General features: G+C 51.7%; 2 protein-coding genes and 1 long non-coding RNA gene across 3 annotated transcripts in view; 1 reads left to right on the forward strand and 2 right to left on the reverse strand.

Annotated features, from left to right (window-relative positions):
* Padi1 (peptidyl arginine deiminase 1) overlaps positions 1-22,623 on the reverse strand; it is a 32,757-nt gene extending 10,134 nt beyond the window's left edge. Inside the window, exons 1-11 of the mRNA XM_028753962.1 lie at positions 22,403-22,623; positions 9,264-9,444; positions 8,307-8,379; positions 7,621-7,682; positions 6,672-6,786; positions 6,457-6,582; positions 5,442-5,614; positions 5,254-5,357; positions 4,203-4,326; positions 3,768-3,875; positions 2,180-2,331 (exon numbers count right to left, since the gene is read on the reverse strand). Of these exons, the coding sequence (XP_028609795.1) occupies positions 2,180-2,331; positions 3,768-3,875; positions 4,203-4,326; positions 5,254-5,357; positions 5,442-5,614; positions 6,457-6,582; positions 6,672-6,786; positions 7,621-7,682; positions 8,307-8,379; positions 9,264-9,444; positions 22,403-22,494 (1,310 nt within the window). The 5' untranslated portion in view covers positions 22,495-22,623. The remainder of the gene's footprint in view (positions 1-2,179; positions 2,332-3,767; positions 3,876-4,202; positions 4,327-5,253; positions 5,358-5,441; positions 5,615-6,456; positions 6,583-6,671; positions 6,787-7,620; positions 7,683-8,306; positions 8,380-9,263; positions 9,445-22,402) is intronic.
* Positions 22,624-74,366: 51,743 nt separating this feature from the next.
* Positions 74,367-77,319, reverse strand: LOC114609663. The gene is made up of 3 exons (XR_003709566.1): positions 77,206-77,319; positions 76,553-76,702; positions 74,367-75,251 (listed from the first exon to the last, which is right to left on the reverse strand). It is a non-coding gene; the product is annotated as an uncharacterized LOC114609663 (long non-coding RNA).
* Positions 77,320-78,348: 1,029 nt separating this feature from the next.
* Padi2 (peptidyl arginine deiminase 2) lies at positions 78,349-121,343 on the forward strand. Its single transcript, XM_028753961.1, has 16 exons — positions 78,349-78,492; positions 89,023-89,206; positions 90,546-90,618; positions 97,257-97,318; positions 99,111-99,228; positions 99,953-100,078; positions 104,933-105,111; positions 105,883-105,986; positions 106,731-106,842; positions 108,168-108,275; positions 110,504-110,655; positions 111,656-111,800; positions 113,247-113,340; positions 115,682-115,767; positions 118,137-118,265; positions 118,649-121,343. Exons 1-16 carry the CDS (start codon positions 78,401-78,403, stop codon positions 118,880-118,882), a joined length of 1,998 nt encoding a protein of 665 aa, XP_028609794.1. The 5' UTR covers positions 78,349-78,400; the 3' UTR covers positions 118,883-121,343.
* The last annotated feature ends 3,484 nt before the right edge of the window (positions 121,344-124,827 follow it).

Genomic DNA, 124,827 nt, shown 5'->3' on the forward strand with positions numbered 1-124,827 from the left:
GCAAGCTGACTACCAACTTCTACACTAAGATCCACAGAGGACACCTGGATTCTGACTGTATCACTAATCCAGTGTGGCTCTAGACCGGTAGCTGTCCCTCTCTGAGCACCAGAGTCCCATCTGTCCACTAAGGGTCTTATTCCTGGTTTCTAACAGTCCAGAGGCTGATGTACCGCTCCTTGGTGTGCCACAGCCGATGGGCTCCTGGAGACTCTGCCTCCCTTGGAGGTCTTTCACGTGAACCCAAAGGGTCCAGAAAGAGTCTCTGCAGCCTGAGGGGGGAGGGGAAAGCTCTTGACTGGGACAGGTATGGCCCCCTTCACCCTCCACCCCAACATATACACACAGAAGCCAGAAGCCGACATCAGATGTTCGTCTCTATGGCTCCCCACCTTATTTTGGGGAACAGGGTCCCTCACTGAACTTGGGGCTTACTGTTTCAGCTAGGTTGGCTGCACTGTGAGCCCCAGGGATCCTCTTGTCTCTGCCCCTCCCACCAGTGCAGGGATTACAGACACAGGCTGTCATGCTGAGGATCCAAACCCAGACCTTCACACTTGTAAAGCAAGCACCTTACCCACTAGGCCATCTGGCCAGCCCCAAGTGAGAGGGCCTTTTATTAGGGCCCATTTTACAGCTGGAGGAAATGAGGCATGGGATAGAAAAGAGATTGTTTATTGTAAGAACATCCTCTTCTGGATGCCGCTTGTTTGTTTGTTCATTTGTTTGTTTTGCTCAGTTCTTTCTCTTTTCAGTTTGTAATTTTCACTTAGGTTTTGTTTGTTTTGTTTGGGTTTTTGGTTTTGGAGACACACGCGTCTCATTGCAGCCAAGCATAGCCTTGAACTCATGACCTTCCTGCTTCGGCCTCTTGAGTACTGGGGTAATAGGCTTGTACCACTAGGCTCCACACCCACAGCACTCTCCCCCGTGCCTGGCATGTGACCTTAATGTGAATGAACAAACTGACTACTATTTGCCGGACACAACGGTGAGCACTGGCCGAGCGGTACAGCCCACATTCGTGGACATTGGACTCCAGAGACTCACGGCTCCCTCCCTGAAGACCTCCAGGCCTGAAGCCCAGGCTGTGGTAGGGCCAGCCCCAGCACACTATCTGAAATGGTGTCCAGCAGGGCCATCTGTCCATTTCCAGCCATGTTCACCCCAGTGCAGCAGGTCCCAGCACCCAGCTTCACGCTTCCCTTGGTACCAGCAAACCCTGCCTTGTATGATTTCACAGCCCCAGGCTTTTTACCAAGGCTATGCGACCTTCCCACTGTCAGAGGCCACCTGGAGCTCAGAGGACACGTAGGGGCACACCCAGGCTCCATACCAAGCTCTACAGGTGAAAAGGTTATCCAGAGTCTGTGGTAGAATGGTGACCCTGTGGGCTTCCAGGCGCGCACTCCTCTCTGGCTACTTGGGGGGCGGGGAGGAACCCACTCAGTGTAGTGAGCAGGCATCTGCATCTGCCTACGTGTTAACTGAGCCCTAAATAGAGCACCTCGACCTCTGCTCCATCACAACTGGCCGGCTTGGGGCCCGCTAAGATGCTCTGCCATGAGGGTACCCAGCTGGCTACTCGCTCAGTTCCAGTTGCCTATCCTGCCTCCGGCCCCTTCTAAGACAGGACCACGGCGACTGGCTTCCTCATGTCTGTCTCTGCTTCAACGGCAGAGGGCATGTCACCTCCCACCTGGGCTGACTTCAGACAGGTTCTAATTAGCCCAGGCTGCCTCCTGAATTCCTGAGGTAGCTGAGAATGGCCTTGAACTTCTGATTTTCCTATCTCTACCCACCCAAGTGCTGGGATCACAGTCTGTGCCACCTCTCTTGGGTGTCTTACTCCAGGCTGGAGATCTAACCCAGGAATTCATGCATGCCTGGCAAGCTCTATCAATGGGGCTCAACCCCAGCCTCTGACAGGCTGGTTTAATGTGGCGGTTACGCTTATCAGACTTGGGGCCACTAATTTGACCCTGAGACTTTATTATCTTTGGGAGGCATTCCCATGGACTGGAGAGCATCTCCTAGTCTAGACAGTCATTCCCGTGGGCTGGGGATCATCTCTGAGTCTGGACTCTGTGACAGTCATTCCGCGGGCCCTGGAGAGCACCTCCTAGTCCAGAAAGCCATAAATCCTCCCACACCAGACACCTTTCCAAGAAACACTCACTTGGGGAAGCTGCCACCGATGAGGATTCTGCCGAGGGGGTACTCCTTGTTGCCCACCCTCACCGGCGGGCTCACATCCAGGTTGCCGAAGGAATCCAAGCCAGAGGCACCCGCGAACTCGATCTCCCGGGTCACATATCCAAAGTCAGGACCCTGGAGAGGCACCATCAGAGCCCCCCCAGACAGGAGGATCAGGGAGGAAGGAGCCATGCCTAGCGGAGGGGAGGACACTAGATCCCTGCTCCCTGGCTCTCCACTGAAAGCCTGCTTCTATCCAAACCCACCAAGCCCTGTTCTACACCCTCAACAGCTCAAGATCATGGCACTATCCAGAGGAGAGCAGAGAGTCAGTCACCAGACTCTTGATCAAGCAGCGTGTGTCTAAGGTACTCATGGATGGATAGTCATGGGAGACAGACCTTGGCAAGGAAGAAGGAGGCACATAAGTTCTGGGAAGATGGCTCCTGAGGTAACGTAAGCACCTGCCACGCAAACGTGAGCACCTGAGTCTGATCCTCAGCACCCACAGAAAAGCCTGGGGTACTGGGAGGTGGGGTAGATGTGTGTGGAACTCTGGGACTTACTGTTCAGCTAGCCTAGCCTAAGTGGCAAGTCCCAGGCCAATAAGAGACACTGTCTCACGAACATAAAATGGATGGCTACTGAGGCATGACATCCAAGGATGACCTCTGGTCTTCACGTGTATGCATGCGTGTACACACACACACACACACACACACACATACACACACACACACACACACACAGAGAGAGAGAGAGAGAGAGAGAGAGAGAGAGAGAGAGAGAGAGAGGAATACACTACACATTAAAACTTGCGAGCAGCTCAGGACTCCTGACACACCCATCAGGAAAAGAAGACCTTCAGAAGCCTCAGCCTTCAGAGTGAGCCGAGAAGAAAGAAGCACCGTGAACTCAAAGGGAGCAGAGGCCGAGGGATCACACTGCCGAAAGCCAGGCCCTCCAGTCTCCACAGATCCTCACTCTACCAGAGACTTGGGGCCCACAAACCAACAGAAACTAGGCCACCTCGGGAGAAAGTGCAGCCCACTGTCAGGCAGAGGCCGGAAGGCACCAGTTATGGGTGCATGGGTGTCCCGCTGCCTCACTGACTTGGGCAAGCTGTTTAACCTTCCCAGCCTCAGTGTCCTTGGTCCTGAAAACTGGAGGGTGGTGTGAGCTGTACCAACTGCTGCCGTCCCAGAACAGGAAGTAGCACAGCCCCTGGTACGGCATGCTCACAAGGGCACACTGCCCCTCAAAGTCAGGGCTCACATTTCTGTTGACTCCCCACCACTGAGAATGAGGCCCTGACCAAGAAAATTGCGGTTCTGCCTCTCCCAGAATGCAACTGTAGTGGGAGTGGGTGTCTATTTGCATGTGGTTTGCATATGATTTACATGTGATTTGCATTCGCAGATGGACCCTTCTACCCACTCTCCTGGTTGCTGTCACCGCCCACACCAGTCTTTGGACACTAAAGTTCCACCAGGATTCCCAGGAGAGGAACCACCAAAGGCCTGCCCCCCCCCCAACTCCCTCACCCCATCCCGGTGTACTTGGCTACACACCAGGATCTTCTTAAGGGCGAATTCCCTCAAGCCTCTGTTTCGGGGGGAATCAAAGACCACAGGGAAGGATTTGTGAGGGGCGTCAATGTAGCCAAACTCCAGCTCATCCTGTGTAAGGAAGAAAGATCGACAGCAGGTCTCCTCAGGGGGTCTCAGGAAAGATGACCCCAGACAAGGACATTACCCATGACCTGGGGAGTACACGGGGGAGGGGGGAGGCCTCCAGGGCTCCATCCAGGAGACCCATCCCAGAGTCAGGGCATCAGGAGGAGGCAGGAGAGATTTCTCTTGCTGGACGATGGCTACGAGTTCTGTGCCAGGTTGCTCTGGCGCCAGCCAGACAGGCCCATGTCCCCAGGCTCGGCTGGGAGCTCCTGTCCCCCCGGTTCCCCCTCCCCCACTCACGGCTCTTCTCTGGGTCAGCCTTGCACCCACCTGGATCCAACGATCATTGCGATTTTCTGCCCGGGGACAGACTACAAGTTTGCAGTTGGCCTTCATGGCCAGGTGGGACATGTCCTCCAGGAACTTGTCATTGCGGCCATGAATATCTGTGACACTGCAAGGACAGTGACAGTGTCTGGGACCTGAATCCAGTTGTGCCAGGACCGTGTCCCTGAATCTGAGCTTCAGATCTGTCTCCACCTGGGAGAGGCTAGAAGACTTGGGGGGGAGGGGGCAGGGGTAGTGTCCTCGGATCACAACAGATGACCAGTGCGTGAACAGGGAAAGGCAGTCTGTGGAGCCCAGAGCCAGATGCCTGAGCCAACCCAGGTAGTCCAGGGTGGCTATGGAGGTGACTCAGGGCTGATGTCACTCATGGAATGTCAGTAAATGGGCTAGCCTGGTCTTCTCAGAGCAGAGTGATGGTGAAGACTCTGAGAAGACAGGAGGCTGGGATGTTCCTGCTTGGTTGGCCACACCTTGCTTAAATCTGCATCTCGCTCAGTGGGCCTGTCTTCCTTTTCTACCTGTGATATCTCAAGGGTTGACCAGCAGAGGCCACCAGATACTAGGCCACAGTGGACGGCCCAGGACAGCCGGAATGGGACAGACTCACAATGGCCCTCTGGCTGGGTCCCTAAGTCCTCAGAAGATGCAGAAGTGACCCAAGGAGGGTGAGGTCAGGTCCCTACAGTCCCTAGCACAAATGCAGGGCTCAACCTCACCACCCAGGGGCTCATGTAGCAGAGGCTAGATTTGAGCTCCTGATCTTCCTCCCCGACCTCTCAAACGAAGGATTGCAGGCCTGCACAGCCACACCTGGCCCCACAACCCAGACTGAATTCAAGGTGTCTGGGCCTCTGTACCAGGCAGGGAGTCGTCAGACTTGAGCTGGTGCTGGTGGCCGTGGCCTGACCCCCACTGCAGTCCTGTGGAGACTCGGGGCTACATGACAGCATCCCTGAATGACGGCTGGCCAACCCTGAGGCAGGATTGCTCCCTTACTTCTCAGGTTTTGGCAGGGCGGGGCCTGGGGGCTCACCTGCACACATACAGCTCCAGGGGCGGCTGGGTGTTGGGGGTCATGATCCAGGGAGCCACTCGGAAGGTCACGCTGTCTGTGAAGACTGAGACCTCGGAGAGGGGCTGGGGAGAGGAGGGCTCAGTGGTTCTGTGGGTTCCTGGGTGCCCCACACCTCTCCCTTGACACATCCCTCATATTGAACGTACCCGTGTGTCCACCAGGCTGACACTGAGAGAGAGCAGCCCTGAGAAATTGGCGTCGGGGAAGGCGAGTCCTTCCACGTAGAACAGGATCTCCCTCTCGCCAGGATGCCGTTCCACTTCATAGGAGTTGTAACGGGGCCCTAGCACCTGTTTGTAGTTGGAGAGGGAGGTCCCACCTAAGGAGAACAGGGTCAGGCCAATGTGGGGACAGGGTTGGGGCTGGCAGGACAGGAGGACAGGAAACCTGTGACTGGAATCTGGGCCCAAGGCACCCCTGAAGAGCTCTGTTTCAGTTCCCTTCGAGCTCTACGATGATACAGAAGCTGTGTGACCTTGGCTCAATGACTCAACCTCTCTGAGCCTCAGGTAAAGTGTAAAACACTCAATTAGAGAAAAGCATCTGACCCAAAAGGTGATGGGGACGCAAATGTCTGTCCACAGTGCTTATAAACAAAATTAGCCAAATAAGGGAATTCATAAATGGACTATTACACACCCACGAAAAGGCAATGAAGTGACCATGTGTGCCGCACAGTGGATGAACCTCATTGGTGGTGTCAGAAGGTAGTGGGCGTGGCTTCTGATGGGGTTGGGCTTTTATTTGAGGTGATTAAATATACCACCACTGAGCTGCACCCCAGTCCCTTAAAGCTGCAGATTCTGATTAGGAAACTCCAGCAATTCAGCCATGATTAGAAGTCAGGACCTGGATCCCAGCCTCTAAGTTTCCAGCCCCTCACTGCCCTGCTTGGGCGGGGCCACCAGACAGCAAGAGTTCAGTGCAGACCCAAGAAACCTGGCTTGGGACTCTCCCTCTACCCCACTTGTCTGTGTGGCAGTGACTGTGTTTGGGCCTCAGTTTCTCCCTCTGTGCAATGGGAAGAGCAGTTGGGGCCCCATCCTGGCTGTTATACTGTACCCCGATGGAGTAGCCGAGCAGGTCACAGTGAGTTGCTGAAAGTTGACAGACCCAGGGAGCACAGAAGGAGGACAGATGTGACAGGCCCCAGCCACTCACCCCGGGCACAGAAGACTTTCAGTCTTCTGGAATCGGGCAAAGACGCCTTCAAGACCAGCTTGTGGCTCTCAAAGAGCTCATTGGGACCGCCACAGCTCAGCACCATTGGGGACATGTCCTGCAGGTCTGGGAGAGTGGTTTCTGAGTCAAAGCCCCCCACAACCCAGACTCTCTCTTTCCCTCCCTCCTCACCTCCCATGCCTGCTGTCACTCACCCTCCAGTGACCTCAAATGGCTGGCGTGCAGGTCCTCCCTGGACCCATGGATATCTCTGTCACAGTTTACCAACAGGATGGCCCCGGAGCCCCTGGAGCCCCAGCGCCAGGTTTTCTGTGGCACACAGGAAAGCTTGGGTTAGTCTAGCCTGGGGATTCTGGGAAGAGGACTAGACATGGCCTGGGTTGGCTCAGTGCTTAGCCCAGAAACTTTTATATCCTGGGTTTGCTTAAGGATTTAACGAGGGACCATGGGCCCGGGGAACAGAGCTTTCTGCAAGGCTCAGACCCGGAGACGGCCATCCCTTGTGTAGTGAACACCTGCAGGACCGTGGAAGCAACTGTGCCCAGCACTCACAGTGGAGAAGCAGGGTGATGTCACCACACACAGAAATGGCCACACTTTGGCTCTACCCAAGACCTACTCTGATCTCCATGAAGAAGGGTCCTCCATTCCAGCAGTCTCCTGGGATTAACATTCATCAGGGTCTCACAGATCCTTCCAGGCTGCCTCTCTGGATCTTTCCCTACACACTGTACCTCCTGCCCCAGTGTGACGACATGCTTCTTGTGGGATAACTCTGTTCTCCTCTACATTCTTTGTGGCCTAGCTGTAGCTGAATACCATAGCCCTCTCTACCAGAAGGAGGCCATTCCATCATTCACCAACCTCTCATGAAGCATCTGCCATGCGGAGAGGCCCAGATCCAATCCTCTGAACAGAAACTATATCAGCAAGCAGAATATGACAGACCAGAGAGGGCGTTTCCCCAATAGTCACACAGCATGTCTATCACATCAGCCTAAGCTACTGCTCCCTTGAGCGAGCTTGGCCATCCTTCTATGGATAGAACAGATCCTGCTCCTCTAGAAGGAGGGCTGTCTGCTGCCAAGATCACCCAGGTATCTGCCTGTCAGCTTCACACTCTCGGGGTATCCAGGGTCTCACCTTGTCACCAGAGCCTTTCTTCACCTTGCCTGTGCGGCCTGTGTCGACATCGAGGGACACATCTGCAAAGGGCAGATAGGTCACTGTCGCTGTACCTGGGATGGCCCAGCCAGCTTGGCTCCCACCCCAGCAGAGGACCAAGAAGCCCAGCTCTGGAGACTCGACATTCAGGCACCTGTGTGCTTGCCTCGGGGCTCTGGCTAGAGTGACATGGGCAATAACAGTGTTGGAGGGACACAAGTTTCTGTCTTGGCCGTGTGCACCGGGTGACTATGTCTTAGAGACTCTGGGTTTCTATGTCACACACAGGGAACCCTTAACTGTATCTTCTGGGGACCTATGATCAGAGTCCGTTGTCCTCAGAGGATGCTGCCGTGGGCTTTGGGTGAAAGAGGCACATGCCTCTCCATGGTTCGAGGTTGGGTCTCGGGGACCTAGAGACAATGGGACCCCCATGAGGACACCACCGTGGACTAAGCTTATAGCAGTGACATTTCTAGACTGTTGACCCTGAGCATGGCTGGGTCTCCATCCCTATGGTCCTGGAGATGTTTGACGCTCCCAAGAGGCCGAAGAGGGGTGAGGCGGGTAGCTGAGGCTTTCCCCTCGAAGACTCCACAACCTTCAGTCCCCTTCACCACATCCGATAGCTACCGTGTCCACAGCCGGGCAGGAGCAGGACTCACCAACAGCAGTTAGGTAGAGCACGCTGTGGGCCAGGGCAGCAGTCTCCTGTGACTCAAAGTATGATACTGTCACCTGGGGAAGAAAATCAACCCTAAGGGAAGGCAAGGCAGGGGACAAGGGGACCATGCCTACAGCCTGGTTTTCAAGCTGGAGGCTCCAGGCTCTGGGTGGAGGCGAAGATACTTAGCAATTGTGACCTGGGTTTGTGACCTGGGGTACTGTTCCAGGGCCCCAAGCAGTTTAAGGAGAAAGGAGGGCTCAAAGTGGTGACTCCAGGACATTCTGAGAAAATGAGAGCGACAGGCAGAGATGCGCTACTGGCTTACTGGCCTACTGACCTACTGACCTACTGGCCTAGACAATGTGACCTTCCTTGGCATTATTCGTCCCTTTGTGAGAGGGAATAACCAGCCTGGTCCTATAGTCACAGTGAGTGCCAGGACTTTTGCCACCCCAGAAGCTCCCACCCCTCCCCCACTTGCCCCATGCGACAGGATTCCTTCCAGGGAAGGGTGTCTCAGCCTGCAGTCATGTGCAGAGCCACACACAGGTCCCAGCTTGCTCCACCATGGAGAAAGCACGGGCCGGCAGATGAGGGCCAGTCCGTTATTCGACAACCACTATGTGTGGGAGACATCAGGGCCATCTGGGAGCTGTCGGTCAAAGGTGACTTGCTGGGTACATGTGGAGGCTTGGGTGGGTGTGCTGGGGCCCTTCGTGAGTGCATTCGAGTAACAGCCATGCAATCCTGTGTGGGGAGCACAGGGGTCTGGGGGCAACTGCAGGGAGTAAAATAGAGGCGTGTGGGTCTGAAGGGTGGCCAGGTGGTTTGGGTGTGCTGTGTGGTGTTGGGGTGGTATTGGGGTGGGTGAGATGGGTCTGGGTCTCTGTGGAGATGTGTCAGGGGATGGCTGGGCATGGGATACAAGCTACCCCCAACTCTGGATGTTGTTTACCTTGAGGTCATGTAAGTCTTTACTGACTCTGTCCGCCACCACCACCACATCCACGTTAGCATCCAGGGGCCAGTGGGTCCGGCCTGCAGGCTCTGCCGCTGGTGGGGGATCGTAGACCATGTAGATCTTCACCTCAGAGCTCCCGGACACCCCAAAGGTCTTGGCACGTTTGGGCACATCACTGCGGAGAGGAAGGGAGGAAGAGACTGAGGGGTTCAGAGACTGGTCGCGTGAGGTAGAGGCTGGTCCTGGGATGTTTAGAAGGTACCCCGCACCAGTGGGGCTGGAGACCCCGGCCTCCATGTCTCTCTCTGCTCTAGGTACTTGGCCCTTCCTGCTGGTTCATGAAAATGCCAAGCTATCTATCCTATCCTAAGACCTTCATACGGCTGAATCCCCCCTCCCCCACCCCTGTGGTACAATCATGAGGCTTACATCCCTGGGCTCCAGGGCTCTGTTTCAACGTCCCCCTTTCAATAACCCTCCTCAGGTAGTTAGGATTAACCGTCAACTTAAGAGCATCTAGAATGATCAGGGAGTCAGTGAGATGGCTCAGTGGGTAAAGGTGCTTGCCGCCAAGCACCCTGGAGGGATCTGAGTTCAATCCCCCAGGGCCCGGATGGCAGAGTAAAAGAACCAACTCCTTCTGACTTCCATTCATGAATGTGCACACGCACACACAGATACACCTTTCAACACGATACATTCATTGATGTGAAGACCCGTCTTAATTGTGGGCGGGGCTGTTTCCTGCGCAGGCAATCCTGGACGGAACAGGGGAGAGGGAGGGCTGAGCAGAAGTGTGCATTCATGACTCTCTTCTGATCCTGGTGGTTTTATCACAGTAACTGGAAAAGAAACTAATATCCACCCCCATGCCTCTAGCTAAGGCTGAGTCACCTTCTGCCTGTCCCAGCTTTGTCAACCGTGCATGTCACAGGGACAGCTGTCCTGCTAGCTCAGTTCCAGTGGGCAGCCAGTTTGCCTAGCTTACTGCTGGATCCTCACAGTGTGTGTTCAGGGCACTCAGGAGATACGTAAGAAGGAAAGAATACAGTCCCGCTTTCTGCCAACCCCCGGGGCTCCCCAGGCACATCTGCACTGGAGTGGGGCCCCACAAAGCAGCTTCTCTCTGTCCACCTGAGAAGCCCCAGGCCTCTCGGCTCTGGACAGACAAGGAGTCAATCCACTGGACCTCTCAGCTGCTAGACCGCCTGCTTGGGGTCCTTCCACAGACGCAGCTTTAGAAGGAGCAGACTTGGGCTTTGGGGCACCCAGAGTGAAGCCAGCAGAGTCCTGGGGAGATGTATTGTCTATTGACTTGACAAATGCAAGCTGCCTACCCGTGTCAGCACTAGCCTGGGGTCAGATGCCACAAGGCCCTCCTGTCTGAGGAGACATCAGAAGCAGGGGCCACAGATGTCAGTGTTCAGGGCTCTACCATAGTGTCTCAAGGATGACCCCTGGAGACAGGTCCACTTACCAAGGTGCCCCTGACTACACATACAAGATGAGAGGTCTTTTCTCTTATTCTCCTGCCTCTGCTCCTTCCTGGGCTCCTGAGAATCCATCCAAGTAAGCCTCTGGAGAAAATCCTCCCACAGCCCCCTACATAGTCACCCTGTCCCTGCCAAGTAACTGTCTTCATTGACCACAGTGATGATGGTCACAATTCTGTCCCACGCTGTGGTTCACCACAGCCCCACTCTACTGGTGAGGGGTGGGCCAGACAGAGCACCACAGGCCTCCCCTGACCGACCTCAGAGCTTCCTCCAGCTGCATTCCTGTTACCATGGAAAACGCCCCCTTCCCCCCCCCCCCTTCTTCCAGATGCCCTCATCTTCTGATTTAGAGTCCCATTGGCCACCAGGGACAGACCTGCCCTTACGGTGGCTGTGCACCTTCTGAAGCCTTCTCTCCATGGCTACTGCAGTGCTGACCACATGGTTCTGGGTCCCAGATGTTCCTTGATCCTCACTGTCCCAGACTTGAACCCGTCAAATAACCAAGGACGACCTCGAATTCCTGAGCCTCCAGCCCTTGAAGTGAATTGTTCTGATATCAGCATGCACAATGCTCCTTCCCTCCCTGCTGGCTGTTACTCTGACCTTGCCCCTCGTCCAGATCCCTGGAGACCAGCTCCCAGCCCTGTGCAGTCTGCTGTTACCAGGTTTTCTTTGTTTTTGATGACCCCAGTACCCTTGCATTTCTTATGCCCACCTGTGCTTCAGATGTGGCTGCCTGCACCTGGCCCCAGGCATCTCTCTGGAGTCCCACACACCGTGACATCACTAAAGATCCATCTGCAGTGAACAGCCCTCTTAAAACATTTTCTGAATCCCAGCACTCCCACACCAGGCCTCAGGCCTCTGGGCCTTCTGCACCTGGCCCTCTCAGCCTTCGAAGCTTTGGTCCCAGGGCATTTGGGGCTGGGCTTACCCTCTGCCAGCTGCCTGGCAACTCCAGCAGTTGCTCCCAACTCAGTCCCTGAGCTGGGTACAGAGATGATGGATTGTCTGGATCTGTGGCTGCTGGTCTTGTATGTGACCATCGACACTGACTGTTGAACACTCTCTCTGTCTCTCTGTCTCTGTCTCTCTCTGTCTCTCTGTCTCTCTCTGTCTTTCTCCTTTCTCTGTCTCTCTCTGGAAACTGTTGCCACTTTCCCCTTCTCCCCAAGGGCAGGTCACCTGTATATCACCTGTACCCTATCACACCTAACCACACCCAAGTCTGTCCCTGGCCTGGACGGGGTGGGTGTCATCTGTACCCCACCTTCCCGTCTCCCTCACACCCATGTGCACAGCAAACATCACCCATTTTGATAACTTCTGCATCCTTCACCCTCTTGCCTGCTGGGACCCTCTACAGACAGCTCCAGCCCCCTACCCCCACAGCCTCTGGAACACATTTCCCCCCAGGCGGCAGCCTTCCTTCCTATCCAGGCCATGAGAGTTGCTCCATCCCCAGAGCCAGCAGCCTTTCTCTTTTGGCTTGGAACACGTGCCCAGCAGGCTGCGAACCCCCAGGCTCTGCTCGTTTTCCCTCCACCCAGCCCCAACAATGTATCCTTTGCTGCCCCACTGCCACCCTCAGGTTTGAAAGCCTTCTGAGGGCACTTATATGCATACACACTTATTGTAAAACTTAATACCGCAAAGCATATCCTACAACGGTCACGCTGTACGGAACTCCTCATTGGCGAGTGCCTTGTAAAATCTCTAGAGCCCATTTCTCCTCACTGTAGCTGGCTGAGGCTGCAGCTCAGACCACGAATTTGGCAAGGCAACAGTATCTGTCCCAGATTGAGCATTATACCACCAAGAAAGCCGTTGTCATTGAATCTGATGCCTGACTTGAAAGTGGGGTGAAGCGAAGGTGTGTGTGTGTGTGGGCATGTGTGTGTCCAGTGTCTCCCCTTCCTTCAGGACCTGAGCAATTTCACAGAGTAGGTGTTGTGTCAGAAGCTGTGGCGGTTTGAACAGAGAATGCCCTCCAGAGAGTCATTAATAACGGAAAGCTTGATCCCTAGTTGATAGAAGAACTAGGAGATGGCGCCTCGGGGGCGGGGCCCAGGGAGGTGTGGCCTCGGGGTGTGGTCTCGGAGGGGTGTGGCCTCGGAGGGGTGTGGCCTCAGGGAGGTGTGTCACTGGGGCTGGGCTTGGAGACTTCTAAAATCCAGGCCCTTCCCAGTTATCTCTCTCTCTCTGTCTTCTGCTTGAGAATCAGGCTGCAAGCGCTCAGATACTGCTCCAGCACCATGCATGCCTGTCTGTATGCTTGCCATGCTCAGTCATGGTCCTGGACTCTAATGCTCTGAAACCAGGAGCCCCAAATTAAACGCTTTCATGTATAAGTTGCTTTGGGTCATGGTGCTTTATCAAAGCACCAGAAGACAGAAAGACCCACCTTTGACTTCAAGCTAATCCTTCCGTAAAGGTGCCATATACCTGACTACCCACCCTCACAGCTACGGGTCAGTCAGTGGCTTCCCTTGAGAGGCAGTTAAGGGCAGAACAGGTCTTCAGGGCCCTTCTCTGGGGCACACAGGGGCCTATCCAGTTCAATCCCGGTGTCTTCGAGGCTCTGGCCATCCTCACCCTGTCCATGTCAGCGGCAGGCATTCAGCAAGGTCCCAGGGAACCAGGCAGTGTCACCACAGCTATTCCTTGTGGTGCGTGAGAGAGGCAGGTTTTGCCAGGAGGATGCTGTGTGCTTTGGATTCTCATTCCCTGGACATCCTGGCCCTACCCCTCCCAGAGCCTCAGGCATCGGACTGGCACTACAAGTCTGTGGTTGGGCCATAAATTAAGGGACAGACGTGCGTGGGAGCTGGAGTAAGCCCAGAAAGTCCACAGTGGGACCTGCCTCCTGCACACACTTTACCCATATTGCCTCTCGGCAGGGGATCTTGCTGTGAAGCTCCTGGCATCGTGAGGTCCTGGCACACATCCCCAAGCTCACAGTCAAAGGAAACTTCCTCTAAAGTTAGGGGACAGGACAGGCTTGGTGGTGTAGTCCCCTAGTCTAAGCTCCAGAGAGGCAGGCAGATCTCTGAGTTTAAGCCAGCTCCAGGCCAGCTGCGGCTACATCGGGGAAACCCCATCTCAGAGAAAATGGGGAGGAGGCAAGGGGCTGTACCCGTCAGGTTCGTTTTGTTGTTGTTTGTTTGTTTGGTCTACTTGACGCAAGCTATTGAGGAAAAGGGAACATCACTGAGAAAATTCAGATTTTCCCACAGCCGAGTATGTGGGGGCATTTTCTTGATTCATGATTGATGTGGGTGGGGCTAGATTATTGTGGGTGGTGCTATCTCTGGGCTGGTGGTCCTGGGTGCTATAAGAAAGCAGTCTGGGGGGCTGGAGAGATGGCTCAGGGGTTAAGAGCACTGACTGCTCTTCCAGGGGTCCTGAGTTCAATTCCCGGCAAACACATGGTGGCTCACTACCATCTGTAATGGGATACGCTGAAGATAGCGACAATGTACACACACACACACACACACACATATATATATATATTAATTCTAAAAAAAAGAAAGAAAAAGAAAGAAAGGAAGAAAGAAAAAAAGAAAGCAAGCAAGCAAGCAGCCTGAGGGAGCCATGGGGAGCAAGGCAGTAAGCATTCCCCTTCCTGCATCAGCTCCTGCCCCCAGTGCCTGCCTTGAGCTGCTGCCCTGCTTTCCTTCAGTGACGGGATGTCGCCTTGACCAGCTCCTCACACTCTGGCAAATAAACTCTTCCCTCGCCAACTTTCTTTAGCCACGATTTTAACACAGCGATAGAAACAAATTAGAACATCGCCCCAGTCGCTTCTACTCTGCTCTCCAACGCAAGCCCTCATCTTCATCTTTGTGTTCACCATCAGCCTGAGACATCTCCCAAACAACGCCCCCCATCTTCCCCCTCCCCCCCCATCTCTGCTGGGACAGGGGCATGCGTCCTTTGCTTCTTCAAAGCCCATCTCAAATGTCACTGTTTCCCTGAGGCAGGGAGTAACCTCCCCAGAGTGTGACCTCTGGTCCCTGATGGAGTCAGCCTTGGTTTTCCTCCTCCACGTAGCCGCCTCTGGGGCTAGTGAGGGCGCTGGGGCTGAAGCTGCTGTGAAGTGTGCTCTGATTGGTGGTTGCTGTTGTCAGTCTTCTCAGCCTGCGCCCCACCTCCCCTGGTCTGGCACCGCTGTCCCCCTTTGCAGCCTGCAACCCCTCCAGGTCTGCCTGTACATTGGAAGCACCTTCAGCAGCCTGACTCACCCTGTAGCTTGGAGGAAGGCCAGCTAAAGAAGTGACGAAGGACGCCAGAACCTAGAGAACAGCAAGGGCCCATGAGGGTGGGGCTGCGAGGAGAGTCTGAGCCCCGCCCTCCTCAGTCGGCCGCTGACCCAGTCAAGGTGCCTGCTGGGGACATCTAGCTGGCTGCTGTGGGCTGAGGGGAGCTTCAAGCATCTCATTTAGCTAAGTTTGTGACACTGTTGCCAGCATCTCTGCTTCATTCACAATAAGCCTCTCAGGGGGGTGCTCAGAGAGGTGAGGCAACCTTCCTCAGATCACACAGCAGGGAGCAGCACAGTTATCTCCCATCTCTCACCCCGGGGGAGGTGGGAGGGGGGAGCTGACAGTACAAGGAGCACGTGACTGGAGCACGTCCTGCTGAAGGGAGGGAGGAGGTCACAGGAGAGGATGGGGAGGACTTGTGAATGGCAGAATTTCCACACAAGCCCCTCGGAGGGTTTCCTTGTGAGCAAGCCTGGGGGACCGAGCAGGAAAGCCACCATCCCAGTCTCTGTCCCCACCTGATCTTTCAAGGTCAGCGCAGGCCAGGACACAGTGTCCATGGCTCTCTGCTTCCAAGAACACTGAGCACGCAGGCACCCCGGGTCCCAGGGGCCCAGAGTTCATCATGGCCACCCCCTACTCCACCCCGCAGGACTCAACCTGAGCTTTTTCCACTTCAGGCACCTTTTCCACTTCAGGCACCGGTCCTGTAATTGTAAAGCATTTCCTTCTGCCGGGCTGCAGACTTCCACTCCAAAGTTGTCACCTTTTAGGCCACCTGCCCTCAGGAGGACTGTTGGGACCTCTGTGCTACCCCCACACACAAGGGCATCACCCTCAACTGGGGCAGGAGCTGGCAGGTGAGGCTTGTGAGAGGCCTGTGCCAGCAGTGGCCCCACAGGAAGGAGAAAGAGATACAGGTAGTCTCAGGGACTAAAACAGAGAAGGCCACACAGGTCCAGGTGGCTGGAGCTGATGACTGGTGGCAGGTCTGGCCTGGCCTCAGCTAGCACTCTCCCAGGCTAGCCCTGTCCCCAAAGCCTGAGAGACAGCGTTGCATCCATTAAGACTGCCCTTGCCTCAGTCTGAACCTTTGTACTGTGTGACGTGGGTACCACGGGACGCAGTGAAGAGTGGCACCTGAAAAAGACACCATGGTCCCTGCTCTGCTCTCTGACTCCATCCTCAGCATTTGCTGGTAGAACAGGGGTTTCCAGAGCGGAGAGGAAGCCCCGAGCAGTCACGCAGGGGCTACAACGGCACAGTGATGAGATTCAAGCATGGAACGTGTGTAGGGGTGCCCCCACCCCACCACTCACACGGACTCTGCAGCAGAGAGAATTCCCGGAGGTCAGGTTTCCCTGCGGTAGAGCTTACAGAATCTGGAGTCAGGCATAGGTGGGTTCAAATCCCAGCCCTGGCAGTTGCAGGCTCTCTGTCTTCAGAAAGTCTCTCAGTCTCTCTCTGTCTTAGTTTCTTTGCAAAATGGAGACCATAGTCCTTTCTGCCTTGCAAGCTTACTGTGAGAGTTAAAGGCATATTATGGGAAACACTGGAAGCAGCTGCCATGGCCACTGCTGCTACAAAGGGTTCTGAGGGCCTCGGAGGAATGGACACCAGACAGGAAGAGATGGGGACCCATAGACGAGAACGCTGTGTGGCTCCTTCCCTCTCAGCAGACCAAGGAGCCAGACTAGGCTCACTACCACACAAACCAGCATCTCCAGCAGGGATTGGTGTCTAAGATGGCTGCATGCAGGAGGATTAGGAATTCAAGGCCAGCCTGGCTTCTGGAGCAAGAAACATCTTAAAATAAACAAGCAAATAAAACCAGGGACTTGGGAAATGGCCCCACTGGGAAATCCTTGCAAGTGAATTCAAATGCCCAAAACTCACATTAAAAAAAAAAGGGGGGTGGGCTGGAGAAATGGCTCAGTGGTTAAACATGCTTACTGCTCTTGGAGAGGACCCAGGTTCAATTCCCAGCCCTCACTAGGCAGCTCGCAACTGTCTGTAACTCCAGTTTCAGGGAATCTGATGTCTTCTTCTGACTTCCTTGGGCACAGCATGCATATATATGTGTGTGTGTGTATATGTGTGTGTGTATATATGTATATGTGCGTATGTACACATTGTATATATGTGTATATATGTATATTGTATGTACATCCAGACAGACACTCATAAGGAAAAAAAGCCTAGGTGACCATATACACAGGAAGCGTCAACAGGGAGATTCCTGGACATCACTGACCAGAGAATCTGCTCTAACTGGCAAGTCCCAGGTCCCTGTCTAAAAAGATGGCTCTTGAGGAAACACACCCAAGAATACACTCTGGCCTCCACACGTACATGCGCATACGGGGCACCAATACATACACATGCACACACCCACGTTTTCAAAAACAGCCCTCCCACTGGCTCTCAGCGAGCTCCCCACAGCAGGCACAAGCCAGGTGGACTAGGGGAGCCAACCAGGTAGGTGGGAGGGGTGCCGCTGACACCTCTCAGCCTTGGCTTTCTCCCTCTGTCCTTTTAGTTGTGTGCAGCTGGCAGGGGTCATGGAGGGTCATACGTGGCTGGTCCAGTACCACATATACTCACTTCCCTAAGGTCTATGCCATATGGGGTGTGGCTGTGACCTCTCCTTCCCAGAGATAGTGATCAAGAGATCAAGAGATAGTTCACGGGCACGTTGCAACGCCCAGTCGTTGCTCAGTGCAGGCTGCCTAGCAAACCCAGGAGGAAGACTGGAGATGCCAGGCCTCCCCACAGTGGATACAGGGCTCCAGGTGGCACCTGTCACTCCCTGTCCTTCAAAGCAGAGGAAGACTGGAGCCTGGGACCAAAGTATCCCAAGAGAAAGGGCCCTGATTTAAAATCGATACGCTGAGTCATTTTCCCCTTGCCAAAGCAGATGTGACGCCTGTGGGTGATGAAATTCCTCATTAGTAAAATGGGGAAACTAGAGATGCCAACTGTACAGGCATACAATAGGTGACATCACCCATACCTACCTTGGCCAAGAGAAAGCAAGCTCAGAGTGGCTAAGTGATTGGCCCAAGGTCACACAGCCTTCAAGGACCAATAAGACACCCCCCCCCCACCCACCCAGCTATCATGTTCTGAGAATCCACCAAATTGGCCAGCCCTGGGAGCTTCTCTCAGTGAAGTTGGTGAGTGTTGGCTAGGGTGGGGGAGGGGAAGACCTAGCCCTCTCCTCTCTTCACCAAGTCCAGAGGCTGGGACCACATATGCCCAGGTTCAGAGCCTTGGTGACCAACCTGGCTCACAGCATGCCTGCAGCCCCTCTGCCAAGTCCCCTATGGAGTTAGTGGCCTGTCTGTCATCCATCCAAACTAACTGATGCTATAACTGGTGCCTAAGCCAGAAACAGTTCAGCCAGACATATAGCCCCCAAGGGAAGCACTTGCAAGTAGTGTTTCAAGGGGCCTTGAACTCAAACCCAGAATGCCTGGGGTCCTGCTCTCGGGCCCAGGGTGCATTTGGAGGCCCAAACTCAGATGTGTCTCTTCTACGAGGCCAGGTTGGCTCGTGTCCACAAGTTCCAATTTTCGAAGTGCCTGCCCAAACTTGCTGACAGCTTTGGAGTCCTCCTGGCTTTCCCTAGCCAGCTTAGCACGATAGATGTTGGCTGTCTGTGCAGCTGAGAGATCAGACCTCTGAGAGAGATAACAATATCGGGTCTTCCGTTTTGACAGCACTGAGGATTGAACCCAGGGCCTCCCGTACACCAGGCAAGCACTCTACCATTGAGCTACACAGCCAGCTCTCTTTTTGCTTTTTGTTGTTGTTGTTGTTGTTGTTGTTGTTTTTCGAGACAGGGTTTCTCTATATAGCCCTGGCTGTCCTGGAACTCACTCTGTAGACCAGGTTGGCCTCGAACTCAGAAATCCACCTGCCTCTGCCTCCCAAGTGCTGGGATTAAAGGCATGCACCACCACCGCCCGGCCAGTTTTTACTTTTTATCTTCAGACGGAATGTCACTCAGTTGCCCAGGCTAGCCTTTGACTTGCAATCCTCCTGCCTCAGTCTCCTAAGTGGTGGAATGACAGTATCTCCCTGCATCCAGCTTGATGCCTTTATGCTGTGAGGATGCCCACTGTTCATCTATTGTCCTACCCCTGGTAGCCCTCAGGCAACCTGGGACCCAGAACAGGACTTCCTCTCGTGACCTCATATAATCCAGGAACTCAAAAATGTAAGTGTCCAAAAGTCACCTCCAAGTAAGGGCACTCTTCCTTACGTAGGTACAAGGACAGTCTGGGATGATGAGAGCGATCGCCCAGCTGGTCCCAGCACACCTGCAGCCTGTCGGTTCCCCAGACTGGGATCCTGTCAATCATATTATCCTTCCCTGGCAGCCTAGCTCTGCCTCCCCGAGCTCCTGTGAGGCTGACAGCACTTACCTACCTAGCCTGGGAAACAGTCAGACAGACACACCTCAGGGCATTGTTGGTTTTAGAATTCAGGAAGCCCAGGAGACACTCAGGCTTGGTCCTTCCTGTAGCTCACCGGAGAGTTTCATGGCCCTCCAATACTCCTGTGCTCCAAACCCCTGAATTATACTATTTTGTTTTGTTGAAAGTGAGGTGGGACTGTTGCTGTAGCCTGCCGGCCTGAAGGGCTCAGGGTGCTGAAGCAGCCTTCTGGGGATGGGAGTTGAGGTGGTGAGATAACCCGCCGGGGGAGAGGCATCAGGATGCTGAGATAGCCCATGAGGGTATTGAGCTAGCCCCATAGGGGATGGCCTACAGCACCTGTCGGGACTAGTTACCCCATGGCACACAATTAACCCCACATATAAACATTTTTTTTTCAAATAGCTAGGCAATGTGGCCTCTGGGGGATTAATCACTTCCTCTGATGTCACCTTTTGCACTGTCACCTGGAGGTTCAAACTCTGGGCAGCTCAGATGACTGGCACACCTCATACTTGATGGGGGGGAAGCCTTCCCCAGGCTTATCAGCAAGCAAGACCAGTTCTAAGCCCCTTGGTTGGCCTCAGCTGGAGCCAGTCACCAAGCAAAGGGGTGGAGGAGCCCCAAGTTCATCCTGTCATCATGTGTGGCCTGGCTCTAACCCAGCCCCTGGGGGAGCCTCAGGCTCCTGGAAGTCCCACTGGCTGGCCCATTCAAGGCTCTCCTGCCCACCGCCACCGCCTCTGGGCAGGAGAGCCCTCCTCAGTGCCACAAAGCAAATTCCTGTGTCCCTTGTAAACTCTGGGTAGCTGTAATGCTAGTCACCACTCAAGGTGCAGAGCTGTCACTTCAGTCCCTCCTAGAGCCAGTCAAGGGACGCCACGATCAAGGCAGCTCCCTCTGCTTTCATTCAGGCCAGCCACCCTGATGGACGACGCTAAGGGCTTGATGTTCCCACCTTATACCCTGTGCTGTCCTCCTCTCCCCTGGCTCCGAGGAGCAGTGGGAAGAACAGATGTGGTGGTGCCCACAGCTGCCTCAGCCTATCAGTCACCGACCACGGACAGGTACACACAGGTCTCATTCACCCCCCCACACCCCCACCCATGATGGTGGCACTGTTGAATTCACACAGAGAGGCCGAGGCAGGCTCACAGAAGGGCAGTGGCAAGCCTGAGATCACACAGCCAGGGACCAACAGAACCAGGATGCACCCGGCTGCATATGTAACCTCCATCCTGGGCTTCAGAGGGGTCCCAGTTCATCCAATCAGGATTCAGAGTCCTGGGCAATGAGAAGCCAGGGACTCTGGCCATAAGTGTGTGTGTGTGGGGGGATACAACACGGATGGGGGGACAGGATGGGACCGGATGGTTATGGGGACCTGATGACAGAAGGTAGACTTGGCTCCCTGCCAAGTGCCTTAGAGTAACACGGGACTGAGGTTTGAAAGAACTTTCTAGAAACAACCTTGTCTCTAGGCGAGAGCAGAGTCCTGGAATCAGGCAGGCTGGCCCCATAGGCTCTCCTTCCCTGACATCAGTGTCAAAGCAAGACTGCCAGATGCAATACAGGAAAGCTGGTCTCAGGTGAGCTTCAGCTGACCTGCAGGCTGCAGGATAAAGATATTTGTTCTATGCCATTTCTAAAAAATATACTGGGGGCTGGTCCCGGGGTAGAGTGCTTGTCTGTCTGTCGTGTGTAAAACCCCAGGGAGTACCAAAAATTCTGTTTCTCTCTCTCAGTCTCTCTCTTTCCTTTCCCTCTCCCTCTCCTCCCTCCCCCTCTCTCTCCACTCAGTGGACTCTAGTCATTAAATCTAGAACGGTAAACAGGCAAGATCGACCCATTATCCACATAGGTCTTCTGAGACCAGCCCGACCTCTGGTCCGCAGTGGTAGGCAGTAAAGGTTTGGCCTCCAGAGCGTCTGTCTGTCCTTCCCCGTCCCTGTCCCCAGGGTCCTACACTATTACTTGAGAGAGGAACGGTAAGACGAAGCATCAGTGAAGTTCAGACAGGCAACAGGTACAGCACTCCCCCACCTGACTGGGCAAGCCCGGGTATCAAGTCCCAAGGATGAACTGAGTCCAGACGGTGCCTGGGAACCCCCAGCCCTCAGCTCCCTATGGAAGGCACCACACCTAGAGCTCCACAGGCCCCAGAGATCAACGATTTCCCCACTGGCCAGATAAAGAGCTGAGGCTGCCCAGGTCCTGCATCCCTATCTAAGCAGAGCCAGGACAGGGAAGATTTGGGTCCATGGGGGAAACCGAAGTCATGGCTAGCCTATTCATATGTCACTATTGCCACTATCACCACCGCCATCATCACCACCACCGTCATCATCACCACTACCACCATCATCACCATCACCACCACCATCATCACCATCACCACCACCACCATCATCATCATCTCTTGCCAGCCCAAGTCCCAGGCTTTGCTCCAGGATCACTTCTTAGATTAAGTCATTGAGTTATGCCTTGACTACTCCCTCTTAATCCCAGTCACTCTGGTTGTCCCTGGCTGGCCTCCAAGGGTCAAGATGTCACATGCACATCCCTAACCGCAGCGAGGTGGAAAACTGGCAAGACATGGAGGGAGGGGAGGAAGGGGGGGCCAACCCTCTTCCCTGGCTCAAGCCCCACTTCCTTCTGCTGCTCCGTTTGAAGACTCTCTTGTAGAACCCAGACAGAGCTTGGCCCCAGGACTCAGGGTCGTCTCCTGAGTCCACCCTCACCCGGGGACTGGACCCAATGTCCTGACCCCAGTGCATTTGGGCAGATCCTATCTCCTTCCCTTGCAAGCTCTGAAGCCAGCTCTGTCTTCTTTGGCATCCAGATGTCGCCCTGTCAGAACCTCCCTGCATCCTCTTTTGCAGGGAATCCCCTGACCTAAGCACAGGAAAGCGTCCGGGTCTTACCTGTAGACATCCACCAGTGTCTCCACACCCACCACACACACGGCATGAGTCGGCTTTCTCAGAGAAAGCTGTACAGCTCGCGGGGAGGCCATCCTGTGCCCAGCTTCCAGTCACCTGGTTGGGTCAGCTTGGGGTGCCCAGCAGCCACAAGCCCCAGGCGCTCCCCCGCTCCCCAGCTCTTCTTGGGGACACCCGACTGCCGGGTAGGAAGCGTGCGTTCTGATGGGCTGGAGCGCTCTCCTCCTCCCTTTTAATTTCACCCTGCAACCTGGGGAGCCTGCCTGAGCCTGGTCCCCACCTCCTGGCTCCACGCCCAGTCACCTAAGTCATGGGCTGTCAATCTAGGAGGCTGGGAGGGAGGTGTTTGAAACTCTCTGTGGGGTGGGAAGGGGACCTGAAAACAGCCAGGTTCAGCTGCCAACAGGAAGCTCAGAGGGTCCCAGCCTTCCCACTCAGTCTCTTGATGCCTGAGCCCCACCCTGTGACTGCCTTTCTGAGGGCTCACACGAAGAAATGTGTATGTAGCTCCTACCTCCTGAGTGTGGCAATCCAGTCCTCAGGGTCAGCTCAGTGTGGACAAGCATTGTGTGGTTCAAATCCCAGGCCTGATACTCAGAGCCACTGAGGGGATAGAGGCTCGTAAGCTCCCCCAGGACTCGGTTAGCCCGTGTGTGTGACAGCTGCTGAGACAGGAGGACCTCGCGTATGGGAGTTCAGGGCAGTGGGAGAGAGTTAGCCTTGTCTAAAAGATGTGTTGATGGCTAGTCAGGCCTCTAATCACATTACTAGTGAGTGGCAGAGCTGCTTGCCCACAAATCTACCACGAGGTACCCAGAATTCAGAGGGCCAAAGTCAGTAGGCGATCACCTTAACCATGGGTTCAAAGTGTTAGGTGGAGATACCCCCTTCCCCCTCACTTACATCTTTCTTTCTTTCTTTCTTTCTTTCTTTCTTTCTTTCTTTCTTTCTTTCTTTCTTTCTGTTAGTCTTTCTTCATTCATTCATTCATTCATTCATTCAGTTGTTATTGCTGTTCCTGAAACTCGCTCTGTTGATCAGGCTGGCCTCGAACTCACAGAGATCCACCTGCCTCTGCTTCTGCCTCTGTCTCCCAAGTGCTAGGATTAAAGGCGTGTGCCACCACACCCGGATCACTTACATGTTGTTTATTCCCACAGTGGCACTGTAAGAGGGAGGGGATTGTCCTTATGTAACCCTGGAGAATGGCAGCTGTCGCGGGTGTCTTATCCAGTCTTCCCATAGGCATACAGCAAAACTAGGACCATGGCTGATGTCACGTGACCATGGTCTACACAAACCTGATGTCATGTGACTATGGTCTACACAAACCTGGTTATGTGAACATGGTCTACACAAACCTGATGTCACGTGACCATGGTCTACACAAACCTGATGTCATGTGATCATGATCTACACTAACCTGTTTGTGACTGTCCCTAATATCATTTTCTTATTCTAGGAAATTTATTCCTTTAAAGTTGAAAATGACCTAAGGGGAAACATGAAGAGAGTAAAAGTTACACGGAACTCGTTCCTGGTCATTTTGATCTATATTCTTCTGATCACGTTTGCATGTCTGTGTGTATGAGAGAGTCAGACAGACACAGGCACAGGTATGGACACTTTTGAAATGCTTTTATAATTTTTCTTCCTTCCACCCTTCCGTCTTTCCTATCACATAAAACTGGGTGTCATGGCAGTGAATGCCTGCAACCGCAACAGGAGGGGTCAGGAGTTCAAGTCATCCTGACGGGTACAGTGAGTTTAAGTCTGGTCTTTCAACAAGAAAGGAAGGAAGAGAGGAAAGAAGGGAGGGAGGGAGGGAGGGAGGGAGGGAGGGAGGGAGGGAGGGAGGAAGGAAGGGAGGGAGGAAGGAAGGAAGGGAGGAAGGAAGGAAGGAAGGAGAAAAACATATAGGAAAAGTCTTGTCTGAGCTCAGGAGGCAGGTTCTGCGCATGTGGGGTGACGAGGTCCGGGGGTGCCCTGTGCTCACACAGGTGTTGCTGGGCTCCTGTGCACTCATCCCCAGGAGAAGTGGAAAAGTCCAGGTTCCTTGCTCTGAGGACCTGATGAGCTGGGACATAGACAAGAGAGAGGCATGTGGGATTAGAGGCTGCAGGCTCTCCACCCTCTGGGCAGAGGTGATGGTGCCTTGACCCCTGGGTGTCAGTGGAGTGAGGAACAGGATGGAGAGAATGTCTTGAAGACAATGCAGTTGGTGACACTGGCGGATGGGTTAGAACTTCAATAGGAAGAAGAATGAAAGGATGGCCACAGGGTTTGGGGCCCCAGTATCAAAAGGAAGGGAGAAGAGGAGAAAGGTGATTGGTGTCTGAGAAGATGGTGTCAATGCTGAGTGAAGACAGCGGCGGTGCTCAGGACAACGAGGTTTGCCATGCTGGTACGCTCAGATCAGCCTCACCCTGTGCTGGACAGTTTATAAGACTCTTCCATGCGTTCACTCATCTGACCCTCCGGATAATTCCAGGTGACAACTTCCAGCCAAGCCTGGAAACACAAGTTCAGACAGATCATGGCTTGGCTGGGCTCTTGGCCAGTATGGGCTGGGCAGGGGTGCCATAGGATGCACCTCTATTTTATAGAGAAAGGAACTGAGGCCAGAGCTTTTTGCACACAGGCTGCCTTGCTTTCCCCCGGGCTCTTGGGCATCCAGGCTTCTGCCAGGGAAGCATTAGGTCCCTGTCTTCTTCTGTGCCCTTTCTCATGTTGTTCAAATAAAGTCACAATCTCAACAGTTGTCTGCTCTGTTTCAGAAGACAGCTCCCACTGTCATCATTGAAGGAAACCCCTGCGTCTCCCCGTGTCTCCTCTCCAGTCCCCTCTACACCCCTCTGGGACCCTCCTCACCCCCTGCCTTTTCTTCTACCTGAGAACATTTCCTGGGAGACACCAGGACCTGGCCAAGCCCCCGCCCTACCCACAACCCACAAAGTCACATCCTGTACACCCAAGCTGTACTCTCTTTGAACTTGAGACTCCAGGCATGATTGGTTGGATCTGGGAGGAGCAGGGGTGAGAGCTGGATGACTTTACTACCCCCTCCACAGACGGAATATTCAGTTCAGCATTTCTGTCCTGGCTGAAGAAACTGCCCAGGCACTGTGGGACTGAGAGATTCTCCCAGGATGCTCTGTGAACAAGCTAGGGTTACGGCTGCTGGGCTCTGACATTCATGTCCCATTTCCCCAGCCCACTTCTTCAAGAGCTTTGTGGACGCTGATCATTGTTCTTGGTGCTGGGGATACAACAGGGAGCCAGACGAACAAGACCCTGCTTTAGTGGGGGCTCAGACACCATGAGGCTGTACACACAGTGACAGACAGCAAGTTTATACAGAGGCAGGTGGTGATCAGAGGAGGTTTGGCTATAGAAATGATTTGAGAATGAGTTGGAAACACACACACACACACACAGACACACACACACACACACACACACACACCTTAGTAAGTTCCAGGATGCTGCTAAATTATTACAGTCCCTAAAGGCCCCCAGCTCCCTATGTGTGGAACTAGATCAGAGTTCTTGCCCAAGACACCTTTCAGGTGTCAAGCAGGCTGTCCAAACAAGAGGACTTGCCAGAAGTGATATGATAGGGCTGGATGGCAACTGTGGCCCAGGGACACAGCGGGGACTGCGCTGACCACAGTTATACCCTAAGAACACAACCCTGATACACTGAAGGCAGGCATGTGTGGGTTTGGGGTAAGGATATAATTAAATCTGTTTCAGGAGGTCACTGGATGCCTGTGAGGATAGGCTACCTGGGCCAGGGGAGTCCTGGCACCCATCAAGGCATAGGAATGGCTGGTCTAGACCTTGTGACAAATCAGAGGGATTCTGAGGCTGCCAACCCTAGCTGTGGGCTCTGGCAGCCTGAGAGTCACAGCCCTGTCTATTCCTCGGCTTAGCCAGGGCAGCCTCCAGGGAGGGGCGTCTGTAGAGCCCCTAGCTCCAGACCTCTTCGCTTTCCTGTTGTCACCTCCCCTCCCAGGACCCATGGGAACTGCAGGGACAGTCCCACCTGTTTTCCTGCTACTCCACCTTTGTTCTGGAAAGATCCTCTGATGGATCACGGCCTCTAGGCTCATTTTCCAGTCAGTTAGCCAAAGCTTGAAGGGAGCGATGACTTACCCAAGGTGACATGGGAGAAATCGCAGGAAGCTGAATCAGGACCCAGCTTGTTCATTCATTTATTCATTCATTCAGCAAGCATCTAGAGGGAACTTGCTATTTACAGGTGCTGCTCTAGAACCCAGAGTTTCAGACAGTGGGTGGGTGCTCTCGACTCCTGTTGATGTCTTCCAGATACCCCCCAACCTCTTTTTGTACACCCCCCCCATCACCCAAGGCTGGTTTCAGGGCCTGTTGGATAGACTGGGAAGTGTCCCCAGACGTTCTGACTCTCCAGTCATGAGAAAAAAAGAGTACCCATCAATTCCCTCAGTGTAGGGGACCCTGGGGCCAGTGTTGTAATGGCAGGAAGGGGTGAGGGCCACAAGCCATGTGACTCTTGTCAGCCCTGTTCCCACAGAGCCGAAACCCCAGGCCCAGCTCTCTGCTGAGGGTCACCTGAGTTCCATGCAACCAGGCTAAATGATAGCTTTGCCAGGGTTGGGTCAGGCCTGGGCACCAGCTGAGCAGACATGAGGATGCTGCCCTCAGGGGCTCAGGATCAAGAGTGCCACCCCACAGGTGGCGAACACAGTGACCTCAGATCAATCAGCCCTGTCCTGGCCTCCACATCTCTCAAGATGGTGACATGAATTAACAGACACCCGGGCCACATCTTAGCTGCAGATTCTGAGCAGTTGCCTGGCCTCCGCAGGCCATCTTCTCCATCCCCTGGTCTGGGTCACAGGTCTTCCCCTTCACGCTCCCTTGTTCATCACCATCACCCTGACCCAAACACCACTGTCTCTCTGTGAAGACCTCAGCAGCAACTGGTGTCCCAGGGACCTGGCTTGCTGTAGTCTGATCATGATATTCTGCTGAAAGCCTCCCGCATAGCCTCCGATGGTGGACTGTTGATAGAATGTTCATCCAGCATGCCTGAGGTACGAGGTTCAATCCCTAGCACCAGATAAACAGGCTATGGCAGTGCACCCTGTGATCTCAGCACCCAGGAGGAGAAGGCAGGAGGATCAGGAGTTCAAGGTCATCCTCAGCTACATAGGAAGCTCGACTAAGTGAGATTCTATCTCAACAAAATGAACAGACATAAAAAAATCCTCCCCTAGCTCCCTAAACCCCCAGGATGGAGAAGATGACTGAGTGGAAAGCAGAGAGACTTTGGGACCTAGCCCTTGTATTCCAACCTGGGCTTGGCCAAGCCAGGATTATGTCTGGACTTTTCCATGGCTCCTAATCTTCTAAATCTCTCCGTCTCCTGATCCTTGAGATCTTCAATAATGCACAAACTTAGAAACATACATTAAATAGCGTCTAGCTTAGCGCTGATGCTCAGGAATTCGGGAAGTACAAGCTTGACCTGGCACTCAAGGCCCCAAGCTCAGTCCCCTCAGTGACCCTCCTGACTGGGTACCTGATCTAAATCCCTCTGGGCCTTCCTGTTGCCTCCATTGGGGACCTACTTCCTGACCTGAGATTTTTCATGAGTCTCATGCCTTCTGGTCCCCAGCACCTACCCCTTCCCCTCCACACCTCTCAGCCCCTCACACATCCCAGAACACTCAGAGAGTACCTTGGTGGGTGTGCTAGCTGGGTTTTGTGTCAAGCTGACACAAGCTAGCGTTACCAGAGAAGAAGGAGCCTCCGTTGAGGAAATGCCTCCATGAGCTCCAGCTGTAAGGCATTTTCTCAATTAGTGACGAATGGGGAAGAGACCAGCCCATTGTGAGTAGTGCCATCCCCGGGCTGTTAGTCCTGGGTTCTATAAGAAAGAAGGCTGAGAGCTGGGTGGTGGTGGCGCACGCCTTTAATCCCAGCACTTGGGAGGCAGAGGCAGGTGGATTTCTGAGTTCGAGGCCAGCCTGGTCTACAGAGTGAGTTCCAGGACATCCAGGACTACACAGAGAAACCCTGTCTTGAAAAAACAAAAAAAGAAAAAAGGAAGGAGGGAAGGAAGGAAAGAAGGAAGAGAGGAAGGAAGGAAGGAAGGGTGAGCTTGTCCTGGCGAGCAAGCCACTAAGCAGCACCCTCCACCTCTTCATCAGTTCCTGCTTCTAGGTTCCTGCCCTGTTAGGTGTTCTATCCTGATTTCCTTTAGTGATGAATAGCCAAATGGAAGTGTGAACCCCATAAACCCTTTCCTCCCCAACTTGCTTTGGGGTTGTGGAGTTTCTTCACAGCAATAGAAACCTTAACTAAGATGGTGGGTTTACTCTCATACACTAGGGAAAAAAAATAATTTTAGAATGCCTGCAGAATACACCCTCTGGGGCAATGTTTTTGAGGACATTAAGTCAAATGAGAGAGAGAGAGACAGAGACAGAGACAGAGACAGAGAGAGAGAGGACGAAGTTAGTTATAGGGTTTATCTATATGGTAGATTTAGCTATACATTCCCTAGTAGGCCAGGAAAAAGGTAACATAGTATGAATTCCATGAATCATGATATTCACACGGTAAAACGAAGCCAGTTGAGGCAGAGGCCCGCTCTTCTGGACCTGGACATCTGACTCTGCTGCGTGGAGTGGGTCAAAGGTAGACTCCTGAACCACATGGTTCGGGAGAGCCATACAGCCAGATATGTCTGTAGACACACATGCCCTGCCTTTGTTAACGTCCTCTCCATGAGACCCTGTTGTTTTAAGCAAACTTCTGGGTAAAGAGAGTATGGCGGGCACTCTGGAGTGTCTGTCCTGAAGTTAGCTCTTCCTTGAAGCTGCTAGGACAGACAGACCTAGGCCGCAGGGATATGCCATTGAAGCATCAGCCCAGGTCCAGCACCTTCCACTGACTCCCTGAGACAGAGCATCATTCAAGAAGTAATAGAACCTCTGCTTGGCATCCCCCGGTCTGAGGGCTTCACGTCTCGCCTGACCCTTCCATGAAACTTGCTCTATCTGTCTTATGAGCCACACGGATACAGGAGGGCCATGTGACTTGCTGTAAAATACACAGCAAAGGAGCCAGGCCTGTGGCTCAGTCGGTAGAGCACTTGTCTAGCATGCATGAAGCCCTAGGCTGCATCCCTGGCGTCTGGTAAACTCAGTTCCACAGGGAATTGCAAGGGTAGGGGGGCAGCTCTGCCTGATGGAGACTTCTTCCCATCCAGGTCTGGGCTCTTGTCACCCACATGCTCTGTCAGTCCCCTGAACTGACTCATCATCTGTGTCTACATCATCAGAACAAATCCACAAGCTTTGCCAATGTTATCAACCACTCCGGATTCAGCTTGTTGTGCTGGTTAATATTGATTATTTACTGTCTGTGAGGGATTGGCTGGATTAGATTAGTTAAACACGGAAGACTCAACTCTGAGTGTAGGTGTCACTCTTCCCTGAGCTGGTGTCCCAGATGGAATAAAAAGGAGGGAGTGAGGGGGTACCCCTCTCCCTTCCCCCTGCTTTCTCACGCAGATGCAACGTGACGGCTGCCTCACAGTTCAGCTGCGGTGCCCACCCTGCCATGATGCAGTGCACCCTCAAAGTGTGAGCTGAAATAATCAGTGTGTCCCCCGACCCCTTCTTTGTTTTTGTTTTTTGAGACAGGGTTTCTCTGTAGCCCTGACTATCCTGGAACTCACTCTGTAGACCAGGCTGGCCTCGAACTCAGAGATCCTCCTGCCTCTGCCCCCGAGTGCTGGGATTAAAGGTTTGTGTCACCCCCCGCCCGGCTGAGCCTTCCTCTCTTGAGTAGCTTCTTGTTAGTTATTTGATTGTAGCAGCAAAGAGAGTGACCGAGACACTCGTGAGTCATAAGACCATAGTGTCTTTTATTCCATTTCCACTATAATTACTAATACCAGATACTCTCAGATCCCACGTCACACTGCAAGTAAAGATGGCCAGGACAGAGTTCAGGAAGCCTCGGGGTTCAGATGGCTGAGCCTCTCCAAATGAGAAAGCTAACCACCTGGTCACAAGGCTGTCAACGCCAACTGGTGGCCGCTTCAGGTGTCATTTTGAAGAGGGCCCTGGGTCTCACACACTGTGCGCGCGTGTGCGTGAGTGTACGTGCACACACAGGTGCACACACACACGTCATTGTCAGGGATAGGGATATGTCCCACCTGAGCTGAAGCTGCCAAGGGACAGCTATGGTCAGGTAGGTTGTGTGCTTAGATGATGCTTTGTTTCCTGGGAGGTGACAGGCGACGCATGGCAGCCTTGCAGTGTTCCTTGAGAGTCCTAGTGTGGGGTGACACCTGGTACAGGGACAAGCCCTTCTGCCTGGTGTTTCTCACACCTGGATGAGCTCACAGGTGTTGTTTATTGCCAGAGATAAACCATTTATCAGTTTGTCACTCCTGATTTGCTGACTTGACAGATGGCAGCTGTTTGTCTAGATAAACAAGGTGGAGGGAGTCCTTCTGGCTTGACACTCAACATGGAGTAACTCACGACAAACCGCTGCTTTGTAAACAGGGGTAACTGAGAGAAAAACCATCCTGAAAGTCACCACACTATACCCACAGTGTAACGCAGAGCAGGCAGAGCCCACTGTCCTCACTTGTGCCCCATTGCTCCAAACCTGAGCAAGACAGTGACTCTCCAAACCCCATGACTGAGATGGGTGTGAGAGGTCCTATGGGGACCCTGGATATGAACATTTCTCTGTGTGTGTGTGTTTATGTGTGTGTGTCTTTGTGTGTGTGTCTTTGTGTGTGTGTGTGTCTTTGTGTGTGTGTCTTTGTGTGTGTGTGTGTCTTTGTGTGTGTGTGTGTGTGTGTTATGCACAGGTGTATGTATCTATGAAGGGCAGGGGTTGGTGTTGGCTGTCTTCCTCAGTCATTCTCTGACTTATTTTCTGAGACAGCCTCTCGCTGAACCTGGAGCTCACAGATAGGCTAATTAGCTATCAAGTTCAGGGTATAGGTTGTCTCAGCTTCCCAGTGCTGAGATTACAGGCATGTGGCACTGTGTCTGGCTTTTTACATGGGTGCTGCAGACCTGAACTCAGGTCCTCACACTTGTGTTGCAGCCACGATGCCAACTGAGCCATCTTCCCAGCCCTCTACTACTCTACTAATGGAGACATAGATTTTTTTGTTTGTGTGTATGTATACATGTAGGCTCTGTGTGTGTGTGTGTGTGTCTGTCTGTCTGTCTGTCTGTGTCTCTGTGTGTGTGTGTGATTCACAAGGGTGGGGGATAGCATAATAGGTTTATTCTTATATTAGAGGTCATGGCTGCTCCTGAGGATGTTTGAGCCATTCTTGTCAAGACAGCATCTTAGCAATGGCACATTGGTTCAAATTATAAATGTCAGTTTTTTCTCTAACCTAGCTAGCTCCCATAAAATTGAGACAGAGACTATTAGATTTATTAGCAAGCTTTATGGCACAATAACTGAGCAGTTATTGATCTATTCTAATCCTCGACGAGAATCTGGCTACCTCCCAGCCAAAATTGATGAGATACTTGCAGTTTAGTATTGATCTGTCTCTCTCTGCTCCAGATGTGTTCCCACAATGGCTTCTGGACCCTTTCCACATGACAAATCTTCCCTTTTCTTCTCCCTACCCCTCCCCTCCCTGGAATCGGAACTCCAGCCTATTCTCTCTCCTGCTAGTGAGAGCGCTTTTATTAACAAATCGGAGAGTAAATGGGGAGCAATGTTTACACAACATTGAGTCAGGAAATTCTTAGAATAAGAATTACAATGTCATGTCAGATTGCAACCTGATATGAGGGCTGAGAAATCAGCATGTGAATAATATCAGGATAATCTTTACACAGGGCACAGTAGCAGAAAGCCAGTAATGGTGCTCTTCCTCCTTCTCCCGACTTGTCTTCCCAGTTACTGACATGGAAGTCCAGCCTTTCCGGTTACAACAGGAAGGCTCAGTCACTAATCCCCAGGGGCCTTATATCAGGTTGTCCAGACACTCAATCTATCTCCCCTGACTGCTTTGACCTGGCTGAGTCCTGGTGTTTGAGGGATCAACCTGGGTGTGAATGTGCCACAGAGAGGGTCCCAATGGCTGGGCCAGGAGGCTCTCACACACACCAAGAACATCAGAAGAGGACACTTAGAGAGAACCCAGAGTCCAGATGCTCCACAAATGGAAGAACGGAAGGTCAGGACTAAGCCTGGTGGGGAGCCCCTTTCCTACCCACAGTCCCTGTCAGGAGTCTGGGACTCAGCAGATCCTCTAAGAAATCCATGACTGACTTGGCACTGATAAGAAGGTCCAGAGAGGGTGAGCAGTTTACCCAAGGCCACACAGCCCATTCCCCTTTCATATATAAGGAAAGGAGGGTGCCAGGGAAAGAGGGAGGAGAACACAGATCAGCATTAGGGCAGGCAGAACCAGCAGGAGACAGAATATGGGCCCAAGGACAGGTGTCCTCGACTGCCTCAGCCCTCTGGGGATGTTAAGTGCACCAGCTGCATAGCTGACCCAGGGACCAGGACTTTATACCATGGCTTTCAACAGCTCCGTGGGAGCTAGCCAAGAGTACACACAATGCATGTTAGTCCTTCCGCTGGCCCTTCATGGTCCGCCTCCCCAGGAACCCTTCCCAACTGTCCCTGGAACCCAGGAAACACTCTGTCCTTGAGGCCACACCCACAGGCTTTGCTATGGAAAAGTTCTGACTTTGGCTGAATTCCATTGCCCTTCTAGCAAGACACTTCACAGACGGATAGGGACAGGGCAGCTCAGACAAGTTGGTGTATGCAAAAAAAGGTCTTAACTCCAGGTCTTGTGAGACAGAAACAGGATCGATACATCTTGCAGGTAAAGGGTTCTGTCTACAGTAGAGACAGTTATGAGCTCATGTTTGTCCTGTGCAGGTTAAAGTTTCTGTTTGACATTAAAGAACGGGTTTTTGGTTTGTCTTGGGCTAAGCCCTTGCAAGTTAAGGTTTCTATTTGCAATTAAGAGTAAGTTTCTGTTTCTTAGATCCAATGTAAACCTCAAAACATGTTTGTCAGCCTACACTAAACTTTCGACCCCGTTCCTGTGGTGTCTGTTCACATTCGTTCTGTCTTTCTGACAATGTATGACAGACAGCTGACTCTCCTGCTTCACCTCTTCTCTATAAAGGACCTCAAGAGTCAGCAGGGGCTGCTCCCTAAAATCTTGACTTAGGGAGAGGCAGCCAGACTGGCCAGTCCCGGGTGAACCCCCAAATCAAGCTTGCTTCAATTGGACAATTGTGGATCTGTCTTTTTCAGGTGTTCTGAGCCATCTGCCAACCCCTGGGCAGCAGCCACCGCCCTTGGTGGACAGATCCCCTAGGCTCTCCCAGTGCCCTGGGTAGCAGCTCCTGGGGAGCAATACCATCTGTGAGCAGAATTCTCAACCCTACCTCTCCTGGCCTAGGATCCCAGTGGCAGTGGGTAGAGAGAGGGAAGGACAGAGGGACAGGTGGAAGGACAGACTGGAAAGCTGTGGTAGAAAATGAGAAAAGCTCAGAGCCGGAAGAAGGAAGAGCAGGAGAAAGGCAGAGGCCACAGCTGGAAAGTCATGCCAGAAAGAATGAAGCTCAGAGACGGCTGGTGACTGACTCTGGGTCACACAGCAGACAGCAACAGAGCCACCTCCCCTGGCGCAATGCCTGGCTCCAGAGAAAACAAGGTAAAGCTCATTAAGTCTCTGGCAAGGTCTTATCAGATAGGAATGGCTAATACCTTAGATCTGTCAACACTTTCTGCCGTGTGTTTCCCCTCCCTGACTCTTGCCTCCCTTCGCTCACCTTCTGGAATGGGCACCTGGGGACTGACTGCCCAAACTTGTCTTCTCCCTGTGAAGCTGGAGCTGGGCCCTAGCTCATGGTAATGACACCTCCCTACCCTTGCTGTCCAGGCTAGGCCACCCATGCAGAGATGGTGAGAGGCAGGTGGCTGCCATTCTCCCCTCTTCTGTGGTGTCAGCAGGACGGGTCTCGGCTCCCCAGCTCCTGCCTTCTGGGGTCAGACAGGGGCCTGATCTGCCTTAGGCATCTTCCCGGGTTCGCTGTGTCTCTGGCACTCCACAGGTAAGCAGGAGACACAGGGTACCTGCGCTGGCTTATATGGGTGACACAGTACAGTCGTCACACTCCGACCCCCTGCTGCTGCCACTTCCTGAGCTTCCCTGCTGTACCTCTGTGTCCTGTTCTCATTCTCATCCAGGAATAAAAATCAAGTGACCAAGCTGTGACCGAGCTGCAGTTCCCCTCTCTTCACACACAACCAGACCTGAGCTACACCACGCTGGGACAGGGACTGTCTAGCAATGTCTCCATGGATACGACAGGCTCCTCCCAGGCCACAGTTCTGTTGACATCTCACAGGTTGAAGGGAGCCTCAATGGCCTCAGAGCTATGGGCCAGCCTCCCTGGCCTTTCACCTTGCTGGGCTTGGAGAATCTCCCTTCTCTCCTCCAAGAGTCAAGCTTCCAGCTCTTCTGGAAGACAGCACTCCTGAGCAGAAGGGGTCATCTAGACAAGGATGCAGTGATCCACCTGACTCTCCCGACCCCAGGAGGCAGAGAGAGGGCTAAGTGCCTAAGAACAGTGTTTAGTGATCTGTGGCAGACATCCAGCTTTAAGAGAACTCGTCACAGGCATTCACAGAGAGGGGGTGCCAGGTACTGCTCAGGGAGGAGCCTTCCTGTGGGAGGTGGCACTGGATGGTAGCCTGAGCAAAGGAAGGTTTATGACCTAGGTCAGGCATTCTCTTGCCTCCTTGTCCTCTCTCTGGGTGCTCAAGGCTAGCCCTATCTCACCTACCTGCTCCCAGAGCCTCACACTTCAGTAAACTATAGTCCCTGGGTGACACACGGGCTATCAAATGGGAGATGTTTGACACCTAGAAGGTGTCACTAGAGAAGGGGCCAGACAAGGACCCTAGGGTCCACGGCTCCAGGTGCCCAGTGTACCTGCCCTGGTTCTCATATCTGCCCAGATGCTTGTCATTCAGTTACTAACTGGCCAGAGACTTCTCTCCTGGACTGAGCCTGGCTCCCAAACAGGCCCACCATACAGGCCATCCAACCTGGCATTACGTAGCCAACGTGTCTGCCCTCTGTGCCCTGTGTGGCTCACAACCTCCTCTTCAGCAGGGGCAGCCACAGGGGTTCAAAGGAGGTTTTGCCCTCATCGGAACTGGACACTCACCAGCTCCTCAGAGCCCTCATGGGCAGGGCCTACTGCACCCCTGCAAAGCCTCCACCCTCCCCAGCTCTTCTGACTCAGCCCCACGGAGCCAGCCAAAGCCAAGGCTTCCACCAGCCTGGTGAGGGCCGTCCCCTGTCCCTCAAGTTGAGGAAAGCAGCCCGGGAAACGGAGCTCCCTCTAAGATCTGTGAAGGGTTGGACAGCTCCCTTCTCAGCTCCCTTCTCAGCTCCCCTGAGTTTTGATGAAGTCTCCTGAAGGGGAGTCAAGTGGACCCTTTGAGCTCAGGCAGGAGAGTAACTGCAATTCCCCTAGGACACCTACGTGCACTGAGCGACCGGCTCAACCATTCAGCCATTCAGAGGTGGTGCATTGTGGGGCAGGATTCAAAGCGCATGGAGCTGGTTTGTTTGTTTGTTTTGAGTCAGGTCAGGGTTTCTCTGGCTGTCCGTGTGCCTCACACAGAACATGTGCTGGGTGGGAAAGCATCCTCAGACTTGCAGGCTCAGAGAATAACAAGAGGAGAAGGAGGAAGGAGGTCTGCAAACAGAATAGGAAGAGCGTGGCTTGCTTCCCCAGCAGGACCAGGAGAAGCTCGCTGGCTCAGGGCTAACAGCTGGGCGCACAGTGGCTTGGATCTTAAGCGTTCGCTGAAGGGTCCTGGATGTGGGGTTCAGAGGCGTGGCCTGTGAGAGCAATGGATCATGGAGACCTTCATCTACTTGACTGATTAATCCATTGACGGTTCAATCGGAGGTGGCAGAAGCTTCAGGAGGAGCCACCACCAGAGGAAATAGGCCACTGGGAGTGTGCCTCTGAATGGCAACACTTGGCCCCCTCCACCCACCCCCCATCCCCGGCGCTTTGCTTCCCAGGCAGCCTGGAGAGAGCAGCTAGCTTGGCCATAGGCTCCCTGCTTTTGATATTCTCCATGGTTAAGGTGACCCAGAGGTGAAACCTTCAGAGCCCTAAGCCAAAATAAATCTGTCATTACGTAAGTTGCTTTCCTCAATGGTAGTTTATCACAGGAATGGAAAGCTGACTGAGTCAAACAGACAAGGAATGGATTCTCCTAACCCTCAGACTGGAGGGGGCTCTCTCAGTACAAACTGGTCACTCCAAGAGGTAGCTGGGCAGAATAGAGGGAGCCCTGGGTCCCAGTTGTGAGACACACACCCCCCCCAGAGACTGGTGGGGTCCTCTGGCTCGCTCTCCTTTCTTAGCCTTATCTTTCTTTGACACTGCACGGGGTAGATATCGCTCTGAGGTTTGTCTGGCTTCAACTCCGGGAGACGGAGGCAGACCCTTCTCCACCCTCTCCCTAACAGCATGCCAGCCAGGGTGCCACACACCAGAATGAGGCCAGTCTGAGTGGGGCTGGGGCTGAGCACCCATAGCCCAACCCAGGCCTGAATCATCTCACCTGTTCTTGGCCTCCAGCCCTGGAGCTGGGGTTGCCAACCTGGCCAGGCAGGATAGCATCTGCTGCAGAATTTCTGCTCCCTGCCCCACTTCCTCCAGGGGATGTGTAGCTCCCTTCTCTCAGACACCCAAGCACTGGTCCCACAAGCGCCAGCCTCCTACAGAGCAGTGCATGCCTCCCGTGTGCTGTTCTCACAGGTGGGGGCGGGGTGAGCGTGCTGGCCTGATGGCAGAGGCAGAGCGTCTGTGAGATCCCAGGCTGAGGGTCTAGCCCTAGGAGCCTCCTCTGAGAGAACAAAGCCCCATCACCTTCAACATTCTTGGCCTGATGGACAGGACTCAGGCCTGATCCTTCAGAAGCCTCCTGGCTGATTGATAGAAGACAGGGTCTCTTGGCTGCCACGAGGCAGTCAGTCCCTGTCGGTGCCTGCAGGCTCCCTCTGGGCAAGTGTGGTCAGGGTTGGGAGTGAGTACAAACTAGAGTTGCCATGGGGGACATGGTACGGGCCATCTCCAGGACAGGAAGTCCCCTGTCCCACACCATCCCAGCTGTAGTTCCTGGCTGCCTATGCATGTGGCCAGCCAGGTACCCATGTTCCTGTTTCCTGACAGACTTCCAAAGAGATGACACGAAACCAAGGCCACACAGCAAGGCCAGACTGGAGCCCAGTTTTACCACCACAGGAAGGAGGGAAGGAGCAGCCTGTGACTCAGGAAGCTGGTTCCCCACGTATCTGGCCCAGAAGGCTCGGTCTGACGGGCACTCTCTGCCCTAGTGCCCTGGAGATGGCCTGCCTTGTGCTGCCCAGACTTGGCCTTTCCCAACCCCATTTGGAAAACGCTTTTTATTTGAGGGAGGCCTGCTCCCTCACCGGGAGTTTATGAGCCTGGTTTATAGGTCTGGTACAGAGAGCCTGGGGCATAGCTTTGGCATGTGCCTACAGATGTACCGGCTGAGGTGAGACCTGGCTTCTGACTTGAGCTTCTCTGGAAGCCAAGACTTGGGATAAATCAGCATTGTGAAGGGAACAGGAAGGACCAGAGATGGACAGGAACTTACTGAGGACACACAGCCCACCCATAACAGACCTTGGCCCTCATATTGTTCCCCTGTGCCAAGGCTAGGAGGGGACAGGTTTTTATGCTCTTAGGGACAGCTCAGACCTATATTGAGAGGGTTAGGGGCTTTACCTTTTATGGAGATGAATTCCTGGTTCTGTAGGAGGCAGCCCTAGGATCTTGGCAAAGCAGAGTTTTGGGGACGTAGAGGATCGTGCCACCCCTCCCTCAACCAGTCACCAGGATCTTGTGAGATGGCCAACTTAGGACATGGTGGAAAGAGAAAGACACAAGAACATACTGATCCTCTCTGGACACAGCCAGGGCCGGGACTGGAACAATGTCACCCCAACCTCAGGCAGTCTGCAGGCAGTCTTGTACATATATACAAGAGGACTCGGGTTCAGAAATAACCAGACCTTCCCCAGAGGTTGTACAGCACTAGGCAGGGAGGTGAGCGCTCTTGTCTGCGTGTCCCCTTCATTTCCCCCTCAGCACTCCCCCTGGGGCTGCCTGCTCTCTCCACAGAGGTGACCCTGTCGCTGGCTCACTGGCCTAGTCCTGCAGAGGCGGAGTCTCACAGATACCCTTGTCTCCCAGCTTCATCTCTTCCCTGGACTCTGAGAATGGCGTAGACAGAGTTGCACTTTGTTTGTCTACGCCCGTAGAGATTCCCAGAGAAGCTCTGAGCAGCAGAAGGTAGAACACACAGGCCAGGGAGGGAATCAGACACTTGGCTTAACTGACCACGGCCAGGAGTGACCTCCCGTGTGACCTCCGGTACGGTTGGCTGTCTCTGAACCTGTGGCAGAGCCATGAGCCTATCTGTACCCAGGGAAGGAAGAAAAGGGAAGAAATTAGGCATAGCAGCACGCCCATATCCCCAGCTCCCGCAATCCCAGCCCTTGGGAGGCAGAAGCAGGAAGATCACAAGTTCTAGACTGGCCTAGGCTACACAGTCGAACCCAGCCATTCACTCACTTGTGTGAATAAAATTTTAAAAATTGAAAAGAGAAGTCAGGGAGAGAGCTGGGCCAAAGGTGACCCTTATGCTAGGGCGACACTTGGGACATCCCCCAGTTGCAGCATCAGCCACTCTCCCAGAGTAGAAGGTAGCTTGATGGGGCCTCTTCCATAGATAGAAAATAGCCATTGGAAGCCCAGGAGCTGCAGGGATGGAGGCCTGGGGATGTAGCTCAGCTGGCAGAGTGCTTGCCCAGCATGCACGAAGCCCTAAGTTCGAGCCTAAATCTGCGTAAATTGGGCATGGTGGTGCATGACTGAAATCCCAGCTCTTGGGAAGTGAAGGCTAAAAGGCTATCCTTGGCTACCCAGTGAGTTTGAGACTCTCCCTGGTGAATGTGTCTGTGTGCATGCACATGTGAGGTCTACAATGATGCATTACAGGCCAGCAGCATGTGGGAGTGTGCTCTGGGGTGCCAACCGTGTCTATCGCATCTCAATGTCACATGCAGCAGACACATAGGTAGTTAGAAACTGTCATGGTAAGACTATTGGTCCATGGAAAGAGGTCAACATGTACATCACAGTTGACCTCTGTTCATTGGGCTGGTTACCTTAGATTCTAATGTTAAACATTCCCTGAAGATCCTTGGTTGTGTGCAAGGCATCTTTCTAGAAGTGTGTCCGTGTGTGCTCGAACGGTCCTTTTATTATTGTTGCAAACAAAACACTCGTCCATGCAGCTGAAGGGAGGAAGGGTTTATTTGGCTCACAGTTTGACGGTGCACAGTCCCTCATGGCAGTGACGGAGAAGTGGGGGGGGGGCACGGCAGCAGAACCCGGAGGCAGCTGGTCACATCGCACCCACAGTCAGGAAGCAGGGAGAGGTGGATGCTGGTGCTCAGTCAGCTCCCTGTCTCCGTGTTATTCAGGCCAGGACCGCAGCCCACGGGCTGGGGGAGGGGTCTTTTCTCCCCAACTAAACTTCTCTGGGAACCTTCATGGTTATATATCTTCAGGTCTTTAAAAGTCACCAAGCTGGAATGGCTCTGGTCTCAACAGATGCCACGGTGGTTCTTTTATCTCTTGGGTTCTTTTTCTCTCAGTTTGGTGTCTTTTTAACCCACCCCTTCCCTTTCTCTCAATCTCATGTATCCCAGGCTGGCCCAGAACTCGTGATGTAATCAAAGGCAACCTGAACTCCCGATCCTTCACAGTGCAGGGATGACAGGCCTGTGCCACCACACCCAGCTTTATAAGGTACTGAGGAGAGAACTGTATGCCTGGTAGGCAAGCACTCCATCAAGTAAGCCACACCCCCAGCCCCAAGGGATTAGCTATTGTTTTTATTTTATTTTATTATTTATTTATTTTAGATTATATATTTTATCTGTGTATGAATATCTTGCCCGCTTTTATGTACGCCTATGCTGCACTTGCATGCCTGGTGCCTGAGGAGGTCAGAAGAGAGCATTGAATAGAACTGGAGGTTCGTGGGAACAGAACCTAGGTAATTTGTAAGAGCAGCAAAGGCTCTTAGTGGCTGAGCCATCTCCCAGGCCCTGGTTATATTTCCTTCAGTAGTGGGGATTGAACTCACGGCCTTGCCATGCTCGCTGTACCACTGAACTACATTCCACGTGTGCTCTCAAGTTCCTCTGTTTGGACCTACTCTTTGCCAAGGGATCCATTCTAGATATTCATCGACTTTACCGGTCTTTCCTAAATTGTGTGACTGTAAAAGAAATCTTTAAAAAGCAACAACTTGTCCTCATCAATTTCCATTTTAAGATCCGTCACTCTCTTCTCTGGGTTCATCTTTCGGTTTCCTTACCTTCCCCAGTGCAGGGCCCACTCCCTCCCTTCCTGCCCTCCTCACCCCTCTGCCCCTCTGCTCACTCACCGCTCACCCCCTGCAGCACCCACGCTTCGGTTCTCTTGACCCGTTTGCTGAACGCATGCGTTCCCAGCTGCGCCTACCACCGCTCAGCCTGCACTTTCTGTCCTGTTCTCTTCTTTGAAGAATGAGTTACTTCAAAGGCCGCTTTTGACATTTCCAGGTGGATGGCCTTTCTTGTCATCCTGCTGAGCTCCAGGCTAATTGCATCAGAGGATGCGGTAGGGATGACAGGATTTATTTCAGTTTTGTTGAAACTTGCTTCAGATTTCAAGGCTATCCTGTACCCAGCTCATGGCTGACACGGACTCCCTCTTGTTGACTGGGTGGGACTTGTAACATGTGTTCATCAGATCTTCTGGCAATAATTACTATTCTCCCAAGAACTGGACCGGCCGATTTTCGCGTCGTACACACACACACACACACACACACACACACACTCACACACACATTTTTATTTTGTGCGTGTGCATGCTTGTGTCTTTAGAGAAATCAGTCTGTTTCACCTAACTCATCAAGCATGGCTGTGAGCCTTTTTGTGGTCCTGAAACCAGATAGAAAGGTTGGGGAAATCAGGAGGATACAGGAAGGGACCCCTTTAGTAAACTATTGGCTTCAGGCTTCCAGATCGCATAAGAAGCAGGCATCTGAGCTCTGGGATCCCTGGGGGCTGGTGCCAGGCAGAGATCACATTCAAGCAGACGATGTTCCAGACCCGAACCCTGGGGATGGTGTGGATGGCATTCAGGGTGTCTTCCCTTCTCAGTTAAGCATCCCCGAGCTTGTATCTTCACACAGATGCACCCCCACCCCCACCCCTACCGTGGAACTTCTGACTTGGGGAGTGTGATCCTCACTGACAACTTGACAGGATTTGCAGTCACCTAGGACACACCTCTAGTCATTTCTAGAGAGGCCTAACTGAGGAGTGAAGACCTGTCCTGAATGTGGGTGGTACCATCCCATAGGCTGGGGTCCCCAGCTACATAAAAGGGAGAAAGCATGTGACCGGCTGCTTGACAGCAGACGTCATGTGACCGGCTGCCTGCCTGTCCCGTGACACTCTGAGACACTTTGTGCATGGTTCCAAGCCAACCAGCTAAATACCATCGGGAACCTCAAAAGGAAGACAGTGGGTAGAAAGGATCACCCCCCTCTAGGCCTCCACACATAGCTGCTCCACAGCCTCTTGGAGGTCACATCGAGTTTCTAGGGTGATAGTAATGGCCATAATTAGCTGGTATAAAAATATGATGCACAGAAGGGCAGCCAGCTGGGCACACAGGCGGAAAGGTGGTATCCTGTGATTCACCGCACTGCCAGGGAGCAAGCAGGCCTGGCCCAGGAGGCCTGTGGTTGGCTAGGCTTCTGAGAACCCAGTAGATCTGAAGATATCCCCAGCGTGGGCAGTATCAAGGCCAGATCTTTGAGAAAGGGTTTGACTCAGTTCCAGTCAGCATCTACAAAGACTTGGGCCTAGTCAGCATCCACAAAGACTCTGGACCAGTCAGCATCTGCAGAGCCTCAGGACCAGTCAGCATCCTCAGAGACTTGGGACCAGTCAGCATCCACAGGGCCTTAGGACCAGTCAGCATCCACAGAGACTCGGGACCAGTCAGCATCCTCAGAGACTCGGGACCAGTCAGCATCCACAGGGCCTTAGGACTAGTCAGCATCCACAGAGACTCGGGAGCAGTCAGCATCCACAGGGACTCAGGACTAGTCAGCATCCTCAGAGACTCGGGACCAGTCAGGATCCACAGAGCCTTAGGACCAGTCACAGAGACTCGGGACCAGTCAGCATCCACAGGGACTCAGGCTTATGCCAGGAAACAAAATCCACACCACTGGTTTCACCCGCAGCTGACCAGGTGGGGTGCTTTTGGAGACCAGACATGGAACCAAGCCCTTCACCCACAGGCCTGACCTGGCAGACACCGCCCAAGCCTCACCTGTCTCCTGGGGCAGTGGGAAGGTCCAATTAGCCACTGTGTAAAAGGCACTTAGCACCTGCCAGCCATTATCATTAGCCCACCCCCACCCATTTAACAGGTGAGGTAACCGGAAAGCCATCCAGGGACCTGTCCAGAGTCAGTCACACTACTACCCCGTTGCGAAATGGGTATGCCATGATCTAAAACCTCACAAGATGGCCGGCTGGAGCAAAGTCTTGCTCTGAGAGAAGATTCTAGATCTAGATGGGACTTAAAATATTACAGGGATTTCACTGCGGCTCTCCGGCGGCCCTCCCACACGGAAAGTTGGCCATGATTATAAACAGCAAGGCTCTGGTTCACAGGAAGGACTGAACAGCTGCTAACCTGGGGCTCTGAGCACCACTACCCGATCTACACTACTACACACCCCTCCCCACCGCTACCTGCCTCCTCACTGCTACCCCCTCCTCATTGCTATCCTCCCTCCTCCCCTACCTGTCCTTTCTTCCTCCGTAGTTGCTTTCCTATCACTTAACACCTCCTCCAGGGAGCCCTCCTTGGCCCCTCCCCCACTTCCTCATTTCAAAGAGCTCGGAGCCCTTGGCTGTGTAGCAGCCCCCCCCCCACCCCCAATCTCGCTTGTCCTCTCGCAGCTGATTTTCTAATAGAAAGGAAAGGTGAAATTTAAAGCAGGAAACTCAATTTCAAACTGGGATTCGGTCTATGAAAGAGGCAACTAGAAAAGCCTCCTAGAGAAACACACACGGAAGGTGACGCCTCAGATAAGTAGCCCCAGACAGGGTCAGGGATAGTGTCGGGTGGGGAGAAGAGATCACACACAGGTCTTGGGGTGTAAAACCAATTTGAGGGCTTAGAGCATCCATGAGACCCCAGGAGAGAAGAAGGTCAGGAATTAGCAACAGGCAGGCCCGGGTAGCGAGCAGCCTTGCCCCCAGGTGAGTGCCGAATCCAAGGATTAGGGGCACAGCCAAGGGGCCTCTGCAGAAGGCACCATGCAGGGAGAGGATGCTGAGAGAGAGAGAGATGCAGGTCCTGGTGGCCCTGACGGAAGCTGGGATCAGATGAGGGCAGTGAGGTGGCAGGAGGTTCGAGATCGCGCTCTTGTGCACCTGGGTTTCCGGTGCGAGACCACGCTCGCTCGTGTGGGCCAGGGTTCCGGTGCGACACTGCGCTCGTGTGGACCCAGGGCCCCTTTTCTCATCCTGCTGCTGGCCAGAAGCAGCGCCAGTCCTGCGCATTCATTTCCTTGCTCTAAGCACCTCTTCTAGGAAACCTTCCCCAATTCTCCCAGCCCCTGCCAGAGAGGAAACTCTCCCAGAGCTTCACACACCCTGTTCCAGGTGCCACTGTCCCAAATACAGGATTAGCAGCTTCCATTGGGACTGGAGAAAATGACTCAGATCAGGGGTTTAGGACAAGCTGACTCCAGAGGGGCCCTGATTTCCTGATTCTTTAGTAGAGGGCTGGCTTTATATCAGGAGCCCCTAGAGTCTGTCTTCAGCTCTGTGTCAACCAGGCATGGTAGACCACTCCTGTCATCCCAGCACTTTGGAAGTAGAGGCAGGAGGATCGGAAGTTCAAAGTCACCCTCCTCAACAAAGTAAGTTGAAAGCTAGCCTGGGCTACATGAGACCTCTGCAAAGCTAGAACTTCTGTTCCCATCTGAGACTGAGGGCAGCTTGGCGCCCCTCCAGCCACAGAGGTGACAATTCTAACCCTCACGCAATCTTTTCATCGACCTCCTGCTTCCTTAATTCTTCTGAGCTCGGTCCCAAGCTTGACCCTGAGACCAAAGAACCAGGCAGAGTTCTCTTCCACCTATCTGGAAAGACGAATGGATGGACTGGTGATGGTGGTAGGGATGGAGACGGAGGCAGGGAGATGATAGTGATGACGGTAGTGACAAAGGTGGGTTGGTAAGGAAGGATCACGCTTTGCCTTCCTGAGTGCTCACCAGGACCCTAGCAAGGTCCTAAGCCCTCGACACCAATCCCCATGCCAGCTGGATGAGGTCAGAGCAATCTTGTTAATAGTGGGTAATATTTACCACTTAGTGCATAGCTGGCATTCCCAGAAGGGCTTACAAGTGCCAACCCATTCAAGGCAGCAACCATTATGCGCTGTGGTTTACAGATGAGGAAACCAGGAACTTTAACAGCTCACCTGAGGACTTCCAGCCAGTTATTTGAGTTCATGCGCTCTGCTGACTATAGACAGGCGTTGCCTGGCACCCTGAGAAACAGAGCGTCTACCTTCTGGATAGTCTGGGAAAGGCCTCCTGTTGGAAGCCAGTCTAGTCTTACGGATTGGATGTTTTCCAGGTGGGGCAGGCAGGAGGCGAGGACAGTACAGGTTGGTACTTAGATACTTAGGGTGGGTTCCTGTAAAACTCAGGGGTGGGCAGGGATCCTTGGCTTAAAGAGAAGGAAGGAGCCAGGAGCTAATGGCCAATGGGACCCAGCCAGGTAGGAAGACTTGAGCTGCATTCTGTGTGGAGCTGGAAGCCCTGGGTTCTTCCTAGGCCTCTGAGATCTAGTCTAGCCCAATGGTGTGTGAGAAAGACAAGCCTTCCTAAAACCAAGCCTCAGCAGCCTCCCTCACCTCGAGAAAATGTGGGCCTGTCTCATCCCACTCTGGCCACGCCCCCAGGCCCCCCACTGCCACCCTCATACTGCTCCTGGGCTCAGCAAGTAACTTCTCCAAGATCGTGACACTCATTCCTTTCCCCGAGGGCTCTTGGTTTCTATCAACCTGTCCCCAGTTCAGAGACAGCGTCCTCCAAGAACCCCAGCCCCCTGAACTCACTGATTACCACGTCAGGCCCACCCAGAGAAGCTGCCAGCAGAGGTACTCCCTGCTGCCCTCATTCGGGACCTACATCACAGTGGGAGTGTCGGACCCTGCTCCCTTCCTGCTGGTTTAGCTCTCCGGTGTCCTGTGAGTTCCTTGAGGGCTGAAACCAGACCTTGTAATTAAGTGTAGGGTTGGGCCCTGCTTCCTGGACACTCCACAGGTGGGCCAGTCTTGTGAACACAGAGGCATCCCCTCACTCTGTCCCCGTGGGCACCTTGCCACTTGGGGAGACTGAGGTTCTATAAAGAGAACTCTCCATGGTCACCAGGTCTGGCGCTGACATCCAGTCTGGTAGACTTTGGTCCACACAGGTCCTCTCTCAGCTGACCAGAAGCCTCTCCCAGGCAGCCTACAGCAGCCGCTTAGATAGAAACTCAGACACTGCTGGACACTGGCCAGGACCCAGGACTTACCACTAGGGCGGGTCCTGTGCAGCTTTGCTCTTTAGGACAGGGTCTTCCAGCAGGGGCACTGGGACCTTCTTCATCAATGTAGGGGACACTGGCTGACAGCCCTGGGGTCTGAGTGGCTCACAAGTCCTCAGGGAACTAAGATGTTGGACAGATGCTAGCCCACGCTATGTCCATGGCCAGGCCTGAATCAGGGCCCAGCAGTCAGACAAAAACATGAGTTCCTGACACCCAGCCCTGCTGGCCCGCTGTCAAGGCAGACAACAGCCAGCAGGCAGCACTTAGTGCTGACCCTCCCAGCACTTCTCCCTTCTCCCCACGAGCCCTCAGTATATATGAAGATGCCAGAGGCACTGATTCAGTCATGCAGGTACCCACAGTCCTCTGATACTTACTGAAGACCTAGAATATGCCATAGTCTGGAGCCTAGGACAACTGAGATACACACAATAGCAGATCTTTAGCATCCCAGTGGTACCTGACCATGGGGCCCTTGGGTAGAGACACTCCAAGGCTTCAGACACAGTGGAGTGTGGCTCCAGACCTAAACAAACCAACCTGACACATCTGGATGGCTTGTCCTGTTGGACATAGGGCGTGAGAGACGGCAGAGAGTCCAGTCGAGTCCCCAACCCCGTACCCTGTCAGCACGAAGAGGGCAATGGGGCACAAGGACTGACCCTGGGAACCTGGAGCACCACTAATTCAGGGAGGACAAAGCTTCATGGAAGGACGTATGGCTTTGACAACAAGGACATCCTCCAAGGGGCTGGGAAGGAGTAGCCTGGGCCACACAACAGGAGGCATAGGGGGATAGCTCCAGCTGCTGGTAAAGGACCCTGCACCCCCAGGCACAGCCCTGCTGGGTAGTGCTGAGTCACCCCTGCCAGGGGCCCCACAAGGCTTTTTCATGAGGCCCCATCACATCCTCATGACCAGCCATTCAGCCACTAAGCAGTTACTCATGGTCCAGAGGCAGAAGCAGTGGAGGGAGGGAGGGCTTGACCTTTCCTTCCCCCTCACCCCCCCCCCACACAACAGGCAACTTCGACTTCGCCCTAGCCACCTCCCCAACCTCTGAGTCGATCCCTCCCTTTATACTGGCACCCCAGAAGTTGGCCCAGGCAGAAGTGAGCAAGTCCTGCCCCCAACAGCACCAGGAACATTCTAGACTCCTGCCTTGAGACTAAGCTAAGCTTCTGTTTGATGTCATCATGGGGACCTGGGTACAGCTGCAGGGCACAAGGCCAGAGTCCAACTCTTTCATCCGTGGGACCCCAGGCAATCTGCTACCGCCATCCCACTCCCCACAACCGCCAGAGCCTGTAACCACCACCAGCCTTGAAGGGCTGGCAAGGAGCTATGCAATGTTTGTGGAGTGTTTAACTCGGACCCACCCCTGGTGAGTGGCTTTCAAATGCATGCTGTTATCATCACTAAAAAGGAATCACACCTCGGCCACACCTCAGTGGTGCCCAACACTCTAGTTCACAAAGCACAGGGTAGACCTGGAGCCTTGAGGAGACCTGGGAGGTGACCAGGATGGAGGCTCTCTGCAGACTCACACAAGCCGGGCCTGGCATAGTGTCCTGCTCCCAGGCCGGCAAGTGGCAAGTGGACATCTGTGCCACAGGGATCTTTACAAAGCAGGATGCCTGGACTGCCTTACCCCACCTCACTTGTCCAAGAGACAGAACAGCCCTACAGCTCTCACAGCAGGTGATGGGCGGGGCCAGACCCAGCCACCTTCCACTCAGGTGCTCCCAGAACCATCCATTACTGAGCGACTGGCTCCTGCTGCCTGTGTGATTGAAAATGTCACGTTTCCACGTGTGATGATATGGCGGCAGACGGAGGGTGCTGTCTTTCAGCCCGGTTCCCGGGAAGAGGAGGAAAAGGACGTTAATTGGTAGGTGTATTCGGAATCATCACTTGGGAGGCAGGGGGAACAGCTTGGTGGGTGGAGGAGGAAGCTAGTACAGGGGACTCAGTCACACCGAAGAAGAAGTCTCCAGGCTGCCCTACCCCTAGAAGTGACCTATGTGAAGGAATGCACAAGGCTGTCCCATAGAGAATCCTTTTCTCTGTATCCATGGCAACTGGCCAACCAGTGTATGTCTAAGATGTGTGATACATAGGAAATGATAAATATGGTTTCTCTGTTGTGTCCAAGAAAGGAAGAAAGGAAAGGAAAGGAAAGGAGAGAAGAAAAGGAAGGAAGGAAGGAAGGAAGGAAGGAAGGAAGGAAGGGAGGGAGGGAGGGAGGGAGGGAGGGATGGATGGAAGGAGGGAGAAAATCACTTCATCTTCCCCTGTTTCTCCCTCCTCGTTAGCTAGAATGCAGGTGTGATACAGGGGTGTAGGCAGCCACTTTAGACCATGAGGTAGGGGCCGAGTATAAGGTGGGTGGAGCAACAAGAGAGAAGGAGCCTGGGTCGCTCGCACGTCACTCAGCTCCCCTGTCGTTCTAAACCACAGAGGTCCCACTCTGTCATCTCCTCTCTTATTAGAGCCATTGGCTTTCTGGTCTTTGTGACAGCTGACTGACAACCTGTTTGGAAGGATTATTTGCTGACTCTCGTTTTTTAAAAAATTGTATCTGTGAAGGAAAAGTACAGGGTCTTGTCATATTCCCTAAACAGTGCAGGGCAATGGCTCTCCCCACAGAGTCAACCCTGCGTGTGGTAGCCTAAGCCATCTAGAGATGTGTGCTGGCTGGATTTCTGTCAACTTCACACAAATTAGAGTCACCTGAGAAGAAGAAACTGCAACTGAGATGCTTCCATAAGATCGGGCTGTAGGCAAGATTGTAGGGCATTTTCTTAATTAGTGATCAATGTGAGAGGGCCCAGACCATTGTGGGTGGGGCCATCCCTGGGCTGGTGGTCCTGGTTCTGTGTGAAAGCAGGCTGAGCAAGCCACAAGGAGCAAACCAGTTAACAGCACCCCTCCATGGCCTCTGCATCAGCTCCTGCCTCCAGGTTTCTGCCCTGTTTGAGTTCCTACCCTGAGTTCCTTCAGTGATGGACCATGATGTGGGGGTATGAGCCAGATTAACCCTTTCCTCCCCAGCTTGCTTTTGGGTCACAGTGTTTCATCAGAGCAATAGAAACCGTAACAAAGGCAAGATACTTTATAGTCTTCAGTCTTTTCCGAGATGTTTAGAGGTTAAACACACCAAGCACTACAGTGTTTCAGAAAGGAGACAGACCTGTTTGGGTCTCTCTGGGTTTCCCATAAGTTATCTCCCAGGGAAACAGAGGGACAACTCCATCTGGGTGCCCACACCAGTTCCCACCTATTTACCGAGGTGTGCTTCCTGACAGACGTGTGAACGAAATCACAGCGTTAGGCCATGCTGTCCACGTTCAAAGGCATCAGCAGCAGTGCCGCAGATAGGAAGTCTAACGTGGGGACATCACCTTCCTACGTACGGTGTCATTGACCAAAACCATCTTAGCACGACATGTGACTGTTTGATGTGTGGTGGGCATGGGATTCCCAGGAGACAAGCTCCAGTTTGGGAGACAGGACGAGAGCAGGCTCGGCTCAAACCGTCAAGGTGCAAATGTCCACAGTCTATGACCTGTTCCATTTCAGATCCACGTCAGCCAAGGAGGATGTGTTTGCCTTTGAGCAAGTCAGTGAGATTCAAGGAGGGTCCTCTCTTGTCTTCAACTACTTTCCCATTTCCCCAAAGCTCCCAAGTTCCTGTGGGTGACTTAATGCAGTGTCACTGAGTAGATCTGGGGACATCTGCCGTCAAAATGGACTCAGAGGACCATAGCATGTGATTTGTGACCCACCTAAAAAAAAAAAAAGCAAACAAACAAAAAAACAACCAAACAAAAACAGTCTTGTGTAGCCCAGGCTGGCCCAAAGTCACTACATAGCTAAGGATGACTTTGAACCACTGATCTTCCTGCTTCCGTCCCTGAATGCTAGGATCAGAGACATGCACCAACCATCTGGGATCTAACTCCTGTCTTCATGCACGTTAGAGGCATCTGTCAACCGAGCTTCGTCCCCAGCTGGCTTCCTTATTTCTACTACTTAAAATAGTGTTTCTCGGGTCTGGAGAGATGGCTGAGCGATTAAGAGCCCTGACTGCTCTTCTAGAGGTCCTGAGTTCAATTCCCAGCAACCACATGGTGGCTCACAACCATCTGTAATGGGATCCGGTGCCCTGTTCTGGTGTCTCTGAAGACAGTCACAGTGTACTCATATACATAAAATAAATAAATCATTCTTTAAAAAACAAAGCAGTGCTTCTCTGTGGACTGGTGGAGGTGGGGTCTCTACTGAGGGAAGGAGAGATCTAACCGCACAAGCCTGGAGACGGGCTCTCTGCTTCCCTGTGGACTGGTGGAGGTGGGGTCTCTACTGAGGGAAGGAGAGATCTGACCGCACAAGTCTGGAGACGGGCTCTCTGCTTCCCGGGGAGGCAAAGAAGAGACTGGGATGTCTACAGATACTCCTTTGATGTAAGCTCGACTCTCAGGAGAGAGACCCTGGCCCCTGGGAGTCTGTTAGCTGTGGACGCAGACTGTATCTCGGTAGGTTCCGGCCGGTATCTGTGAGGGAGGAAGGGCTGCAGGTGTTGTGGTCTGAGCCACAGTTGGATTCTTACATCAGTCTTACAGTCCTGGGCCTTTAACTGGAGATAGACTACTGGAACCTGGACACAGGCATCCGCACCCAACCACAAGGCCATCTGTCCCTGGCGTGTCCTGCCCTGTCCTGCATCACATCCGACCTTCGGTTTTAGCAGACATCTTCCACAGAAGGAAGTCAAGGAATGGATGGGGCAAGGAGTCCTCAGTTTCCTGGGAGGGAAACTGAGGCCTACAGAGGGATCCCAGCCTTAGGGAAGTTAGGTCACTGTGAAGTGAGATCTAGACCCAGGTATCTCCTATAGTGGGGTCTGTCACTGTCCATCTACAGACCCTCCTACACACCCCTGCCCCCATGTCATGTCACAGGAGGACACAGCCACGGCACTGCCGGCCTTGCCTTTCCCCGTGGCTTCATCTTAGAACACAAAAATCATTATGAGGCTCTCACCCTCTGCCTGTCTCCCTGGAAGGCACTTCAGGCAGCTGGCAGGGAAAGTCGAGTGGAAGAGCCCTTACTCACTCTCTGCCCCAGTTCCCGGGAGCAATCTGGGAAGGGCTGGTCTCTCCTGGAGCCAGGAAGAGCAACTTCAAACGAAAACCACAGGCAAGTGCGGCCCTTTAACCAGGAGGCAGCTACTGTGCTATGGGGTGTGAAGGGAGAGATTGCGGGACCCACCCAAGTGCCCTGAGGGCTTCTGGGTTCAGGTCCCTAGTCCTCCACCTTTAAGCAGCTTTGGGAAAGACATTATCCATCTGTGGCAGCTCAGATGTTCCTATGACACCAGTGTCTTTCAATTACTGTGATAATCCCTTTAGCTCTCCAGATTCCAGGATCTGTATCTGCCCAGCCCATGACTGGGTCCTCAGGATGCGGACTGGTACACAGTAGGCACTTAAGAAATGGTGTCGAATGACCAGATGGTCCCTTCTATTTACTTTTACCAACCCCTCCTCTTGATTTCAGTCCAGGGATTTGAACTTTCATTTTACAGATGAGGGAATGGACTCCAGCAAGGTTCCCGCATGTGCCACTTAACCGTGAACTGGCTCTCCCGTGATTTATTCTCCTTGACACCGCTGCTGTAACCTCCCTGGTTTCCTTACTGTCTGAACTCACATGCCAGTATCCACAGGTAATGTCAGTCAGCTTTCCTTTTTTAACCAGGAAGCCAAGAAACCCACTTGTGAAGAGGAAGCAACACACACCCGCAGACTTAAAGGACTCATCTCTCCCAGCGGCACCACCGAGACCAAGGTGTCAGCACGTGAGCCTTAGGTGACATTCAACATCCAGAAATTCCCTGCTTAGAAGGGGCAGAGCTGGGTGACTTCCCGAGGAGACATGGCGGTGGGGAAGACATAAGACCACAAACAGATGACCCGATGTACGACACAGACTGAGTGGGACCAACATGATCTCATTCCAAAGTTTTTTGCACCAATGAGGTAAACTTGTTTGTTTTTGGTTTTGTACTTGAATCTAGAGACAGAATCTTGGTCAGTGTCCCTTGCAGCTGTCTTAGGAACCCAAGAGGGTCTGTCTGAGGGGAAAAGCTGACATTAAAGCCGTCAAACTGGGTATGAACGAGCTGCAGGATCAAGCCCTGCCGAAGTCTGGCTTTCCAGTGCAGTCAGACATTAAATAACCCTCACGAGTTGAGCAGTATTCTAAACCTGGCGACTGCTAACCATACCCTAACAAACCTAAGCAGCTTCAAGCCTGTCTCTGTGCCAAACACATTGTCTTACAGAGGTCTCAAGACTCCTTCTTTCTCTCTTTCTCCCTTCCTTCCTTCCTCTCTTCCTTTCTTTTTTTTTTTTTCGAGACAGGGTTTCTCTGTGTAGCCCTGGCTGTCCTGGAACTCACTCTGTAGACTAGGCTGGCCTCGAACTCAGAAATCCACCTGCCTCTGTCTCACTAGTGCCAAGATTAAAGGTGTGCGCCACCACCATCCCCGCTTCAAGACTTCTCTTATTGTCTGAGTACGAGGTATAAGGACGGGGACTCCGCTTTCCTCCGCCCACCCCCCTTACATTGCCACTTCCTCTATGGCTCAGAGTAACCAACAACCTCAGATGCTAACGTCCAAAGACAGGGGCTGCCAGGTAAGTGTAAGGACGATGGCCCTGGGGGTGTGGCCAACCAGGCTTCCCATCGCCACCTGCAAGGAGCCAAGTTTCTCTCTCATAAAGGACCTCCTGCCTTTAGGTAGCCTGGTAGAGACAGACTTTCCGTGGCTCTTACACAGTCTATCTCTTCTGTCTTCAGGGTGGCTCTCCTCTGATCTCCTGTCTCCAGGGTCCTTATGAAGGTGTCTCAGTTTTCAGAAGTTAATTGTCAAGTTAGGAGAGTCCTGTGACCACTTTCCAGTAAGCCCTCATCCAATCTGAGGATAGCAAAACCAGAATGGGAGAATTTGGGGAAAGGGGCTGCCAGCTGCACAGCTACCGGGCAGTCAGGGTGGGGGTGGAGGTGGAGGTGGAGGTGGAGGTGGAGGTGGAGGTGGAGGTGGAGGTGGAGGTGGAGGTGGATTGCTTAGCCTCTCTATCCTAGGCAGAACAATGACCCATCAAAGAGGTCCACCCCCAGCTAAGTTGGTAGACTTGTCCCCTAGCATAAACGAAGCCCTGGGTTTGAACCCTGCTGGCACTTCTACTGAACTGGGTAGCCATGCCTCAAATGTCAGAGCCTGGGAGGTGTTGATGAGAGAGGATCAGAAATTCAAAATCACCCTTGATTACACATGGATTTCAAGGCTAGCCCAGGCTTAGAGATTTTGCTCCCCACCACCCCACAAAAAAAAGATGTCTACCTTCTAATTCCTAGAATTTCTGAAGCCTACAAAGGGGATTTTATGATTGGGATTAAGACTCAATACCTTACCCTGGCAGAGGTGGCACACACCTTTAATCCCAGCACTCAGAGAGGTACATCTCTGTGAGTTCGAGGCCAGCCTGGTCTACAGAGTGCCAGGACAGCCAAGATTATACAAAGAGACCCTGTCTCAAAACAAACAAACAAACAAACAAACAAAAAACCCAAAAACAAAAAACAAAACCAAAACGACGAAGTACCTTGGTGCGGGAGAGATCACCAAGTGGGCTCAATTCAAACACTGGAGGCTTTGAAAGCAGAAACCCTCTCGAATGTAGTAGAGAGTCAACTACATGTCTGGTACCAGTGAGACTCAGCTGTGTTCACTTTGAGGCTGAGGAAGCCTCCACACAAGGGAAGAGGGGTCTCTAGAAGCAGAGAGAAGGGACCTGCTGAGAGGATGGTCTTGACCCTGATCCTAACCCAAGTTGGAATTCCGACCTCCAGAATTGCGACAGAGCCACCAAATCTGTGGTTATTTATTACAGCAGCCATAGAAACTAGCCCTAGTCCCCAGCCTCGCCTTCCTCACTTGGGAAACATGAGACCTTTACCAACACCACCATGGAAGCCTACAGGACCCACATGAGCTCAGCCCCAGCTCCACCAAGCCTGAAGTTTAAATCCAGGCTCCCAGTAGGTCTTGCTGCCAGGCAGTCCAAGGGTGTGGCCTCTGCCTGCTCCGGACCAGACAGAGAGCCCAGCATCACTCAGTCTTTCTTTGGACCTTGATCTTGAGCCAGGCAAGAAAGAATAAGGATTAAGAGAGGCTCTGACAGGGACTGGAAGGAACGAGGGCCAGGCCAGATGCCAGCTGCAGCCAGACTGCTGGGGTAACTGGATCTGTCAGGATCAGAGCCTGAGCTCAGCTGCCCTAACAAGCTAGACATAGCCACTTGTCCCCAATATGCTAATTAAACATAGAAGAAGCAGATCAAAGCAGGGAGGGGAGATTTATTCCATGTGACCACTTTAGGGAAAAGAACTAAGAAGTCTAGTGACCCCCACACACATTCATTTCTCGCTCCTAAAATGAAGTTTAAATAGAGAGGGGCCCAGAGAAACGGCTCAGCAGGTACAGGCCCTTGCCACCAAGCCAGATAACAGGAGTTTGATTTCTGGGACCTTAATGGTAGAGGAAGAAAACTGAACCATGTGAGCTGTCCTCTCTCTGACCATCACCTGTGCACCATGGGGGATATAAATGTGTCCTTCAAATGGAGAGACAGAGATAAGCACAATTAAAGTCGTGGTCCAGGTGTGGCCAAGCTGACCCACCCTTATGTCAGCTTGTCTGTCCTGTAAGGTGGTCTGACAAATTGCCCAAGGGTGTGCAATCTCCTTCTAGGAAGTAAGGGCCCCAGCCTGCAGCCTTTTCCTTCTCCCAGCGTGAAACTGCCAGGAGAAATTTGAATTCCTTGGGGACAGCTGCCTGGGCAGTTAGTTACACTGGGGGACAGAAATGAGCTCTTCTAGGAGCAGCTCCGCGGGTACCATGTCCTCTTGGCTGTGGGATCCATGTGGGCAGTGAGGTTCAGCCTCAGTTACTAACCTGCAGAATGAGGACCTCTGCAGAGCCATCTGCTCCATCTGAGACGGAGCGCCTGTTCTCTCCCCCTCCTCCCTCCCCCTCTCCCTTCCCTTCTCCCTCTCTCTCTCTCTCTCCTTCCTGCCCTGCTTCCCCATGGCTGAACAAGGAAGAATGGGGGAGATTTACACTTCCCAGAGCTGTTATGAAGCACATTGTGTGGACAAGCCCATGAAATAGTTACCAAGGGCTGGGCAATGGTGGGTCATGCCTTAAGTCCTGGCACTTAGGAAGCAGAGGCAGGTGGCTCTACACAAGTTCGAGGCCAGCCTGGTCTGCAGAGTAGTGAGTTCAGGACAGCCAGGGCTACACAGAGAAACCCTGTAACCCTGTCTTGGAAAAGAAGAAGAAGAAGAAGAAGAAGGAGGAGGAGGAGGAGGAGGAGGAGGAGGAGGAGGAGGAGGAGAAGAAGAAGAAGAAGAAGAAGAAGAAGAAGAAGAAGAAGAAGAAGAAGAAGAAGAAGAAAAGGAGGAGGAGGAGGAGAAGCCAGAAGGACACTGGGGACTCCAGGAAGGCTCTCATTAGTTCCTTGAGACCTGCCCACACACTGGTGTCTGCTCTGACCACTCCAGGTACCATGTAAAAGCCCTAGCATCCAGCTTGGCCATCAGGGAGAAGGGAGGAAAAGAGAGGGGAACTGAGCCATAGGACTTGGGAATCTTGTTAAGAGGAAGTCTGGCTCTGCAGGTCTTGCAAAGCTCCTGAGGCTGCATCTCCAGCCAGTCGACTCTGAGGGAATGCAGGATGCTGTCCCTTAGGATGAGCTCTCCACTAAGCCTGCTCACAGCTTATTCACACTTCTGGAGGTCTAGGGGATCAAATCCAGGGCCTCGTGAAGGCTAGGCAGTGCTGTTACTCTACCCTGGCCCCGTAACTGTTACGCGGAAAGATGAGATTTGCCTGGGTTGTTTAAGGAAGCTGGGGGCTGGAAAAGTCCGATTTGTGGAAGTCTCAGGAGGGAAGTGATTGGAGCCGGAATCTGTGTGTAGGATAGCTGCACTGCCCATGGGGGTTGGGGGCGAGCTGCGCTAGGGATGGGAACCACAGCTTTCCCAGGAGGACCACTGTCATGCAAGGCATCTCTCCTTCAGGTCCCCGCCCTGGACTAGAATGATAGCATTAGTCACTACCAACCTCACAGCCAGCTCTGATCCACCTAATCCCCGCTAAGTACCCCTGCCAGCTCACGCCCAGACTGCCACTGATGATCGTCACGGTCACTACAGGGCCAAGTGTACATGACTTGTTCCAGTCACACCACACGAATCCCCTTCTCAAATCCTAGGACTTCAAAAGGGAGGCCCAGCCCCACACTATGCCCCAGCAAGAATGACATCATTCCCAGGTCACATAGGGAAAACTAAGGAACTTCTTGATGGTTCACAGAACTGGGCTCCCGGCAGAAGTCCTGGAGAGCTGACCAGCTGACTGCTCTCCCTCTTCTGCTAGAGACTGAAGGAATGTTCTAGAAACCAATCTCAATCCTTACAGTTTTGGTTTGTGCCTGGATCCCAGCATTCACTCAGAGTCAAATGAATAAATCTGGCTCTTAGAGGTACATCACAGAAACCCACAATGAACTAGTAAAATACAAAAGAATGTGGTCTAAAGACTTAAAAGTGAGGGATACAACATTCTGGAATTTATAGAGGGCTCTATAGCCCTTGGTGTTTATGGGATTCATCTTTCAGTTTTTAAACTTTTTGTTTTTTTAATTATGAATATGGGTGTATGCACACTTTGTGGGTACAGTGCCCAGGGCGTCCAAAAGAGGGCGTCAGATGCTCTGGAGCTGGAGTTGTGGGGCTTGTGAGCCAGCAGATCTGGGTGCTAGGAGCTGAACTCAAATTCTGTGTAAGAACACTGGGAGTTCTTAACTGCTGGCTGTTTCCAGGTGACTAGGTGGTACTCCAGCTACCAGAGGCTGCGGTCTGAGCTCAGCTCTGGGTTTTGTTTCTGTCTCATTGAGCTGTCTCTAAGGAGGGCTTTGGTGCTGTGGTCCTGATGCTATGTTTATATCATTGAAGTCATCCTTTCTATCCCAGGTCAGCATCAAGTCTCTAGGGCCAAGTCCATGCCAGAGCTGTTGGTGGAGCTCTCAGTGCTGAGAGTTCCCTCTGAGCTGGCCATGCTGACAGTAGCAGCTCTCCTTCTCAGAAGCACACTCCCCCCCCAACACACACCCCCGTTTCCCTCTGTCTCTATATCTGTCTCTTTTTCCCTCCCTCCCTTCTTCCTTGCCTTTCCCCCTCCCTTTTCTCTCTTCTTTCTTTTAAGATATAATCCTGCTATGAGCTCAGCCTAGCCTTGAACTCCAGATCCCCCTGCCTCAGCCTCCTAAGTGTTGGGATTGCCCTATATACCATTACTCAGAGCTTCAAGTCCAGATTGCTTTGAGGGTGGGGAGCCCATTTCTCTGTATCATAGCATACTGAACACTGTCCCTGGTCTCTGCTCACCAGATGCCAGTAGCATGCACATGTGTGCATGCATGTGAACACACGAGTAACACATATACACGTTCCCCAAATGGTCAACCCAAAGTCTCTCTGCATCCTGCCACATGGCTCCTGGGAAGGAACCTTCCAGGCCTAGACCACTACTCAACAAAAATTCTCTCACAGAACCCTCACAGTCACTGAAGGGCGGTGCCTTTGATTGTCTGGATCGAACAGGTGGGGAAACTGAGGTCTAATGAGGTCTAGTGGGGAGTGGGGACACGTTTGTGGCTATTTGCTTCTTCGAGTGCAGTGAGATTTGTCAGGCAGGCATATGCCTGTGACAGGAGCTGCTCTGGTGGATGCCTGGTGTTTCGATAGATTGTCACCATAGGACAGTTTGGGACACCTAAGGAAAACGTGACAATTGTGCCTGCTCTCTCAGGTGTCATCAGTTTCTTTTCTGAATCGTCCTTACATGCAGACACACAGAGACACACACAAACATATAGACACACGCAGGCACATAGACAGACAGACAGACAGAATAGGCACATAGACACACATGGACATACAGACTCACACAGGCGTGTACACTCACACACACACACCTGACTCCTGCTCTGTTTCTCTGTCAACTCCCTGACTGAGTTTTAAGGTCTGTGTCTTCCCAGCCCCCTCTCCCACCAGCTGCTCCACCCGCTTCAACCGGCTCCCACACCAGCATCTGCTAAAGGATCACGTGGTCACTACTCTGTCCTCACGAGCCCTCCTCGAGCTCTGGAAGATGGCTCTCCCTTTCCCTGGAGTCACTGTCTTTCATCAGCTTCGTCACAAGGCACAGCCGGCCTTCCCTCCCTGGAGCCTCTAAACATAGGCAGTTCCAGCACATCTGGCCAGCTGCACATTCCTGCTTACACAAAGGGAGAAACACAGATGTAGCCCAGATCCTGAGGGTGTGGCTCAGTGGCACGGTAGAACCTGGGGGCGTGGCTCAGTGGAACAGCCTCTGGGAGTGTGGCTCAGTGGAACAGCCCCTGGGGGCGTGGCTCAGTGGAACAGCCCCTGGGGGCGTGGCTCAGTGGAACAGCCCCCGGGGGCGTGGCTCAGTGGAACAGCCCCTGGGGGTGTGGCTCAGTGGCTCAGTGCGTGGCTCTATGGTACAGCTCTTTCCCTGCATGCAAGAGGCTCTGGGTTCGACCCCTAGCACCCACTGCAAAATAGTGATGATTAGGACGACCAACTCTATACTCTTCCATAAAGTTTTATTGGTGCGGTTTCAGGTGTACCCCAAAGTGCAAGAATAATACAACTTCCCAGTTACCCTCACTCACCTCTCCAGATTTCTCAAATTCTAACAAAAACATTCGTCTCCCCCTTCCCTTCCCCTCCCCTTCCCCTTCCCTCCCTCTCTTTTACATTTTTTCTCCCTCCCTCTTTCCTCTCTTTTGCTCTTCCTCTCTGGGCCTTTCTCTTTCTACTCTGTCTATATTTATACTTATATTTTACATACAGTATGTTTTTATTTTTTTTTTGTTTTTTGAGACAAGGTTTCTGTGTCAGTATGTTTTTAATAAATCATATGTATTTATTATGGTGGTTTGATTGAGAATGGTTCCTATGGGCTGGTGTTTGAATACTTGATCTCCAGTTAGTGGAACTGTTTGGGAAGGATTGGGAGGTGTGGCCCTGATAGCCATTCCCAGACCCCCATGTCCTCCCCTCTCCCCGCTGCCTGCTAGCTGTGGCTCACAACCTGAGCTCTGAGCTCTGAGCTCCAGCTCCAGCGCCATGCCTGCCTGGCTGCTGCCATGATCTCTGTCACCATGGTCATGAACTCACCCTCTGAAAGCTCCAAATAAACCCTTCTAGAAGTTGCCTTGGTCATGGTGTTTTATCACAGTCGTAAAAAAATGACTAAGACATTTATGTCTGTATCTCTTGTATACTAACCCAAGCTACTTGCTAGTATGTTACAGCCGTGACATCCTCCATCAGGAAGGAATTTACTATGAAACAAAAGGAGAGTAACATGGACACACTATCTCAGCCACAGAGCTGTGTCCACAGATCTCAGCACAGTCTCCCTGTGAGCCGAAGCACGGCCTGAGTCTCATGCAACATCCAATCGTGGCACTTCTTCCTTTTCTTAGTAGCTGGACAATTTCTTGGCCTCGTGTTTCAGGCCCAGATGACAGGATGAGTCCTGGTGAATTGTTTGTGGTTGTCCTGTCACATGACCTGACCCCTCCACCACTCTGGCACACACATTGTTTCTCTTCCAAAGATTCCTGATGAAATGGTGGCTCAGCATCTCTTGTCTCCTTTCCCTCTCACCTTCTAATGTCACCTCTTCTGAAGAGTCTCCCAGGGAAGGCAGTTTCTTTTTCCCTGTGACAACATCCTGCTCTTTTTTTTGGGGGGGGGGAGAGAGTTGTCACAATTTCTTCTATTTTTATTTTTTTCTTTTCTCTTCCAACTTCTCTTCCCCTCTTCCTCCTCCCCCTCCTTCCCTTCCTCCCCCTCCTTTTTTCTTCCTCCTCTTCCTCTCCTTCCTCCTCCTCCCCTTCTCCCCTTCCTCCTCCTCCTCTTCCTCTTCTTCCTCCTCTTCCTTTTCTCCCCCTTTCCTCCTCCTCCTCCTCCTCCTCCTCTTCTTCTTCTTCTTCTTCTTCTTCTTCTTCTTCTTCTTCTTCTCCTTCTTCTTATAGAATCTAAAGCAGTACCAACTGTGTATACGCAGGAATCTCTAGTTTCCTGGCAGCCTCTGTGGATAGGGAAGAAAATGGACCAGACACATCTGAACATAAATTCTTAAAATAACAGCATGCTTGGGGCTGGAGAGATGGCTCAGTGGTTAAGAGCACTGACTGCTCTTCCAGAGGTCCTGAGTTCAATTCCCAGCAACCACATGGTGGTTCATAACCATCTGTCACCCCAGGGGATCTGACCCTCACACAGACACATGTGCAGGCAAAACACCAGTGTACATAAAAGTAAATCATTTGTTCAACAAACAATGTGCTTAAGCCGTGTTTCAGGAGAAGCCTCTGGAATCCACCCAAGGACTCTCTGAAACTGGCTTTTCAAGAATAGATGCGTGGAACCGGGGAAGAGCACTTCCTGACGTGCACAGGGCCCTGGGTGTATCCCTAGAACTGTAAGAAAAAGGAAACTTCTGGAAGGTGTGGTGGCATAAGTGTGGGCTTTTCACAGACCTGCCAGCCGTATAAACAAGGACACGGAGTCTTCTATATAGTTTAAAGCTTAGGCCTTTTGCTGGGGCAGTTTCCCAGCTTCATTTAAACCTGCCCTGATGTTCCGACCTACGAATCACCACGTGGCTAACTCTATAGCTCTCAACTTATCTGTTCTCCTCTGCATCTGCTCCCACATCCTCTGGGCCTCGTCTCCTGTCAGCATCCCCCTCTACGTCTAGAAGTTCACCCCAAGTTATTGGCCATCAGATCTTTCTTACAACCAATCAGCAGCGAGACAACCTCTGATACAGATCTAGACTGGCTTTACACAGCTGAGGAAGGATGAACACCCAGAAATATCAGGCCAGTGAGGGGCCATAGAATTGACAATACCAAGATCTGTTAGCATTTAGCTCTCTGCTGGTACATAATTAACAACTGAAAACACAGAGACATGCCTTCATTAAAGAAAAGTCACTCCGACAGTGGCACACACCTGTAAGCCCAGAACAGGCAAGCAGATGGCAATTTCAAGCCTAGGCTACAGAGTGAAAGTGTCTTAAAAGGAAAAAAGTGACCACGGTGCTGTGGTTAAAAGGTGCTCCCTGCTTTTCCAGAGGACTTTAGCTCAATTCCCAGCACCCACGCCAGGCAGCTCACAACTGCCTATAACTCCACCTCCAGCGAGCTGACGCGAACTGCTGACCTCCCCACAGGCACCTGCAGGCATACACACACACACACACAAACAAATAAACCGTGTAAGTGGCTGGTAAAGATAATAAGACACAGAAGCAGCAACTGAAACAATGTATTAATTGACACGTATATTTTCCCTAAATCTTTTTTTCTTTTTAAAGAATTACTTATTTACTTTATGTGTATAAGTACATTGTAGCTGTCTTCAGACACACCAGAAGAGGGCACCGGATCCCATTACAGATGGTTGTGAGTCACCATGTGGTGGCTGGAACTTGAATTCAGGACCTCTGGAAGAGCAGTCAGTGTTCTTAACCACTGAGCCATCTCTCCAACCCCACCCCTTGCTAAATCTTTAAACCTTTGTTTGACATCTGTCGGTCCATTGCAGCTTGCTTCCAGCAGGATCATGTTGACATTTGTCTTTTTTAAAATTAATTTGTGTTTTTAAGGTTCATTTATTTTTTATGTGCATTGGTGTTTTCCCTGCAAGTATGTCTGTGTGAGGGCAACAGAGTCCCTAGAACTGGAGATACAGACACTTGTTAGTTCTCATGGGGATGCTGGGGATCAAACCCAAGTCCTCTGCAAGAGAAGACAGCGCTCTTAACTGCTGAGCCATCACTCCAGCCCCATGTTGACATTTTTCTCTGGGGGGTATTTGGGAAGAAGAGTTTGGATCACGACATCTCTGTATTATCCACTATTAAAAACAGTTGGCTGGATGCTGCAGCACGCATCTGTAGTCAGGACATTCCAGAGGTTAAGGCAGAAGGCCCAGAATTCCCAGCCAGCCTGACCTTCATAGTAAGATGTTGTCTTGAAAACAAACAAACGGAGGCTAGAGACACAGCTCAGCTGGTAAAGCGTTTGGCACACAAACACGAGGACCTGAGTGTGGACCGCGAGCACCCACGGAAAAAGCTGAGCATTGTGGCAAGCATCTTTGATTCCAGCACTGGGGAAGTAGAGACTGGAGGGTCCCTGAGACTTGCTGGGCGTGATGGTTTGAATATGTGTGGCCCAAGGAGTGGCACTTTTGAAAGTGTGGCCCTGTTGGAGTAAATGTGTCACTGTGGTCATGGGTTTTAAGACCCTCATGCTAGCTGCCTGGGAGTGAGTCTTCCACTAGCAACCTTCAGATGAAGATGTAGAACTCTCAGCCCCTCCTGTACCATGCCTGCCTGGATGCCACCATGCTCTTGCCTTGATGATAATGGACTGAACCTCTGAACCTGTAAGCCAGCCCCAATTAAACGTTGTCCTTATAAGAGCTGCCTTGGTCATGGCGTCTCTTCACAGCAGTAAACCCTGACTAAGACACTGGGCCAATCTAGTGTGATTGGGTGAATTCTTGGTACCAATGAGAGACCCTGTCTTTAAAACTAAGGCTGGGGCCAAGAAGGTGGGTAAAAAAGCACTAGCCACCAACTCTGAGAAGCTGAGGTCTGTCCTCACATAAAGCTAGGCACAGGACAGAAGTACACCTTCAACACAGGAGAGGCAGACGGGAGGACTAGCTGGCCAAACAGTCTAAACCAATCAGTGAGTTTCAACTCCTCTCAAAAAATTAAGGCTAAGAGCACTGAGGAAGACCTGACGTCAGCTTCCAGCCTCCACACACATCTTATACATGGGCCCAAACACAATGACCCCGCCCATATGCCCTATGCCTACCAACTCCCCTTTTTTAACACCCAACAGTGGTAAACTGGGCCCCACAACTCTGCCTGTTTTTCCAGAAGCCACACCAGCATGAGGAACTCCAGGTAAGAGCCCCACCCCATGCTCTATGTCCACCAACTCCCCTTAAAACGTACCCAACAGCCATGCACTGCACCCCATGTCCTGGGCTCCATTTTTCAGCCCACAACTTCAGCAGAAGACCTCTACTTTCCTGGAGGCCACACCAGTTCTAGAGACCAAATAAGCAATATAGGCAGCCAAACCCCAGAGGTCCTGTAGCCACAGAAACTCCAGTGGAAACAGCATTGATTCACTGGTCACCAGCACCAAGTCCCCTCAAGCCAGAAGACCAAAGAGAAACAGAAAACAAGGGGCGACAAGAACCACCTAACAACAATAAACTCAGAAATCAGCACCTACACCTACAATAACTCCAAAATCCAGATGACTAGAGGCCAGTGTAAGAGCATAGTCACCAACAACCAAGACAATATGGTACCACCGGAGTCCATACATCCTGCTAGAGTAAGCCTTGGATATTTCAGCACAGGTGAAGCACAAGAATATGACCTTAAACCCAATCTTATGAAGATGATAGAGGCCTTTCAAGATATACAGGAAAATACAATCAAGCAGGTAAAGGAATAAATAAAATTGTTCAAGACCTAAAAATGGAAATAGAAGCAATAAAGAAAACACAAACTGAGGAAATCCTGGAGATGGAAAACCTAGGGAAGAGAACAGGAACAACAGATGTAAGCATTACCAACAGAATACAAGAGATGGAAGAAAGAATCTCGGGTGTAGAAGATACAATAGAAGAAATTGCTACGTCAATAAAAAGAATTGTTAAATCTAAAAAGTTCCTGACTTTTTACATCCAGGAAATCTGGGACACTATGGAAAGACGAAACTTAAGAATAATAGGATTAAGCCTGGCGGTGGTGGCGCACGCCTTTAATCCCAGCACTTGGGAGGCAGAGACAGGCGGATTTCTGAGTTCGAGGCCAGCCTGGTCTACAGAGTGAGTTCCAGGACAGCCAGGGCTACACAGAGAAACCCTGTCTCAAAACACCAAAGAAGAAGAAGAAGAAGAAGAAGAAGAAGAAGAAGAAGAAGAAGAAGAAGAAGAAGAAGAAGAAGAAGAAGAAGAAGAGAAGAGGATTAGAAGAAAGAGATTCCTAGCTCAAAGGCCCCAAAAATATTTTCAACAAAATCATAGAAGAAAATTAACCTAATCTAAAGAAAGAAATGCCTATAAATGTACAAGAAGCTTACAGAACACCAAATAAACTGGACCAGAAAAGAAAATCCCCACCCCTCACCACATAATAATCAAAACACTAAATGTATAGAACAAAGAAAGAACATTAAAAGCTGCAAAGGAAAACGGCCAAGTAACATATAAAGGCAGACCTATCAGAATTACACCTGACTTCTCAACAGAGACTCTAAAATCCAGAAAGGCCTGGGAAGATGTCTTGCAGACCCTAAGAGACCTCAGTGTACTATATCCAGAAAAACCCTCAATCATCATAGATAAAGAAAACAAGATATTCTAGACGAAACCAAATTTAAACAATACTTACCCACAAATCCAGCCCTACAGAAGACACTAGAAGGAAAACTCCAACCAGAGGAGGTTAACTACACACAAGAAAATACAGGCAATGAATAATTTCACATCAGAAAAAACAAAAGAAGGGAAACACAAATGCACATGCATGGATACATGCACACAAACATGCACACATACATGCACACACACACGATCACCACAAACATTAAAATAATAGGAATTAACAATCATTGGTTTAAAATATCTCTTAACATCAATGGACTCAATTCCCCAATTAAAAGATACAGATTTGCTGGGCAGTGGTGGTGCACACCTTTAATCTCAGCACTTCGGAGACAGAAGCAGGAGGATTTCTGAGTTCGAGGCCAGCCTGGTCTACAGAGTGAGTTCCAGGACAGCCAGGGCTACACAGGGAAACTCTGTCTCGAAAAACAAAAAAACAAACAAACAAAGACACAGATTAACAGAATGGATGTGAAACCAGGATCAGTCTGAAACACACCTCAACATCAAAAATAGATATTACCTCAGAGCAAAAGTCTGGAAAAAATTTTCCAAGCAATTGGTGCCAAGAAGCAAGCTGGTATAGACATTCTGATATCTAACAAAATAGACTTTGCAAAAATCAACCAAAAGAGCTGGGGAGGGACGCTTCATATGCATAAGGAAAATCCACCAGGTTGGTACCTCACTCTGAACATCTATACCCCAAATGCAAGAGCATCCCCATTTATAAATAAACATTACTAAAGCTTAAATCTCACACTCATCTCACACATTAATAGTGGGAGACTTCAACACCCCACTCTCACCAATGGACAGATCATCAAGACAGAAACTAAACAGAGAAAAATGGAACTAACAGATATCTACCAGATATCTACAGAACACAGAAGAATATATCATCTTCTCAGCACCTCATAGGGCATTCTCCAAAGCTGACCATATAACAGGTCACAAAGCAAGCCTCAACAGGTATAAGAAAATTGAAATAGTCCCCTGTATCTTATCATGGATTAAACCTGGACTTCATGAACAACAGAAACAACAGAAAGCCTGTAAACTCATTGAATCCAAAGAACTCTCTACTCAATGACCACTGAGTCAAGGAAGAAAGAAAGAAAGAAATTAAAAACTTTCTAGAATCCAATGAAAATGAAAGCATGGAACTGGAGAGATGGCTCAGCAGTTAAGAGCACTGACTGCTCTTCCAGAGGTCCTGAGTTCAATTCCCAACAGCCACATGGTGGCTCACAGTCATCTGTAATGGGATCTGATGCCCTCTTGTGGAGTGTCTGAAGACAGCCACAGTGTACTCAAATACATAAAATAAATAAATGAATCTTAAAAAAAGAAAAGAAAGTGAAGAAAGAAAAAAAGAAAAGAAAGTGAAAGCATAGCATACCCAAACTTATGGGACACAATGAAGGCAATGCTAAGAGCCTTCATAAAGAACTTAGTGATACCTCACACCAGCAACTTAGCAACACACCTAAAAACTCTATAACAAAATGAAGCAAACACATCCAAAAGGGGTAGATAGCAGGAAATAATCAAGTTCATGGCTGAAATTAATAAAATAGAAACAAAGAGAACAACACAAAGACTCAACAAAACCAAGAGCCGGTTCTTTGAGAAAATCAACAAGACACACAAACCCTTAGCCAAACTAAAATGCAGAATATCCAAATTAGCAGAATCAGAAATGAAAAGGGGGACATAGTAACAGATATCAAGGAAGTTCAAAGATTGATTAGGTCTTACTTCAAAAACCTGTACTGCACAAAATTGGAAAAATCTAAAAGAAATGGACAACTTTCTCAATAGATACCACTTACCAAAGTTAAATCAAGATCAGATTAAACAATCTAAATAGACCTATAACGCCTAAGGAAATAGAAGCAGTCATTAAAAGTCTCCCATTCAAAAAAAGCCCAGGGAAAGATGGTTTTAGTGTAGAATTCTACCAGACTTTCAACAAAGAGCAAATACCAATACACCTCAAATTATTCCACAAAATAGAATCAGAAGGAAAACTGATAAATTCATTTTATGGGCCACAGTAACCCTGATATCGAAATCACACAAATCACACAAAGAAAGACAACTTCAGATCAACTTCCCTCATGAATACTGATGCAAAAATACTCAATACAATACTTGCAAACTGAATCCAAAAACATCAAAAAAAAATCATTCACCATGGTCAAGTAGGCTTCATCCCAGAGATACAAGAATGCTTTAACATCAAAATCCATCAATGTAATCCACCATATAAACAAACTGCAAGAAAAAAAAAACACACAATCATCTCATTAGATGTTGAAAAAGCCTTTGACAAAATCCAACACCCCTTCACGTTAAAAGTCTTGAAGAGATCAGGGATACAAGGCACATAGATTAACATAAGAAAGGCAATTTACAGCAAGTCTATATTCTACATCAAATTAAATGGAGAGAAACTCAAAGCTATTCCTCTAAAATCAGGAACAAGACAATGCTGTGTCCTCTCTCTCCATATCTACTTAATACGTACTCAAAGTCCTAGCTAGATCTGAAAGAGATCAGGGGGATACAAATTGGAAAGGAAGAAGTCAAAGTATCTCTATTTGTGGATGATATGATAGTGTACACAAGTGACCCCAAAAGCTTTACCAGAGAACCCCTACAGCTGATAAACATCTTCAGCGAAGTGGCTGGATACAAAATTAACTCAAAAAAAAATCAGTAGCTTTCCCATACACAAATGATAAATGGGCTGAGAAAGAAATCAGGAAAACATCACCCTTCACAATAGCCACAAATAGTATAAAATGTCTTGGTGTGACTCTATCCAAGCAAGTGAAAAATCTGTATGACAAAAACTTCAAGTCTTTGAAAAAAGATGAGATCAGAAGACAGAAAGATCTCCCATGCTCATGGATAGCTAGAACTAACATGGTAAAAGTGGCCAGGAGCAATCCACAGATCCAAAGCAATCCCCATCAAAATTCCAAAACAGTTTGTTATAGACTTTGAAAGACCAATTCTCAACATCATATGGAAAACAATGACAGCAGGACTCTAAAACAATCCTGATCAATAAAAGAACATCTGGAGGGAGCACCATCCTTGACTTCAAGCTATACTACAGAGCAATAGAAATAAAACGTTCATGGTATGGGCATAAAAACAGGCAAGTTGATCAATGGAATTGAATTAAAAAAAAAAACAGAAGCCCACACACCTACAGACACCTGTTTTATTTTATAAAGAAGCCAGAAATATTCAGTGGAAAAAAAACAAGCCTCTTCAACAAATGGTGCAGGTCTAACTGGATGTCAGCATGTAGAAGAATGCAAATAGATCTGTATCGATCACCCTGCACAAAACTCAAGTCCAAATGGCTCAAAGACCTCAACATAAAACCAGACACACTGAACCTGGTAGAAGAGAAAGTGGGGAATAGCCTTGAACTCATTGGCATAGGAGACAATTTCCTGAACAGAATACCAACCTGAACAACAAAAGTGCTTAAGCACTAAAATCAACAATTAATAGATGGGACCCCATGAAACTGCAAAGCTTCTGTAAGGCAAAGGGCACTTGTCAAAAGGACAAAATGGCAGCCTATAGAATGAGAAAACCCCACATCCAACAGAGGGCTGATATCCAGAATATATAAAGAACTCAAGAAACTAGACATCCACACACCAAATAACCCATTTTTAAAAATAGGGTACTGGGGCTAGAGCTCAGTGGATAGGAGCACTGGCTGCTCTTCCATGGGTCCTGAGTTCAATTCCCAGCAACCACACAGTGGCTCACAACCATCTGTAATGGGATCCGATGCCCTCTTCTGGTGTGTCTGAAGACAGCGACAGTGTACTCATATAAGTGAAATATATAATTCCTTTTTTAAAACGGGGCACAGATCTAAATAGAGAATTCTGGTCAAAGAAATCTCTAATGGCCAAGAAGCACTTAAAGAAATATTCAGCATCCTTAGCCATCAGCAAATCAAATCAACTTTGACATTCTGTCTTATCCTGGTCTGAATGGCTAAGACCAAAAACTCAGCAACAGCTCGTGCTGATAAGGATATAGAGCAAAGGGAACACTCCTCCGTTGCTGGTGGAACTGCAAACTTGTACAGTCACTTTGGAAATCAATTTGACTGTTTCTCAGAAAATTGGGACTAGTTCTACCTCAAAACCCAGCTATCCCACTCCTGGGCATACACCCAAAAGATGCTCCACCGTACCACAAAGACACGTGTTCAACTGTGTTCGTAGCAGATTTATTCGTAAACACTAGAAACAGGAAACAACCTAGATGCCCCTCAACCGAAGAACAGATAGAGAAATATGGTACATTTACACAATGGAGTATTACTCAGCTGTTAAAAACAATGACATTGTGAAATTTTCAGGCAAATGAACTGTAAAAAAAATCATCTTGAGTGAACTAACTCAGACTAAGAAAGAAAAATGTTGTGGTATGTACTTGCTTATAAGTGGAAGTTAGCCTTAAATAAAAGATAATGATGCTACAATCCGTAGAGACTGAACTGCCAACCAGAGACCACGCCCAGGATGGGGCTAGGCTCTCTGCACATACGTAGAAGCTGTGCAGCTGGGTCTTCATGTGGGACTCCTAACAGCAGGAGCAGGGACGGTCTCTGACTCTATTTCCTGCCTTTGGGACCCTTTCCCCCTACTGGGCTGCTTCTTCTAGCCTCAGTAGGAGAAGATGCACCTCGCTTATTGCAACTCTGGGTGGGGAAGTGAGGGGGAACTGGGAGGAAAGAGGGAAGGAGAAATTGAGAATGTAAAATTAATTAATTAAAATTTAAAAAGAAAAATGCATACACACATAAATGAACATGTACACATACAGGTGCATGCATATTGTGTACATTTTACCGTCTAACCGTTTTTGCTGGTGCAGTTCGATGGCACTCTGTGTGTGACCATTGCCACCAGCCGTTGAAAAACTATTTGTATTTTTAATGCAGCTGAGCATGGTGGCACATGCCTTTGATCCCAGTGCTCTAGAAACAGAGGCAGGATCTCTGAGTTCAAGGCTAACCTGGTCTACAGAGCAAGTTCCAGGACAGCCAGGGCTATACAGAGAAACCCAGAAGGCAGAGGAAGAGGAGAAAGAGGAAGAGGAGGAAGAAGAGGAGGAGGAGGAAGTAGATTCCTTCAATGTCTCTGAATCTTAAGTCTGTTGTTTTTTTGAGGCAGGGTCTCCCATAGCCCAGGCTAATCTTAAACTTCTGAACTCGTTGTCTATACACTAGCATGCTGCGGCTGTAGGCATGCACCCAGTTTTACATAGTGGTACAGCTTGAACCCAGGATATCGAGCATGCCAGGCAAGCCCTGTAGCTACATACCCAGGCCACGATCTGTGCATCTGGCCACTCTCAGTGTTGTGCAGAAGCAGAACCAGAAGCCATTTTCCTTTTGTGTCAGATTTACTTATCTTAGCATAATGCTAAGTTTCACCCACACTGGAGCTCATGCCAAAATTATCTCTTCTCAGGAATAGGACTTTTGAGACACAATCTCACTCTGTAGCTCAGGCTAGCCTAGAACTCACAATGGATCCCAGGCTGGGCCTCACACTCCACAGCAATCCCCATGCTCCAGCCTTCTGAGAAGTTATTAGCACTGTGCCCAGAATCCTTTGTAAGGTTGAAGATCTGTGTGGCAACTCACCTGCCATCTGGCTGTTGTCACAGGATCATGTCCATCACATGTTCATCTGTAGCTCATGTGGACACCTGACGGTTGCCTCTCTCCTTTGCCAATCCTGCCCTGGCCCAGAACACCCAGACCCCACTCCAGCTGAAACCATCCTGGCCTTTTTCTCCTGAAGCACGCCCAACAGTCATCTGTTCATAGCTAGACCCCCGAGAACCAATACCTGAGCGTGGAGGCTACAGGCTACGCCCAGAGGCCTGGTCCTGCCTTCCTCACCGAGGCGCTGCCTTATTCCTGAACTTAACCCCAGAATCTCCACATTACAGCACCTGAGAACTACAGAGATGGGGTGGGTGGACTCTGAGAATAGAAGAAATGATGGAACTTGGACCCTGGGGCTATTCAGATGAAGAATCTCAGTGTGAGAAAGGGTTCAACATACCCACGAAGAAAATGTTTAAATGTTGTAACTGGGTTTTGGTTTTGTTTGTTTGTTGTTTTTGTTTTGTTTTGAGACAGGGTTTCTCTGTGTAACCCTGGTGGGCCTGAAACTCACTCTGTAGACCAGGCTGGCCTGGAGGTCCACCTGCCTCTGCCTCCTGAGTTCTGAGATTAAAGGCATCTGCTGCCACCAGGATTTAAATGGTGTAATTATTTAAGCTGGGTCTTGAGGGACAACGGAATGTTGGAAGGCTGGGTGGAGGGGACATCTGGACACCAAGGACACTCCTTTTTTTTTTTTCTTTTTTTTTTTTTTTTTAAATTTTTATTTATTTATTTATTATATGTAAGTACACTGTAGCTGTCTTCAGACACCCCACAAGAGGGCATCAGATATCATTACTGATGGTTGTGAGCCACCATGTGGTTGCTGGGATTTGAACTCATGACCTCTGGAAGAGCAGTCAGTGCTCTTAACCACTGAGCCATCTCACCAGCCCCTTTTTTTTTTTTCTTAAAGGTTTAGTTTTATGTGTGTGTGTGTGTGTGTGTGTGTGTGTGTGTGTGTTTGTGTGTGTGCGCGCGCATGCGAGCGCATTTTGCATGCATGTATGAACGGGAACTCCAGAAAGGGGCATCAGATCTTTGAAATGGAGCTCCAGGCGGTTGTGAGCCACCTGGGAACTAAACTTGTGTCCTTTCCAAGAGCAGTACACACTCTTAGCAGCTGGGTCATCTCCCCCGGGGGACACACTTCTTACCCGGGGTCTGAAGTCCTTCCGGACCCTACTCTTCTCTCCCTGCTTGATCCTCAGGAGTACCCGCATGTCCCATGTGCTTCCTACCTCTTGGCAGCTGAACATGGCCCCAGTCTGGCTCCAGGCCCATGCTGCATCTCAACTTGGAGCCTGTCCTGCCTCCCAGAACACCCGTCAAGGGCTTCTCTTCCCATCTGGAGCCTCCTTCTCCCTTTGCCACACAAGCTACTTCCAGAGTCCCCCACACATCCAACTGTGTCCTCCATCCTCCTGAGGATTGGCCACAGCCTCCCTAACACAAGGCCACCTCAAGCCTGCGTATCAGTTCACGACTCAGACTCTCAGTCTTGGCATCCAACAAATGGGGAGAACAAGCATCCCTTTGAGGGATGCTGTAGAGTGAGGGGAGGGAATGCAGGACATACTTGGCCCAGAGCCTGGTACAAAAGGAATCAACAAGACACCCCATGAGCCCCTAGAACTGAGCCCTCTGTGGTCACAGCAGGCACATGGTCTCCATATCAAGTGCAGGGTCAGTGGAAGGGAGAGCTGAACCTGAGGCCATGAAGAAAGGACGATGTGCAGCTGGGGAGGGGATTCCAAAAAGGACTGGCGTTTCTGCGATCAGGCAACCCCTGGGTGCCATGAGATCTGCCCATAGGTCTCCCCCAGTACTGATGTCATTGGGGTGGAGCTGTCAATCATCCAGGCCACTAAGTGCTTAGGCCCTTTGCTCTGGGAGAAACTCAAGGAAGCATGTAGTAGAAACGTGGCATGTCTAGTGAGCGCTCACTGTCAGCTCGGTGCTGTGCTGATAACAACATCCTGGTCCACGCCAAAGTCCAGCCTTAGCTAGAAAGTGTAACACAAGAGTCAAGGGGACCTCTGTGTCTGAGGCGAATGTCTGCTGCGTGCTGGCTGTGTGTTTCTATAGATTACACTTCCACTCTGAGCCTGTTTCCTCCTCTGTAACTAAATGTAAAAGACGGAAAAGGCCAGAAATGGTGGTGCACACCGTTAAAGTGGGGGGGGGAAAGCTGGGGAGTGGTGGCTCACACCTTTAATCCCAGCACTCAAGAGGCAGAGGAAGGCCTCTGTGTTCACACACACACACACACATACACAGACACACACACAGACACACACACAAAGGCAGGAGGCTCTCGGTGAGTTCCAGGCCAGCCTGGTCTATAAGTTCCAGGCCAACCTGGTCTATAAGTTCCAGGCTAGCCAGGGCTCCATAGGGAGACCCTGTCTCAAAAGATTTTTTTTTTCCTTTGACTTTTTAGATTCTCAAACTAAGGGCCCCCTCAGGGCCTCAAAATGCATCTTAACAAAAGAAAAGCATGGTGTACAGGAGTCTTCATAAGGCAAAGAAAACGCGCAGGAACAGTAATGCGTGGGCGTTATTGTGCGAAGTTCTGAGGATAAGAGATGAAAACAGGACTGCGTGGGAGAGAGATGGGGGTAGCAGCTGCTACGGCCAGAGCCTGGCGTGACCCGCCCCGCCCCCACCCTCAACTCCCAACCCCACAGCCCGGCAGTGAGCAGAGAAACACAGATATCCAGGGACCCCTCTCCCTGAAGTTCACCCTCTGGGTCCGGACCTCTGACACGAGGCTCAGACTTAAATGCAGGCTGAGAGGAGGGTAACTAAGCAGTGTCCATCAGGGTGTGGCCCCGCCCATCACTGACCCACCCTTATCTCTGCTCCAGTCTCTCCCGAAGGTGGTCTGACCAGAACCACGTGGTGCTGCCAGAACCAAGACTTTCCCAGAATCGCTTTCCTGGGAAGTAAGTTCCTTCGCAGGCTGTCCCACTGTCCGCGGGAGACCCCGAGGCCTTTCCAGTTCCTCAGAACGGCTGGCTGCTTCCGTGGTCCAGTAGCCAAGGGGAGAGCTCAGGGCATCTTCGCAGCAACCTCATCCCGGCCACCATTCTCCCGCCCACCACCTGAATCTGACTCCTGGGGTGCGTCAGGTACCTGGAAGCAGCCAGTGTTCATAAAGGATGTTTAACCCGAACTCAACAGCTTAAAGCAGGGATTCTCAGCCTTTCCTAATGCTGCCACCCTTTAATACCATGCAATGGAATGAGCCATAAAATTACTTTGTTGCTACTTCATAATTAAATTTTGCTACTGTTACCAGTCGTAATGTAAATATATGATATACCCAATATTTGATATGCAAACCCCAAACGGCCACAAGTTGAGAACCACAGGCTTAAAGGCTTATATTTTGGGGGACGGGTGGGTATGTGCAATAGCATTTCGTCTAGGCCCCACCTCACAGTTAGCTGGCAACAGCCAGATATGCCTGACTCACTATACAAGGGGCTGTTTGCCCCTCCTCACTCTCTTGCTCTCTTCCTCTCTGCCTCTTCTCTCCCTTTTCCTCTCCTCCTCCATGTGTCCATGGCTCAGGAGGAAGAGATACCTCAGCATGGGCCCGCAGAGGCACCCCCTTCTACCTCACCATACCACGCCTCCCCCAAACACAGCCCTGGTTCGTTCTCTCTTTCTTTATTTATTTATTTATCAAACACGAACAATGTGGCTTTGGTAAACTATTTATTTTTAAAGCCAAAGGAAACAGACCATCTACTCTCATAACAAAAGCCTCAAGGAAGCCAAAGTGACAGGAAGGGCCTAGAGGACCTGCCTCTACAGCCCAAGGTGCCCTGTGACCGCAGGCAGGTTACTGGGTCCCTCACTTGGGTTCTCCGTCGTTCCTGTGACCAGAGAGCAGGGCTCACCCCGGGGCCCGGCGTGACCTGATCTGACACAAATGGAATCCCTAAATCCCAACCGGAGGCCTAAGGAGCAAGAAGTCGGACAGCTGCAGGAGGCTTAGTCATCAAGAACACGGTCTTCTGTGCCTCTAGAATGGGGACCTGCTGCCACCTTGTGGCCATTGCCTCTCCAGCGTTCCCGAGATCGTTTCCTTAAGTATCTTCTAGCAGTGGATGCCTGGTGAATTACAGATTCTGGCTCACTCCCTCAAGTATTGTGCCGTCGTCATTATCATCTTCTTCATTATCACCTTCATCATCTTCATCATCATCACCACCACCATCATCGTCTTTACCACTACCATCCCCCACTGTCCCTCGTTCACCAGTGGGCCAGTTACCCATCCACAGGGAGAAGAGAAGAAACAGGACTTTTCTGGGGGAAAGGGCAGAAGTGAGGGAATGAGAGGCTGCCAGTCCCTGGCACAGCTATAGTGGGAAGAGCAGCCACCTTCATCTCAAGTCCACTCTGGTCTCTAACCTGCCAGGATTCCTGTCTCCACGGGGAGTCTCTTCAAGTGAGGTCAGCGTCCATCTGCAGAGAACTACGAGCTTGTGGGGTTGGGCTATGTGTCAGGGCACAGTAGGTGGACCAGCTCGCCGCCGCCGCCGCCCGTCACCTCTGCCATCTGCAGTCAATCAGGCTGGATGCTATAGGCGTTATGTTTACAGAGAAAAAAACAGAGAGGATCCAGATAGTGAGGACCAGAGGCAGATATGACCTGAGTCTACCAAACCCTCAATGTGGGAAAATGTCAGAACCGTCCCTGGCACAGCCTTGGAACTTCGTGTCATGGCTGTTGCCTCTGGCAGGTCCTGCATGATGAGACTTAGACAGTGCCAAAGTGTTTGCTTTACCCAGACGAGTGGGTGGGTGGCCTTGCTTGGGCCCTGATCTTGGTAAAATGTTGAGTTCCAGGATCCAGGAGAGATCCTGCCTCAAAAATGGTAAGGTGGAAAGGCTGGGGACACAGACGTGATTCGGCTCAGCCGTTAAGAGGACCAACATCCACGTGGCAGCTCACAGCCGTCTATAACTCCAGTTCCAGGGCATCTGATGCCCTCTTCTGGCCTCCTAGAGCATCAGGTATGCACATGGTACACAGACATACATGCAGTCAAAACATATGAAATTAATGACTTAAGGTAGAAGATGTTAGAGGAAGGCTCCTGACATTGACCTTTGACCTCCACACATACACACACACACACAGGTGAGCATACCCACACACACCGGAAAGGGATGGAGCTACAGAAGAAAAGGTGCCCACATCGGTCTTTGCTGCTAGGTCCTGGATGACCACGCGTTTTAAAATGTTTCCCCGATAACCACGTATTTGTAAAAATCTTGTCTGTATGATGATACCCTTGGTGAATTGCCCACGTCAAGATAGGTTCATATATGTTTGAAGTCACCTCCCAGCCAGGTTCCCCAAAGCCAGGCACAGAGCGACCCCGCTACAGAGCACAGCATCCGGCAGAGGAGGCCGCGTCAGGCTCAGGCTCTCTGCTCCCGAGTTTGACAGGTGTCGTATTGGAGGAGGGGTCCGGGACTGTCAGTGCTGGGAACTGGTCAGATCTGAGCCTGGCCTTTGCTGGCACTCCCCAAAAGACACTAAGAGAAGCCATGTGGATTTTCTAGGCTCTGTAAGAGCCATGGGAGTGGCCGTAATGTGCGGGACCTCCGGCCCTCAATCCACCGACAGCTGTGACCACTCCAGCTATTTTAAACCCTTGGGCTTTAAAGACTCCTATCTCATCAAGCCTGGCACTGGGCCCATTTGGGTGAGCCAGAACCAGGCCAGAGGCCTGAGCGTGGGTGCCAAGAGAGGGGCAGGTTGCATAAGGGGAGGGGCTTTATATCCTGAGTCTTGGACCAGAGTCTGCCAGCATTTTCTGAATATTGTCTCATTGAATATCATTTCGTATCTTCCATTGTGCTGAGAGATTACCTGTGAGCTTTCTAGAGGCAGGGCGAGCCACCCTCACCCTGGTGTCCGCGCCCAGGTTCCTGCACTGCTACTGTTGGGAGCTGTGCACCCCTAGGCTAGTTCTTTGCCCTCTCTGTACTCTCTTTCTTCATCTCCAGAGTGACAAGGTTCCTGGAAAGATAAAATAATTTAATTCTAACACCTTGGGTGGTATCCCTTGGGTGCCGTGTAGAGCACACCTCATTTCTGCCCCGCTGGGTAACCACAGCCTTTGCCTCATAGCACAACCCTGGCTCTGTTGGGACTCACTCGGTTGAGAGGAGACACGCCCTTGTGCCACACGGGACCCCACTTACTTGGTAGGAGTGGGTGACATACAAGACTGTTCTGCCCCTGTTGGAGGTGTTGCTTGCCTGCAGAGGGGTCCTCAGACCCAAGCTCGCCTCTGCAGGGGAGGGGTTCCAGTCCAGAGCCTCTTGGAGCCGTTCCCACATGCTGCCTCCTGATTGGAGAACGCTCTCCCAGGGACCAATCAGAAGTTACCAGCTTCTCCCAGGATCTGAACCCCAAGCCTTTCAGGAGACGATGACCCCTCCGGCTGGGATTCTGGCCCTCACTCCTCCACCCACATTCCTCCTAGATCCCTGATACCCAGGGACAGCTGGGGTCCTTACCATCTCCTAATTTGGGCATCTGGAGGAGAAGGATGGAGTCCAGGGCTGGCTGGGTGTGCCTGGGCATACTTCTCAGCGACGCGTTTAATTCGGTGCGCCCTTTGCTGGATCTCCCGTGAGCCCCCCTCCCTCTTCAATACGCATCCCTCCAGCCACCTTCAGTTTCCATTCCCATGACAAAAAAAAAAAAAAAAAAAAAGCCACTTCCTCAAACTGCATAGCATCAGACTTGGGTTCAGAGAGAAAGGGCCTGTGGATGGGATTCAGGGTGGTTCAGACCCCACCCCTGCCACTAGATGTCACGGTGCACCTTGGCTTTCCAGGACCATACACTGACCTCTACCTTGGCACGCCTTTTGGTGTCGCAGGCTGGAGCCCTAATCCTCTGCCCTTGTCCTTCAACCAGGCACACCCTCCCAGCCACCGGGAGCCACCCAAATCTCCATCCATAAACACCGCTCAGATCAGTCCTCTCCTCTCCCCATCCTCTCACGCCCCATCCGGGGTCCTCACTACTGGCTCCAGCTCAGTCTGCTCACCGTTGTCTGGAGCAGCCAGAATGCACTCCCAGATAACCCCGTCCCAGGGTCACGCTGTGGCTGTCATGCCTGGGTTTAGCATTGTGGTCCCTGCCAGGGGCACGGTTCCCCGGACTCCACCCCACTCCCTATTTCCCATAGCAATGTGGATCTAATGTGGGGGTGTCCAGCTTCCCGAAGGTGTTCGGGAGGCTCCTCTCCATCCCCAGGTGTTGGCAAGATCTTTAAGAAGCCGCAGAGGTTTTCTCTGAGAAGCGTCCCCTGGTCCCAGATTGGCTTTGGTTGCCACCCACTCACTCCTGCCCTGTCCCTTCCGGTGCCCCTGCTAGCATTTTCTGCCCCTCCGAGTTGGAGAAGAGGGGCGTCCAGAAAGGGGAATTTATTGAATAAAAGAATGAACAAGCCAAACACGGAAAACAGGAATTGACAACTTGAGGGCAGAGGCGCTTGGAGGGCGGGGCCAGGCTTGACGGACAGGCCTGCAGGCCCACTCCCAGAGGAGTCCGGCGGACAGCCCCGCCCACGCCCCGCCCTCCGGCTGCAGTTTAAGGCGGCCGGCCGCTCGGTGGCGAGCGCAGGCGCAGCGGAGGACTTACCTGTAGCAGGTGCTCATTCCTGGGAGCAGCGCGGACGGCAGTCGGCTCTGCGACGGGAAGATGCTGCGGGAGCGGACGGTGCGGCTGCAGTACGGGAGCCGCGTGGAGGCGGTGTACGTGCTGGGCACTCAGCTCTGGACCGATGTCTACAGGTGAGCCGAGACAGCGAGTCACCCTCTCACCTTCACAAATCCTGGACCTGGCTCCAGTATCCCGGTTGTCCCTCAATTCGAGATCCTCAGAAATTCAGAGACAGCCCAGGCCACGATCCACTTCCATACAATTCTGAGACCCCTCTAAAACACTGAGTTACAGCCCGTGTCGCAACCCCCTCTCTGAGACTGCTCCCTAAACCTAGCCTTCCCATGCCTGGTCTCTCCAGCCCCTCTCCTAGGTGACCTCAACATACATGGGCTCTCTGTAACACACCCCTTTCACTGCCCTCACCCCTTCTTGGCTCACCTTTCAACCCAGCCCAGCCTCTTCCACCAGTGGACTTCCTACCCCTGCAAGCAGAAACACCCTGGGATGTGCTAGGGAGTGGCTTGCCCAAAGGGAAGCTGCCCAAGTGGAATCTGGCCTGGTACTTATCCGATTTCACCCTCCGGGGGGTTGCTGGTGGTTGCCTGTCCCCAGGCACTGGCTGTGAGCTGTGTCCCCAAATGCCTTTCCTGACTTCACCCTGAGATCAGAGAGGGGTCACTTTCCACCCACTGCTGTCCCAGGGAGCCAGGACCTGTTCCTCCCCATCTTCTCTGCCCACATGCTGGATGGGGGTTAGGGTACCTGAGACAGCAGGGTGACAGAATCGTACTGAGGGCGTCCCACACCCCAAGGAAACGGGTAGGGTGTAGTGTGAGACCTCGGAAAGCTGCTGTGGGGGTGGTGTGAGCAGCCTGGGAGGCCACACTGAATGCTCTCCCTTGCTAGGGTGGGGGAGACTCATGCTGGAGGGAGGGGGATGCAGGATTCTGTGGTGAGACCCTGTGCTGATGACCTGGGCCGGTACATCCTCTGTGTGCCTTGTTCCCAGCTCATTCTGACACTAAAGCACCTGACTCTCCCTAGCCTTTCAAAGCCCATCTTAGAGTCTCCTCATACTCCCCCTGCCAGCGCTCCCCCTGCCTGCGCTCCCCCTGCCCGCTCTTCAGCTCCTTCCCAGCTGCACATCCACTAATACAGGAGGCCCTGGCCCTACTGGTCCCAGCAAGCCTGAGATGGGGGCCCCTCTCTGCTCCTTTAGCACTTAGACCTCAGCCCCAACCTCTACTTCACCTGGGTCTGGACTTCAGTGGTCCTTCATATCAACCCCAAAGCAGGACTGGATGGGCCCTAAGGATTGTAACACAGGGGTGGAGTATGGTCTAGGCGCCAGTGACCTGGGAGGGTGCCCATATCTCCCCTCTCGCAGCTCTGAATTGGGCACTGCCAAGGGGTAAGCCGGCATCCAGGGCGCTCAGGTCCCTAAGTTACAGGTGTCACCAGGCCTGTCTGCTTGCCTGCCCAGGCACTGTGGGGACTGTCTGAGAGACTGACATGCTGCCACTGCTGGGGGCTAAGGAACAAAGGGGTTCCATACCTAAGTCCCTGTCTTTGCCCCACCTTAGCAGAGAGAGGCCAAACCCGGTGGAGGGCAAGGGGGCCAGTGTCTATTCTGGCTGGATCACCACCTCAGCCAGGACTCAAAGCTCACAGAGAGTTCCCCAATACCAAGAGTCAGCACAGCCTAGACTGTAACCAGCCCAAAGGAAGCTGAACGCAGGTCATGGTTGTCGCTGTAAAAGTTGTAGTAGTCTACCTTTATAAATAAGTTAACCAGGGTTGGTGGTACACAGCTGTAATCCCTACACCCAGACCCCTACACACCAGAATCTGAGGCCTGAGGACCACAAGCCAAAGGCTCATTCAGACTACATAGTGAGTTCTAGCTCAGCGTGGGCTACACAGCATTACCCTGTCTCAGTCTACCTCCAGCACATGCATACATACCTCAAAAAGAAGAAAAAATGGCTCGGAATCCCAGCACATGGGAGGCAGAGACAGGAGGATCTCTATATGTTCAAGGCTAGTCCGATCTGCATAGTGAGTTCCAGGACTGCCAAGGCTACCCAGAGAGACCTTGTCTCTCACCCCACCTCCAAGAAACACTAATAAAAGTTAGCTATTGTAATTAGTACTGGAAGCTGGGTGTGGTGGTGCATGCCTTGAACCCAGCACTTGAGAGGCAGAGGCAGGGATGGATCCCTGTGAGTTTGAGGCCAGCCCAGTCTACACAGCAACTTCCAGGCCAAACGAGGCTACCTAGTGAAACCCCGTCTCCAAACAACCAAAAGAAAAGTTAGAACCGGAGAACCGGCTCTGAGGTCGATGTGTTGCTGTAGGCATGAGGATCTCAGTTCGAATCCTCAGGACCCATGTCAAAAGCTGGGTGTGGCTGTGTACTCTGGTGCTCTGTTGAGGGGCAGAGATTAGGTCGCCGGGGGCTGCCAGTTACCAGCTCAGTTCCAGGAGGTGAGAGCCTCTGGCAGAGAATATCAGCACAGAACACCAGATATCTTCCTCTGGTATTCATGAATGCTTATCACACACACACACACCAACACATGTACACACATAACACACACACAAGTTAGATGGACTTAATGTTCCTGCTATAGTTTATTAAGCCCAACGTAGCCAAAGTGCCATCGTCAGAATACGTGATCATGGAAGATAGTTCATGAGAAAGCTGACGTTCTTCCCCTGTGACACTTTGTGACCCTTAAAGCTCATCTGGCGTGACAGAGCTGCTAGTTGCTCTGCAAGGGTCCCAAGGTCACCTATGCTGACAGCCACTGTCCTGGACAGCACATGTCTGGACCAGAGACCCAGTATCTCTCTGGGTAATTCTTTGCTGAGGGGACTCTTCTGTACAGTGTAACGTAATGGGTGGTATTCCTGCCTCAGTTTACCAACTGTCAGTAGCAGCCTCTCTCCCATACAGTATGACAAACCAAAAACACCTCCAGACAATATCAGATGTTCCAGGGAAAGAAAGTCCCAGCTGAGCTCATGTGTCAGGTGGAAAGGAACCTCCTTCATCTGGACATGTCCAGTATCTGCAAGGACAAGCCTCCTCTCAGGCAGAAGGGACCAGAAGAGGTCCCTTAACACTAGGAAGGGACACGCTGCCCCTTTTGGTTCTGTGTGAGTCGCAAAGAGCATCCTGGTCTGCAGACCAAGAAAAGGAGGCTCAGAAAGGGGAAGCCATTTGCCCGGTGACAATCAGGACTCAGGTGTGAGTGACATAGTCAGAGCTCAGGCTTCCCCTTCCATGCTACCCTATGTGACTCCTGGCCACCCTCCACCCTGGATGGGAGTCCCCTGCCCCCTGAAACGTTGCCACCACCACCCTAGCCCCACTTCTCACCAAGTCCTCCCTAGGTGAGACACAGGTTCTGGCTCAGGACTCCAAGGGATGCTGTCATCCCAGGGCCTCTGAGTAGACGCCACAGAGCAAGACCTGTGTGTGTAGTGCACCCAGTTATGTAGGAAGGAGGGTGACGACCCCTCATTCTTTCATGGAGTCACAAAGAGGAATCAGCAAGTCCCCCCCCCCACGTCAAAGTCTGAGGGTGAAGGGGAGCCTCTTCCTTCCAGACCTTGTGGTCCTGGCGGGAACTGCCTGTCAGTCGGATGACAATCCCCACCACTGTCTCATGTGGAGTGAGCGGTCTCTGAGTGGAGGCTGATCCCAGCACTTGGATGGCAGAGGCAGGTGGATCTCTGTGAGTTCTAGGTTAGCCTGATCTACATAGTGAGTTAGTTCTGAGACAGCCAGGGCTACATAGTGAAACTGTCTGAAAAAAAGGAAGGAGAGAGAGAGAGAGAGAGAGAGAGAGAGAGAGAGAGAGAGGAGAGGAGAGGAGAGGAGAGGAGAGGAGAGGAGAGGAGAGGAGAGGAGAGGAGAGGGGAGAGAGAATAAAGTAGAGAGTGATAGAAAAATACACCTAATTCCTCCTCTGGCCTCTGTGATTATGCACAGATAAGCCCATGCACCTGCATACACATGTATACACAGACACATGCACACACAGAGAGACACACATACAAGAGAGAGAGAGCTTGCATTATTTGCTTAATATTACTCCGTAACGTTTATTGAACACCCAGCGGCCTTCCCAATATTTACATGCTCATTTCATATTCATATAATAATTTGCATACACCCACCCTCATACCCTTCAGGAGAAAGGAGCTGTTATCCCTTTCATCCTTAAGGGACCTAAAGTCAGACTGCACAGCTGAGGAGGGGTGGAGGAGTAGACCCTAGGCTGTCGACTGCTCTCCCAACCTGTCTTCCCTGAGGCTTTTTTTTTGTTTTTTTGTTTCTTTGTGTTTGTTTTTTTTTTTGCCGAGAATGGCTCCTCCCTGCTCCGCCCCTTACAGAGTCATTATTGGCTATGGGGCGAGTGTGGGAGTTGCAGGCATTGATGGTTGCAGACCGCCTAGCATGGGGCTGAGCTAGCCACCTTCAACCTCAATAGACAGGCCCTGTTGGATGGGTCCACGGAAGGTCAAGGGTATGCGGCAGAGGTTGGCAGAGCAGCGACGCTTGCTGCCGAGAGAGTGACGAAGGAAAACACCAGGCCAGGTCCCGTGGCCCCATAAATTAGAACAACACCCAGAGCTCTGGGCCTGGGACAGGAGGCGCTGCCAGGAGCTACTTAGGATTCAGGTTTCAGGCTGGTGCCCAGGAGTGGGAGGGCTGAGGAAGGACCTGGCATTCCGTGTGCCAAGCTCACAGTCGCTTCACTTAGTGGGGTCCGTGAGGTTCTTCCTCGCTGAACGGAGGTCCCCGAGGTAGGAGGATAATGTAGTCCCAGGAGCTCACACTCCCAAACACCAGTGTTTAGAAGTGACCGTCTCCTTTCCTGCCCATGCATAGCCATGCAGGACCCTGAGCCTAGAAGCTTGACAGGCCTAATCCTGTTCATCTCAGTTACCCAAGAGTCCAGGACAGGAAGCTACCGTTGACTGTCCCCTCTGAGCCCCAGAGTCTTATCTATAAATAAGTGAGTTATTGGGGAAATCTTGAGATTCTCCACAAGCCTCTTGATCAAGCCCCACGTGATCTTCTCTGGGTCCTTACTTGGTGGACCATGGTGAGGACTCCAACCTATGGGCTCCCCCAGGCCTGGGGCTACGTAGCTCTACCGGCTACGTGGATCTCAGTGTGCTTGTCTGTGAAGTGAGATGGATCAGGCAGGCTTTGTGGGGTTGTATAAAGTATGGATTGAGAGCCTGTGGCTTGCAGTGGTAAATTCTCTGTAAGTCGTTGCTGTGGACCAGATTGGGTTTATTACAGTCTCACCCATCATGGTGAACCAGTTACTGCCCTCATAGCGTTCATGAGACTCATGGGAGAGATGTATTGAACACCTGTTAGCATTCGGAGACTTGGTAAGGGAAAGAGTAAGGTGATCTGGCTGATGGGATCAGGGAAGACTTCCTGGAAGAGGTGGCAGCTATGCTGGGTCTTGTAAGGCGGGCAAGGTTTCAGCCCACATCAGACGACAAGTCCCATGGGAGCAAACCCACCTGGCAGGAAAGTGGAGCCCACAGAGACAGTGAAGGAGTCATTTCAGTGGCCTGGTGTATAAAGCTGGGGACCAGGGAGCAAGAAATGGGCCTTTGTGGGGGGGAGAGCTTTACTCAGGGGCTGGATGTTGTTCTGTAGGTAGGAGGGGGTCCTGGAAGGCTTCTGAGAAAGGGAGATTAGATTGTCTCCTCCTGCAGAGTATACCAGCACCCTGTGGTAGAGGTTCCTGGGGCAACCAGGTAGAGAAGCAGGTGAACTATACACACATGCCAAGGTTTGCCTCGATCAGCCTCGTCTCGGCCAGTGCCAGCCCTCAGGACTCTGGCCGCCACAATAGTGAAGACTAGGTGTGAGGCCTGGGCTGAGATCTCCCTCCCCTCACCTCCCCTCTGTCCCTGAGGGTGCTTACCAGGCTGGCACCCACAACTCCCCCTTCCAACTCCTCCAAAGTCCCAGGGGCAGGATGTCACACCTTGGCTGCCAGGAGCTGGGGTCACTCCAAGGATGAACCCCGCCTGGTGTTAATGAGGGCCAAGCCAAATGGACAAACAGAGCCAGAGGCCAGCAAAGAACAGGCACATCACACCCTCCAGTGTGGCATTCTGTGGGGCTCCTCAGCCCTGCCAGGCTACGCCTGAGACCTTCTCCCATGTTCTGAGACAATATCAGACAGGCTGGGCGACTCCCCAGAAGCCACACAGCATTTGAGAAGCCATTTCTCTCTGTTTCCATGGTCACCGTCCAGCCCTAAGTCACCACCGTCCCTCATGGCAGCAACCATCCCAGACTCACTTACTAGCCACGCCCCCCATACTTCCATTCTTTTTCTTCTAAAATCTCTCCTTGCTTGCAAGCCCTTGGTGACTTCCCTCCGTCAGGAGAAAGGCTAGCTCTGCCGTGTCTGGGTCTTCTCTCCCCAATCACGACCACTCCCCTCCTCCTGTATGCACATGTGCAAGCTCACACGTGTGTGTGTGTGTGTGTGTGTGTGTGTGTGTACGCACACACAGATCCACCCACACTCATCTTCTGCCCATTTCTCGAGGTCAGGCCTCCTGGTCCCATAGCATCAGGGCAGCTTGGAGCTGAGAAGAAATCTTCCTGAGACAGAACTGTACCGCCCTGTAGCTGATGCTGGGTTTCAGGTCCACGGGCTTAACTAATTCTGAATAACGTTTAGACTCTGAGCTCAAAAGTGACTTCCTCAGAGAATCCGTCTGAGAGCCCCCGACATCACACACCCCATGTTTTCAGAACCGTTATGCATGGTCAGTGTTTCGCAAGCAAGCACACTTCTACTGAGCTATGACCCGCGCCTGGCAATTTCGCGTTTCTGCTGCCGTCGTCACAGTTAGTGGCACAATCTACTAAAGCCTTTCTCCTTCACTAGAATATAAACTCCGTAGGGCAAGAGATGTGTTGTCTTTCTAGCCCGTCTTTCCTCAGAACCCAGAACTCTCCCTGGTACATAGTAAATGCTCACGAAATGTGTGTTGAGTGAATAAAAGACCGTGTGACCGGCCCCTCCTCCTCCAGCCCCATCTCTGTCAAATGTTTTTATTGACTGCGAGCCTGGATCAGGCCCGAGCTGAAACAATATGAGGAAGAAGATGCAGCCTGCAGTGCAACAGAGGCCCAGATCCCCTCATGGAGAGGCAGGTTTTTGAGAGGTGCAGATTTGGGGGAACAGCATTCCATGTGTTAAGATCTACAGTGCACAGTGAGGGGCTGGAAATGCCTGTGCGCAAGCATGAGGACCCGAGTTCAGATCCCCAGCGCCCACATAAAAGCCGGGCTCAGCAGCATAGATCTGTAACTGAAGCACTGGGGGACGGAGACAAGTGGGCTCCAGGGGCTCACCCGTCTAGCCAAAACGGTTCGCTAGAGGTTCAGTGAGAGACCCTATCTCAAAAACTAAGGCTGAAATCAGCACAGGGACCAGCATCAGTCTTTGGTCTGCACATGCGTGTGCGTGCACACGCGAGCACACACACACACACGCACACACACACACGCACACAGTTAATAAATGTATAAAATGCTCTGGTACCAGCTGGGAAAGCTAATCAAGAAGCATTCATGTCCCAGCATACTGTCCCTCCTGGTGCTGGGACACAGTGCAGACAGGGGTCTCAGGGCGAGCCTCCTGTCCCAGGCATGCTCTCTCCAGTAAGCCAGGAGGTCAAAGCCACCCCATCCCATTCCTTTCCCTCCCTCAATACTGTCCCCCAGCCTCTAGGGACCCCCAAGCCATCTGGAGCCCCAGGCTTGGGTTTCTGCAGGGGATATTCTAACAGGATCTTCCACAGGGGAGGAGGCAGCCAACAGGATCCACAGGGGACAATGGCGCCTTTGTGGCCTCTGCCAGGGCTCCAAGAATAGCTGTTTGCTCAGCCTCTAGCAAGGCTGGTGCAGGGATGTGGGAGGCCTGGGGCCCGGAGCTCTGATGTGGCTTCTCCGGTTTCTTACTGGATCAGAGGGATGGAGGCAGGCACGGGGCCGAGTGCGGTCCTGGGGGATCTTGCTTTTGGTGTGGTTTGGGTTATCTCAGAAAACCTGCCCCTGGAAACTTGATACAAAAGCCAGATGAAGTGGTCTCGTTTCAAGGAGGGCGGGGCTCTAGCACCCTCCGCTGGATTTCAGCCGAAAGACCACGGATGGATTGCTCACCCGGCGGTGGTGGCTTTAGTCCCAGCACTTGGGAGGCCAAGGCAGGAAGCCTGGTCTACAAAGTGAGTTTCAGGACAGCTAGGGGATAAGAAAAACCCTGTCTCGGAAAACAAACAGAATGCGGTGCTTGGCAGGCTCTGCAGACTCCCAGCCACCGCCATGGCCCACCCCAGGGCTAGAAGAAGGACAAGACCACGCTGCGGAAGATGACATCAGTGTTTCTCAAACTGTGGCCCCAGTAGTTTCTAGAATATTTTTAGGACTCGGCAGTCTCTGTTTGGACAGAGCGTCTAAGCTGTCAAGAAGGCTGCTGCTGCTGCTGCTGCTACATTTGAGAGTCACAAGCTTAAACCTCTTGCTGAGCCCCGCCTCCTGCTTCATCACCAGCTGAGAATCTCACCTGGCCCTGACAGCCAGCAGCCTCGCAGAGGATGGGACCCCTAAGTCTGTAGGCATGGGGGAGGGGCCTGAAGACTTAAGTCCAGGCATGGCAGCACAAGCTTGTGGTCCCAGCGCTCCCAGCAGAAGCACGAGAGTTGGAGCAGGTTCAAGACCAGCCTGGTCTATGTAGTGAATTCCAGGTCAGGTAAAGCTACATATGGAAAGCCTGTGTCCAAAAGAAAAATAGGAAGAAGAAGAAGGAGAAGGAGAAGGAGAAGAAGAAGAAGAAGGAGGAGGAGGAGGAGGAGGAAGAGAAGGAGGAAGAGGAGGGAGAGAAGAAGACAAAGAAGAAGGAGACAGAGACAGAGATGGAGAGAGAAGAAGAAGAGGAGGAAGAGGAGGAGGAGGAGGAGGAGAGGAGGACAGGGAGGATGGGGAGGATGAGGAGGAAGAACAAGAGGAAAAAGAGAGAAAATGCCTGAAAACTTAAACAGTGTGCAGTGTTTCTGAGACTCTTGGACCTCAGAGTGCTGCCCCTGTCCCTAGCAGCAGCCAGGCCTTTGAGACACACTCAGGCCTCCACTGCGTTCATTTCAAATCCCAGAAGAATTTTTACTGACCCTCCAAACCCACTGTGGTCCTTAGGAACCTTCAAACCTGGTTTACCCAAACTGCCAGTCTTGGCACCTCCACCCCCTGGCCGCCCTGGCACCTGCTGTCCTGCACCCCTCTATTTTCTCTCTCACTTCTTAAAAGGCCACCATTCATATTTGATTAGAGCCCCTGATGCCCCCCCCCCGAAACCTTCCCCATCTCCTGAAGGTCTCCAGACACCACCCCGCTGAGTTAGAATGTCCGCATATATATTGTCCTACATAAACTTCCGTATCTAGACGGAAGCGAGAGTCAATGCCCTCCCTATCCTGAGTCTTGCTTAGTTCTCACAGTCCCCAAACCACTTCTCCTTCAGCAGGAAGCCATGCATGAGTCCCAGCATACGGCCTTCAGTGGTCAGGAAGTCCATCCAGGCCTGGGGATCTTTGAGACAAAGCCTGGTTCCAGGACCCCTCCTGATAAGTCCCCAGTGGCACCAGGGGGTTTTGGGCCTAGCTCTATCTTTGGAATAAAACCATCCTGTCTAGACTTGTCACTCACCCTAAAGAGCCCCGTGCTCCCATAGGTGGTCGCCCATCTGCAGAAGCATCAAGAACCCAGTAAGCATTCAAGACCTAAAGTGGGGGTATGGCTCAGTTGGTAAAGTCCTTGCCTAGGATGGTCAAGGCTCTGGGCTCAGTCCCCAGGATAGCATAAGCCAGGCCTGTAATCCTGCCTGTGAAGGTGGACTCAGGAGAATCAGAAGTTTAAGGTCATCTTTACCTACATAGCAAGTTCAAGGCCACCTTGAGCCACAAGAGACCATGTCTCAGGAATGAATGAATGAATGAATGAATGAATGAATGAATCAGAGCCTAAGTGTGGTGCTACATGCCTAAAAATCTCAGCACTGGGGAGGCTAAGATTGAAGGATAGTAACTTTGGGGCCAGTGTGAGTGGCATAAAAATATCCTGTGTAACAAAAAAAATGTTCTGATCCTAAGGCTGAAGGCGTGGTTGAGTGACAGAGACCTTACCTAGCTTCTGTGGGTTCAGTCTGTAACACAACAGAGAGAGAGAGAGAGAGAGAGAGAGAGAGAGAGAGAGAGAGAGAAAGAATCAGACACAGAGAGGAGAGACAGACAGACATAGAGAGAGGAAAGACAGAGACATACACAGAGATGCAGACAGACAGACACAGAGAGAGGAGAGACAGAGACACACAGAGACAGACAGACAGACAGACAGTTGGACTCCAACTCAGCAGGTGAAAAATTATCCCAGGACTCTAGTTTTCACAATCTCCTGCCATCAGCTGGTCTTGGCAGCACAGCTGAGCCCATCTGGGTCCCTCAGACCACACAGCCTGGGAGGCCTACCCCTCTGGAACTCTCTTGCTGACACCCTTGTCCCGCCTAGCCCAGGCTCCGTCTGACTCTGTCTGTTCTTCCTACAGTGCAGCCCCGGCTGGGGCCAAAGCCTTCAGCCTGAAGCACTCGGAGGGTGTGCAGGTGGAGGTCGTACGTGACGGAGAGGCAGAGGAGGTGGTCACCAATGGCAAGCAGCGCTGGGCCCTGTCACCCAACACCACACTGCGGCTCAGCATGGCCCAGGCCAGCACAGAGGCCAGCAGCGACAAGGTACCAAGGCCAGGAAGACAGTATCCAGGACTGAGGGAGCCCAAAGCCATGCTGGAATCTTGTGGGATGGGAACACACCACCCTAAGCCATAGAAACAGTGGGAGCCATATGGTGCTTTCTGGTCCCTAGCAGCTATATGGGCAGAACGGGGGCGGGGGGGACAGGGGGACGTGGGAAACTGGGTGGCCAGGCACAAAGGCACACACCTGTAACCCCAGCACTTAAGAGGCAGAGGCAGGGGGATCAAGAGCTCAAAGCCTGCTTTAGCCAGCATGGGGCATATGAGATCCTATCTCAAAAAGGGAAAACTGGGGTCCAGAGAGATGGCTCAGAGGTTAAGAGCACTGGCTGCTCTTCCCAAGGACCCTGGTTCAATTCCCAGCAACCACATGTTGGCTCACAACCCTCCGTAACTCCAGTTCCAGGGAATCCGATGCCCTGTTCTGGCCTCCAAAGGTATCAGGCATGCACGTGGTACATAGACATACATGCAGGCCAAACCCCATACACATAAAATAATATTTTAAATGAAAAGTAGTACCAGCAATATACCTCAGTCATTTTGTGTCTAGTATATGTGAAGCCCTGAGGTTAATTCCTAGGAGAGAAAGAAGGAAGGAGAAAGAAGGGGAGAAGCAGGAGGGAAGACTCAGAGAGCTGAGGGAAACATAAGCTGAGGCAGGAGGATTGCTGCAAACTTCGGACAGCCTCATTAGTGCCAGACTAGCCTGAGCTACATGGTGAGAGTGTTCAGAATGCACACATGCAGAGAGGCCAGGACTTGGGGTACACATCTGCAATCTCAGCACTTAAGTGGCGGAGATAGGAGCATTGCTGTGTTGACGTTAGCTATTTCTGATTAGAGATGATACGTGTAGCGCCTCTGACTTCATGTCTGTAAAGTGGGGCGCTGAGCAACCGCGGGTGAGATGGTTTGCCCAGATGATGCAGCCAAAGCCAGTTGTCCCCACTCTGGGCTCTCAAGAATATTACTCCAGGCCATTTGCAGCATTGGCACCTGGTGCCATGCGAAGGAACAAGTCCCCGGGGCTTGGCTGGAGCTAGACACACAGCGCAGTGGGCGTGAGCCCAGGAGGGCAGGGGGGCGGGGTGTGTGCCAGGGCACGGGTCAGGTAAGGGAGAGGAGCCCTTCTCTGGTTAGATTACCTGTGAGAAACATATCAACAGCCCAGGGTGCTTCCTGGAGGAGGGGGCCTTGCATCTAGAGAGGACTCACGGGCTGGGAGGTAGGGGGTTATTCCTGGTCTTTTGTTTCCCTTTTCACTGTAACCTGTGACCTCTGCCTTCTTTCTTGTCCCCATGGTGCCTCTCACCAAGGTCACCGTCAACTACTATGAAGAGGAGGGCAGCGCCCCCATTGACCAGGCGGGGCTCTTCCTCATGGCCATTGGTGAGTTAGTGCTGGGGTCTTCACTTTGGGGGAGCCGGGAAAGTACTCAGGGTGGGGTTCAGTGTGGCACACCGCCTCCGGTAGCCGCTTCTAGTAATGAGAACTTCAGAGCAGTGCATGTGTACCCTGAGACTTGAGAGACAGGGGGACTCCTGTAGAGGAGGTGTGTTGTGGGGTCCCCTTCACAGGCTCCGTGGGCTGCAGAGAGAAAGAGAAAAGCCCAAAGCCTCTGTCCACACCTGTACACGAGCACACACACACACACACACTGCAGCCTGGAGTCTCCAGACGCTACTGCTGTTCCTGACAATCCTCACCGCCATCCTAGCCCCAGCTTGGGCACAGAGATGCAGCCTGGGGTCCTTACATCATCTGGTCCAGGCTTTTCATTTGATCCACAAAAGATGACATGGCCCAGAGAAGTTAGGAAACTCATTCACAGTCACACACAGCAACAGTGTGGCAGGTCAAGTCCCAAACATGAAACAATTCCCTCAGTTTTTCCCCTGCAGGGCCCTGCCATGGGTGTCAGGGACACCATGGGCTGAGCAGAACCCAGAGATGTGACCTTTCCGGATTCTCAGTCCCTGCTGCACATAAGATTTTATCTTTATTGATGCTTTCAAGCTGGAAGGAATCCAGACACTCATTCTGTCATCCAGCTGTGGTTAAACATTGACAGTGGTGGGAGCTACCATCCGAACACTGTCCCCTGACTCACTGCTATAGAGGACTAGGGTGCATGCTATGAGAAGAAGGAAATGGAAGAGGAGGCAGATAAACACAGAACATTTATTGAGCACCCACTGTATACCATGCTTCAGACCTTAATGTCTATCCATCAAGACATCAATCTATCCTTTCAGCTGCTGTAAGGAGAATCACTAGAACTACACCCATTAAGCAGATGGAAAAACTGAGGCTCAGAAAAAGCAAAAAAAAAAAAAAAACACGAAATGGTAGGGCACCAAGTTACATCAGTTACCTCATTTTTTAAGAGTCGTGAAACTTCCTCTAAAAATGGGTGCTTCACTGTGAGACCCCCCCCCCTTCTCTTCTCGTGTCCCTTCGGAGGCTGGAGGACTCTTAGTGGTAGTGCTCTCCCCAGGGTCCTGAGTGCTGTCACCCTGTCCTTCCCTCTGTACCCTGAGGCTTCTTAGCCCAGGAGTGAGGGGGCCTTGGGGTGACGGGGAGGTGGAGGTTGAGAGTTGTAGCCTCCCCAGCGTTAGCCTGATGCCCCAGCATGCCGTGAGCCCTGGCATGTGACTGAGCAGCATTGTAAACACACAGCACCCACTGTCTCAGATGACTTCTCCCAGGAAACCCAATCCCACAGAGCCAGGGATACCTGAGGACAAAGGCAGTGGGGGAGGGCAGCAGCGAGACACCTGTCAGAGGTAACCCAGGCTGGCACACCCTCAGGATGTGCACGGAGGAGACCCAGGCAGAGAGATCATCAGAGGAGGGGTAATCAGACTTGTCCTCCACCTGAGACCGAGGGTGAGCTCAAGGCTCAGAGGGAGCTCAGGTGTGGCCCTGGTGACACCCTACTGCCAGAGGCAAAGAAGCTGCCACCATCGGCCATTGCCATCTGGGGAGTGTCCGGTTTTCACTCCTCTGTGGCTACTTAACCGCCATGAGGCCCGTGAGTCAGGTTCGTGGGACAGTAAAACGTGTCCCTTGGCCCCAAGGACAATAAGGAGAATGGAAGCTTATCTCCGTGAGAGGGAAAGGCCGACATTAATGAAACAGTTTGTCTTCAGCTAGCGCCATCATTTCCATGATACAAAGCAGGCAAGGGGGCGTTTGAGGGGGCTTGGCAGATAAATCCTGACAACTTCAGTTTGGTCCCTAGGACTCAAGATGGAAGGAGAGAACCAGCTCCCAAAAGCTGTCCTCTAACCTCTCCACACATACCCCCTCCTACGCAGTAATACATATGTATATGTGTGTATGTAATTATATATGTGTGTGTGTCACACACACATACATAAAACATATGGGTGTGGAAGCACACTAGTAATCCCAGAACTTGGGTGACAGGTACAGGAGGACCAGGATTTTAAGGCCAGCCTTTGTTACACAGCGGATTCAAGGCCAGCCTGGGCTACATAAGCCCTATCCCAAAAATATATATAAATGAATAACGTTTGCTGAAGAGATGGCTCAGTGGTTAGGAGCACTGGCTGCTCTTCCAGAGGACCAGGGTTCAATTCAAGTATCCACGTAGCAGCAGTCTGTAATCCAGCCCCACGTGATCTGACATCCTCATACAGACATACATGCAGGCAAAACCCCAGAGCACAGAAAATAAAAAATAAATAAATCATTTATTTTAAAGCAGAAAGGGAACCATGGCTGGAGACATGTATCTGTCATCCCTGCTGCTCGGAAGCTGAGGCAGGAGACTGCCAGTGCCTTTCTGGGCTAAAAGAGCAGTTCAAGGCCCACCCAGATGGCTTAAGCAAACACTGTCTCAAAAAGTAATGAAAACAGAGGCGATGCTGAGATACAGCTCCGTGGTGGTGGCAGCGGTGGCTTCCCTGGCAGCGCATCCTCTCAGTCATTTACATTGTAACAACCAGGCTGATTGAAATCCACTCAAATCATGTCTGTTTTCTGTTCCACTAGCAGGAACCTATGTCTCTGGTCTATGTCCCACCTGACCTTCTCCTCCCTCTGGAATCTCCACTCTGAGGGATTAGAGGCAGCACCTCTGAGGCAGGGACACCCTGAACATCCCTAGACACTAGGCCTGGCCCCACAGAAGCATGTCTGAGCGTACCTCACTAGGGCTGTCTAAGCCCACGTTGACACTAAGAACCCTGGCCTCAGCACAGGCGGGTATTAGCTGTGGCTTGGCCTCCTCTGTCCATCTCATGGTGATCTTACACCAATCCATCACCCCCAGCTCAGTTTCTCCATCTGAAAAAGGGGACTTTGCAGAGCATTCTAGCATGGTGCCTCCAGGGATTCGGAGAGTGATGTGTGCAAAGAGCCTGGGCCAAGACACAGCGGGTGCTGAGTGGAGGCCTCTTCTCCCTTCCTCTTACCCTGTCTGGAGGGACTTCATCCTGAAATACAGGAACAAACCAAGGAGCCCCTGGCCAAATCTCTGTGTCTAACCCTGCTGTGTGGCCCTGACAAGCAGACCACCCTCTCTGGGCTCTACTTTTCCCTAGAGATAGACTTTACTGAGGAAAGTGGGGGTGAGGGAGAGAAAGGTGGGAGGGAACAGTCACCCTTCCTGCTAAGGTCTGGCAGAGGGAGAAGGACACACACTGGCGCCTCTGTGCCTTTCTCCCCTTTGCACCTTGGGTAAATGCCCCACAGGCCCCGAGCTTTCTCTAGGGCCAGAGCTGGAGCTTGCAGCATCCACGGCAGAGTGGCATTCTTCTCCCAGTCCCCAGAGCAATTCTTCACACTGCATCCCAAGCTCCTTGGACAGGTCAGCAGACCAGGCCAGCACAGCCACAGTCTCCAGGGTTGGTGGCTGGCCGAAATGCAGCCATGGCTTCTGTGTCTAGGTTCACAGGGCAATGGCCTCAAACTCAATCCTGGTGACATTTCCCATGAATCTACCCCACACCCCGGCACCAGGCGCCACCTGACACCTTGGGGCTATTCTGGGTAGCTGAGGCAGGACTCAGAGCCTCTGGGAAATGTCTGGAGCCCAGAAGCTGTGAAACAGGTGTGTTCCCCTCTCTGTGGGGAGGGCGGAGCTCAGAAGGGCTGTTCCAGCCTCTCCTTCTTGGTCTATAGACAACGCCCCATTAGAGCCCGAGAGAAGGTCCAGGGGACAGCTGGTAGCTGGGGAGGCTAGAGGGCACTGGAGATGTCAGTTAACCATGGGGACAGTGACGGGTCCTAAGAGAATTGAGCAGTGCTGTGGGACGTGAACGCAGGTGGCGGAGAGACTGTGCAAACAGAGTTCATAATGGGAAGCTGGCGGGTCCTTCTGAGAGTAATAAATCAGGACACAGGCTGGGCGATGGTGGCGCACTCAGGAGGCAGAGGCAGGTGGATCTCTGTGAATTTGAGGACAGTCTGGTCTACAGAGTGAGTTCCAGGGCAGCCGAGGCTACACAGAGAAACCCTGTCTCAGAAAGAAAGAAAGAAAGAAAGAAAGAAAGAAAGAAAGAAAGAAAGAAAGGAGGGAGGGAGGGAGGGAGGGAGGGAGGGAGGGAGGGAGGAAGGAAGGGAGGAAGGAAGGAAGGGTGGAAGGGTGGAAGGAAGGAAGAAAAGAAAGAAAATCAGGATGTGGCTTTCTCGAGGTGAGGGCACTGCAGGGCCCACAGCCATCTGTAACTCCAGACCTCAGGGATCCGGTGTCTCTGGCCTTTCCAGGCACAGACATAGGTGTTCAGGCAGAACACTCATACATACATTTAATTTTCATAAAAGGAAAAGGAGCTGGGTGCAGTGTGCACACACCTCCTATCCCTGCTCAGTGGGGGGCGGGGAGTCTGAGCCCAAGGCTAGCCTGGGCTACATATCAAATTTCAGGTCAGGTCAGCCAGGTCTACATCATGAGAGAGACCCTGTCTAAAAAAAAAAACAAACAAAACACAAAGACAAATAGAAAGATGGAGGGAGAGAGAGAAACAGAGGGAGAGAGAGAAAGAGAGAGAGAGAGAGAGAGAGAGAGAGAGAGAGAGAGAGAGAGCGCTTCCTTCAGTACAGCCGGAAGGGCTTCATCATGTCCCATGACCCACTGCATGGTAGACACACATCATAAAGAACCTTAGTATTCCCTTCTGGACTATAAATGAAGTCACAGGGCTGCCATATGAAGGTGTGGCCAGTGACCTTCAGGTGAGCAAATGTCGAGAGTTTAAAGGTGATTGGTTTTGGACACTGTCCAGGTATGACGTCAGCCTGTGGCAGCCAGGGGTCAGTTGCATCAGTGAGAGGGATGCCTCAGAGCAAATGTCTCAAGTCCAAGGCTCCTGGAGGAGGACCACCCTGCACTCTGAGAACTTGGATTTGTAGGGGTGTCGTCTCCCTGCTGGGCGGCCTCCGATTCCTGGTTTGCGTGGGAGTGTGGGTCTCCTACTCGTAGCTGGTGGTGGGGGAGAACAGCCCTGGAGAGTGCCAGCAAGCTGGCTGAGTGCTGTGTTCCTGGAGTGAGGCGTGGCAGGCCTCACATTGTAGCTGGGAGCCAAAGTCAACATTGTCCCTACTGCGATTAGACGGCCTTCCCTCTGCGCTGGGATTCTCTGCCAACCCAGCTCCATCATGAGCCACAGAGGCGGCCAAGCAGCTCCCCCAAGCCCGAGTTTGCTCCTTTCTGAAATGGATGTGATCGCTCACCCCGCGTCCAGTAGCAGCAGGTACTCCAGTGGGACACCTTGCACAACTGTCATCGGTGGGACACCTTGTAGCATTGGGCTCCAGGCAGGTCCTGGAGGGTGGAACGCTGGAAGGTGCCTCTTCCCCATACCCCATGTTCTTCCCACCTCCTTCTGCACCCACAAAAGCTGTAGTCGGGTCAGTGGGAATTGAACTGTGGACCAAGGAGACACCTGAATGTGACTCTGTACCCCACTGGGCTTATCCTTCTTGTGTCAGGACCCTCCCCCCACCCACCCAGAGATAAGGTGTACCCCAAAAATGGGCTGACTGGGGTATATCCCTTCCCATCCTGTTTCTGCCATGGTTGAATTCGTAGTTGACATGAGACAGGCTCACATCTCATGCTGAGAGCACTCCCGTGTCTCCCCAGCAACACCCCACCCTCCTCCCAACAACGTCCCCTAACTCCGGGTGGTTTCACTGCCCTAGTCGGCTAGTCGACAGCAGGAGGCATGAGGGACGTTACTGACATCTTGAAGGTGGCAGCCAAGGAAGCCACTAAACGCCCTACACCCAGAACAGGTCCACACATAGAGTTACACATCTCAGAAAGTCAGGAGTGCCAGCTTTTGCAGTTGGTACAACTCCTGTAACTAGAACCCCATGCTGCAGGTGAGGGAAGAGGGGCCGAGAGAGAGGGTGTGGAACCTGTCCAAAGTCACACAGCTCATGACCGAAGAACCAGAGTTCCAACGTAAGGCCATCTCCTGTTGAACCTTCTCTCTACCACACAGGCTCTTCGTAGCCTCTCTGTGAGAGCCTCCAGATGCTGAAGGTCTCTTCCACAAGAGAAAGGGTCACCAGGGACCCTGCCCCGGATCAACTATCTGGACCTAGCTTTACAGATTCCCTTAGATGGACAGGGACTGGAGACATGATTTCTCAACCAAAATAAAATGAGGAGAGACGGAAAGGCGGAGACGCAGACAGGCATGTATATGCCTTGATGCTCTTGAGACAGACGAGAGGAAGGAATTGGAGATACCGTGACCCCTTGGTTTTTCCCTACTACCTATGTGTGACCTTGGGCATGTGACCTGGATCTCTCATGCCTGTACTGTGAAGATCAGCCCCCCGCCCCCACCAGGGTTTACAGGGACCCGCCCACTTCCAAAGCTACTTGTGTCTGCTGGGGGTCCCCGGGAGATGATGACCTCAGCAAGGCCTTCTCCTTCCAGCAATCAAGTAAATGGGGGAGCTGCCCCCCCATTCCCACTGGGCTCCTCCAACGGCGCCACAGCTGGCTGCTGGCTCTTCAGCTCATGATTGTCTCTTGTCTGCAGAGATCTCCCTGGATGTGGATGCAGACCGGGATGGAGAGGTGGAGAAGAACAATCCTAAGAAGGTTAGTTGGCCTTGAGGGTGGACACCATCCCAACCCTGACATGGGTTGGCTGACATGATGCCGGGGGGGGGGGCAGCTTCGAGGACACCACAGGGACTACATTGGCCAGAGCTGTTCACCAGAGAGGTCAGCTACCACTGCACGCATGGGGCAGGAGGCTGAGGCTGAAATCAGCCTGCAGAAACAGCACGGCAGCGGGGATGGGCCACAGGCAAGCCAGGCCCTGTGGGATCTGCTTCCCCAGCATGGGCCACAGAGCTGAAGGAAGACTTGATGTTCCTGAGGCAGAGGCTGCCCAGGAAAGCCATTTGTCCCCCCTCCCCCCGTGCCTCTTCTTTTAAATTAAAGTGGTAGAGGATGGTGTTAGTACACACCTTTAACCCAAGCACTCAGGGCCAGAGGCAGGCCTGGTCTATGTAGAGAACTCTAGACCAGCCAAGGCTATCTAGTGAGACCCCATCTCAAGAAACCAGATAAATATAAATACAATTAAAGGGGACCAGCAGAGGTGGCCCTTACCTGTCAGCATCAGGAGATAGAGACAAGAGGATTGGACATTCATGGCCAACCTAAGCAAACCCTGTCTTTAAGCGGGGAGGGAGGGCACTTTATAGGAAATCTCTTAAAAACAGATTGTAGGTCTTGATAATCCTGCACAAACTCCTCAGGAGGCTGAGGATGTCGCTCAGTTGATAGAATGCCTGCCTTCAGTGCAGGAAACCCCGAGTCTGCTCCCTGGCATTGACCTGGGGCTAAGCAATCAAGGCAAAGTCATCCAGTCCCTTATCGAGATTTTCCATACCTGGACCAGTGACGTTTTCACATTGTCTTTGCTCACCCTATAAATACCGTTTCTATTAGCTAGTAGTGGTTGTGCATGCTAGGAATCCCAGATCTCAGGAGGTAGAGGAAAGACCATCAGGAGCTCAAGGGCCATCCTCTGCTACATGGTGAGTTAGAGGCCAACTATGTGAGACCCTGTCTCAAAACAAGAATGCATTTATCTCTTAGATTCTAAGATCAGGTCAGGCCCAGAGAATAGCAGAAACCTAGAGAGACCAAAGTTCAAGAAAGACTGATGGAGATGACTACGTCGTCACCATTGTATGAGCTCTGAGCCCCGGACTGAACATAGAAAGAAAGGACGGTGTCGGGAGCAGGACACCTGTCCTGGAGATCAGAAAAGCATCTTCAAGGAGAGCCCGACACAGTAAGGCCAAGCAGAGCAGATTGGGAAAGAGGGTCCAGTGTGGCAAAGGCCTGGGAGTCTCTGGGGTGCAGAAGTGAGTGGAAGAGATCAGATGCGCAGGCCATGGGTCACCCAGCCTCGTGTCTCACCAGTCTCAGGGAAGATCAGAGAATCCAGGCTTTATCTGAGTTAACAGTGAGGGCTTCAAACAGGGAAATGGTATGATCCAGCTGGAGTCTGCTCCGGGCACTGTAGCTTCAGGCTAGAAAGCAGAGCAAGGTGCCGGCCCCCTTGGGAGCACTCAGAGCGTGTCTGGAATCAGTCACCTCAAGCCTGTCTTAGAATGTCAGTTCCTGCCACCACCTCTGCCAGGCACGGTCATCTCACACCAGAGCTGAGGTCCACATGTCCCATTCAGCCTTCCTGTCTCTCTGTACTCTTAAATATGGGTCCCTTTTAGGTACTGGATTTAGGAATAGAGCCTTCCAGCTGCTGTTCTAGAGGGTAGGAAGTACTCCTTACCGTGTCTGTCCCTCAGTATCCCTCAGAGGCTGCACAGGGATGGAACCAGGGATGGCACTGATGGTGTCCCTGACATTGCAGGCATCCTGGACCTGGGGTCCTGAGGGCCAGGGGGCCATCCTGCTGGTGAATTGTGACCGAGACACCCCATGGTTGCCCAAGGAGGACTGTAGTGACGAAAAGGTCTACAGCAAGCAAGGTGCCTGTGGGGCCACACTGGGGGACAGTGGGAGCATGGTGTTATGCCCTGGGCAGGACAGAGGGTGAGGTAGGAGTATACTTGGACCTACAGGGGATAATGACTCAAAAAATGTTCGGTGTGCAAAATAAATGACTGCAAATGTAGTTCAACTGCACCTTGACAGGCATGGATAAAAAAAATAGCCTGGAAGGGCCAGCAAGACAGCTCAGAGGGTAAGGGTGTTTGGCAAGAAGCCAGATGATTTGAGTTCAATTCTTGGAACACACATGATAAAGAGAGAACAGATTCCCAAAAGCTAGTCTCTCTCTGTCTCTGTCTCTCTGTCTCTCTGTCTCTCTGTCTCTCTGTCTCTCTGTCTCTCTGTCTTTCTCTGTCTCTGTCTCTGTCTCTCTGTTTCTCTCTCTCTCCCTCTCTCTCTCTCTCTCTCTCTCTCACACACACACACGCACACACACACACACACACACACACACACACAAATAGATGGGTCAGGCAAATCTGAGTTCCAAGCCAACTGCCAACCTGGTTATATATATATACATACATATATATATATATATATGAAAAAATGAAATTCCCAGAGGGTTGACCTGGTGCTGGAGCTAAGTACCTTTCCCTTAGACTTCTGGTAGTTATATGCGTGAAGGAGGGGCCTTGAAAAGGCAATGGTGAGCCCCGCTCCCACAGGATCCCCTTCCTAATCTCCCTTATCTCCCCACAGACCTCCAGGACATGTCTCAGATGATCCTGAGGACAAAAGGCCCCGACCGCCTGCCTGCCGGGTATGAAATAGTCCTCTACATTGCCATGTCGGACTCAGACAAAGTGGGCGTGTTCTACGTGGAGAGTGAGTGATCCCTCAACCCCCACTTTCGCGGCCTCTGCCCTTCTCTCTGTGTACAGGTTCCCCGGGGCCATGGAGCCCACAGATATATCTCTCTCTCTTCCCCTGAGAAGATTCAATGTCCTCTGTCTACATACTTCTCTCCAGTGGCCAGGGGAGGAAGTCAGGGTCCTGTGGCCTTCATGATACCTGAGGCCAGATAAAGACCTCCTCCAAATAGTGTCAAGTGTTTCCGACTTTCAAAAGTCCTTGGAGGTGCCATAGCTGCCCTTCTTCCTCCCGGTGGTGACAGGGTGTCCTGGGTGCCACCATGCTCTCTACCTTGGTGCTATTCATCTAATCTGCTTATGCCATTGAGCCACCCAGGTGCCCATGCAGTAAACACAACTGTCCCTTCACCCCCACAGCCCTGGAGGAGCCGCCCCTGAGTGAGGAAGACCTGTCAGAAGAAATGGAACAGATCAGGTCCCAGACAATGTCAGCACAGTCTGCGCTGGCTAGGTGGTCTAGAGAGGTCCTCTCTGGGGAGTGACATTTGAGATAATACTCAAAAGAAATGAGGAGACAGAGCTGAGGGGGAGCTGGCGAGGAGCAAGCTAAGCAGGGCACAGCATACAGCAAGCTCAAAAAAGGGGACGGTCCCTGTACTTCTGAGGAACAGCAAGACCAGGCTAGTGGGCTGGGCCGGGAGAGCCAAGGTCAGCCAGCCAAGCGGGGAGGGCCAGAGCAAAGACAGGGTCTGCAGTTTGTCCTTAGTACAGTGGAGAGTCACCTCAGGGATTTCGTTTTTGATTGTTGAGACAGGGTCCCGTGGTCTCTAACTCCTATGTAGGGAAGGGAGGGTGGCCTTTACTTTCTGAGCCTTCTGCAGCCACCTCCTGAGTCTGGGATTATAGCCACACACCACCATCATGCCCGGTAATGTGATGCTACGGATCAAACCCAGGGCCTAGTACATGCTAGGCAAGCTGTCTGCAACTGGACCACATCCCCAGCCCCCAGAGGGTTTGGGGCAGAACTGTTAAAATCTATCCCTGTGAGGCGTTCCCTCTGTAAAGCACCCTTTACAGTTGGTCAGACATTGTGGAGTCTGCTGTCTGGGGACCAGAGCCTTGAGCTTCGCCCTGGGACCTTCTGGACAGACCCACTGGAAACAGGCAGTCAATATTGCAGGGTCCTCACCTCAAGGAGTGACTTAGTTGGGACACTGATGGACAGAAGTCCACCCTGGGCTCTGACCGCTGGTTGGAATGTCCTGAGTCAGGCTGGCTCCACTGCCCCAGGGAGTTGAGAAGCTGATGTTTACATGATCCAGACCAGAGTTGCCATGCAGCAGAGGGGGACCAGGGGGACTCAGTCTGAGCTTTGACTCAGTCTTGGCATTGACCTGTGGCTAATAGCAATATCCCTGCATTCTCTAGATGCTTCTCTGCTTTGCTAACAGGAGTACACTTAGGGTTGGCTCCACTCCCAACTCTCCCCTTCACTTGCCATTCGAGATGGGTCCTGAGCTGGTGAGAAAGGGCTCCCGCTGTGAGTGGATGGAGAGTGGCCCCTGGATGTCTTAGCTGGGGCACCATCTCACAGGGAGGGTGGCTGCTGGGTTGGGGACCGCCCCTGGAGTCAGTTTCCCTCTAGATATGGACTCCAGATGTCTTAGTTTGCTACTCCTGTGATAAAATACTCCAGCAAAAACAATTTAGAAGAAAATGGGTTTGTGCCATCTCATGCTTCCAGGTTACCATCCATCATAGCAAGAAAGCCACAGTGACAGGTCAGTTCTCTCTTTGTTCTGTCCAGGGTCCAGCCCATCAAATGGTGTCACCCACATTAACACACCTCAGTTACCCCAATTAAGAAAATTGTTCACAGGCCAACCTGATCTAGACGCTTCCTCCCTTCCCAAGTGAGTCGATATTGTATCAGAATAGACAATCAACCAGGGGAATACTCTTGAGTCACCATGGCCCAGCACAGGGGACGATGGATTTTAATCTTTTTCTTCCATGTGAGCTTGTGGGGGGATTTTGTCTGATTCTGACTACCCTGTGTGTCATATGTCATGTTACTTCAATGTCATGACCTGTGTCCCGGGAGAGACAGTCCAATTCCTCACAAGGTCAGGAGCTGGACCCTGGGATACCAAGGGTGGCCTCTATAGTGTGACATGGGCTTTATGGGGACCCTACTCTCATGCTCTCCAAACCAGTTGGCCCATGAGAAGCTGTCTGTAAAACTGTAGCTATTGCTTTGGCTGGAATTACACAAACTGGTGACTATTAGGACCAAGATGGACAGAAATCTCCAGTGCTCCTTGGGGGACCTAGAGACTGGATCCTCCAGTCTCAGGTCTACTCAAAAGTTGGAGACTTACCTTCTCCCACAAGGACATAGTAACCAACTTGTCCCCATTTGTCCAGGACCTCCCTGGGGTTTAGCACTGGATATCTGTCATGCCAAGATATTCATCCATCACAGGCAAGTTGAGACAGCCAGTCATACTATCTGTCTCCTTGTCACTAAAAAAGCTGTGGGAAGTCAGACCACGTGCTGGCCAGCCAGGGCAGATGACTGAAGTTCGGGAGAGGCCAGGGGTTGGCTGGCAGGTCCAGCACAAGGCTGGGGTCCACTCAATAGGAGTGCATTTTTGATGCTTGCAAAGACAGCCAGCCCATGTCGGGGGTGGCAGGCTCTGCACCAAGTTGGGGACTCTGACCAGCGATGGATACTCTTTAAAACAAGGGCTGTGTTGTTCCCGCCTGAGATTCAATCTGCCTGGTGCTGGCACAAACTGCCAGAAAGCAGCCCCAAATAGAAGATGCATTGTGAATCACGGGGCATAGTCTACATACGGAGGAGAGAGCCACCAGCTGCCAGCCGCTGTGCAGAACAAATCCTCCCACCTGACCCACCTCCCTCAGGCATAGCTCCTCTGTCCCAGACCCTGTGAGAGTCTAGGGAAACTTGATAACATCAGCTTCTGTGAGATCAGGGTAGCTTCAATGTTTGACATCACTCCCATGAGCACAGCCGAAGTACAGCCTGTGTCCTGCGGATGTTGGGGGTAGGAGGGAGTCACCATAGATACACATCCGGCTGGATCTGAGCACAGACAGGGCCCTAGGGCACCTGCTGGTGTTTGGGATGAGAAGAATATCACTTTCTGTGCTGGCCTTTGATAGGGCACTTGGGATCTTCAGGGCGTGTGCATCTCAATGCTCAACGCTGCCCCTGGGAGGCTGAGATGCTACTTCCGAGCCTTCCATCTGAGAAACATTGGAAGGCAAAGGGCTGAGTTACACAGCAAGGGGCAGTGTCACCACACCTAGATTCTCCTCCCTCCCAGTCCCCTTAGGTCCCAGCTGTTACCTTGTTCCCAAGGTTACTGAAGACATTGATACTGTGGCGTCTGTAGTGACCCTGTAACACAGGGACTGCTATCCCCCAGTTGCCAATTGAGTGACCTGTTTGAGAGATGAATGTAATTCACAGGTTTGTAACTTGCAAATGATATCTGACCTGAAGTCCCTCTGACTTGGGAAGTGAATCAGGTCACCTGTTCATGTGTCACTCAGAATCAGGTTCCAGGTGAGCACACTGTCCTAAAGGAGGTGCTGTCGCAAGCCTGATGTCTCCCGAAACACAGGCCTGTGTTTTTCGTCATATATCCCCGGAATGGATATATGGGAAAACACAGTTCTTCGTCATATATCCCCGGAATGGTCCTGTTCCCTGTTCTAACCCTTAGGCAGCTGGTCATTAACCGATGTCATTGTTGTTGAAAGCGCTAAACTGATCCTGATCTGCCCTTCCAGATTTGCAGGGCATAAAGAAGCTGCTTCTGGAACTCTCTAGGGCCCTAGCTCCAGCCCCTTGCCAATGCAAGTACCTCCTCCCTCCAAGTCCTTGCAGGCACCCTGCTGACCCACAAGGGTGTCTCAAAGCCACTTCCCTCTCCTCAGAAGTCTCTCCTGCCCTTCCCCACTCTGAATAACAGATAAGGTCTCCACCCTGGTGCTGCCGTTAGATACTTCCCACATCTGCTGTCTTTATCATGGACCAAGTACCACCTTTAGACACAGAGGTCTTTGCTCATGCTGACCAAAGTAATTCAGTTCATGGGACCAGCCCTGAAATTCCCTGTGGGGCCTCTCCCACAGGGGCTGATGGGAGTCATTACTTCATTCAATGGACATTTATTAAATGCAATCATGTACCAGACAGGCAGATGGCCTGGCAGGGCTGTCTCTCTCAAACATTTGCACAGGCTGCAATGGGGAAGGTCCACACAGACCCTGGCTTGCTCTCTGGGATTGGACAAAGGACTCCTTGAGAGGATTAAGAACACAAGTCTTCCAGGCAGAGGGACCAGCGCTGCAGAGAGCTGGGAGTTTGACGGGGCAGGAGTGAATGCCGTCCGTCCCACCACAGAGCCACACAGCATGGCTTCCATGATAGGGAGAAGAATGTCTCAAACAGATGGTGTGCCCATGTTACAGTCATAAGAAGAGAACAGGAACTCGCCATTTGGAATTAGATGTGGAGCCCCGCCCAACCATTTCTGCTTTCTGGGCCTGTTTCCTCCTCTGTAAAATGGGAATAACACCTTCCCGTGCTACGCTGGCCATCCCGTTCCCAAAGCAGCTCATTTTCCAGATGAGGAAGCCGGAAGCCAGCAGGCACACAGCGTGCTGAGGCTGTGGTGTTGACCCGTTTGCAGCATCCTGTGGTGTTTTCTCTCTGTGTCTAAAGGACAAGTCACTCTGTCCCTTTTCCCCACATTAGAGAGCTCCCTGACCGGCTCCTGATGGGAGAGGGTCCTAACGTGGGTCCGCCCTCCCCCCCACCCTCCTACAGATCCGTTCTTCGGCCAGCGCTACATCCACATCCTGGGCCGGCAGAAGCTCTACCACGTGGTTAAGTACACCGGTGGCTCTGCGGAGTTGCTGTTCTTCGTGGAAGGCCTCCGTTTCCCCGACGAGAGTTTCTCAGGCCTGGTGTCCATCCACGTCAGTCTGCTGGAGTACATGGCGGAGGTGAGAGCCACAGGCCTCCCATGGGCAGCCATGTATGTCCCCGTCTCAGACCTGGGAACTTTGACGGGGCAAGTAGGAGGGAAAATGGGAGTGACTGAAGCCTAACCATGTGACTTTACAGTTCTGAGACTTAGTTTCCCTATCTGAAAAGGAAAGATAGTGCCAGCTAGCCCCTGGGGATGGATTGGTACAAGCAGAAATATGTGGTATATGGAGCCGGAAAGATGGCTCGGCAGTTAAGAGCGCTTGCTGCTCTTCCAGGAGGACAGAGCTGATGGGCACCTCACATCTGCATGTGACTCTAGCCTCAGGGGATCTGAGGCCCTCTTCTGGCCATCCTGGGCACTTGCACGCACATCTACATAACACTCACAAACACAATCCCACACGTGCATAGAAAGACGACGACACTTGCCGGGCGGCAGTGGCACACGCCTTTAATCCCAGCACTTGGGAGGCAGAGGCAGGAGGATTTCTGAGTTCGAGGCCAGCCTGGTCTACAGAGTGAGTTCTAGGACAGCCAGGGCTACACAGAGAAACCCTGTCTCGAAAAACCAAAACAAAAGAAAAAGAAAAGAAAAGAAAAGAAAAGAAAAGAAAGAAAGAAAGAAAGAAAGAAAGAAAGAAAGATGATACTTGGCACAGTTCTCAGCATACAGCAAGTGCTCAATAAATGTATTGTTATTGGTCTCACCCACTAAGAGAGAGACTAGGACCACACACATGCACCCAGTGTGACTCTGTGATGTCCTTCTTCTCTCCTGCCCCCAGGGCATCCCGCTGACACCCATCTTCACAGACACTGTGACGTTCCGGATTGCACCCTGGATTATGACCCCTAACATCCTGCCTCCTGTGTCAGTGTTTGTGTGCTGGTAAGGGTCAGGTGTACCCCACACAGGCAGGGTGGCAGGGTGGCCAAGAGCTGGGCCTCGGGGTCAGACTCACCTAAATCCAACTCCGTCTCTGCCCCTTAGCAGCTATATGACCTGCAGCGGTTCAGGTGGCCTCTCTGTGCCTCAGTTTCTCTGAGACTGAGACGATATCTCTGCATTGATACATTTATCCTGGCTCAGGCTGTGTGCTGCAAAAGCCAGGCTTCTCTGTTCTCTTTCAATCCTCCACTGTGTGGGGCGAGGTTCTTGCTGGGCAATGGTACCCTGCTCCTTTTGCTCACTCATCCAGCAAAATTTTACTGAGCATTTACTGTGTGCTTGGCTAGCACAGCAAGATGAACAGGAAGGGCAAGAAATAACTGCACGTTGATGCCTGACAACATCAGAAGGGACCCTCTGCCCACCCCTACCCTTCATGCCAGGGTCTCCCGTATCCCAGGCACAGTACTTTCTAAAATACGGGGAGTCAGAGAGGCCGGGCCTTAAGCATGTGGAGTGAAAGGTCCCTTCCTTGTCTTATTTATCAGTGACCTTGACAATACTGCCTAAGAGGGTAGGGTTGTGTGGCCCGTGGTCCCAGTGACCTTTACAGAGTAGCCGTGGATACAGGCGGGGCCTCGTCACCACACCTCAGTCTCGAGTGCTAGCAGCCTTGACCACCCAAAATGGGTGACGCTCGACCCCCTCATGCTTCCTCCTGGCCACTTTCCCAATGTTCCCCAGCATGAAGGACAATTACCTGTTCCTCAAAGAGGTGAAGAACCTGGTGGAGAAAACCAACTGTGAACTGAAAGTTTGTTTCCAGTACATGAATCGCGGTGACCGCTGGATCCAGGTGAGGGGCTCAGGGCCAGAAGGGGCTCGCTGTGAACACCCTGGCACCCAGCTGCCCACGCGGGTGTGGATGATCCCTCTGTCCGCTCAGGAGCACAGAGACCTGAGAGAACAAGTGTGGCCTCTAGCAGCAGGCTACACTGAAATTATCTGTATGAACCCACAGGGACTGGTGCCGGGCTCTCAGGGAGTACTCGGTGGCGGTTACAAAGAAAAAGGCCAGTCTGTGACAAAGACACAGAAGACGCTTGAGCCAATCCTTTGAAGGAAATTTATTTAGGATATGGTCATTTATGCTTTTAAAATGAGGCAGCACAGTGGTAGCTTACACTACCCAGCACTTGGGAGGCAGAGGCGGGAGAATCTCTAAGTTGGAGGCCAGCCTGGTCTACAGAGTGAGTTACAGGACAGCCAGGGCTACACAGAAAAACTCTGTCTCAGAAAAATAAAACAAACAAAAGTAAGGTCGGTGCCTCCAAGAGATAATTGTGTGGTCTTCCGATGGCAGAGGCAGTCTGTGGAGAGAGCCTCTGCCATCAGTGGCTCATTGGGAAGCAGGCTGGGGATGAGATGTACTTCCCGCGCCAGGCTCACTTGTGTGACTTTTGTGTTAAATCTTATATGGATTATTGGGGGTGGTGCACGCACCACAGCCCATACATGGAGGAGGTCAGAGGACAACTTGAAGCAGTTGGTTCTCTCCTTCTGTCCTATGAGTCCAGGGGACCAAACTCAGGTCACCAGCCTTGGCAGGAAGCTCCTTTACCTGCTGAGCCATCTCCATGGCCCTGCATTTGCTTTGATTTTTTGAGCCAGACTCTCACTTTGTGGTCCAGGCTGGCCTTACATTCCCAAGCTTCTGGCCTCTCAGAGTGGTGAGATTGGAGGTGTACACTGTCATGCCTAGTTTGTTGTGCCTTTTGGTTTGGTTTGGTTCTGTAATAAGGTCTCCCATACCCCAGGCTGGCCTTGAACTCACTATGTAGTAGGGAATGACCTTATACTTTTGATCCTTCTGCACTCGTTCCCACAAGTGCTAAGGATTCCACAGGCATGTGCCACCATGCTCAGTGTATGCGGTACTAGGACTTGAACCCAAGACTGCGTTAGCCAAGCAGTCTACCACCTGGATTACATTTACAGCTCTTTGTTTTGTTTTGTTTGTTTGTTTAAAGCCAGGGTCTCAATATGTAGCCAAGGCTGCCCTCATACTCTGTAGCCTCCTGCCTCTGCTTCCTGAGATCTGAGATTAAATCCCTCTCTAACATGTCCCAGACACCCCTGGGTGCTGCCACAGCTGACAGATCTCCCTATTCTCCCCCACAGGATGAAATCGAATTTGGCTACATTGAGGCACCCCACAAAGGCTTTCCAGTGGTGCTGGACTCCCCTCGAGATGGAGCACTGAAGGACTTCCCCATTAAGCAACTCCTGGTGAGATATTTAGGACTGTCTGGGGGTGACAGCAGGGACTCCTAGAGGACAGCATAGTCAGGAGATGTAGAGCATCCCAAGATAACTAGTCTCCCACTCAGGGCCTCTGTTGTCTCATCTGCAAGATGGGTCAGTGGGTTCTGAGGTCCGATGCATTCTCTAAACTGGGAGAGATGCATTATGGGAAATGAGAACCTGCTGCTGCCCCAACTCTCAAACTTGTAGCTAAGTAAGTTTCAAAGAGGCAAGAGAGAAGTCTACAAAGTCATTGTTCACCGGGACTTTGTGATGTGAATCTCAGTGTTGTGGGGTTTACAAAGGCAGCTTGACTTCTCGCTGTTCTGGGAGGCTGTTATCACGCCCATGATGTGGCCTCAAGCCACGTGGAAGAGTGAAAAATATCTTTCCGCATCCCCACCCTTCACTTTGAGCCGGAAGCCCATGTGGAGCATATTTTAGAGACAGCAACAGATCTGGCTTTCCCGTGGTCACATGAGAGACAGACTCTACTATAGATGCCGGGCCATTCAGAGGTGACCATGCCCAAGTCCCCTCTGGAGATGGGGAAGAACCGATGTGTGAGCCCTGCTCTGAGATGACAGAGGGACATGTCGTGAACAGCACCCCCATATCAGAAAGGGGACCTCAGGCAGACTTCTGAACCTTCATAGCCTCAGAGTACACATCTGTAAAACAGGAAACTGTCAACCAGGATCGTTACTCCATCAAAGGCATGCCAGAGGCGCCAGAGGCATCAGACCTGAGCCTGATGAGTGACTAACATGGTCTGGTTTCACCACCCAAGCCTGGAGGCTGCCCTCTGTGGCACTCCATGTGGGGCTGTCCATTTTCCCTGACACTGGAGGAGAGGGCCATCAGATTGACCACCCCAGGGCTACCACAGGCAACAGAAATGGAATCCAAGCTCACAGCCCTAACCTTTCTCTTCCCCTGGCCTCCACTTGTCTTCAGTTCTCCAGGCTGACCTGGTGCCAAGGTCCAGCCTGCATTGTTCCCGAAGGCCAGGCCAGGCCCGGCTTTGTGCTGCATGCCTGCTGGCCTGTGTGATGCTGTAAAGTCCTAGCTGCCACCTGTGGCCAGCTCACACATGGCCAAAGAGGGGCCCCAGGCGAGAACGTGCTAAGCTGCCGCCATGCACCACGCTGGACATGCCTGTCCCTCGAATCTCTTAGCAGGCAGCATAGGCAACATCTGCCTACCACACAGAGTTCTCTTTTTGGTTGGCTTGGGTTTCTTAGAGCAGGCAAATTAGTTACTCCCTGCTCTAGTACAAACTCCCAAACAAGATCCCTATATTTTAATCAAAAAAGAATAAATATATATAAATATATAAAAGCCAGAATGGGATCTTTTAGGGAATCCTAAAAGCCAGAATGGGATCTTCCCCTCTTGTATACGAAATGAAATCCAGTTTACTGAAGGACGAAGAATGCAGCTATGGGCATGATGGGCAGTTGATTGGATGGGTAGGGGTGAGTGTATCCGTCAGTTATCAGTACATAAGGCTGCAGTGACCAGCCCCAGACTGTAGTGACTGACAACAGCCAGTCTCTCCTGCTGTTCACAGCCTTACTGATGACTGGCTGGCTGGCGGAGTTCTCGTTCTAGATCTACCCAGCCTGACTGAGAGCTGCCCCTCCCCTCGTGTGGGAAAAGAAAAAGAGCAGACTTATGCCAGATGCTGGCCGTGATCTTGCTCATATTTCATTGGCCAGAGCAAGTCATGTGACCCTGAGTTCTTTTTCAGGGAGATGCCAGAAGTCATTCACAGTGGGGTCAGGATGCACAATTCTCTCTCTGGGCAGGTCCAGCAAACCCCAGGGGACAATCAGTTCCCTACCTTGCCTCCAGCCTCCTAGTTGAAGGCCTCTCTCATAGAAATGGAAACCGAAGTTCAGAGAAATTCTGAGATGGCCAGTAAGATCAACAGAATCTGTGAGGCCAGATCTTAATATCACACCCGGTGCCTGTACCTACAGAGCTGGGCCCGGGCAGAGATGGGGTGCACATACATTACACCCACTCTGTCTGTCAGTATGTTCACACATTCCCTGACAGCAAGAAACAACCTCAAGTCACAGCTATCCTCGAGCATGAGACTTCAGACTGCAGGTGACACTGGGTTTGTCACCAGAGAATGGCTGCCGGGGAAGAGGGCTCCTGGCTTTAGGGGGCTAAAGGCAGATGTGTGTCCTCTCTCTCTCCAGGGCCCGGATTTTGGCTATGTGACCCGGGAGCCCCTCTTTGAGACTGTCACCAGCCTCGACTCCTTCGGGAATCTGGAGGTCAGTCCCCCAGTGACTGTGAATGGCAAGACATACCCACTCGGCCGGATCCTCATCGGGAGCAGTTTCCCTCTGTAAGACCACCTGGGGTGTGTCTGGGGGTGGGGTGGGGGGACAAGAGCATAACTGTCTCTTGGGGGGCGTGGGGGGTGTATGTACCTGGAGCGGATCTAAGGGAGAAATATCCCCTTCCTCAATGGTGTGTAAATGTATAGACATCCGTGGAGAGAAAGTCAGGTTAGCGTTTACATCTCTGTATAAAGTAAAATCTGTAAACCCAATCTGTATAACCCACTAACCCTCTTCCACAAATGGGAGGATGTGTGGGGAGATATAAGCCGGGTGGAGAAGGAGTGTGGGACTCTAGCGAAGGTAGAGGGAGCAGAGGGGGAGAGGGAGGGGGTAGGGGTGTCTCTGAGTGAAAAAAGAAGAGACAAAACATGGCCCTGTCTCACAGGCATGCGTCCCTGCCTCCTTGGGCTGCCCATAATAACTGTACTCTCAGTCCAGCCAATGAAAAAGCAGAGTCAACTTTAACCCAAACATTGCTGAGAGAGAGTGCACGCCCTGGGTACTCACTGCACAAGAGTTGCCTTGAACCTGAGGTCACCCAAGATTTGAGTATCAAGTCCCTCTGACCCACATGGAATCCTCCTTTATCTGCGGTACATGGGCAATGACCATTAGCCCACCCTCCCCCAACTCAGTGGTCACATGCACTTGGCCGCTACTTCCTGTGCCTCAGCGGAGTGCCAAGCCTTTGCCCCGCCTCCAAGATGATGGAAGTCTCAAACATGTCAGTCCCATGCTCAGCATGGAAGCTGGCTGCAGCTGCTTGCCGGCCAATTCCTGGGCCACAGGCTGAGCTCTAAGCTGTCCATGTTGGTGTGACAGTGGCCGTACCCTTTTCGGGCCTGGGGCTCCCATGCCCTCTGCCTGCACCAGGGTCTCAGGTCTGCAGCTCAGGTGCCACTCTGTGCCCTTGCTGGCACCACCCAGATCTGGCCTGGGTTCCAGATGCCAGGACACAAGAAAAATCTGCTCAAAGGCTCCTCTTCTCCAACTATGCCCTAGGTCTGGAGGCAGGAGGATGACCAAGGTGGTGCGCGACTTCCTGCAGGCCCAGCAGGTGCAGGCGCCCGTGGAACTCTACTCCGACTGGCTGACTGTAGGCCACGTCGATGAGTTTATGACCTTTGTCCCCATCCCAGGCAAAAAGGTGAGCTGATCGCCTAAGACTAGAGTGAATTCCGTGGCCAAGAATCCGTGCCCTGCCAGACTTGGCCGCAGACCGTGGGATCTAGAACAAAGAGAGAGCAGCTGAAGGTGGTTTTGTAATGTTGTGGCTATGGCAGGCAGTTTTAAACCCACAAATCCAAGAGATCAATAGTTCCACATGTAAGCAGTATGAAAAATGTTATTTTGTGTTGCACATACATGTTCCTAAAGGTGTGTGCTGTGTGTACATATGTGTGTGTGTGTCTGTCTGTCTGTCTGTCTGTCTGTGTTTAGGAGTCAGAGATTGAGGCCCACTGCCTTTCTCAATTAATTATTATTTTATCTTTTGATAACTTATCCTGGAGCTCAATAGGCCAGCCAATAACTCCAGGGAGCCGCTTCCTCTGTTTCCCCCTCCCCCTCTGCCTTAGTCACTCTTCCATTGCTGTGAGGAAACACCAGGACCAAGGTCAATCTTGATGAAACAAGAAAACCTTTACTTGGGGCTGGCTTACGGTTTCATAGGTTTAGTTTGTTATCACTGTGGTGGGGAGCATGGTGGCACACATGGGACTGAAGGGACAGCTGACAGCAGCATCCTGGTGAGCAGGGGGAGGGGGAGGGGGAGGGAGGTTAGGGAAGAGAGAGAGAGGGGACCTGTGCAAGGGCCTGGGCCTGGTGAGGGCTTTTGAAACCTCAAGGCCCTCCCCCGCCCAGTGACACACTTCCTTCAACAAGACCACACCCCTTTATCCTTCTAATCCTATTAAAGAGTTCCTGTCCCTGGTTTCTAAGCATTCAAATATAGGAGCCTGTAGGGGACATTCTTATTCAAACCCCCAAACCTCTCTCCATTCCGATGCTGCGATTACACTATCGTGCCTGGCTTTTTTTTTCTCCCCAAAGTGAGTACGGGTGACCAAATAAAATCAGGTCCTCACACTTGTACAGCAAGGACATTGCCAACCATGCTGGCCCCCATGTAAAAATTATTATTTTCTATCCTTTTTTTTTTCTAAAGTCAAGTCTTCCTCTTCGACTCTTACAGCCCACCTCAGGTTGGACTAGCAATTCATGTGCTCCGTCACACCCAGATAATGGCTGATTGGTCACAGTGGTCCAGGAAATGGGATTGGGCTGAAGGTTCTGGGGCAGACCGTCCTTTTTGAAATGAAAGGACTGGCTGCCTCTGTGCATCCTCAGATTCTCTGCAAACTGCCTGTCCCTTTGGGGAAGCCCTTCGCTGCCACCAGCTCGGGTCACAAGAAAAGAGACACAGTCAGTCAGTCCCTAAGACAGACAGACCTTCCTAGGAAGCCAGTGGCACTCAGCATGGAAGGCATGAACTGCTGGGCAGCCATGGCTCTAGTCCCTCTGGTGTCCTGGCTACCTCCCCCCCACATCCCCACCCCCGACAATGTGCCACCCACTCGGGTATCTCTTGCAGGAATTTCGGCTACTCATGGCCAGTACCTCTGCCTGCTACCAGCTCTTCAGAGAAAAGCAGAAGGAAGGCCACGGGGAGGCCATTATGTTCAAGGGTGAGTGATCACAAGCTCTTGGCAGGAAGCCCCGCAGAGCTCAAGATGGACCTTGTCTCTGAGCACCCAGCTGCACCACCAAACCCAAACCAAAGATCACTCAGGGCTGGGGATGTGGGGTTGATGGAGTGCGTGCCTAGCAGGAACAAAATCCTGGGTTCGATCCCCAGCACTGCATAACCCAGGTGTGGTCCTGCTTGCCTACAGCCCTGTCACTCCTAGACGGGGGCTGAAGAGTCCTAACTCCAAGGTCATGTGACCCTGTCTCAAAAGAGAGAAGGGCAAAGTATGTCTTTAGAACTAATATTTACTAGGACACCAGACCTAGGGGGGATCCAAGGACCCAGACTGGCATGGCATTTGTACCTGGAGCTTGTGTTTTCAAAACAGTGGGACGGAAGCCAGGACCTCCTCAGAGGGTCATGCACTCTTCCGCCAAGCCACATCCCCTTCTGCCGTACCCCACCCGCCCCCCAGAACAGTAAAGAGGGGAGAGAAACTGGTGGCCTAGGAGGGAAGTGGTTTCAGTGACATCCTGCCTGCAGGGTCTGGAGTGAGGCTCTGTCTCCCTCCTAAGTGGGGCAGAGCCAGGGATGACTTTTGCACCTGAATTAAACATGAGAAAGAGAATCAGCTGGGGGAACCCTGCCAGGCAGCATGGGGAGCGCTACCACAGCACGCCTTCACACTTGCTGGGGTAAAATAGATACAATGTATCGGTCATTGTGTCTTACCATCCAATATATTATACTATTGTTAATAATCACTACCTTATCTGTCCTGTTAGACATTTCTTTTTTCCTTAAATTACTTTTTGCCGCATCTCAGCTTAGTATCCTAACATAGTCACTGGTTAGTGCTACGTTGTTGTCCTGTGTCTAGTGAGTGGGACTGGGGTGTTGCTCGTGTCCAGAACAGATTCACTTAAGACTACCATTGTAGCCAGATAGTGGTGGCACACCCCTTTAACCCCAGCACTCCAGAGGCAGAGGCAGGTGGAGCTCTGAGTTTGAGACCAGTCTGGTCTACAGAGTGAGTTCCAGGACAGCCAGGGCTGTTACACAAAGGAACCCTGTCTTGATAAACAAAACTAAAACAACATAGAAAGAAAGAAAGAAAGAAAGAAAGAAAGAAAGAAAGAAAGAAAGAAAGAAAGAGAGAGAGAGAGAAAGAGAGAAAGAGAGAAAGAGAGAAAGGAGAGAGAGAGAAAGAAAGAAAGAAAGAGAGAGAGAGAGAGAGAGAGAGAGAGAGAGAGAAAGAAAGAAAGAAAGAAAGAAAGAAAGAAAGAAAGAAAGAAAAACACTGCTAGCCTTCTGTTTTAACCTCCTGATGGCAAGTTTTTTCTGGGTTAGCAGGTATGAGGCTTGACTTTCTAGAAGCTTCCTTTCTATCCTAAGCTTGCCTCAAATGCTGCCTACACACCCCATGGTTAGATGTATTAATGCCATACAGTCACAGGGAGGACCGTGGTGTGGTGGCAGCGCAGGCGCAAGGTCCCACAGCCCTGGTCTCTCTGGTGCTGTGATATTACAAGTCTAGGCCATGCAGAGAGCTGACAGGCAGGCTATTCCTAGGTCAAGCAAAAATAAAATATAACGGTCTTAGCACTCGGGAGGCAAGGCAGGAGATTACAGATTACAGGCCAACCCATACTACAGACTCTAAAATAAATAAATAAATAAATAAATAAATAAATAAATAAATGGAAAAATGTTAATCAGATATACAAGGCTCACAGCCTTGTGGTCCGGCTGCCTGTGTGGCCGTTTGCTGTGTGGGGAAGCTTTAGAGAATCCTGGAACTTCTGGGACTCAGCCTCCTCACCTTTAACAGTGGCAGCTACCTCACAGGAACATGGGGAAGACTGTTTGGGGAGGACCATTAAATTAATCCACATTAAGCATCTAAAAGATTGCTTATCTAGTGTATACAAGATCCTGGCTTCCGACCAAAGAACAGACTGCAGGCACTGGGATGTCACTAATCTGGCCTAAAGCCTCCAGGCTATGGAGCTGGAGTCAAAGGTGCCTCTCTCCAGGCCAGACACTGAGAACCACAGGAGGGGTGTTTGAACCCTGGTCAGCTGCTAACGTTCAAATAGGGCACTCAGGCGTCTTCTCCTCCTGCCAGAGAGCGCAAGGTGCCTACATCCCCTTCCTGGCTTAGGAAACATGGTGGATCTGGAAAGGGAAATGTACATGCCTCCCTGATTAAAAAGAGACCACCCTCCTTCCCCCTCTCCCCACCTCACTCCCACCCCATCCCCCACTGCCAGCAAGTAGCTCAGATGGGACACCCAGGCAAGCCCCTGAGGTTCACTGTCATCCTCTGACCCCCACAGGCCTGGGCGGCATGAGCAGCAAGCGTATCACCATCAACAAGATCCTGTCCAATGAAAGCCTCACACAGGAAAACCAGTACTTTCAGGTACAGGAGTGGGTGGGGGGAGGGGACACTGGAGGGCAGGAAGGGACAGCAAATGGTGTGCTGTCTTGTCAGAGTCTGGTTCTATGGAAAAAGGTAAGGAGCTTGAGGCTTCTAGCCCTGAGAGGGCTCAGCCAAGCACCTGCTGGACCTGCTTGCTGTGTTTCTGCACCAAGAGGGGCCTCAGGCTTAAGGAGCTGCAAGCCCAGCAGGAGATGGGAAAGCAGTTGTTCTATCAGACAAGTGCTCAGAGCACAGTCCCCTTAAAGGGACACCAAAGCTTCAGACTTGCTGCCTGGACAGTGGTGGCCTGAACACATCCCTCACTGGAGTTTTGGCATCTCACACGTCCCTGAAAGTGTGTACATGGCCATGACATTCTGCTTGAGTCTTAAAAGGTGCAACAGACACTAAACCCAGCACCCGGGAGAAGTAGCTCCATTGGTAGAGCTATTGCCTTGACAGAAAGCAAGCCTTGGATTCCATTTAACGATGACCTAGGTTATGCCAGAGGCAGGTGGATCTGTGAGTTCAAGGCCAGCCTGGTCTATAGTTCTAGGACAGCCAGAGCTACACAGAGAAACCCAGTCTCAAAAAAAAAAGAAAGAAAGAAGGAACAAAAGAAAGAAGGAAAAAAGGAAGGGAGGGAGGGAGGGAGAGAGGGAGAGAGAGAAAGGAAGAAAGAAAGAAAGAAAGAAAGAAAGAAAGAAAGAAAGAAAGAAAGAGAAAAGAAAAAAGAAAGAAAAGGAAGGGGGACCAAGCAGAAACAACAATTTAAAGCAAATGGCCCACTTGACTCACGAGAATGCAGGGTGTTTGGATTTCTAAGTCAGTTTGAAGAGTCAAGAGGCAGAAAATAAAACGGAGGCTGGCCTCAACAGACTAGACTGCTTACTTAAAACAGTGAGGGGCAGACACAGCAGAAAAGGGGTGTCTGCGGAAGAGGGAGAGGGTACTTAAGGTTTATATAGGAGGTTAGGGAAGAGGGAAGTCAAGTGTAACTTAACTCCGGTTACCTGCAAACCCAAAGTTTCTCTCTCACAGAGTTATTTGTCCAGACAGGGCAGACTTTATCTTTAGACCCTGCCCTGACCTTGCTATCAGGATGTGGGTCACAGTGGGCAACTGAGTCAGGCAATGGAAGTGAGGAAAGGGGGCAGTAGTCTCAACACAGGGCCTGGTCAGGGTTGGGTGGAGTTTGTTCAAAGTTCTGTGGTTGTGTGGACTTCAGGCACAGGCTGATCAGGGCGCCATCTGTGCTAGCTCTATTGGTTGGTATGCACAGGTACCCTCATGACTGCGGAGGTTCAAAGCTTCACATAAATACCAGCACAGCATCCTCAAAAACAGAGCTCTTAGATGCCCTGTGGCATTTGAACAGGACCTTGCATCTCATTCTTCCTTGGGGTCAACCTGAACTGATGACCATGGTCGGGGAGTTTCCCAATATCAGTTTGCTCAGTCATGAGTCACTGTAACACCCCCTACCCCCACACACACACGGCTTAACCACTGAGGTGGAAGGAAGTGGCAAGAGATCACCAGTTGGCTCTCATCTGAAGCTCAGAGAAGTTGGTACAACCCAACCACTCTCTGAAGCAGGACCTACTGGACCTCATTGGGGCTGACCTCTGACTTTCCATCCATGATATGATCCCTGTAAGAAACACACACACACACACACACACACTGTAGTAAGAGCTCTGGAAAAGCAGGGTATCAAAGCCAGGCAGTTTATCTTACAGCTTTGCAAAGCCCAGCTTGGGGGGGGGGGCAGTGATTGACAGCTGAGAAGAGTTTAAGCTCTAAGGCCCACCCCTCCCGGCTTGCCTCATGAGCTGGGTAAGCAGGAAGAAACAATCCTGCTGGTCACCTGGGTCTCTGTCATTTAAGTTTGTCTGGTTTTCAGAGAGGACTGTGCTGAGTTCAGTCTCTGGTTTACTGCGTTTTTACAGTTGTCAGGAACGTGGCTGTCACAGCTGCTGGCTGTAGGCAAGCTCATGCTAGCATTTTCTACTGGAAAGTTTAAGTTGGGTGGAGGGGGTGACTAGACTAGCAAGCATTAACAAGAGTCTAGCATTTTCTGTTCATGTGTAGCTCTTCCTCGAGTCATTTTTGAAAAATGGACCATTAAACCAGGCATAGTGGGGCACGCCTTTAGGCCTAGCACCTGTGGATCTCTGTGAGTTCAAGCCCAGCCTGGTCTATATAGAGAGTTTCAGGACAGCCAAGGCTACAAAGAGAGATCTGTCTCAAAAAAAAATTATTTTTCCCTTATCTCTGGTGGAGAGATGCTGGAGAGGTGACAGGGATGCCAGCTAAGCAGGTGTGTGTCCCCTGACCTCAATGCTTCCCCTTTCCCCCTCCCCCAGCGCTGTCTGGACTGGAACCGTGACATCCTTAAGAAGGAGCTGGCATTGACTGAGAAGGACATCATTGACCTGCCTGCTCTCTTCAAGATGGATGAAGACCGCCAGGCCAGGGCTTTCTTCCCTAACATGGTGAGACACTCCAGCCTCATCCCCTCAAGCCACCCCTAACAGGGTACAGCCAGCCCAAGAAGAGCCCAGCTGAGTTGCTGTGCCATGCTGTGCCACCTCACCTCTGGCACTTACCCTCTCTGAGCTCCTCTGTTCCCTGCTGGGGGTGACATGCTTAACCTTGCTTTCTCACTATGTGTCCCCTGCCCATTACAGATAGGAGAGTGCTTTGCAAAAAATATCACGGCACAAACCAGGCTTAGCTCAAAATCTGTGCCTCAGTTTCCCCACCTCTAAAGGAGGATCCCTGATAACACTTCCTACATAGGACTATAACTCGAGGGCCTTGACACCCGCAGGCAAACAGTGGCTGCTCCCTAAACACTTGCTCCCCTCCCTCCCAGGTGAACATGATCGTGCTAGACAAAGACCTGGGCATCCCCAAGCCCTTCGGGCCCCAGGTGGAAGAGGTGTGCTGTCTAGAGACACATGTTCGAGGCCTGCTGGAGCCCCTGGGCCTTGCCTGCACTTTCATCGATGATATCTCTGCCTACCACAAGTTCCTGGGAGAGGTTCACTGTGGCACCAATGTCCGCCGGAAGCCCTTCACCTTCAAGTGGTGGCACATGGTGCCCTGACTGCGAGGGACCCTGACGTTTCTTCCTCCCCTGCGGTCTCCTGGTCCTTCCTGTGCCCCCAAGACCTTTCCCTACAAGAAGCGGGTGGGATTGGGGGATATATGTGCCTTACTGTCCCCTGGAGAAGGACCTCAGTGTCCACTGAAGCCACTCCAAGTAAGCCCCACCATCCCCCCACCTGAAACTATCAGGACCTGTGGTTAGTGTGCAGAGCTCTGGCAGGGAAAAGCGGACTTCAACAAATCATGTAGTCAGACTGTCCCCCAAGAATTCTCAGCCTCTACGCCAAATCAGAATGAGGGGAGAGAGAGGGAGGCTCTGAGGTCACCCATCAAGGTAGACCACAAGGACCAGGGCCAGAGTCCTGGCATCCTTTAGATGGTACCATCACTCCAGACTCTCCTCCCTCAGGTCCTCCTGGGGCTCCCTGCACCCATTCATTCCTTACAGATTCCGGTACACTGAGTCCCCACTCCCTGAGGGTCCAATCATTCAGTTTAGAATCTTCCAGAAATAGGTCTTAGCAGAGGAGAGTTCTTCATTTTCTGTGGATGCATCCTGCCCAAATTTGGGCGGAGGGGGAGGTCTCAGACTAGCATCCACGGTCCAAAATTCAGTATATGAAGATGCTCCTGCCGGCCAGCGCTATTTCCGTTCTCTCACCTGGTCCTCAATTCTCTGGCCAGTCCGTGGGCCTCTTTTCCCTTGTTCTATTCTGGACACTGCCCCTCCAGCAGCTACACAGTTTCTTTGCCACCAGGCAGATTCAGGCCTCCTGAGGGTGAGAAACAGCCTGTCCCTCCTCTTAGATGCTGGCCCCAGTGTCCAAGGATGCTGGCTGTGCTCCAGCTCAGTGGTCACTTCCCAGCTAGCTACTGCTCCAGCAGTGGAATTTCCCAGCACACTTTCCAAAGGCCTTCCATCCAGATACAGGGAAATTTATCCCCTCTGCTTCACTAGAAAGGCCCCGCGGAGCTGTAGAGATGGCTCAGCAATTAAAAATGCTCCCTGCTCTTAAAGATGACCTAACACCCACAACTGTCTGGAATTCCAGATCCAGGGGATCCAATACCTTTTTCTGGCCGCTGAGGGCGCTGCACACGTGTGCACAAACCCATACACATAAATACATTTTTTTAGGGTCTGTGGTTAAGGTCGAGTGGTTCAGAGCACTTGCTGCTCTTGCAGAGTTCTGGGGTTCAGTTCTCAGCACCCAGGTGGTGGCGCACAACTACCTATCACTCTAGTTCCAGGGGGTCCAGTGCTCTCTTCTGCCCTCCACGGGTTTCTGCACACAGATGGTTCACATACACACACTCAAACACACATACAAGTAAAGTAAAATAAAGGTTATCTAAAAAATAAAAAATAAAATAAAGAAGGTCCTTTAAGGCCAAGAAGATAGGAAATATTAATTCTACTTTGAAGGGTTAAACGGTCCTGTTTTTTAACCAAGGAAAGGGTTACAGGCCTTCATTCTTAGAAAGGGTTACAGGCCTCCATTCTTAGAAAGGGTTACAGGCCTCCATTCTTAGGGGAACAAGATTGTTATCATGGATTCTTCCTCAGCTATGCAATCAATGGGTCGTATGCCACTGAGCAGAGGGCAGAGACCTGGACTCTGACAAAATAAGCTAGCCAGAGACTCGCTTGTCCCCAACAGACAAAACTCACATCTACATGGCCGTCCTTTCCCCTTGCTGTGGTAGGCTCTTTGGAAACACTACCCAGTATATTCAATAAGCATTCAAGACAACAGTCGCTGCCTTCAAGAACTAGGGCTGTGTCTGCTTTTCCATCCAGCTGGGCCTACAGCGCCATGCCAGGTCAGGCCCCAGAGCCTCCAAAGCTGTCATGTCATCCTCTGTCTCTGGGGACAGTGGTTCCTGCCCTTGAGAGCAAAGCTCCAAATCCTGTCTCCTGCTCCAGAGTAGAGAACACAGGCACCCCTCTGAGGGAGCTGATCTGGAGATGTGGGGTTTCCTCGTGTGTGGTGTTCGGTTAAAGTGACTTTACTGCTTTTATTTTTATCTGCGTTAGGAGGAAGTGAGCACCTCCCACATGGAGGCCGCTTGTCTTTGTAGATTGTGCTACAATTCTCCCTGTTGGCTGTTTCAGCAATTTCTGGAACTCCAGGACTCAGACACTGCCTGTCCCATCTCACTTACTCATCCAGTGTGACTCCCCCGAGTGTGGATGCCCCACCCTGTGGACTCCTTGCTCTTCCTACCCTCACTGTGTGGTTTGTTTTTTTTTTAACTTAGGCCCAGATGTTCTGGGCTACACCAGTTCCTGTTTCAATGTTAATTTTGAAATGCTCTGTGAAGTGCGGTGGGGACAGCAGGAAGATGGCGGGAACCAGGCAGAATCAACTTCCTGGAGAAGAAGCCAAGATGGAGACTGAGAAGTGTTTGGGGAAGAGCCAAAATAAAGAGCAATAAAATAAGCCGTCCACGGGAAATTACGTGGCTCTGGGTGGTATTTGTGGCTTCCGAGACATGATCGCAAGTCATGTGGATCACATGTGGCCCTCATGGTCATGAAGCTCTTACTGTTCTGAACATAAGGTCTTGATCCTCATCAAACCCATCTTCAGGACCTGGCACTCCCTCCCCCCATCTACCCCAGACACACGCACGTGCACATGCGCACGCATACACACACACTCAGGACTGTGTCACACGGCCTCAACCCAAGGTCATGACCAATATCCACAGTAAGGTTAATCAATCTTGTTTTAAAGGTGAGTTTCCCCAGGTACACACAATGAGGTAAGCATGTGGGAGCCATGAGTTGTTAGCCAAGAGTCTCCAAGAGACACGGTCTGGGAATTGTCGAGAATAGGGTATTGGAAGTGAAGATATAAGCAAGGGGTATAATTTTGGGGCCAGGTCATCCCAGTGCCCCCTGTGAGCTCTGCAGAGCTGATGGCCCCTGGAAGTTGATCCCCACAGAGCCCAGGTCCCTCTGCTCCTGACCAGCGGGGCACTGACTCTGGTCTCTTTGGTATTTGATGGGGACAGCCACAGGTAGTCTATGGTAAACATTTAAAGAAGGATCTATCTGCTGCCTGAAGAACAGAGTTAGGGGGTGGGGCTTGAAAAGATTGCTCAGACAGATGAAGTTCAGTTCCCAGCACCCACGTAAGGTGGCTAACTACCACCTTTGTCCTCTGTGGGCACCTGCATGCATGCACACTCAAGTACATACAAATAAATAGATAATGTCATAAATTTGTGTTTAAAAGGGGGCAAAGTTAAACCCATGAGGTAGCTCACCGGGTAAAGGGGCTTACTGGGAGCCTCAGCCTGACTGTTGCCTCTGAGACTACCATTAAGACAGGAGGGAAGAACTGACGTATACAAAGTTGTCCTCTGACCTCCACATGCCTGTCGTGGCACATGGGTCTACATGCAAAAGAACATGCCTTCTAACCTGCATGATGGCTCATGCCTTTACTCATGCCTTTAATTGCAGCACTCAGGAGGCAGAGACAGGTGAATCTTGTAAATTCAAGGTTTATGCAGCAAGTTAGTTCCAGACCAACCAAGGCTAAATAGGGGGGCTCTGTGCCAAATAAAAATAAATAAATCCATCAATGAACAAAATCATAAGACTTAAGTGCTCATTAGCTACAAGTGTCCACATATTGGCTGGCATAGTTCTAGATTCTTCTCTGCCAGGTTTAGCCCCAACTATGGAAAGGGACACTGTCACTAAATCCCTAGAGATGCCAGGAATTGGTGGCACATGTCTTTAATTCCAGTACTCAGGAGGCAGAGGCAGAAGAATCTCTGTGAGTTCGAGGCCAGCCTGGTCTACAGAATGAGTTCCAGGACAGCCAGCGTTACACAGAGAAACCCTGTCTCAAAAGACAAAAAACAACCAAAACCTAGAATCCAGTCATCTGAATCCCATAGTTCATCAAAGTTGATTTCTGTAACTCAAGAGTAGAAATGCAAAGTGAACCTCAGCCCCTTTCCTTCCAGAAAGTCCTCTTGCCTAAGCTATGGCCATCACCATGGTGGGGGGGAGGGGTGCCATGTCACGATTGCCCACTGTCAGGATGACCCCCATCTTGTGATTAGAAAAACACGTGATCCCTTATCTCTGCCCCCTTTCTCCTTGTAGAGCAAGGATATATCTCCATTCTGTCTTTTAATGTGAAAGGTTGTCTCACAGGGAAGAGGAAGTCCTTATTCTTAGTCATCATCTCCTCCTCCTCCTCTTCCTCCTCTTCTTCTTTCTCTTCCTCCTCTTCCTCCTTCTCCTCCTCCTCTTCCTCTTTCTTCTTCAACATTAACCCAAACCCATAGGTGCTTTGCCTGCATGTATGTCTATGCGCCACATGCATGCAAAGCCTGCAGAAACAAGACAAGGGCGTTGGATCCCCTAAACCTGGAGTTTCCGACAGTTGTGAGCCACCATGTGGGTGCTGGGAATCTAACCCAGCTCCTCTTGGAGAGCAGCCATTGCTCTTAACTGCTGAGCCATCTCTTCAGCCATCTTTATTACAGCCATGCTCATGACCCAAGGGGGTCCACATGCTAAGACCCCTTCCCCAGGCTATGCTCCAGAAGGAAGCCTTTGCCTTTCTGTCTCTTGTGTATGGCCATTTCAGGTATTTGGTCAGCGTTCACAAAATACATCTGAGTGAAAGAGTGAAGCGCCTGTTCAGATGTCAAGAGGAGAGGAAAGGTCACTCTGTCTCTTCCTTTCCTAATGTTAACCCTGAAGATTCAAGGAGAAAGGCCGACCACCAACCCACATCATCATGGCCAAAGTAACTGAAACAACAATTAAAGCAAGCATTTTCATTCCTGTACACAGGATAACTCCCAATAAGTGGGGTTCAAGAGGTCAGCCTCGGATGTGAGGAAGACAAGGCTTTAATAGCTCAGGAGTAGGGGGTTCCAAATGAGGGAAAATGGGGGGAGTTATAGGAGCAGGATAGAAGCACAATGAGTCGATCATAACTTTTTGAAGCAAAGGCATGATCACAAGGTGGTCATTGCAGGCAGTCATAATAACCTTTGGAAACGAAGGTGAGGTTGCAAGATGCCTGTTACAACTTCTGAAACAAAGATATAGTTGTCCTTTCCTGGAACAGGCCCAGGCCGTCCAGCGCTATCTGTAGTTAAAGTGACAGGCGAAACAGAGGTTTAGTCATAAACAGGAACGAGTCTGTTGTTACTACACCACGGCTTTTAAGCCCAAGATGGACGCAGGCTGGTTCGCCACTTATTTTCTGTCTTTTTATTTATTTACATACTATTTATTTTTTGGAGACAAAACACAGATTTATTAAGGAAAAGTGAGAAAGAACTCCCCAGAGTGGGAGGTGTTCTGAATGAGAAATATCCTTTTATTTTCTTCTTTTCTGTTTGGATATTGAGGATTGAACCAAAGGTTTCACACACTCTAGGTAAGTATTCTACCACCAAGTGGCATTCCTTTCCTCCAATTTCTTTTCCTTTTCTTTTTCTTTTTTTTTCCAAGACAAGATATTTTTTTTCTGTGAAGCCCTGGCTGTTCTGGGCTCACTGAGTAGAGCAGCAAGCCTTGAAGTTAGAGATCTTCCTGCCTCTGCCTCCCGAGTGCTGAGATCAAAGGTGTGCACCACCACAGCTCAGCTAGCTTGCTTGCTTTCTTTCTCTTCCTCCCTCCCTCTCCCTTTCCCTCTCTCTCTCTTTCTCTCTCTCCCCCTCCCCCCCCCCCCCCCCCCCTCTCTCTCTCTCTCTCCCCCTCCCCCTCTCCCTCTCTCCCTCCCTCTCCCTCTCTCCCTTCTCTCTCCCTCTCTCCCTCCACCTTCTCTCTCCCTCTCTCCCTCTCCCCCTCTCCCCCTCTTTTCCCCTTTCTCCCCCCCCTCCCCCTCTCCCCTTCTCCTCCCCCTCTCTTCCCCTCCCCTCTCCCCCTCTCTCCCCCTCTCTCCTTCTCTCTCCCCC

Source organism: Grammomys surdaster, unplaced genomic scaffold (assembly GCF_004785775.1).
Source record: "Grammomys surdaster isolate TR1022 unplaced genomic scaffold, NIH_TR_1.0 125977, whole genome shotgun sequence".
Lineage (NCBI taxonomy): Eukaryota > Metazoa > Chordata > Mammalia > Rodentia > Muridae > Grammomys > Grammomys surdaster.

Bases quoted from the DNA above. Each gene is read 5' to 3' on its own strand.
- Padi2 (XM_028753961.1), top strand. From the start codon at position 78,401: ATGCTGCGGGAGCGGACGGTGCGGCTGCAGTACGGGAGCCGCGTGGAG. The intron at 113,341-115,681 runs GTGAGTGATCAC...TGACCCCCACAG, and splicing joins GGAGGCCATTATGTTCAAGG to GCCTGGGCGGCATGAGCAGC. The intron at 115,768-118,136 runs GTACAGGAGTGG...CCCCTCCCCCAG, and splicing joins AGGAAAACCAGTACTTTCAG to CGCTGTCTGGACTGGAACCG.